General features: G+C 39.6%; 5 protein-coding genes across 9 annotated transcripts; 1 reads left to right on the top strand and 4 right to left on the bottom strand.

Moving 5' to 3' along the window:
• Positions 1–49,756: 49,756 nt before the first annotated feature.
• arhgef37 (Rho guanine nucleotide exchange factor (GEF) 37) lies at positions 49,757–78,941 on the bottom strand. Of its 4 annotated transcripts, none has more exons than XM_038699317.1 (16): positions 78,816–78,941; positions 72,896–73,096; positions 72,479–72,593; positions 69,529–70,004; positions 67,441–67,570; positions 66,884–67,031; positions 66,504–66,703; positions 66,177–66,307; positions 65,061–65,165; positions 63,901–64,014; positions 63,180–63,349; positions 62,171–62,318; positions 61,798–61,926; positions 59,573–59,768; positions 58,291–58,460; positions 49,757–52,892 (listed from the first exon to the last, which is right to left on the bottom strand). In XM_038699317.1, the coding sequence occupies exons 4-16, from the start codon at positions 69,991–69,993 to the stop codon at positions 52,671–52,673; spliced, it is 2,328 nt and encodes a 775-aa protein (XP_038555245.1). In that variant the 5' UTR covers positions 69,994–70,004; positions 72,479–72,593; positions 72,896–73,096; positions 78,816–78,941; the 3' UTR covers positions 49,757–52,670. The 4 variants fall into 4 exon arrangements, with proteins under 4 accessions (XP_038555245.1, XP_038555248.1, XP_038555247.1 ...); XM_038699320.1 differs by having other exon boundaries at positions 49,757–52,877; XM_038699319.1 differs by lacking the exon at positions 72,896–73,096 and having other exon boundaries at positions 78,816–78,927.
• Positions 78,942–80,594: 1,653 nt separating this feature from the next.
• Positions 80,595–96,418, top strand: elp1 (elongator acetyltransferase complex subunit 1). The gene is given in 38 exon segments (XM_038699105.1): positions 80,595–80,686; positions 81,362–81,390; positions 81,768–81,980; positions 82,235–82,387; positions 82,529–82,610; positions 82,942–83,022; positions 83,123–83,208; positions 83,339–83,447; positions 83,450–83,528; positions 83,770–83,893; positions 84,002–84,095; positions 84,661–84,891; positions 84,972–85,142; positions 85,452–85,530; positions 85,701–85,853; positions 86,018–86,124; positions 86,328–86,431; positions 86,527–86,580; positions 86,674–86,779; positions 87,468–87,583; positions 87,760–87,833; positions 88,036–88,114; positions 88,419–88,498; positions 88,600–88,737; positions 89,906–89,991; positions 90,144–90,292; positions 91,022–91,145; positions 91,627–91,724; positions 92,162–92,363; positions 92,510–92,571; positions 92,726–92,788; positions 92,997–93,057; positions 93,180–93,293; positions 94,754–94,853; positions 94,997–95,124; positions 95,510–95,661; positions 95,970–96,051; positions 96,261–96,418. Coding segments are annotated over 36 exon segments (3,939 nt in total). The 5' UTR covers positions 80,595–80,686; positions 81,362–81,390; positions 81,768–81,830; the 3' UTR covers positions 96,329–96,418.
• A 220-nt stretch (positions 96,419–96,638) lies between these two features.
• On the bottom strand, positions 96,639–119,579 carry LOC119888518 (probable carboxypeptidase X1). Of its 2 annotated transcripts, XM_038699106.1 has the most exons (15): positions 119,207–119,579; positions 117,095–117,250; positions 112,089–112,198; positions 111,849–111,988; positions 111,368–111,452; positions 104,608–104,767; positions 104,422–104,513; positions 103,259–103,382; positions 101,896–102,092; positions 101,622–101,801; positions 100,580–100,777; positions 100,350–100,446; positions 99,105–99,244; positions 98,740–98,842; positions 96,639–98,296 (listed from the first exon to the last, which is right to left on the bottom strand). In XM_038699106.1, the coding sequence occupies exons 1-15, from the start codon at positions 119,523–119,525 to the stop codon at positions 97,989–97,991; spliced, it is 2,409 nt and encodes an 802-aa protein (XP_038555034.1). In that variant the 5' UTR covers positions 119,526–119,579; the 3' UTR covers positions 96,639–97,988. The 2 variants fall into 2 exon arrangements, with proteins under 2 accessions (XP_038555034.1, XP_038555035.1); XM_038699107.1 differs by lacking the exon at positions 117,095–117,250 and having other exon boundaries at positions 119,207–119,578.
• On the bottom strand, positions 106,643–110,471 carry LOC119888519. Its single transcript, XM_038699108.1, has 3 exons — positions 109,815–110,471; positions 109,219–109,406; positions 106,643–108,773 (listed from the first exon to the last, which is right to left on the bottom strand). The coding sequence occupies exons 1-3, from the start codon at positions 110,064–110,066 to the stop codon at positions 106,871–106,873; spliced, it is 2,343 nt and encodes a 780-aa protein (XP_038555036.1). The 5' UTR covers positions 110,067–110,471; the 3' UTR covers positions 106,643–106,870.
• A 1,103-nt stretch (positions 119,580–120,682) lies between the features above and the next one.
• Positions 120,683–129,395, bottom strand: smu1a (SMU1 DNA replication regulator and spliceosomal factor a). Its single transcript, XM_038699652.1, has 12 exons — positions 129,370–129,395; positions 127,458–127,668; positions 126,212–126,364; positions 125,745–125,855; positions 125,461–125,589; positions 125,158–125,277; positions 124,937–125,053; positions 123,726–123,853; positions 123,455–123,581; positions 123,193–123,360; positions 122,426–122,578; positions 120,683–121,753 (listed from the first exon to the last, which is right to left on the bottom strand). Exons 1-12 carry the CDS (start codon positions 129,393–129,395, stop codon positions 121,655–121,657), a joined length of 1,542 nt encoding a protein of 513 aa, XP_038555580.1. The 3' UTR covers positions 120,683–121,654.
• Positions 129,396–144,179: the final 14,784 nt, after the last annotated feature.

The following is a 144,179-nucleotide window of genomic DNA, read 5'->3' as shown; positions in this document are numbered from 1 at the left end:
CTAATTCTGCTAGTACCAAGGCCACCTCAAGGCCACATCACCTTCCTCTGGAGTGTTTTCTTATGGATCGATGCCCTCACACAGAAGAGCTGTGGTCACCGTGACAGAGGAGAGCTCAGGTTAGCTTAGTTTGCTTTATGTAGTTCACTGATGTTTTGCTTAAAGGAAGACTTAGAAATGCTATAATATGTTTCTAATAATGGACAAAAATATCATGTAAGAGAACAAAAAAATGTAACCTCAGTTTTGGACACAGAGTAGTCAAGTGTAGCAAGTGTATTCAATGACCTTGACACGATTCATATTACATTTAGCTTTTAGGCTCATCTTTCTTGCTGCACCAACAGAGAAAGGAATTTCTCATGTTTTACTGCACTGATCTGAAACATAACTGGCAGTTAAGAACACTGGCCTGCATATCCTTTATCTCAAAAACTAGTAAATACTGCAAATATGAACATTGTAGTGTTAAGTGACCGCTAGCAGGGTTCTCAGATTATCAGTTTTGACCTTAATTTATTTTTAATAATTTTGAATCTGTCGTAGTTCTTTTTGTGCTTAAACAAAGTGTTATGCAAACTGTCCTTGTGTTGTGTGTGAGTCTTCAACATAGTGGCTTGACTCAAGAAACCACTACTGACCTCCCTCCAAACAGTAGAAATACATCTGTAAACTTCTTATTGACCTTTTGATGCTCGCAGTACAGATGCATCACACTAATTTCATGTTACCTGATAAGGTTTTTTTTGTTTTTATCACATTGTGCCTAACGAGGGTTAGTGGGAGGCCGCCGCCACCCTCCAAGCCTTCCACTGATGAGTTAATATGCATACCCACATCCAAGAGGGCATTTCCAGATAATGAAATAGTGACGAGAATTTCCACATGTAATTTCTGAGGCAAGGACAGGGAGTGCAGGTCTCACTCCCCTCTTGTATTTCAGCTGCATGCAGTGTTCTATACCATCTAATAAAATACTTACTCTCATCTCCAGATATGTGATTTTAAAGAGCATGAAGGTGACCACAAATGATCAAATATACCTTCTTTTTATCATGCATGAGAGAAATAGGTATTGTATTTGTAAGTTCATAAGAATTCATAATGTATTTTTAGAGTTTTTTGCATGGAGACTTTTTCTGAATGAAACCCATACACAGATAGAGTTCTTCAAGTTAGGTAGAGGTGAAAGGGTTGGTCTTTTTTTATCTCTAGTGGTATCTCGCCTTCAGATAGGTTTAGGTTAATTTGCCCAGGTTTTTGCATACAGTAACTTTTTCTGACATGTGAATTAGCACTAAACATAAGGTACAACTGAGGCTGACTGGGAATGTCATTCATTTTGCAGGTATTCATCCTCTGGGAAGCATGTCTTTTTGTTTTGTGCAGTAAGTCATGTTTCATAACTTCAGACTCTGAATAACTGAACTTTGACTTGGTTTCACATTGGACTCGAATGCCAGTCTCCTTTGTGAAAGTTCTGGGTTCCATCCATCCATCCTATCCACTTCCTTACACGGACTTTATCGATCTTTATGCTATGTCTCCTGACTTCCTCGTTTGCTACCGTCATACGGCCATAGAGGTCGAGGCCACAATAAACGTAATTATGGGTTGTAAGAAGCTGCCTTTTTCTGGTGAGGACAGGCTTGTCATATATGTCAATTCAACCCATTCTCACTGCCAACTCGTCACATATTGACACATGGTCAAGACCTGTCGGCGTGGGTTTGTAAAGCACTGGGGATCTCCATAGCGTCATAGTTCAGGCCCTGTTGCGTCACTTTTGGACAGTAAAGGTAGGTATGACATTTAACAGAAAAGTCAACATTAAATGTTTTTTTTTAGGTCACGTAAATTGCATAAGTTATGCAAGTAACGTTAATTAGCTTAAGTGTTAACTGATATCCGTAATAACGTCGGAAAACGACACTAAAGCGGTACACAGGGTGTTGAAAAGTGACGCCATGGGGTCTTGACCAAGCGTCCACATGTGATGAGTCGGAAGTGAGAATGTGTTGGTTGATTAGAGAAATAGTCATATATGTCTACTTGGAGGCAATAACAAATAACCTATTTTGTCATTCAGGTATGAGGACATGTTGTCTGGGGATTATAAATTGTACAGAAGGTCCTTGCAATCGACGTACTACAACTATTTTATGAATCTCTGAAAGCAAGATTTCAATCCATGTTAGCATGGCTAGCTGACTGGCTAAGCTAGCTCAATTTCTGAAAACACTGACGTGATTAGGCTATGGGAATGATCAGAAAAACTATATACAAAAACAAACTGTAAATACTATTAACAGTATGTACAAAGCTAACTGTGAAAGTGGCTAAAATAAGGATGACACAGCACGGCAAGAAGATCGGCGATGAAGTTAATGGTAGCCTACTGTAGAGCTAAAAGGAAGTCAGCTGACGTGCAAATAGTCACTTGTAACATTACACACACAAAAAGCCTTTTATCAGGGCTCTCACGTCTCGTGCATTCACCGTGAGACACACGCATTTCAGCCAGTTCACACGCCACACCTTCTATTTCTCACGCTGAGAAGTTAAGAGATAACATCCTCGAAGTTCTCACGCTATATTCAATTAATGGGTGATCAGTTTTGTGCCGAGTTCATAGCTTTCCCTGTTGCCTACTACTTGCCAGAGCCGTTAAGCCTATCGGAAATTAAAATGTGTTGTTTCTTGGTGAATTCGGCAAGCACATTTGTTACCAGGCAACAAGGGTGCGCGTGCACGACCCGATGAATGCGGTAACTGTAGTTATTTTTTTTCCAGCATTTTGATTTAACAATTCCAGGATGAAATCACTTGCCCGGGATCAAAGATAGTGAGAGCAGCTGATGTTGGGAGTACAGCCAAATTCGTGCTAAATTATTATTGATGCAGCCAAAAACTCTCTAACCTCTTTGGCTTTTTTAGCCAGTGGTGAGCAAACTAACATAGGCCTATTCAGATCCTTTAAAAAATATTATATTATATTATGTATTTATCAGCTGATTTTCTCCATTAATCGATTGTAATAAATTCTGAAAATAGTGAGAAATGTTGTCACAAGGTCCTTAAGTGAGACCTTCACAATGCTTGTTTTGTCAGTCTAAACCTCAAAATGATTAAAAATACATTAAAATCATCAAGTAAAAGCAGCAATTCTTCACGTCTGTGAAGCTGGAACCATGAAATGTTTTTACATGAAAAATGACAGAACAGTCGCCAATTAAATTTCTGTCAATTAGCCTAACTGATGTAGTTCTACTAGCTGGACTTGTATAAACCATTAAGTAATGTAATTTACATCAAAATATCCTATTTTTTTTTCTCTTCATACGTTTTGTGTGTAAAAAGCTTATTTTTTAAAGTAACTAGTAACTAAAGCTGTCAGATAAAGTAAAACGTAGCTACAATATTTCCCTTTGAGATGTGGTGAAGAAGCAGAAAGTGGCATGAAGAGAAAATACTCAAGTTCAGTACAAATACCTTATGGGCTTACGTACAGTACTACTTTGTTTCTGTCCGCCACTGGGCTTAGCTTTGGCTGTCTGAAACTAAGGAAAGGACTAGAAATATTTTTCTATTTTCTGGCTGTGGACGGAAAGCTATCATCCATCATGATGGTGTAAATGTCTGGCCTTGAGCCACAGTGCTTCAAGTGGGAGCCCCCTAGTAATTAAAATGTGCAACAAACACTTACAACACAAAACACCATTCATAAGCTGAAATGTGTAGCCTACTCACACACACAGCTTGGCTTACAGGCGTAGGGCAAGTTCTGCCATCCTACTGTAGGCCTATGTGTACAGCACTGCTGTTCAGTGGTCTCGTCTGGGTTTGCGTTTGTATTTTTGAAATATAAGTATATGTATAAATATTTTTTTTATCAGATCTACCTATTGATATACTTTCTATTTGTTCGGATCAGTTATTACTTACAGGTAAAATCTAACTGCTAGTAAAAACTTGAGAGAATTGGCTGGGGCCAAGGGGCCGCTGCTGCAAATATTTGAGTGGCTCCTCCTCTAACACGCGTTATCTCACTAAACTTTGAGAAAACTTGAGAGCACTGATTTTATACATTTGACAGTTATTTATGAAGTTACAGTATTAATTTAATCCTATAAAAAAGACAAAAAAATTAAGACATTTGTAAGTAAAATTCAAGACTGTAAACGAAATTCAATACTTTTAAATACTTCTACTTTTCCACCAATACAAGGAAGTTGTCATGTTGGCCTGGTAGTTTTCCTCTTCTCCTCCTTCTCCTCCCCTTTCAGACTCAGTGTATTGCTCACATACAACTCTATTATGACAGCTGGTTTGGAGGAATTCAAAACAAGAACGCCTCCAGTCTTCCCCATGGGTAGGCAACATAACCATCCATAACACACACACAGTTAGACCTATGCCTGCACACGGTCCTGTGCAGACAGACAGACACACACACACACACTCAGACATGCATGTAATGGTCACACAGATGTGCAAAATAATTGACACACACGCTCTTTGCATCCCTGAGCTATCGTGTTTTCATAATGTGGTGTAAAGGTTAAGTCTGGCTCTGCTTGTTTAACGTGCACACACACTCACACACACCACCGGTGAAATGGAGAAAAACAAAAAGTCCTAACGCTTCCTTTAACCTCTGGCAGGTGTAGGGGAGGGGCCGATAGGCTGCACAGGAGGCTCAGGCCCTCAGGCTAGGGGCAGACAGAAAGAGTGGAGGGGGGAAATTCAGGGTATGAAGGTTAAGGTTTGTCTTTTTCATTTGACTTTATACCTGGTAATTTTCTTTTCAGATTCTGTTTATATTTTGTTTCCTTATTTTGTGAGTTCAACAATTTTTTGTCCTTCTTGCCTTCTCTCCATGTTTCTGTCTCTCACAGCATGTGTCAAGGACAGCTGGAGCCTGAAGCCAGCTCCCAGGTAGCAACACAACACACACACACGCACACACGCACCTACAGTACACAGAGACGCAGACAAAGTGACTTCAGTTATTCAGAGCCTGGAGACTATCATGGGCGTGTACTTTTATAAGCACGGTACTGTACTGTGAGTGCAAACAAATAAGCACATCATCATACAGTATCACTTGTATGAATACATGCACCACACACACACACACACACACACACACACACACACACACACACACACTCTCGCTTACCACTTTACATTAACCAAACACTTTTAACAAATTATTATCTGTGTAGTACTGATAGAAATGGTTGCTCATCAGATTAAGAAGAAGAGGCGCTATCTATTTTTTCATACCTTCCTGACAGGCGTTTTCGTCATTTACCATATATGATGTAAAAACAGAAAAGATCCGAACACCGGAACATCATGGGCTGAACAGAGACGATGTTCACAAAGCTTCATCCATGTTGGCTAATTCACCTTTATCATCAGGGCTACACCCAAGGGTGAGTGCATACACTTCAATACATCACCTCAATACGGCATCTTCATATGCGGTTAATAGAAAGAGGAGTGTCTGTATTTTTGATGGTATTAAAAAGTCATATCGTCAAGATTTCTAAATACCCTGGTAATACCTTGACACTGCCCAAGCATATAGACGAGACACAACTGGAAACTGTTTGACATTGAATCAGTGGAGGTCAGAAGAACAGATTGGTGAAGAGATTTGCCTTCCAGTTTCACACCTTGTAAACCAACTCTCAACACGGCAGGTTTTGATACTATAAGTGACATATTTTACCAGAGAACGCCCTTTCAACCACAACAAACATCATGTTGGTTGCCTATATGTCAACTAACCTTGTCATATGACCAATGCTGTAAACTTCCAGTATCTCCTTTGTGTTTGCCTAAATTGTTTGAAGCCATTGCTCAATATCAGAGCAATAAAATAAAACAGGATGAGTGAATCCCACAGGAGAATTGGCCGTTATGCATGCTGGTGGCATTTGTTTATGGTTTAAACAGCACACTGTGTGTGTGCACACTGTGTGTGTGTGTGTGTATGTGCTGCTAATAGTCATGCTGTGTCTTGTGTGTAGCCAGTGTGCATGGAATGTGTATTTGTCTGCATAAGAGAGCAAATTTCAAGATCTGTGTGTGTGTGTGTGTGTGTGTGTGTGTGTGTGTGCTACCAAATAAGAATTGTGTGAGCATGCATGTGTGTGAAGGTCACCGTGTGTGTGTGCATCTGTGTGTGTATGGCATTGTGCTCATATGATACACTCTGCAAATAGCAGAGTGCCACAAAAGAGAGCGGACACCAGCGGCTGCTCCCTGTGGTATGATAGAAATACAACACACACACACACAAGTTTTTCCCTGGCCGAGAATGATAATGCAACTGCCAGACGCAGGGAGGAGACTAGCGAGTAAAGATATTGGTGATGGACAGAAAAAAAAGGGAGAGAAAAAAAAGAAGGGAGCTTGAAGAAAGGAAAGATGAAGAAAGATAAAGAAAGTGAAGCCTACTGGCTGGAACAAGGTTAAAGAGCAGAACATATCTGCTCCCTGAATCATTAATTAGCCCCGCTAATGCTAACAGCCCAACACAGGAAACCTGCTGCCTGACCCTGAAATATATACTGCAAACGGGCATTTAACCCTTTGAACATAAAACACAGAGGACATTTATGTACAGATTAATGTTCCAAATAATCACTGTGATGAAGGTCAAAGTATGTTTTTTGCATGGAAACAATAACTAGATTTCCATAAACACCTGCATACATGGTCAGAACGCACCAGTTAGTGTCCCATAACTATCCAGGTTTTTTCAAATTCAGTATTTTAATTTTATATGGATATGGAAATTTCAACTCATAGGAATAAAGTTTTAAAATTCTGAATATAAATATAACACAAGATTAGGTCATATTCATGTATTAATTAATATATATAATGTAATATATATATATTAATAATTCATGACAGACTTGATGACTGACAAAAGAAAATTTGAAAAAATTTATTAATTAATTTTAATAATTAATTATTATCTCCTCTAGTTGTATTCTGTAATGATGCCATGTCCTCTCCTAGAAAATTCCTACATAATTGTAAACATGTTTGGGAGAAATTTAGTCCGTTATCAACATTTCTTATGTCATTAGTCTGTACTTGTGCCTTTCTAATCCTTCCAAAGCACTTTACACTACATCACATTCACCCCATTCACACATATTTATTTTATATAAAAAGAAATTCCCCTAAATCTCAAAGGGAGCAATTTGGGGTTCAGTATCTTGCCCACGGACGTGCTCATATAACATATTAAGGCAACTTTTTTCATAAACAAACTACGAAGTTGCAAAATATTAATAATAATACGAAAGGTTTCTGTTCACTGACAATGTATTTCATTTGTTGTCCCAACAGCATGGTTTGTGTTTTTATTGTTGTGTATAAGCAACTCTAAATCAAATTCTCTGACGTAAAAATGAAGAAAATCTGCTATCTGTGGCTGTCGCAGGACTAATGAGCATGGCTAATCACTAATCACCGAATTCAGGTTTTGTTTCTGGTGGATACGTTCAAATTCTAGCTGTCTGTTGAATAAATATTGAACACAAGTCTACAGACATGTTAGTAGCTCTGCTCGCAACTTAAGCTAAATGCTAATGTCCACATACTAACATGCTCATTATGAAATAATGTTTACATGACAACATTTAAACCAGGACCAAACATAAAGTCTTGTGAAAATGTCATTAGGTTTGCAGGTGTTTCGTCATAAACCAAAGTAGCGGACAAATGAAAATAGGATTAAAAGTTAAGGGGTCAGCCAAGTTATTATATTTCATCCGGTGGGGAACGTGAATGTCTGTACCACAGTCCATGGGAGTCGATCCAAAAAAAGTTGACCGTGTTGTTTGCCCTAGATAAAATGTCATCACCAAAGTCATTGGGATTCATCCAGCTGATGACTTTGGACCTTGAATATCTGTGCCAAATGTTTTTACAATTTATTTGTACAAATACATGGCAGCGCTGTTACTATTTATATCATGTTGTTTTCAGGACAAGTTAGGTTCTTTTTCTTTTCATTCTGACAGTGTGGATGAAAATGTAAAATAACAAACTGGAGAAAGGTGCGCTGTGTTTTGATACGTTTGATGCTGTTTCTGTGTTGCTATTAATTTTGTATCCTAGGAGAGCTGCGCTGTTCCCATTCAGACGTGCTGATTTACTGAAACTAGAACACGTCTTTTTTTAGAAGGGTATCTCCTGTCCTGTATGTTAATGGGGGTCTCAGTTTTAAGAGCTTTGGCTGTATTTATGTGTGTGTGTTTCATGAGAGACAAGACAGCACAAGTGTTAACGTAATTTCATGAGAACAGTCCACAGAAAGGGAGAAAATCAGAAGTAACAGAATGTCATCAGAATTATATTACAGAATAATATCTGTTACAGCAATGCCAGTAAATCTGTTTGAATTGGTTGAACTGGTTGAATTTGTGATATGATTTGTGAAAATGATAGAGATGAATAAGTATTCTCTTACATAATGAATTAATTATTAATTCCTCGGATGCGGTTTTGTATTTTTATTCCAACTTAAATGTTCCCTGTATAGTTTTAGACGTCCTGTTGCTCTACAAAGCTGTTTTTCTATGAGTGGTACCGTTTTGTTTATCTTGTGCAGGCACTCGAGGACGCACAGTCCTACCAATGGTGTCACATTATTCCACTAATCCACAGGTGCCGGTAACCGGCCAAGATATGCAACCAACAAAGCTAGTAAACATGAGTATAAACACTGCTGGATTTACAATACTTTAAACAACTACATAGTACTAGTAAAATGATACTTTTAAAATCTGGTAAGGAAATGTTTTATGATTAAGGAAATGCATTCAACATGTTTGTTAGACCTGATGGATACTTCTGTTACTTTCGTCAGACGAAAATAAACGAAATATATTCGTCAACGAAGTTTTTTTCTGTGACTAAAATGAGACGATGACGAGACGGCGACAATGTACTTAAACACTGACTGTGACTATCTTAACATGCAATATTGTTGACGAAAAATTACGGTAATTTATAAAATAAAAACGTTAAATTTTCACTTGACCAGTGTGTTCATTGAGCTGTATTTTTTTCTTCCTGTGCTTTGAATGCTGGCCAACTGGGGCGACGCCTGGTGTGCGAGGACAACATTAAGCTGATGACACATGGAGCAACTTGTAGAGCAATGTTGCTGTCAATGGTAATGAGTAAAGATAACTACCGTAATGCACTTGGCACCAGCAAGATTGCCCAGCAAAAAGTTGCCAGTGTATCATCAGCTTTACTGTACTGTGGAGGATTCGAACTCTGGTGATGCACTCAACATGCTAGGGAGGAAGAGGTGCTTAGATATTTGGTCCCATTTCAAATATAGTGAGGCGGACCAGAAAAACAGAGTACCTAATTATATCGGACTGCAAACAATGTGGTTATAAGTTTTTTGAAAAAAACACTACGAACTTGAAGCGGCATATCAAGGCTAACCACTGGGAACTGAGGTAAGTTAATGTCTCCTTAGCAATAAAAATGAGAACAAAGCTAACAAATTTTACAAAACATAAATATATGTGAGATGAGTGAAATAAATACTAAAATGATTAGACTTTTTGGTTTGAGCAGATTGAACAAAATGCTGAACAAAATTATACTAATGAGTTAGAAAAGACTAAAATGATGATTAATGACTAAAATACTTTTGATTTTCTTTTGACTAAAATCAGACTAAAATACCCAGACTTTTAGTCTACTAAAACTTGATTTAAAAAAATAGAATACAGTGGGCTAAATTTGACAAAAACTAAAAGAACATTTGACACAGGACTAAGACTAAGACCAAATTTTAAAATGGCTGACAAAATTAACACTAAGGGATACTCACGATGTGTATTGGTGAGTAAACATAACTTTTGTTTGTCAAACTCCATACATTATATTTCATGCTTCATTGTGTATATAGTAGATGCTCATAATGTGTACAGTTGTATAGTTTTACTTTTCTTATCTGTACAATATACATACAATATCTGTTCATCTTTGCTGCTAGGTCACATTTTCATGAATGGAATCTATATCTTCAAAACAGAAAACCTAGTTTTTACTCTTAGCAATTTGGTCCCACAATAAAAGTTTAAAAAAATGCAATAGTAGTAAATGTGACTTTTGAAGGAAGTAATAGAGCTGTTATAGAGTGTGTTATAAATGCTGGTGTGACTGGGCCATGCTACAGCCTATCCTAAGTTTATTTCTGGTTCAGTTGAGTCAGCGTTCTCGGTTATATAGTAAAACATGCGGCTACATGTTGTTGGAATTTTTTTTATTGATTTACCACAATATCCTGATGCCTGCTAGCTACAAAGTTCTACTATCAACTGGCTGTGTATACTTTTTCTTGTGTTGCATGTGCACTGTGATGCTTTTACTCTATTGACTTACTCAGTATTTAAAGATAAATGGTCTTGGTTGTACTTCTGACCTTGATTCATTTAGACCCCTTGCCATAGTTTCTTTTAGCCTTTAGAATCAATGTTAAAGTTTTACTGCTTGTTTTTTTAGGGCAGGCCTGGCCCCTTCCTACATGAATGACCTTCTCTTTCCATACATTCCTGTTCACACTCTGATCTGAAGGCCAGTTGTTGCTCACTGTCACCAGTGCCTGGCTCGACACAGATAGCAGGAGACCTCTTATGATCTAGAGTAGCCTTCCATGGCCTCTTTTAAATCTCTATTAAAGATGTTTTGAATTTGCTTTGAGCTTGTGTCTGTGTAGCAGGTGGACTAGAGGTCAGACACTCCCACGATCTTGAAATGAAACTGAAACACATAGCATGCTTTGGTAGTTGTGACAGCACTCTTAGCACCTCTTCTCACACACACACACACACACACACACAATTTCCAACTAGTAAACATACTACAAATCCTGCTTACCACATCACACCCAGCTGCCCATCTCACCATCTGACCTTGACTCTGATTGGCTGCTGCAAACACACCTGCCAATCTGAGGAGGATGCAGATTTCACAAACCACCTGAATTATATTATTGTGTTTATATGAAGAATGTCTTCTAATATTTAAAGAATTTTTTTAAGAATTAAAATTACTTACACATTTAAAATTGACAAAATGTAGTTTGATTTGATAAAATTAGGGTACAAATAACTTAAAATAAAAAAATACTTTACTACAGTTTATCTTGGTGTCATCATTCCTTGAGCTGCTGCAAAAATACACTTTTCAATCTTTAATGATGATGTTGGAATTCTGTGCTCAAAATAACATCCTCTGTGTGTGTGTGTGTGTGTGTGTGTGTGCATGAAAACCCTGCATTGCTAATGAAAGACAGTGAAGACTTGTGGGTATTACTCACCAGAGTTTGATGCAGTGCTACTGCATGCACACATAAACAGATGCACAGTGCTGCTCTGCGTGCTTTCCAGTCTCAAAGCGCTTCAAAACAGTGCGAGTTAATATTTCAGGCATGAAAGGCACGAAGGTGAATCACATAGACACTGAAAAACCCACACACACCTTCTGTCTCCACCCTCCCTCCCAATAGACATTCTTGTTTTTATCACTTTCTCCCTCGCTCTGTCACTCTCTGATGCTTCAGCAAAATACAGTACAGTTATCATTTGAACCCTGAAAATCTCAGAAGTCCTCTTAAAGTTCTGGCTTAAGGAGAGATGTGGTCTATCAGTTCCAGTGCTCCATTTGATAAAAGTTATTTATCTTTGAGTGTCCTTTTGTTACCTACCTATTTGCCTACATATCTAACCACCCACCCATCTACTGAGCTACCTACCGACCCACCTACCACCTATATCTATTTGAGATCATACTGACACTGAGTAGCACACAAATTATTATTCAGTTACAGTAATCCAGCAGAAAATGGATTAATATAAAATGAATGATCATTTAACTTTAGTAAGTAAATTTACCAAACAGTTGCTGGTGCTAGCCTCGGAATGTAACAATTTGCTTTTCTTTGTTTTATATAATTGAAAATATTGTATCTGGGTTTGTTAGCTGTTGGTCAAACTAAATAAGCAATTTTCTGACTTATATGGGCTATGATGATTTGGGATGGCAAGCATTATCTTTGACATTTTAAAGACTTAATGAAAACCATTTCATAGTATGATTGTGTACAGAACATATCTGAATCTTTTAACTTTAAACTAAAAAAGTATATAGATAAAAAAATACATTTTTTTGAGTCCTTCAGACGAGTGATATACTTGTTTTTAACTGTGTTTGAGTGTACAATCTGGCTACCCAGCATTTCATGCTTTCTTTCAGAGCACCGTCTTGTTATGTTTCTCTATCCTCCTCTCTGTGAGTTCCTTTCCATTACAGCTCAACTTTATTACACTAAATATTTCATCTGTCTCTCACTTACTCTGGAGTTCCAGCTGTAGAGACTCTCAGCACCATTTAGATGCCGGTACAGCTCATCTATCCCTCTCTATCTTCTCTCCCATGGAGCCATGACTCACACAGTAAAGCAGAGCTTCACTCTACATCTCAGATGACTAATACATATATATCAGCCCTGTTTTTCCTCTTCACCTCCTCCTCTTTCTCTTTATCCTCACCTCAGCTCCCGTCACCTGCTTTCTACCTTTCCGCTCCTCCTACGCCCAATTCAGACTGACAGCGACAAACAGAGATGAACAGTAGCACAAAATCCAATTCATTTGCTGTGTTTAGAAGTACTGGGAAAGCTTTTCCTCCAAAAAGTCGTTTTTCAGCAAATATATTAAATGATGCAGACATTGCAGACTGTGAAGATTTCAAGTTCCATAAGAATAAATAGAAGTAGGAAAAACAGGTTTTTTTTGTCAGTTGCATGATTACATGCAAGTAAAAAAATGACGGCAGTAACTTTCAGAAACCCTTGACAATATGTAAGGATGTCACTTTCCGATCACACATTCCATCCATCCATTTTCTACTGCTTATCACTCTTTTCCCTAGCTACCACCTCCACCTTCTGGGGAGTCCCACAGCGTTTCCATGCCATCCGGGATATATTATCTTTGCAACATTTGTGGCTCCTGCCTCAGGGTCTCCTTTCAGTTTGATGTGCATGGAATGCAGTACCTCCACAGAGAGACATATAGGAGGCATCCGATTCAGATGTCCGAACCACCTCAATAGCTTCCTTTCAATAGCTGAATGACCAGTAACATTAGCAAATTGATATGCTTAGTTAACATTAGGCCTTGCAGGTAGGTAACTTACAGTGGCTTAAACAGCAGGATGGTGCATCTTCAAGTGTCTCAAGATTGGTTGTATTCATCCCACCTAATTTGTAGCCACAGCAGGGCGTCTCTCTGTCTACTACAGCACATTGTGTTTTCCTTTCTGCCAAATTATAAAAAAGTGTGTCCATAGATTGACGGCATCATGTTGTCTGTATTAAAGGTAAAGGTTCAGTGTGTACGTTTTAGTGGCATCTACTGGTGAGACTAATTCTAATTCTTCTTCGACGAAGAAGAAGAGTCGTCAAGCTTATTTGACATTTCGGCTACTGTAGAAACATGCTGGCGCAACAGGACCCGCTGTGTATGTAGATAGAAATGGCTATACTCTTTTCCATTACATAAGGTCTTTGTACACCACTGAAAACATAGTTATGGATATTATATTGCATTTCTGTCAGTAGATCCTCCTAAATATTACAAACACTGAACCTTTAACTCACTGCCGGTTTGAGACAGGATCACTTGGGATTCTGAGAATCTGCACACGTCACATCAATCTGGACGTCAATCGATGACAGGGATGCTTTTTTTATAATTTGACAGACAGACTAGACGCACAATTGAGGGAGCCTCCTAAGGCTTTCCAAACAAACTTTAATTTTACATAAATCAACCCACTGGATCAGAGATTGTAGCTAACTGGATAGAGATCTCGTCCAGGACAACTTGCTGGCTAACCAAACTGGCTATATATTCATCCGCACATGCCGTTTTGTTTACATGTATGGAGCTGTGGGTCTTTCAGTTCAGTGTTCGAGCATGCTGTAGAAGTAGTGGCAAACAACAGAAAATGGTTTGTGCCTGTGAATTTCCAAAGCTAATTGCTGAGTACATGGATTCCCTGTCTTAAATAACACCCTGGTGAGCCAGAGTCTGAATTATGGACCTGGAGGACTTAATTTCCCTAAGAGAGACCTGAACTCCACAGAAAGCACTTGTCAGGGGGGATGACTTTATCTTTTTTCAGTAACTGTTAGAACAGTTGATTGGTGTGTGGACACAGGGTGTTTTCTATGTGAGTGTGGGCTGCTTTCATGTAGTATTGTTTTCTGTGCCCATGCATACATTTTGTGTGGATTTAATACCAGATAGATCAGTGATTAGCAGCAACCAGGTGTAAAGAAAGAAGAAAAAGAAAGTGGTGAGTTATATAATTTATTGGGCTGGGCACGTTAAATTAGTTATATTAAACTTTGTTCTATATATTTATTAAAGATGCAAATATCCACAAAACCAGGCCCCCGCGACCCTGTATGCAGGATAAGCAGTTAACGATGGACGGATGGATGGATATCCACAAAAATAGGACTACTAATAGATATTATTTCTGGCAAATGATGTACTGTATTTGATAATTGCTGGTTGGGGATTTGTAACACTCATATCATGAAGCATATACAAAATGTATTTGATGAGAACACATTACTTGTCCCATCCCCTGTTCTTCATGATCACCCCCTCCTCCTCCTAACACATTCATCCTCACCTCAGGTCCTTCATCTCTTCGGCATTCCCCTTCTCACATCTTCATCACCTCCCCGCGCATCTCTCTGCTTCTTCAGTTTCTCCAGCACCTCCTGGGGAGAGAAAAATATGCAGCATGTGTACCGTAGCCATGAACTCCCCCTGCACTTTCTCACTGCACTCACAGTGAAAATGCTGCAAAATATAACACACAAGTAGACAGACGCACACATACACACTCGCAAATGTGCTTCTAAAGAACTATATATATATCTGTCATTTTCTTTCACACTCTCTCTCTCTCACACAAACACACACCGTTTTCCCCATAAGAGCAGTCCAATCTATTATTGAGAAGACCACCGTCATTTCAGGGCTTGAAGGTCACCAGCATCAATAACTCTGCTGGTAGCCACTAGACAACCCTACTAGCCACACACACATAATCACACACAGTTGGTCATGTGATGGAAACTCTCAGCGCCAGCAAATCCTCGTTCAACAAAAACCCAGTATGACAGCAGGAATCAAGGCTTTAACGTATGCAATCAAAATATTTGAAACTTCATTCAAGGTGAGAGTGCATAGATTAAAATATGTAGACACTGATGACATACTTCTCTGTACTTTTGGTAATGGAGAGTTTTCAGCTAGGCCCCTTAGTTTCAATTAATGAACATTTTGTTGCAACAGTTTGGAGATATAATTTTCAATATAACAATGCTCCCGTACACAAAGCCAGGTTCATAAAGGTTTTCCAAGTTTGGTCTGGAAGAACTGGCTGGCACAGACCAACCCACTGACCTCAACCCCATCCAAGACCTTAGGGATGAACTGGAACATCGAGTGTCAGCCAGACCTCATCACACTCAGCAATCACATATGGGTGTAATGGTCCGTTTCCTTTGTTCAAACGGCCACATTCGTTTGGCCGTATCATGTACAACAGATACAAGGCTTAATAAAGAAATACACTTTGGTAACATAAGCTGACATGATTACTGTAGTTCTTTTATTTTTCCACCACCTTTCACCAGCTTCATTGTTGACAGATAAATCACTACACTTCTTCTCTACAATAAATCAAATATGTGAATAAAAGAAATGAATTAAAAGGGACAAAGAGCAGTCTTGTGGCGAGCCTCCTTTGGCTGTTTCTGTGTGACTTTGATCCCTTTTTAAAGGCAACTGAGGTCGGTCACAGCTCCTTATCAAGACCACACTTGATCTTTTGACAAAGTCATTTGTGTGTGTGTGTGTGTGTGTGTGTGTGTTTGTGGGTGTGTGTGTTGGGGTTTTAATGAGGTGTAGCTCAGTTATCAGGCAAACACCGTTTCATGATGCTATGTTGCTGTTAATGGTTTGCCTTTGAGGAAACAGATTGCTGCAGTAAGCATATCAGCAGTACGACGGGTGAGCGACACACAGCAGCAAAGGCATGAAGGGTGAGAAGGAGAGCGGGAGTCATGAAGGTCAACAGTGTGTTTGAAACGGAGGCAGTTTACTCATTAACTGTGTTCAATCCTAATGCAGGTAAACATGCACACCCATACTACAGATGAAAGGCGTTTTTAAATGGAGAACATGCTTGACTGTAAGGCATACTGTATATTTAATCCACTTCATTTATCATCCCAGCACAGTTTGAATGTACAAATGTATATGTTGGTTTCCTAACTTGTGTTTGTTTCACTGTAGTTCTACTAAAGTAGTACAGTAGTGCTAAAGAAAGACGGAGGGAGGCAGAATATGTACCGAATATAATGACTACATGTCAGGCTATCTGGAATCATGAAATGAGTTATGGCTACTGTGTGTGTGTGTGTGTGTGTGCGTGTGCATACGTGTATGCAGACTTCAGATTACAGCATTATCATCTGTCTAAAAAGGGCAGGAGGTTCAACATATGACCACTGCAGGGACTATGCAGATTAACAGACTGGCAGACTGTCTGCTTTGCTTCTATTTAATAGTACAACTACTACTATTACTACTACTATTACTGTACCTCCACCACCACTACAACACTACTACTCCTACCTATTGTTAATATAAAACCATTAATACTGCTTTTACCACCATTATTAGTACTGTTACTAATAGTACTACAGTACAACTGCAGCTGCAACGACTGCAACTGCCGGTACTAATGCCACTACAGGTATAATGCAAATACTGCAACTTTAAGCTACTGCAACTAGTTTTAGAGCAGTTACTGTCAAAACTGTATGCTGTACCCATGCTCTTTTTGTTATAACAGCCATAAATACTACAACTGTGAAAGCTGCAATGCTACTACAAGTGTCATCATCATCATCATCATCATCATCATCATCACCACCACCACACCAGTGAAACTGGACCATACTGCAGACCAACACCTCCCAGTTTTAGTCTTTGATCCTGATATCCAACTATCTAACTACCAGCAGTCTCTCCACCTGTCTGTCATGGCTATCAGGCCGGAGGCCGTGCACACGCTGTCACTCACTGTAACTTTGACCCTGAATGTGTCACCCATCATCAGCACAGCAGGCCTCTCGTCAACAGGAAACACAACAAGACACAAACTTTCACACCTTCTCTCCTCTGCATTTGTATCCTCTCCTCTATCATTCCATGACTTTTTCAGCATTACATAAACATTTTACTGTTTGCTGTTGTCACTGTCCTTCGGGGCATTTTCTTTATCCAGGGCTTTTAAGTGAAAGCTGGTCTGTGAATAGCTGAGTTATCTTTATTATTTATTTGTCAGAACAAATGGTTTTTCACTATTTCATTGTCTTGATAACATTTATTTATTCTAAAACAATGTCTTCATTCAACTTTGTCTTTATTTTGTACTGTAAGTATATTTCTATAGACAGTTATCAATCCGTCATCCAGACGGCAGGATGTCCACATTTATCGTTGCATATTTTTTCTTACTTTCTCATTTGGATTATCCATACCCTGTGCACTGTAGTCCTTATCACCGCTAACTCTAATGTTGCTCATTGACAACTGTTTAGTGTTTCTTCTCCTACAGCTCGAAGAAGCATTAAGTCACTTCTAATGCAAACACAAAACTTCCTACTGCTGCCAGTTCACATTAAAAACCTTCAACTGGCTAAGCACATGGTCTCTTTCATTGTGAAGCATTTAGAGGAAATGCAATGTATTTGTTGTCAAGGCTGCTGACCGTGACCATTCAGCAAAAATGTGTCTAGGAAACAAAACAATGTTCATTTTCTACAGTTAGTGTTTCTGCTCAGAGTAAAACCTGATAAGACAACAAAAAAGGACATCCAGCAGACATATTCAACACTGTAACACAGACACACACACCCTTGTCCCCAGTCATACCATTCACACTTACAAACACACACTGATATACATTCACACAAATACACCAATGAACAACACACACACAAACATGCACACACTAGTGTTGCACCACAACAACAACAACAATAAACTTTCATACACATAAAAACACAAATGTACATCTTTCCTTAACCAGAAGCACACGTGCATACACCATTACACACACAACTCCAGCACAAACACATGTATTACTAAACATTTTAAAAAAAACACATAAAATACACCTACTCTCGAATACAGACAGGGATTTTTTAAACTGTACAGAAGCATACTTGCCAAAGCACACTCCCATACACGCACACACACAATACAAACACATTACACAGTGTGTATGTACAGATAAATTCATATTGAACCAGAGGTCACCATCCCGTTTCAGCCCCCAAGTCTAATTTATAACAATATTGATCTTTTTGGAAGTAGGGCAGCACACACACACACACACACACACACACACACACACACACTCCACATCTACAAACTTCATCTGTTCTTTTACACACCAACATGTGTGATGTCACTGGAAAACATACATTTTTATGGTCATGTGTGCATGTCTGCTTTATAGAACATGTAACATAGAGCATAAAGACCCCCCCCCCCCCCCCCCCCACACACACACACACACACACTCTGTTTACACAATTTTGAGGCTTGATAATTTTATGCTACATTATTCTCCGCTCCACTACATTTGAGAGGGAAATAGTCTACTCTTTACTCCACTATATTTGACTAATGCATTTACTAGTTACTTTTCAGATTAAGATTTTATATTAAAACAATGTCAGACTCCTAGGCAGAGACATTATCTTTTAATGTAATATACGATAAAATATATCAGTCACAGGGGTCATTTGTTTGCGTTACAATTTTTTTCAAGCTATCTTCTATACTTGAGGTATCTTCTTTGATACCATCTGTTAACACTTTTGTACATTTACTTGTGTAGAACTTTAAATATAGTACTTTTATAGTGGATTTTTTTACTTTGTTGACATACTTGAAAATTGACAAACTGAAATATTTGGTTATTGTAGAGAGTATTAATCAAAGCAATAGCTGAAGTTAAACATGGGGCTTATTTTGTCTATTGTGTCTTCCTGTTATGATAACATCTGATGACACCAAGTTCTGGGAATATGGCAACATTGCTATAATAAAGAAAGATCTCCACAGTCTCCACTTCATTTTCAAGTTAAACCAAAAGTGAGTGCACCCAAAATCTTGGTAATTATCCCTCATTACACAGAAAAACTAAAGCGAGCACGGTATGTCAAAGTTGAACCAGAATGTTGTTCTGTAAATTGTGATGGCTGTTTTCAACAGACAGATTGGGTTATTATTTTACTGTTCTCTCCTCTAAATACGTTTTGCTAACCAAGGGGTGTGTTTACAACTTGTATGATCATCTGACCAGTCATGTTTCTTGGCCCATCTGCCCTCTTTTTTGCAATATCACCATGCTTCCAAATGGTGAGTACAATGTTGTCTTTCCTTATTGGAAAAGTATAAAAAGTAGAACTAACTAGTGTAGATCTGGCTAGATTTGTTCAGCTTGCAATGGGACAAAATAGTCAGTTATAAATCTATTCTGTATTCCTGTAGCTTCATTTGTTTCAACTCTGGGGATTCTGTGAAATGTTTGTTGGAATGTATCTTGGTACACAGCAAAATAGTTTCCTGCAAGTGTTCAGATGAACAAAGTCTGTCTCAGGTGAAAAACTTGCTTTGTCCACATTAGGCAAATTCACCTTGATGATCTGTGTTATTGGAAATTCACTAGCAAGGACCACACAATCAACAGATATGATTAAGTGATTTATTACTGATCAAAACAGAAAGATGTACGGGGATTGCAGCTGCTGAATAGACATTCGAAAGCGTTGTGGGGAAGCTGCGATAGGGAAATCACGACGGACACCCTATAACCCTATGGAGAGGAAGAAGGAGATTAGAAGACCAGACAGAGAAAAGGGTGAGGGTTCAGAAAGCGAGAGTGAAGAATAGGACATGGGTCGTGTGGGTATTTATGGAAATGCCGGCAGTGACGTGATTGATGTGTGGTCCCGCTCCTGAAACTCTACTAATTAGCTCCACTTAAAGGTTATTTGATTGCCTCACAAACAGAAGACACAGCCCTTCAGTAGCAAGGGTGAAGCCTCTTTTGGCTTTTCAAGATCTGTTCAAGAAATCTGTTCATGTTCTTTGTTCTTGCTGTTTTGACATAATATGCCAAAAAAATTATTTCTCACTTCTCTGAACTCCGAATCACCTCATCACCAAACACAGCGTGGCTGCAGCTAGCAGCAACTTGCCAGCCAGATACCAATGCTCATGTTTAATAGATGACCAAAGGGGAGCAGCATACATTCAGTCTGAGAGACGAGAGAGCTGTTAGCACGCACACAGACAGAAAGAAAATGTCTTTTTGTTGTCTTTGGTAAAAACTTTGACACATCTCAGGTTGTCCACATGTGCAGGTTTGATATATGGGTGGATATGCACCCAAAGATAGCCTACTGATAAATACCCAAAATAGATGTGATAGATGCAGGGCTGGACTGGAAATCTAGCATACTGGGCAAATGCCCGGTGGGCCGACACACCTTTGGGGCCGATGTAACGTAAATTATGCATATATAACTGTTTTTTAAAAATGGGCCAACGATCGTCCCATAAAGCATGGACAGCGGCCCATTGGGTATTTTTCTATACTGACACTGAGACGACCCAATCACATCTCTTACTAGCCCCCACCCCATCTGCTCTCTGTTTCTTGTGTCCCCCCCCCCCCAAAAAAAAAGAAATCTTCAGACGGATGCTGCCAAATGCGTGAAAACAACCTATATGTTTGCTACTGGGGCTGCAGTAGTTTTAACATCAGCTGCAGGACCTGACGTAGTGCAGGCACAAGCAATTGATGGAGTAAAGGAGAGCAGTGGCCACTGCCACGCAGAGGAGGAGTCATGAGACAGCGTAGCAAAGTAACAAAGTGACAGAGCTGAGGGCGAGAGAGCAAGAGGAGAGTGGAGATGAAATGGTAAGCATGGAGTAACTCATCCTGTAGAGAGGGAGCAGGAAGGAGAGTCATTTACGCTGGGGACGCTGGGGACGCTGGGGACACTGGGGACATGTAGGCTACCCACCACTATTTGAAAGCATTTGTTGAAAATGTTCTGAAAAATAGTTTGCACCAAGAATGTTAATTAACAAATAAAAATGCTATGAAAAAGGTTTATTTGCACAATAAGCCTGCAATGCAATGTAAATATAGTAACCTAGGCTAAAAACAATAATAAGCTACTGATTACTGCATTATATTCTATTGTATTTTTATATTCTGAATTATCACCTGCCACCTGAATTTTGTGCTTCCCTGGCGCAGAAAATGTCTCCAGAAAATGTCCCCAGAATGCAGGAGAATAAGTGTTTAATGCTCAAAATCTTCTGGGGGACGCCCTATCAACTATTTCATCAATATATTTTTACATTTATTTTTAATAATAGGCCTATCAAATTATATTCTTGTCTTGTTGTCATGGCCCCAATCTTGTGCAATGTTACTTCTCATGGGCTAAGTGTTTCGTCACACCCCTGATCTGAGCCCTTAAATGGAAGGATGGTGTACTGGTGAGGGGTGTCCGACCGATTTTGGTGGGCCGCCTGGGCCAAAAATGCCAGGGCCGATTTTTCGTCCCAGTCCAGCCCTGGATAGATGTTATGCATGGTATTTATCAGGGGCAAACTTCCTTGTTGTTGAACAGCAAAAATGGGTATGACCATGGCGAAAAGAGATTACCAAGTAAGGGCAGGAAACAAAATAAGTTTGTCCTAACTCTTTACCTCAATGCCTAACTAATGGGCAAGGGTAATTAAATGATATTGACATCCAGCAGTTATAGAGCAACACCAGCATTCAGTTGGAGTCAAGTTTCAGGCCACCTATTGAATGTCAGTCCAATATTCCCTTTTTTTAGCTCTGTTTTTGGTCTCCACCAACTCCTGAGGGAAATGTCTGACTCTTTAGCTGCTAAAAGCTCCACTGTCTTCACCAGCTTGTTGCTAACTCTTTTTCTGTCTGCTTTTAGGCCGTCAGATGGGAGTGTACAGTGAGTTTTTAGAGCTTTCTCACTGAAAACAGCTACCTGCTGCAGCCAAATATGGCGTTATGAGAGTAGTGAGAGTGAACCAAAACCAAAACGAAACAACCGAATCTCTGTAAAGCCGAGGGGATCTGCAGATTTGGGTGATAATTCCCTGTAGGTTCATCGAGACACACAAACCCTCTCACATTGTGACACTGCATTCATTTCTTTTTCTATCAGTTAAATATAATGCTACAGACTGCAGCCTGTTCGCGTAATTTCTGCAGTAAACAAACAGTTTGATCATCAAACTACATCCAGTCACTTATGTTGAAACACTGACAGACTCATGAGCTGAACCATGACACAAACTTTAAATGGCGATCGACCCTCTGCATGTTTGTTGCACCCTCTAAATGTTTGTTTCTCCTTCCAAACACACACTTGGTGACCTATGGCTTCATCAACAGATTCGTAACCCTTCAAAAGATCTTTTCACCTTTTGGAAATGTTCTAACAGTGTTTTCCACCTTCACTGTCACAGCATATTGTCCAGCTACAAATTGTGTGTGAGTCAGTGTGTGCGTGTGTGTGTATGTGGTGTAATTGCCCTTCACATAGTGCTAATAGGAAGTCTGTGTAGGAGACTAAAACATTAAATGATGGCTCCATGTCTCACATCAGGGAAAGACAGACAGACAGACAGATTACTGGCAGTTTACTGGCATTGTTGAGGACATCTGAATGAATCTGCAACTCCCCATAGCCCCCTAGTGGTGGTAGTTGGACACAGTAAGTGGACAGAAGAGTAGCCAGAGGGAAGACCGTAACACTAACTGAAGTACAGACATAAAAATGGATAGACAAATGGATAGATAGTTATTTTGTTTTACGAACTAAAGTTGGCCTGGTCCTGAATAAGCTCATATGTCAGTGTCGAGACAGTGTAAACACACACACACACTAGTGCTCTCTCTCTCTCTCTCTTTCTCTCTCTCTCTCTCTCTAAGGCAGAGAACAGAGGGAGCAAACTCCAGCATCTGCCTGTGTCGAATGCCAACCAAGCAAGGAAATGTTTGTCTTGTCTGGTATCTGCTGATTATGTGGAAAAACACAGGATTGGAAGCACAGGATCCAAAATATTCCCGGTATGATGTTTCCACAGCAACTGTTTCCCTGCTTGATAACAAAACTACAAATACTAAAAATTTTCTGTTGAGACATAATACATTCTCTGCCATTGCCTTATGTGCAGTGCAAGTATGGTTATTACATTAATGACCCCTATTTACTTTCTATATTTAAACATTTAAAGCCGTGCGCACATTTGGACAAATATTATGGCCTCACACCAAACCAATCTTTATGATAAAGTACAGATGCTACTATATTTAAAAGTAAATCTACAACGAGACGAAACAAAGCTGCACAACCTCGTGCCAACTTGTGGGTCGTTGGTGGTTGATTGTGGATTTAGGGGTGTCATGACATCATTTACTCACACTTTTGAACCTTTGAAATGAAACACTAGTTCTACCTACAGAAAAAACAAATTACTAAAAAAGGTTGTAAGAAAGGTGCCACTTTAATTCATAAAAGCAGAGTGGGTTGTCAGCATATCTGTGCCATCCATTGTTCATAACTTTAGCCAGAATCCGTGTGCCTCTTCCCACTTAATCTCTGAAAGCAGACAGTTGAAAGCACTAGATGATTAATTATTTTCATCCTGATTTGTAGTTCTAAATCACTGCCCATATCTTTGCTAAACACATACATGTTAAACATGTTTTTATTATCACATTCTTTTCCAAGAGAGATGAGTTTATCATGCCGTATTAGTAGACACAAGCTACAACAGCTTGGCTATGCTGGTTTGCTAACTATTGTTATCTAGCTATATTAGCTAACATGTAGCCTATTTGCCGGACACATAATTAGCAGGTGGAGAACACGTAAAAGTATAAGAGTCAGAACAACGATCAGGTGTGGTGAGACGCACAGGTATGCTGCAGAATGAGGGCTCATCAACAACAAAGTAAGATATCCAAATTCTGAAGCCTTGAAGCAATTAATTCACAATTTAAACTGGGGTGTCTTACTCAAAACATTATACAAAATAATCTTTGCTCCAGTCAGGCCATTGAGGCATATGAATTAGTATCATAATTTAATGGTTTGCACATACAGCAACATATGGCTAGTTTCCAGGATCAGGTTTACATTTTCGCTGTTTTGCTGACACAAATATACAGCATGAGTTAAAGTGAGTTCACAACCTAGATGGGAAACCAATGATGTAGAGTTCATATTGTAGGTCTGAGGTTACAGCACTATGGCAGACAAATTACAGTTTCTTTACTGAGAGTAAATAGTAGCTGAGCAAGGAAGGTACAAAGGAATCATAGAATAAAATAAGGAAAAAAACTCTGGCAAACACAAATCAGACCCAAACACAAACTGACAGTAGCAGGTGCTGCCAGGTGATTTTGCCATGGATTTAGCTGAGTAAAAAAAAGTACAGTAAATTGATGAGTCAGTAATGCAGTGCTGCTTCCCATGGACTCTGATTAAATCACCATCTCCCTAAAAGGCTCAGCAGTGTTTGGGTTTTGGTTGAAATCCTTTGTTGGGATGTTGGCTGCTTTTACTATAACCAGTTTTGTTGTTTAATGACAACAGTGTAAGTCTGAGTCAGTGTTGACATGTAAGCTTTATTATAACAGACTCTGGAACAACAACCACATATGTGTTTCTTCACATCAACATGTAGTAAAGAGATTTAGAGGCAATATGTTATTAAGAAAGCAGTAGAGGTGGAACACATCATTTGTTCTGTGGGTCAAATATTCTTGTGTGCAAGAATGTTTTTATTCGCTTTAGCTGCTTAATTCCTCATTATGTTCACCAGCTAGTCTGTAACTGTGTCTGCCTTCTGTTTGGTGCATGGAAGGCAGTGTGTTTTTAGACCTATTTTCCCCCAAAACAACTGCCTGCTGCAGCCAACATCAATGGCATGAGAGGTGTGAGAGTGAACCAAAACAGTTAGCACCAGGTTGAACAGTTAAATAAGAGCGGAATCTTACTATAAAACTCCATAAAACAATTGTAGCTGGAGAGTTGGATGATTATTTGCTGTAGGTTGAGTACTACTAAAAGTCTAGCTGTATTTATTTTATTGTAAAATTTGTGAGATGTGTGTAAAATCTCTAATCTTTGTGATGCTTTGTTAATAGTGTTGTCAATTTTGTGACAGTAGTGCATTTTTCATTTTGGTAGAACCACTAAAATGCTATAAGAGCTATGAGCAGCAAACACAGCAAAAAATAAAAAAATAAAAATTCCTCACTGGAAAGATGCTTCAGAGCGAGAGGAGGAGACCTACAAACTAACTTGTCATTGGGAGGTTATAAATGAAGCTATGCAACTATCTGGTAGGGTGAAAAAAGCTAAAATCCAAGCAATTACTTCCTTCTGAGAGAAAAAAAAGTAAAACAACAATATTATTAGTCAGTGTTGTTTTGCTGAATAGCACTTTGCGACACATAGGGGAACAGGGAAAGCCCACAAAGGCAGGTGAAGGCAACAGAGCATGCATTTCAATGATTTATTTCCAAAATAGAGTAGTAAACGGGATTGTAGGCAGACAGGTTTAGGTCTGTCTGGGAAAGTGGATTTTCAAATACGTTGCTAGCAACTGGTTTGAACCAAGCACTAAGCTCTGTTTCTTTCAGGCAAGAGTCGCTAAGGTTGCATTATCGCACAGCTGAAGAATAAATCCGTTTTAAGTCTGTGGTACAATCCGAAAGAGACCCAGGGCAATAACACGACAGCTGCGTGTTGGTCTTTGTAGTCGTCATACAGCAAATTATATTTGGACTAGCAAAAGAAAGAACTCCAACACCACGGGAGTAAAAAAGCTTCTAAAGCGCTGTGGGAGAATTTCAATGACCATAAGATGTAGCGTTACATGGATGTTGGAAAATTAAGACCTGTTTAAAATTATTTAAGACCTAGAACATAGACTTAAGCGAATTTAAGACTTTTTAAGGCCTTATATTTTGACTTTGAAAGTGAAAACCCTGGAAAATGATTGATGACCCTTGATTTGATTTTAAATAGGTAGACCGTGACCCAAAAACACCAGGAATAAGGATCCGATCTTGTGCGTTACTGAGGAAGGAATAGGCTTTTTAGCGTTTGTTAAATTCTTCTAGTCTGGGTCACATAATGATACATTTTGGGGTGCTTTATAAGAAAGGACACTTGCTGTTGTCTGCCTGATAGTGAAGGTGAACAAACAAGCTCCTGCAAAGGTTTATGGCAGTTTCTCTTAAAACTTATTTTGTCTCTTTTGGCAATCATTGCTCTTAATATTTTTGTTTTGAATGTATTCTCTCTGCTTATCCTTACCAATCTATGCCTCACAGAAGTAGTCTTACCTGTAAAGAACCTTGTCTATGTGAAATGTGTGATAGAAATAAAGTTTTATTGCTACCCGGTGCACTAGGACAGTACACTAGGCACTTAATAGCTATGCCGAAGCAGTCTGGGATTCCCTGTCCTTTTCAAGGACAACTCAATAATAGATGCTGTGGAAGGAAGCGTCACTCCTAACTCACCTTGGTATTCAACCCAGCAATGTTACTGTCATAAAACTATTTCCCCAAACTCAAGCCTGCTGTTGTTTACTGATAAAACAAAAAAATCTTTTATGGTGTATACCAGGCAGTTGTAGCCACTGGAGCTACAGGGTGTCTTAACAATCATGAGTGATCACTGGAGTCCCAGTATATGAGTATATATTGGTTGTGTCAGCTGGTTGGTGGCCATCTTGGGCAGGGAGCCAAAATAAACAACACCTAAGGTAGGAGGTTAGTGGCCATAACCAGCTGCAGGGGGTTTCTAAAATGGCATGACTGGAGATACTGCGACTGTTTCCCCTTTGACCCTTAGCTTCCTCAACACCTCCCATCTGCACCTCTACATGCACACTCATGCATACCTGTACCCATACCAGCAGAGAGCTAAATGCACATAGCACAAAGTGCTTTGTGATGCCCTATGGCCTTAACACATGGCATCCTTTTCATGGCAGCAGCATTCTCCATGTGTCAGACCTCTTATGGACTTGACCTTCGTCTGTTAATCGACATTGAATGACCAGCTTAACAGTTGGCACTGACTGGTATGTTGGCTTTTTACCTGTGAGACTGGGTGGGAGTTGTGGGCTGGTGACTGGTTTATTTACAATAGGGCCTTTTCCACTGTGCAACCTTTTCTGTGTCCACTTTGGAGGTGTTTTTAAAACTATAAAAATGCCTATATCCGGGTGGATAGTTGGCTCTTTGCTTGGTTGGCTGTCTTATATGTCAAATAGCTGTCTATCTGCCTGGCTCGCTCTTTGACAACTGACTGGTTGGTAAAGCATTGGCTACTTGAATGCTTGGCAGCAAGCTGGTCGATTTCTACCTGTATGTGACTGGCAGGGTAGGCATGAGACTAAATATAGAGGTCTCCAACCTGAGCACAGTCTGCACCCTTCCTCCATTTTTGATGATTGGTGTCGACTGGACAGCAGAGAGAAATTTGCAAGGATGTTTATCTGCTCAGAGCTGAACTTTTTCAACTCCAAAAATGCAAGATGGATGCAACTCAAAGTCCCCTTAGTTACTGAAAAAAGGTCACTCTTCCCTGCTAAGTAGACATCAGTGTGATTACGCCCCTAAGGCAAATATCCACATCCATGTAGCTGCATGGGTCTGCATGACAGAAATGTTGGAAGCTCCCATGTAACTACAGGGGATGAGGAAAAGAAGGTCAAACGCAACAACATTGTGATTCCATACGTGTCTGGAGTATCAGAGAAACTCAGGATTTTCAACAAACACAATATCCCTGTGTTTTTCAAACCCAAGAACACACTAAGACAGATGCCACCCCAAAGACCGCACAAATGCAGAGACCTGTATATTGGGGAGACTAAACAACCACTACACAAATGCATGGCTCAACACAGAAGGGCCAACTCCTCAGGTCAAGACTCTGCAGTCTACTTACATCTGAAGGACAGAGGACACTCGTTTGAGGACCACCAGGTGCACATTTTAGACAGAGAAGATGGATGGTTTGAAAGAGGTGTCAAGGAAGCCATCTACAACCGGGTTCAGAAGCCGTCGCTGAACAAAGGAGGGGGTCCACGCCACCACTTATCCCCCACTTACAATGCTGTCCTTTCATCACTTCCCAGGAAACCCAACAAACGTAACCTATTGGCCTCAGGTGAGGATGCCAACGATGGTCGTTCAGTCTTGGCCTCGGGTAGTCCTAACGACCATAACGACTGTTGTTACAACAGCCAGGAACACTAACAAACCAGCAGTATCGACAATCCTGACAAACGACCCCACTGAGGTTAAATAGTTTAGTTTCCCTATCAGTCAGTCAGAACTGAAGAAGTCCTTTGAGGGTCCAGTTGCCCTTGACTTTAACCTTCTTTGGATAACTATGACCTGGATGACTGAGAATCTTCACAGACATCCCATGTAGATGGCCGCCTGCTGTTCAAAATTTGATCGCATGCACTGTACATATCTACAAGTTCAATGACTGCACACATCTAATGCAGTATTTTGATAACTGCCCCAAAGTATGTGCGGATGTCTTTGTCTATTTTAAAGTATATTATGGATATTATCTCATTTACCCTGACTAGCTGGTTGATGATTTGGCTGGTTGGCTGTCTGGTAACCTAGCTGAGTGTCATGTTGGGAACTGGTTTAACTGACTGATGAACTGTATGGGTTGATAGTTATTAGCTATTTGGATTATTGACTGTATTTAATAATGTGATTGGAAGTGAGGCTAGTTGGTTTGCCGACTGGTTGCCTTGTTTGCCGGCTAATGTTGTAGTGCATTGGCATTCTGGGTAGTTATGCTGGTGGCTGGCTGGTTGGCATTTTGTGCAAGTACACGAGTGGGCGGGTGTTGGGTTGGCAGCTTGTTGTTTGCAGGTGACAAACTGATTGACTAGATGGCTTGATGTTTTGACAGCTAGCTGTGGTGTTAGAAGTAATCAGAGAGAGAGACTGTTTAAGAGAGAGAGGGAGAGAGAGATGGCTGAAATGTTCATGATTGCAATGATGCAGTTTGACATGTGGAACATTAAGCATATTAATCCAGTGCACTGAAGCCCTGTCACCATGCATCTGTCTACTCTGCTGTGTGTGTGTGAGTGCATACGTGAAGAGTGCATACTGTATGTGAAGAGTGCTTTTCTACAAGTGTGTGCGGTTTTGTGTTTGTCTGTGTGTGTGTGTGTGTGCACACAAAAATGCAAGCGAACATTTGCACATGCATGTGTGTGTGCTTGTATGTAAGTGCTTTCTAAATCAGTTCCACCACAGCCACTGAGTTTGTAATGTACACACTGTACTTGGCAATCTCAGATATAAAAAAAAGACATATTCTCTCCATCTCTCTCACACACAAACTGTATCCTTTTATTGTCATTGTCCCTGTCTTTTGAAATCTCATACACACGGTAGAGCCAATGTCTTGCTTCTTCTGCTTGTATTTGCATTTCTATAATCAAGGATTTAAATACATACATATACACATACAGAATGATGAAGTGTAACCTGATCCTAAGCAGAGACTGATGTGTGTGCGGCTGCTTTAGTTGTTATCATATCCAATTAACAGACGTGATAACCAAAGCAATGAATACTCTATAAGAAACAGTTTTTGTGTTACTAGGTTTCTGGGACATGTAGAAACATTTTGAGCACTTTAGAGAACGGAACGTAATTGTGTGTTCATTGCAGAGACATGGGCATAAAAGGCAGGAATGGTTTCATATGTATGTTATATGCAGTTTAACCTCCTCCCTTTCAGTAGTGAAACGTTTCATTTATCTGCTGCTGGTTAAGGAATAAAAAACGATCTCAGGGGCAGTTGATCAGGCAGCTGCGTGAGTCAAGGCCGAAGCAGAAGAACATCTTATCGACAAAATCACTTACGTTCCCTAACCCTGTCTCTTCCAAATTGATATACTGGAATCCTTCAGCTCCTCTGCCCTTTCTTCTCGCCTTCCAGCTGCTTCCAACCTATTACCTGTCTTTTTCTCTTCCTCCCTTGCCCTCCATCTGCCCGTCTTTACATTGACAGAGATTTTATGGGTTCAGGGATAAACACGACCTCCGTTCTTACTCCTTTTCTTTCTTCTTTATCTTCTGCATCACTGTCATTTTCTCCTCTTTCTGCCTAATTTTACTTTTTTCAACTCTTTTGACCACAGAGTCCTTCAACTCCCCTTACCCCACTCATTTTCTTCCTCACCTTGTCTTCATTCTCTTCTTCCATTTCTCTTGCCCATATTAATCCCCTTATTCCTACTCTCCATCACCTTCTTCTGTAGCCTCCATTCCATCTCCTCCACCTCATATTTATCTTCCTTTCTTCCTCTTGCTCCTCTTCACATTTCCTGCCCAATTCTTCCCTCTGCTCCACCTGCATCCCCTTTCCTGTATCTTCCCATCTTCCTATTTTCCCTCTAAGACAGATAGCCACTTATCCTTTTTTTATTTCAGGTTATTTTTTTTTTTTTTTTTTTTTTTACAGCTCATCGATGTGGAGCTTGGAGGTGAATTGAAAAGAGCAAGGTCACAGAGGGATTTAGCGCTTTAGAAATAAGGGGAAAGAGACTGAGGGAGACAGAGACAGGGAAGTGAAGGGAGGCCTCAACTAGTAGTTATTGCCTTGTTGTCTATTTTCTGCCTCACGGGTAACAGATTGCATGTAACAAATCATGTGAGACTGTTGTCCCTAGAAAAACAAAAGCATTGGTCATTTGTTCAAATTCGTTTTCCTGAAAAGAAACTTTTTGTGTGTAAATATTGTCTCAGTAACAAAGGCTGCATTTGCTTATGTTGCATATGTATACATATGTTTTATTGCAGCAACACATAATATGGAGGTAGGTGTGGATAGTTGGGTGTAGAAATTGTGTGGGATATTTTTTTAATTAGAAGAAACATACTTCTACATATATACTTATATATATATATATATATATATATATATATATATATATATATATATAAAGATACAATGCTGCTGAGAATACAAAGATTTATTTGTTGGATTCTTAAATCTGGGTTCTTAGTTTTAAACTTGAACCTAGTCTTAAGATAATTCCAGACAGTGTGCTCACGTTTGATTCATAAAAGATACTGAGCATATTAAACCTTGCTTATTCAGGTTCTAAAAGAAGTAAATTTGTAATTTACGCATCTTGAGATCTATAAATCTCTCTACAATCCACACACAAATCTAACAGAACACTTAATGTAAGAACACCCATAATTACTTCTTTCGACTTTAACACACTATTTATAGAACATTGCATCCTGATTTTCATTTAGAATTAGAATGGCAATTAATTCCTCACACCTTTAATTGATCATCCCTATAACATTGCTCATAAAGTTCACCACAGGCTTGGGCGCATACGTATTCCAAACTGCAATACCTCTACATAAATAGCAGGAAAATAAAGTCTCGACTTTGCTTAAATATAAAAACATTTCAACATCAAAGTAAGCATTGTAAATAACTACTTATATGTGGTTTTCTGCACAAGTCATACTTATGATCAAAATTTATTTTAAGTCTGTTTTATAAATGAGGCCTCTGACATGTAAAAAGATTTTATATCTCTTATCATTTTACTCACTTACTTTACAACGCTTTTATCCAAAGCGACTTGCAATTGCTATATTTTATGTCAGAGGTTGCATGCTTCTGGAGCAACTAGGGGTTAAGTGTCTTGCTCAGGGACACTTTGGTGGGTGTCACAGTGGGGAGTTGAACCCGGGTTTCTCACACCAAAGGCATCTTATCCACTGCCCCATCACCACCCCCATTATATCACATTGTTGTTGATGCTCACTTACAATGAGTACAGTGGTAAAACAAAACAATAACAAGGCCAAGGATTATCTGACACCATCCTATTAGAGCTTTGGGAAAGAAGAGATGTGCAAAAGGAAATAGAGGAGTTGTAGAATGGGAGGAGGGACGATTTGTAATAAAAAGAGTTTGAGAGTGATATGAAATAGATGCAAGTTGAACTAGATGACACTCAGTGCACTGACATAGTATGAATGTGTCAAGAAGTGTCAGTTCCGCATGTCAGAGTATCCTCAGAAATTAATTAGGTATTTTTATATTTGTGTGTACAAAATTGTGTTTCATGTGCATGCATTGGTGAATGCCAGTGTGTCTGTGTGTCATCAGGACACTCTAAATTTAATGACAACAGTCATTCGATATGTGTGAGAGCATGCCTAAATATAAACTGCACGACATCTTCTGGCAGTAATATCTTCTGGGGCGTGTATGGTTGTTTGAAGCACTGCGGATCAGTTTACTGAGAGCGTGAGTGTTATTTTCTAACCTATTTATCCTGGGGGAGTTATATTCACACAGTCATAAAAAAGGACACACTGGCATTTCTTTTCTACATGTTCTGGTCTCCAAATACCTCCACAACTTCCAGCATGAAATTCACTGCTGGCACTCCTCTCACGTGAATTTTGCTACATCCTATAGAGTTATGAAATGGCAAGGCAGTTGGTTTCTGGAGTATTGTTGATTGGTTTCATTTTGATTGGTTGCCAACCTCAAGAAGGTGGATCTAATGTAATATGAGCCAGTCTGAGTGCAGATGCCAGGGGGAAGACAGTAGAGATATACCTGAGACACCTGAGAGCTTTGTGCTGCAGATGAAATATAGAGAGGAACTTTTCACACAGTAATGGACACTAAGGGCCCTCACCCCTTTGAATGATCTATAGCTCACAGTCTAAAGTGCATGGCCAAGTGCATGTAGGGTCCAATTCCACTTTTGTTAGTTAAACAGCACATAGTCTGGGTGAAAAGTAAAGTGCAAAGCACAAAGGGATTGTATTTAGTCTCAATTAATCACAGATGTGTCTTGGGGGTAACATGAATTATGCCAATGTTTCATCTCTCACTCCTTTTAAAAGCCAGCTGTGTCTGCACCTGTCGCATTGTTATTAAAATTGCGGATTAATGGGCATTATAAAAAACATCAATTGATTTTTAAAAAGTGTGATGCAGACTCATGTGGATGAGTGACGGGGTGTGAGAGTATGTACAGAGTGCTATAAAAACTTTCTTTGAACATGAACCTTATTGTTACTCGTTGAATCGTCTATCTTTACTTTCTGTTCACAGTGACAGACAGACAGGAAGATAGATCTGCTTCATATACGCTTGTCTCCTCTATGAAATGTCTGTATCCTCACTGCGCTGCATTATTATAATATGATGATCTGTTGTTGCATCTCTTCCAGGTGATTTCTTTATTGTGTGTTTTATTGATGTCGGAGTATTTTCTTTTACAATTTACTTTAATGATTAGTAGGGCTAACCCCGAATAGTCCAAGATTCAATGCTTCGACGGGCGGAGCCTGATTCGACTGTCAATCTCACAGTCAAAGCTTCGTAGCGAAACAAGGATCATGTCATTTTGGTGATATGGGGGTGCTCAAGTCTGTCACTGATAGACGATAATGTTATAATAATAACATGTATGTAAATGTTTTAAAGCTTTATATCTACCGAGGAAGTGCAAAAAAAGATGAAATATCCATAAGTATAAATTTACAGAAATGAAGCCTTGCTATTTTGCCTTTATGAAAGAGTTCAAACAAAATATTTCCTCAATTTGACAGTCTCTAAAGCAAAAAGCAATTAACAGCTTTTATTGTATTTAAATATTATAAATCCATTATTTCTTATTCCCCCCAGCGCTAAACGTTTGTACTTTTGAACTTGTACTGTTACACTTGTTTTGTTGTTCTTGTACTGGAACTATATACAACTAACTATATAAGTTACAAACAACAATGGGTTGCGGGGCACAAAGGTGAAGAGTCCATTATTCTGGGTTGCAGCAACACACTTCTACAACTTCCGGCCATAGCTTGAGACACGCTGAGAGTCCCAGACTACACCTTATCTTCACCTTTAGGCCAGTGATAGAGGTGGGCTGTGCAGCTATGTTCGGACTTTGTCGAAACTCTGGCAAGAAAAAAACAAGTTCTATTCGAACACACGGTCTTTGTCGCCATCTTGCGGCTGACTCATAGTACTGACACTGACAAACAATATAAAATGACATCTGCGTAGGTCAGAAACTAGCAGTGAAACTTCTGCTTTGTGCTGCTTTTTAACATAGCATGTGATAACCATCATCCCTTAAGTATTTTGATTTAGTTTCTGACTGCATGTTTTTGTTAACCTAAATCAGGGGTGGCCAAACTCGACTAGTAATCCATTGTTGTCGGTCAAGTAGTTGTTCAAAATGGCAGCGCCTCTAGTGTTTAAACTAAGAAGTGCAATGACAGTGCTTGCTTGCAGTTGTTCAACAGCAACATCTAGTGTTTAAACTAGGTTGTGTAATGTACGGCAGTGCAGTTTATTAGAAATAAGATCCAGCCCCTGACATAAATGCTGGTCTCAGGTGAGGACACCAGGCCAGGTTTCAGCCTGCCAAACACATCAGGTTTATGGTATAGCCATCAGTTTTAATCATTTTAAGTTTGTTTCTAAGAAATCGTGTTTGTTTGAGAAATCTTGTCAGTTTTGAATGGCAGGCGTCTACAAATTCTAGGATGCCCATGAGCCTTAGCTGCTATTGCTATGCAGAAGAAGCCAATCGGAGACTTGAATCAGGGCCAATTCAAAGCAAATACAGAACATTTCTTGGTCAGAATTGTAAACACTGCATCAGAGTTAAGGAATTTATTTTACACTGACCCAGAAACGTAAAGCGAGTTTATTTAAATATATAAATGTTTAATCAGATTTTTACACTTTTAAGCTTGGTCATAGCATGTTTCTTACTAAAATACTAATTGGGAGTTGTAGTTAACTTATCTTTCTATATCGTATATAGTCTTGTGTAAAAGGAACAGATCTTTTCTTACACAGTTGTTCATCTGTTACTGATGATTTCACTGGGAGAGTTTTATCCTCATCTAAGCCTTAGGGATGATCCAAGGAAGTGATGGACAGATCAATACCAAAGCTATCATAAAGATAAGATTTGGGTCTCTTTTTTTTTAGAAAGCAAGGTTTTTCATAGAAGAGGGATTGATTTTAGAAATAAACCTGCGGTTTTTCTTCCTTCATGTGTTGTGCAAATCAATTCTTTACTCTTCCACATGCTGATAAATTGCTACATCCATTCTTAGTGTCAAAACCATGCTGTCAAGGATACAATACCTTTCTGCAGTGTTGCATTTGACACCAAATATCTTCACATAGTACGAGCTGCAAAATAGAAGAATCCAATTACTACAAACTAGTATATTTCATGATAGCTGCATTTGTACAAAAAATGTATGCAACTAATGAACTTGAGCTTTCAATGGTGACACTACACACACACACACACACACAAACACATATAGAGTCATGTTTAAAACGAGTTGTGGCATCTTGGTGCCACATGTCAGAGATGGCGACAGAGAAGAAGATGAAAGCAGAGAGAATTACTTATAGCACAGAAGAGACACCGACGACATAGCTGAGCAGAGCTTCAGGAATAAATGTGCGAGTGCGTTTCTGTTTTTGGTTTCTGCATGTGTGTTTGTGAGAGAGTGTAGTGTACGCACACACTACACTACATTCTGTACAAGAATATGGTGTATGTTAGAGACGCTGACTTAATTTAACTCGTTAATTGAGGTAATGTGTTGATGTCAGTTTGTGACACCGCCCCTCTGACCACAACAACAGGCTAAACAAACACACTACAGCTGCTATGAGTACTTGGAGGAAAACAAACTAATATTTTGACAATTGATATAGAAATGATCTCTGAGCAAAGTCTAGACTTCTGAACAATGTTATAAAATTATCAATTAAAGATGTGAGAAATGAATTATCGGACTCAAGGTGTAAATAAAAACAGAATGCAATGTTCTATAAATAGTGTGTCAAATTAGAAAAAAGTAACTATTTGTGCTAGTATTATATAAGGAGAAATCACTGATTGTAAGGCAGGTGCATCAACTTTAAGTTAATTTGAGATTTATAGATCACAGGTGCGTACCTTTTTGTGCTGAGTATCTTTTATGAATCAAACGTAACACATTGTCAGAAATGATCTTAAGACAAAGTTCAAGAATACATCTAAGAACATTTTTAGAAGTGAGGCCTCGGGTGTGATTAATGATAATAATGATAGTTCCAAGTAAGCCAGCATACAAAATACTAGGGGTGGAACGGTTCAACAAGCCCACGGTCCGGTTTGTATTGTGGGTCACGCTCGGTCGGTCCGGTTTGTTCAGCACATTAGGAAGGAAAAAAAACATTACAGTTTTAGTGTTCTCATCATTATTTTCTCTGCAAGAATAACATTGTCTTACATACAGACATTTGATAATATGTAATTAACATTTTTGTGTTCCTCAGGCTATTTAAAGCAAAAAAAACTTTCAGTATAGCTGGAATTTCTGTTTTTCATTAACTGCAAAAATACTATTTTCAATTTGAACATTAACAATATAATATAAATATAAACAGATAATCTAGGCTAAAATTTTAAACAAAATCAAAATCAGTGTGTCGTGGAAATTATATTCCTGGTAAGGGGTTAAGCAAATAATTGAGTTACAACAAACCGTTGTCTTTGAAGAATTTATTTAACAAAAAAGAATAAACTGCAACAGAAATCAGCTGGATCAGAGGTTCTGTCTCCTAGGACAGTCACTAACGTCTGGCCCAGAGCAAAGGGCTGCATGATCATTTATACAGTCTGGGTTTCTATGTTTTGGGGAACAAAAGATGCAAGGAGAGGAACAGCTAGTAAGGAAAACATTAAAACAACTCCACATCCCTGACCTAAACCCTACACATGTGGACGGACTAGAAAGATGAGAATAATAATAAAAGGAATAGATTAAAGATTAAAACAATATAAATATATATATATGTATATATATATACATATAAAATAGCACTCTTATAAGTACTTGCATAAAAGATTATAAGTAAAGAAACAATTTTTCACATAGTGCATCTGCATTATTCACAACATATATGCCACTTAAATTCAGTCTGTAGTGGTTTACATGTGTGTTTAGTTACTCACTGTCTATTCCTCCATTTTCAGGTTCTTCTGCAAAAAGATAAGTTTGTCAACACTCTCTGCAGCAAGATGAGATCTGCTTGCACTTAAAATGTCCCCTGCAGTTGAGAAAACTCTTTCACTTGGTACAGACGTTGCAGGGACACAGAGGTGGTGTTTTGGAACATGAGGAATAGTTACTCCCATTTGCCTACCACCATTTCAGTGGGTCAGCATCTACATGAATGCTGTCTGCTGATTTGTATGAGCTGACCTCCTGCTCAGTGATTTGGGAAAAGGGCTTGGTCTGCTCCTTTGCTTTGAAAAGCTCTCCAAATAGTTCTGCCATAGCCATTTTCTTCATGGGAGGTGATGAGGATTTCTCCTGTGGTTCTGTGGATGGCCCAGCTCCCCCTGCTTCACTGCATTGTCCCTAAGAGAAAGAATAAATAACAGAATTTATTAGTTTGACATTGACAACAAAAAAAGCATTTTGTTGAATAACAATAAACAAATACAGTCATCTTCTCATCATAAAAAAGATAAACAATACCTGCTGTTCATTCTCTAGAATGTGTGTTGTGAGATCCTTGTAGACTTGCAAATAATTGAATAACAGCCAAGTGTTGTCTTTGAAGAATTTATTAACAAAAGAGAATAAACAGAGAAGTACTAAAACACATATACAGCTGGTCCAGAGACCTGCCGCCTAGGGCAGCTTCGGGCATCTGGCCCCAAGCTAAGGGATGCATAATAATTTAGATAGTGTAGGTTCCCTAGTAAATGTGGACAGACTAACATAAGGAGTAGGTATAGGAGAAGGAAAGGTTAAGGATAAAAAAAACTATATCTATAAGACATAACAATAATAGTAACAATAATAATATTAAAAGATCATACATAAAAGATTAAATGTAAGAGGAAACAATTTTCTGCCATAACATGTAGTATTCCATCTAGTTGAGGCATCATGGATTAGCTTATGTCTTGGTGACAAAACATGAGCTGTGGTACTTCTGTGGTAAAACGTTACCACTTTTCTGACCTTCCCAAGAATGCGGGACACTGCATTGAGTGAGACTGCCCTCTTAGCTGCAAGGTTTAGAACGTGGGCAAAATCTGTCCATCAGCTTCTTTGATAGCATTACAATGTTCTGCACATTGTGTGGTGATTGGCATCGTTATATTGGGCCTAGCCAGTTTCCACTCATTCACTCTCATAAAGGGGACATGTTTGTAACACTGCACTTTTCATCTCCCAGTTCAAAATATAATGAACACTCACGGTCAGATAACTCTCAGTTGCTGTGGAGGTCCAAAGATCGCTGGTAAGAGCTGTGCTGGAAGTTTCGGCCAGTTGGTTCTCAATTGACCCTTCGCTAAGCAACGCCCCGAATACACAGCTGGCCAATCACAGCGCAGTATAGGACTCACTCTAACTGAAGTCCGACACTTTCATGGAACCGCTCCATTGACTCTAATGCAAAAAGAGTCGCTTTCTTTGGCTGTATTTTCCTAATATATGGTCAAACGCTGTTCCTGGGGCACTGTACTGAAAGGGGGACCAAATCTAAGTCACATTTCTTGGATTTGGAGGATACTTTGAGTACAGGACAATCATTTTCATCTCATAATGAAATATTCAGTTTTCAAAACTTCCTGACTGACATGAGTCAGCAGGTGAGGCTTGGGAACATCACATCCGGCACCTGGACAATCAGCACTGGCGCCCCCCAGGGGCGTGTGCTCTCCCCACTCCTCTTATCCCTCTACACCAACGACTGCACCTCAGGAGACCCATCTCTTAAACTCCTGAAGATCGCTAACGACACAACAGTCATCAGCCTCATACAGAGGTTGATCAGCCGGCTCTCTGGTGCGGTCAGAACAACCTGGAGCTTGAAACGCTCAAAACTGTGGAGATGACCGTGGACTTGAGGAGGACCCCCCCCACACTCTGCCCCCCATCACCATACTCAACAGCCCTGTGTCTGTGGAATCCTTCAAGTTTCTGGGATCCACTATATCCCAGGACCTAAAGTGGGAGCCCAACACTGACATCATCATCAGAGCAGAGGACGTACTTCCTGCACCAGCTCAGGAAGCTCAACCTGCCAAAGGAGCTGCCTCAACCTCAACCTGCCAAAGGAGCTGTCTGGTTTTGATCTGCAACCAACCTGCCCTCCGTTCAGTACTTTTCCAGAGTGAGGAAACGGGCAGGAAACATCACTGCAGATCCATCTCACCCCGGACACAACCTGTTCCAGTTTCTTCCCTCTGGTAGGTGCTACAGAGCACTGTACGCCAAAACCAACAGACTCAGGAACAGTTTCTTCCCACAAGCCATCACTCTGATGAACAGCTGACTTCAGTGTCAGAATCAATGTCTAATCAGCCACCTGTTTACTGGTTACCACTTATTATTTATTCATCATTCTCTATTTCAGAGCTGTTCATACTGTTAATATTGTTATATTGTCATGTTGTATATACTGTATACCAAATCCACCGACCTCAAGTACACAACACCAGCACATAATACTTATTTATTCCAGCATCCTTTGCACTGTGCTCATGCTCCTCCTCCTCCGACATGTACATAATAATGATAATATTATGATAATAATAATTTACTCCTGCTCTCTTGTCTCAATCTGTCTATATTGTTTTTGTTTCTGTTTATAGTGTGTATATATTGTGCTCTCTATGCTGTAGCCTGTGTCAACTCTATTTTATTTTATTGTATATTATTTTATAATTGTATTATTGTACGAGTAAGCACATCATGAGCAATGTACAATCCTGAGTCAAATTCCTTGTATGTGTACACATACCTGGCAAATAAAGCTGATTCTGATTCTGAAAAGTATGTGGTATCCTCAACCTCAAATTGATTTATCTTGAAAATAAGCTGCGAATAAGAAATAATATAAACAAGACAAAACATGATGTGATACACTGATGATTTATTAATGATAAATTGGTGCATGAAGTACTTTAATTCCTGGTGACCCAGATGTGGGAGAAAGGATATTAATGTGTGTCTACGTCTATTCGTGTCATGTTGGCTCAGCCCAGCACCTCTCCATTTCCTCAAGGGGTTTGACTTTGGCTGCTCCTAATTGCAGACATCAGCTGTTATCCCAAATACACACAGACACGCTTTACACTTCACTCTCACAAATATGTTGTGAGGCTGCATCCAATCCAGTGTGTGTGTGTGTGTGTGTGTGTGTGTGTGTGTGTGTGTGTGTTTGTGTTTGTGTGTTTATCAGCTCTCCTGCTTTCCACTTGCTGTGTCTCAATTTGTATTTAAACACTATTTTGAGTGCAGAAGTACATTCACACTTTCAATTATGTTTATGTTTATTAACTTTTAACAAAACTGAACTGAAGTCAAGTGAGCAAACAAGCTGGCAGATATTTTGGAGAGGTCCCGTGTTGCCATTGTCATTTCCGATAAGTGTACAATGTCTGTGTTTGATTTGTATTTGACAATAATCTATCGCAATTCTTACATCGCAAGTAAGTACATAGTGTACACAGTGTACTACATGTAAGTGTAAGTAAGTCTAAGTATCTGAATTTAGACACAGTGCAGGACCGTCAGGATCAGCTGTAAAGGAGGCAGTGACTGTGCAACACACACACAATTGTCACGCACACTTGCATGCAGAGGCTCAGATGGCTTGCTCTCACCCTGAGGCTGCCATTAGCAACATGAACAGTTTGGTTGACCGTTGTTGCTTTCACACACACACACAGAGGCAGCTTCTGAACCAGGATGAAGACTCCACCAGCATGTAAAGTTTAAAACTACAGTCTTTAAACAAACACACTGATGCTGTTACTTTTGCTATTCCAACATTATGTATGCCAGACATGCTGTATACAATAAAACAAACACAGTAAGGCCACATTTAGACAGTAAAACTCAAATGCATAGAGTTGAGTTGAGAAAAACCCCAATGAAAGTGTAGCTGGGAATGTAGATTTATGGGGTGATCTGTACTGCGTCTCCTCAGTTTCCCAACTTTTTCCATTTTAGTCTCTGCAGTAAAACACAGCCATGTTGCGTGCTGTCCAGGGGCCTTTGCGGCTAAGCTCAGACCATCTGGGGGCTGAGGTCAGGGTGTGCACACATGGCCAAATTTTTCTGCCTGGAACACAAAATTTCATTCAGTTTCACTGCATTGTATGACTACTGCAAACCTTACCTTTCATTTGAAATTTCTTTTTTATTATTATTATTATTATTGTTATTGTTCTGGAAAAATGGACAGCTGAGAATTCTCAAACGTGTGGCACCAGTGTATAATTGCTACTTTTACTTTTACTGGCAGACCACGATCCACCGGCCCAAACAACCAGACCAGGCACCACGGCGGGTGCAGTGATCGCTCAGAGGAGAGGAAAGAGAGCCAGGAGAGGAGCCATGATGGCCCAACATGGACTTAATTCTATTCCTAAAGATCCAGTCTGGACAAAATGGAACTCATGTCGACCAAGCAACAGAATTCAGAGACTGTTGTGTCCACATCATTGTCATGTCATGTCACATGTCCAGACCTGCCCACTCGGCAGGTGGTCCATGTTCTGAGCTGTCAGCGCAAGACTCCGGCAAAATGAGAGGAGGTGGACTTTGTGTTTTACATTGATGATGGTTGGTGCTCAAACACAGTCAGGATGGACTCTGTTTCCCAGGTGTCGGACTGTTTATTGTGAAGATGAAACCATATTATCATCTGGTTGCTGCTCTTTACATTCAACCTAGATGCAAATTCAAAAAATGCACTGCGGAATGTTTGGGGTGTATACGTGTATGTATATACAGTATGGATATAAATCACTGTATATATTGTTTTATTTTATTTTATATGTTACCATATTTTAATATAGGCCTAAACTTAATAATATGTTGTGTGTGTAGCATGAAGGAACTACAAATTTAATTTCATTGTGCAGCCTTGTACCGTATAATGACAAATAAACAACCTTGTATCTTGTTTTCTGTTTTTTCATTTCTATTTGACTGCTTTAATGTTTGGTACTTTGTACAAATAAAATAAACTAGCAGCCTGCTGACAGTAGATATAATTAAAATTGTTGTTTATTTGTGCAACAATTTTGGGAATATCAGGTGTTTTGACCACCTCGCTTTTCTCCAAATTGTGTTACCAACTCCCCAAATATATTATAGCCTTCAACTCATGTCATATGGCCAAATTACAATGTTCCCAATCAGATATGTCCAGACAACACTGTTACCCTAGGCTAATTAGCTTGTTGACATGTACCAGTACATAATCTTAGACAAGTACAAGTACTAAGTAGTAAAATGTCAGAATGCACCAGCAGCAGATATCACAGATATCATGTAGTTAGGGTTTGCTTAGTTACATTAGTCAATAAACCAGCGGTGATCAAATCTAGGGGCAGTATGGCTGCTAGTGGGACTTCTTACCTTTTTGGTGGAGTGTTAATACTGCTTCTGTGTGAGCCAGACAGCTGAGCAGAAGCAGCATTGCACGCTGTCCATGCCAAATGAGGCCAACAGATGGACTGACCTAGCTTGTATACAAGAGGACATTACACTGCTCTGCTCACTCCCTCTACATCCACACAGGTGGCAGCGAGGGCTAGGGGTCGTCAGGAATAACATTATTTATATTTAGTTTTATAGATTTTTTTCCTATGTGAGAAATATCCGGGGCTGGTCATAAAACATCTGGAATTGGAAGCCATGCCCAAATACTGACATGTATTTTAATTCAAAAGTGTTTCTCCTGGCAACAAATAGTTAAGGGATTTCTTTTGAGTCATTGATTTGATTTAAAAAATCTCTTGAGCTGATTCCAGAATTACTGTCCATCCAATGAATGAGTGCCATCCTTAAGAAATTCCCTTATACTGCTCCAGTAGCTTTTTTGTTTTTTGTTGCATTATCATTCCACATCTCTCTCTCTCCTCATTTCCTTTCATCTCACTACTGTCATTTATCAAATAAAGGCATAAAATACTCAAATATAAAAAGTAAAAAAATTCTTTTAAACTTACCAGCTTATAAAAGCACATTTTATTTTATTAGTTATTATTAATTATAGTGTTGTTTTACATTCTTATATGTCAGTAGCCTAATGACTGATGAGTACCGGCTCATTCCCTGTAAAAAAAAACAAAAAACAAAAAGAGACTTATCAACTCAAAAATTTTTTACGTTTACAAACTGTGTTTCTTTAGATGTCAGGCCTGGATGCGGTTCTTTTGTTTTCCTCTAGGCTGCAATGTGAATTGTGCCTCTATTTTTAGCTCAGCCTCAGTTAGAAGACAAGATATGGCTATTTATAGTCTGAGATCTGTTCACTGTTACACTGCTGAGGCTCAGCCACACACTCACTCACACAAGCATGCACACACGAGCATGTGCATCCTCCCACGCGCACCGGAAGGCATATACTCACACACACTGAGACCAAGGCCGATTTAGGCTCCAACACACACATGTAGTCATTCAGAGGGTATCAGAAGCCTGAAGGTGTTATTCTGCATCAAACTGCTGCTGACGGAAAAAAATGTTAGCTGATGTAAGCATTAATGAGCACCACTCACACACACACACACACACACACACACACACACACACACACACACATGTTCCTGCCTGTCAACTGAATACACGTGCTGGAATGGACACATGTTGAGTGAAAATCCATACAGGCAATGTTTGCTATTCACAAATACAACATACACAACCATAATATATTCATGCATGCATATGTCCATTTTTACACACAAGACTACCCATCCAAGTATCTACACTCACGCAAGCATGCACAGAGCAGGCCTTGTCGTGCTGCAGCACAAATACAGAGGCAGCGCTTGTTCACTAAGTGCCACTCTAAAAGCCCCCAAACCACCTCTCCAGTTCACACTCCAGTGCCCGCTGGAGCCAGCTAATGCTCCCTGTGGAGACGCTCGACACACACACACACACACACACACACACACAGCTTTGTGTCACTATCTTTGTGGGTACCTGTCACTGAGACAAAGCATTCCCTAGCCCCTTACCCTAACCTTAACCATCACAACTACATGCCTAACCTTAACCCTTACTCTGACCTTAATCTAATTCTAACCTGGACCCAAAAACCAAGTCTTGACCCTCAAAAAGTCCTCTAACTTGTGGGGTCCCCACAAAGCTGTCAGACCCCACTAGTATGTTGGAATACCATTACACACACAAACACACTTGCTCAGATACCACAGGCAGCTCCCTCCTTAACACAACAGACAAAATACACAGCAGACATGATGCTACAGCTGCAGTTTAGCACACAGCAGTGCAGTCAAACATGGAGGTTGGAGCCCCCCCAAAAAAACACAAATACATTTGTTAGACCAAAAGATGAGTAGTACTAAATATGAATATATTTATTGGAGTTATTTCAATGTTATACTAGATGAAAAATTAAAATGTTTTATGAGATGTGAAAGCGCAGCTGCCATATTCACCTATTTTCAGACTACGGTTACTGTAAAAGAGAAGCTTTTGAGAAGTTGGTTACTAAGTCATGTTCAGAAGATGAAAGAGAGAGTCAGATTGGCAGATAAAAGAAAAATCTCTGGCAGCAGCAGCAGCAGCAGCAGCAGAAAATGCAACATTGGCCTTGTGTTTCCAAGACACAAACTTCTGAAGATGGACAAGACCCTCTGAGTGATGGCGAAGTTGTTGTTTTCTGTTGGATATATACCTAACCAATCTGGTTGTTTAGAAACGTACTCTATGGCGCCCTGGTTCCCTCTGGGTTTAAGGTGCTGATCGTGTACTCACAATGGCCCTCGTTGTGTGGCCTATTTTTGTCGTGTCAAATCTTCTAACTCTATAATAAATGTATGAAATGCCGCCCCCCAAATTAAATGGTACTGTGACGCTGTGGAGTTTTTGACTACTACTGGTTCTATGAGCAATGCTTTGTGTGTACATCGACAAGCTGTGTATTAGGACCTGCATTGACACAAACAAGCACAAGGGTGATTCCTATCGACTGAACAGGGCAGTTTCACAACAAGGTAGAGCATTGAATAAAGCACAGTAGGTAAAGTTTTAACAATCACTAAAAATATCTTCAGGGCAGCTACAGACCACGTTGGAATGTAAACAATCAAAATGATCATTTTCTTATCTGGCAATTCTGTCTGTCAGCACAGATCATAGTCTGAAGTGTGAACTGGCAGCTGGAGAGGTGCCAGATTACCTTCTGGGCACTGCTGAGGTACCCTTGAGTAAGTTCTTATACCTCGCACAGTTGCCCAAGAGAGTAAGGTCGCTCCCTCTACGGAAAATAATTGCCTTGCTCTGCAGAATGTTGCACTTGCACGTTTGACAGTTGATAGCAGTAACGTATGTAATGTGTCAAGAAATGCTGCAAATGTAACAGCAAAAGACAGGGAGGAAGAATTGTAATGTAAACACGTCACAAGTTAACAATGCAGGTTTCAAAACTAGCTCTGCAAATGTTTATGAGGGAAGCGTGTGCAACATGTTTGTTGGGACTCTAGGATATACACAATGTGTTTTGGGGGTAATAGGCTCAGTCACTTTCTTGCTAAGAGTTAGATGAGAAGATTGATTTCATTCTCATGTATGTGTGTTAAGTATGGAGCTGGAGCCTAGTCAGTGTAAATGTCAGTCAAAACCTCTTCCTGCCACTGCTGGTTCAGTTTCTGTTCCCTGTTTTCATGTCATTAATATTCCGTCACCTTGTGTTTTTTCTCTCTTTCAGTATGAATCAATACTGGGAGTTCTTTGTCTCACTTTCTCCATTTAGCATTTATTTACTCTTTTTAACAATAAAATGAGCCTAAGTGTTCACAAAAAGCATGCTAATGACCGACAAATGAGCCATTAGGACACGTGTGGCTGGATTCTGATGGCTGAGAACAAAACAGCTAACGCACACCTTGCTAAAAGCATTTGACAGGCAGAGAAAAAAAAACAAACAAAGTGTTTATGGGGAATATAAAAACACTGTCACAACATTTTTCCCATTTTTATTTATCTGGGAAATTTTCAGCTGAACTACTTTACATTCACACAGCAGGTGAATGTTACATTGAAAGCAAAGCTGAACTCAACCAAAAGAGAAACAAAGTTTAACACAGCACAGCAGATAAATATGTGTGTGTGCGTGTGTGTGTGTGTGTGTGTGTGTGTGTACTCACTGCAGCTTTCTATAGTGCATTTATTTTACACTCCACTGCACTGTAGATGTATAAAGAAGAAAGAATTACCTGTGAACGGTTCACCTGCTGCTCTGGGAAAACAAAATGACTAAGGTAGCTCAGACAAAATGGGAAGAAGAATTGTTTTATTATACACTGTGGTGAAAAAATAAGAAACAACTGTAATGGTGGACTGCTGAATCAATCAGATGAATAGCTGAGGACAGGATGTGAACAAAGCCAGTACAAAGGAAGAGAGGCGATGCTGAAGTAAACACAACATTTTAGATTAGCTGCAGATGATGTAGTGACAGCTGCTGTGTAAAGAATCCAACCAATTTGGGCAGCAGGCCTGTTCACACTGCAGGGTCCGAAACCTGTGAGGAGCTGTGTTTACTCTACAAACATGTTCAGTCTGTAAGAATCTGCCAGAGCTAGTTTCTACAAAGAGTAAACTGATCAGCTGACACAAAGTCTGCGGGGTTCTGCGCCCAGCTCAAGGGTGCCACAGTGGTGGTTGTTGAGGAATCAAGGAGCGCAAAATCTTCACAGCTAGTCTGGGATTCAAACTAGTGGCCAACCATACGATCTGATGGGAAAATACCTAGATGGATTTCAAGTTTTATAAGTAATTGATGATTGACTAAAAAGACTAACAGTCTATTTGACCTGAATAACTCATGTCAATTTCTGATACACATTTTGCACAGAACAAGGACTTTGGATCCAGTACACACAGGAATCTCAATGTTCATACGGACACCTGAGTATTGTTTTAAAGACAGATTGAAATACTGGGAACCTACACTGAGAGAAAAAAACTATTTGATCCCCTGCTGATTTTGTACGTTTGCCCACTGACAAAGAAATGATCAGTCTATAATTTTAATGGCAGGCTTATTTGAACAGTGAGAGACAGAATAACAACAAAAATCTGAAAAATGGCTGGCTAGGCCACTCCAGGACCTTAATGTGCTTCTTCTTGAGCCATTCTTTTGTTGCCTTGGCCGTGTGTTTTGGGTCATTGTCATGCTGGAATACCCATCCACAACCCATTTTCAATGCCCTGGCTGAGGGAAGGAGGTCCTCATCCAAGATTTGACGGTACATGGCTCCGTCCATCGTCCCTTTGATGCGGTGAAGTTGTCCTGTCCCCTTAGCAGAAAAACACCACCAAGGCATAATGTTTCCACTTCCATGTTTGACAGTGGGGACGGTGTTTTTGGGGTCATGGCAGCATTTCTCCTTCTCCAACACGGTGAGTTGATGCCAAAGAATTACATTTTTCTACACTTTCACCCAGTTCTCCTCTGAATCATTCAGATGTTCACTGGATTTCAGTCCTTCACGGCGTCGTGTGTTACCGATTGTTTTCTTGGTGGCTATGGTCCCAGCTGCCTTGAGATCATTGAAAAGATCCTCCTGTGTAGTTCTGGGCTGATACCTCACTGTTCACATGATCATTGCAACTCAACGAGGTGAGATGTTGCTTGGAGCCGAGGGAGATTGACTGTTGTTTCTTCCATTTGCGAATAACCGCACCAACTGTTGTCACCTTCTCACCAAGCTGCTTGGCGATGGTCTTGTAGCCCATTCCGGCCTTGTGTAGGTCCCTGACATCCTTGGAGAACTCTGTGGTCTTGGCCATGGTAGAGAATTTGGAATCTGATTGATTGATTGCGTCTGTGGACAGGTGTCTTTTATAGGAGGTAACAAACGTGATTAGGAGCACTCCCTTTAAGAGTGTGCTACTAAGTTTTATATTGCTTTTTGAGTCTGTGAGTTTTGGGCAAACTAAGTCATTTTAAGACAACACATTGGACTCTTTGGTTAACTGGTGACTCTAAACTGTCTGTAGGTTTGAATATGGCTGTGAATTGTTGTCCGACTTTATGTGTCAGCCCTATGATTGACTGCCGACCTATCCAGGGCCTGTCCCGCCTCTGGGCCAATGTCACCTGGGATCCGCTCCAGCCACCTGCGACCCTTCAATGGATAAGCGGGTATAGCTCATGGATGAACATTGGACTTCAATATTTTCTGACATTGACACTACGAACAGTGCCATCATAGCGTTAACCTAATTTTTGGCAGAGGATATAAACTTCCCTCAACTGGATCACAACAAACATTCTCTTCCATCAAGGTGTGTCATTATCTTAACCTTGTACAGGAAAATACTGAAGATGAAACACATAGATTCAACAATAGTGAAAGTAACCACTAGTTACAGCCTCTGAAGGTGCAGTGCCATCCCAAACAAATGAGAAATCACATTAAAAAAAACTGGAAACTTCTGATCTGATTAGATGATGAGGACACTGAACAGGTTTCTGTTTAGTTTTATTGAAGCCACTCAGTCAGTTCACAGCTGCGCTGACAGATTCTACTGCTGCACTGCAGAAACTCTGCATCTGCTCTGTGAATACTGTGTGTGCCCTGTTGCGTCAAATAAGTTAAAACAACAGTATGAGTAAACACAGATACAAAACAATAAATTATAAACAGAAAATGCTGTACAAAACAAGATCATCAACAGGTTAAACATGTTACACATCAAATGTTGGTTTGACAGTGGGCCCATAAAAAAAATTGAGGTAAACTGAACAATATAACAGAACGTAGAGGATTATGCTCAGGGTCTGTTCACAGGCAACAACTAATACTGACAAAGTTAAAGAGGTCTAACAAACACACACACACACACACATTTCAGTTCAGGGTGAAAAATACACAGGCTTTCACATCAACCAAAGTCTCCTACTCCCTCTAGTGGTGGAGAGGTGAAAAATTAAAGCCTCTTTAGGCGCACGCACACACACACACACACACACACACACATCTGTAAGGACGTCACCAAACCTGACATGTGTGGTCCATACATTATCCATACATTATCCAGTTTCTGATCACAAAGGAAGATTTTATATAAACCCGCTGCTACTTAATATCATATATCACAAGCAAATGGCTCTCAATCTTTCCCAGGGTGAAATAATTGGTAATGTAACTAAGTTTAGTTTTTACATTATCTACATTTTTGGCCAGGTTTCCATAAGGAATAAGAAAATATTTAACTATTAAGAAATACAAAATTGATTCAAAATTGCAGAGAGCATCACCGACAGCAGCTTCACACTATTACTTTGCCATTAATGGTTATTAAAAATAAATACTTAATAGCAGAATAGATTCCAAAAAGCATGGTTTAATGCCATCACCTGTTTTTAACAACATTTTTCTGTTTCTCCCTAAACTGGCTTTGAAGAGGTGAAAGCAGGTAAAATGTTGTCAGGTTGTGGGATTTTCTTTATTTTCCTTCATCTTGCTAACCTTGAGGACATTTGGTATTTTGGTAACATCTCACACACACACTCTGTCTCTCCTGCTGCTCTGCTCCGTCCTGACATTCAGACGGATGGGAAAAGCTAAGCTCCAGCTGAGCAGCTGAATCCCAGCCTCCCTCCCTCTGTTTCACTCGCACAGCAGCTGATACAGCACAATCCAGAGGGAAAGGGGTCAATTTTATGCAAAACATGCTCGTGTAACACGTTCAGGAGTCATATTCAGTCAACAGATGCCACCGTGCTGGAAAAATTATCATAAAGATTTAAATGTCGCTTTTCCTTTCAAAAATATCCTCAATATCTTGCTAATCATGGGAGACACTGTGCTGTGTTCACATAACATGTGATGGATGGAATTTATGGGCAAAATTCCCTTGTTCATGACTTGAAATATTCATATCATCAAAACGGTTGTATGATTACAGAGTTGGACGTGTGACATTATACCACCATATCCATTGAATTAGGGTTAAATAATATGAAAGGCAGACTATAGCTGATGTTGAAGCGTCCATGTTTGTTTGGTTTTCAGGCACTTCTATTTTGTTAAATATCAAGTTGGCTATAACTGAGGTTTCAGAAAAAGTGTCCCCAACATAATAATGAGTTGGATGTTGACATGAATGCTATTTACAAGTCTGACATTTAGTTTGTTCTACTCCTCGGAAGTTGTCTGAATTCTTGTTCAGCAGTGATTGGAGTATAAAATGAAAGGGGTGGGGCTTAATCACAAAAACAAAGTTAAACGACGGAGATCATTTTCATCTTTTTTCTCTTTTCTAACATGGTGTCTCCGCATTCTTAGTTGGTAAAGTTTTGATGATTTGGTCTTTTCCATTAATGCTGACATGTTGAGACATGAAATTATTTTGTCACATAACGGATAGCTCAATATTCTGGTGGACATCAGGATCCTTTAACCATTCATAATATTTTTTAGCTTTAAATATATTGTTAAACATAACAAACTGCTGGAGATGAAGACTTGACTCCAAATCTAAAAAGTAGGTTTGCAGGATAAATATGTTAACTTAAAGAGATAGGAATGATGTACAACCAAAAATGCATATTTTAAAATACACTGACTTTAAAACAGAAATAAAATGTGTAAAAATAAAACGACTTATAGATACAGAAGTGGAAGTACTTAGACCATGGTCCTTTTTTTTTTCAGTGAAGGGTGGTTCCTCTTTGTAACAAGAAGATACTGAAGCGGCAAACGTTCACTAAACAGACACAAACAATTAAATGCCAGTCCAGTCTACACTATTTTATATCTAAGGAGCAATTTAGTCTCTTATTGTTACCCTCCATTTCCCTCCAACTGTTTCAGTTTATCGTATGAATACCTTCCTCTGTCTTTACATCTCTGCCTCCACCTCTCCCCTCTCCATCTTTCTCTGCTACTCGGCCCTGGAGACATTTTGCATTTACATCACATTACACAGTCTGAGATGATGAGAGCGCTGTGTACCTGTCAGTCTCGATATAGCATTGCTCCTGCCTCCAGGTGAGGAGGAGTCTTAACACACACACACACACACACACACCAGCCCAACTTCTTATCATCCATACAGACGCACACACACTTTTTGCAGTTAGTTCGGTAATACACGGGCACACTAATGAGAACATGCAATCTTTTCATCATTTTCAATTCAAGTGTCCTTATGTCCTGCTGAGGATCATGGGATATAAGTCAACTTCCCTCACCTCAGACAGCTGAGATAGCCCCCATTCACCTTCAAAACTATTCACCCATAGTCTCTGGTGCTTTTTAAACAACGATCATAAAAAAAATTGCAGTGCAACCTGAAGATTGTCCTTCAGCGGTAAAATGCAGTTAAATGCAGAGTTAAACTTCCATCTCAGCAAGAATCTGTGCTGCTCATTAGCAACACAGCATATAACTGCCAGCTACAGAGTCCTTCATTTTTTCCTGTGTGTCACAAATATTAACATTAATAAGGTCAAGGATTATGTCTAGCCATGTCCACAGTGAAGAAGATCTAACTGCTTTTCCATGGAGCCCAGTATTCCACTAATAATCGGAATAATAGCCAATCAGAATAAAAATGCCTCATGTAACCACCTCTACAGGTTTACCGACCAAATGTATAAATATCCTCTTGCACATCTTTTAGCCTCTTAAACCATTAGCTTTACACTTTTTCTGGCTTTCTGACATTTTCATACTGTTGCACCAGCAAGCTATTTTTTTTTTTTAGAATTAGTGCTGAAATTACCCTAGAAAAGGCCAATAAGCCTTCACTTGTGAAAGGTTACGATGGGAAGACTTTCTCTTTCTTTCCTTACCAATCAGCATCTAAGAACAGAGGGTGTTCTTTGCTGTAAAGATTGTAAAGCCCTTTGAGGCAAATCTGTGATTTTGGACTATATAAATAAAATTACATGACATTTACTTTCTTTTTCTAGCAATTTTAAAAATCTCACCATACTGGTTTGCACAGGAAATGTATATAGAAAAAAATTACAGTGTTAAATTAACACTGTGGCCCATCAAAATATTGTATTTAATGTCTCTAATGTTGGTTTAAAAACAAAATAACTGATGGTCACTGTGTAGATACATGCTACTTGAGAAGCAGAGGCAGCTTCATTACAACAATACTGCTGTAATCCTTCTAAAGACAGTATTGGTGAAATCCTTGTCATACTGTATATGTTCACACTGCTGTATGTCTTCTTCCGTCCTTCGCTCTTAGCAGCGGGGCTAGTATTTGCCAGGTGGCCCAGTCCCCATAGGCATGATTGTGAGATAGTTGGAGGGCACGTAGCCTCTCTGCCCACCTCTCGCCTCCACTAGACTCCACTCAGGGTTCCCTCGTTTGTCGTGGGGCTCAAGGACACGAACTGGCTCGCCTGACCGAACAGACACTTCATGGTTTCCTCTGGCTTTGAAGTCATAGGCCGCAAACACCTGGAAGAGAGGATGCTGAGTCAAAAACAAGAGTAGAAGTCAGCCATATATATAAGTACAATGTGAGGCTGTAACGCATTCCTTAGCAGAGAAAAAAATGATGAGTTTAGAGGAAAATCAAGCTCTTCTTGTTGGTTATTCTGATATCCTTACTTGAGAGAGGCATCAGAGACAACGTCATGTCACATAACTCAAAAAGGGTTTATCCTCTGTAAATTTGCCATTTTAAGTCTCTTAACTCTCAATTTGTCATTTGGTGATTACTGTTCTGTGTTTGCCCACTTCAGCCTGCTAATGTTGCATTGCGGCTCTCCTTTACCACAGCTGGATCTCCAATGTGAGCATTGAACTGTATAAGTAAAAATTACAGTCTGTGGAGATGAAATATGATTTGGGCACGCCGGCGATTGACTCAGAATTTATACAATACATATTACATACATACATACTTTGCTGTTTGCTAATGATAATCAGCTAATCGCTAATTAATGTCAATTCCCTGAGTACCTTGATAACAGGCCAAATGAAACGTCTCTGTTGTAGGGTTCAAGTGCTCCCTGCAGCTGGTGTCCGTACTCAGTCCACTCGGTAACGCCACTGTACAACCAGAGTGACTTCACTCTAGCTGATCGCATTACTTCAGTTTCAGGAGTCACATTCTTCACTTCATCTTTCATTTATCATACCTTCAAAAGTATTACATGTATAAGCTTAATTACATTTATAATGTAATGCTTTTGAAGGAGGAGCAATTTGTAGAAAATATGATGTGTCAGATAAAGTAGCCTACAGCTGTTATTTCAATGTGTCACATCTTTCATTTAGGTAAATATAAGTATAAAATCGGACTCTGGTACACCCCATATTATAAAGGAGTGGGGAAAAAAGGGCATCTATTAATAAGGGTGTTATTTACACACTGATATTGATAAATGTTGATGATGAAGTGAGCATGCACGAGATAATGCATGCACACAGGTACAAACAGCAGGTTTACAAAAGAAAGGCCTCTTCTCAGTGAAACTTCTCTGAATAAAGGCTTAAAAAAAAAAAGGTACTGACGTGAACACACAAACACACACACAGACACACGCTAACACATCCACAAATCATTGTAATATTCTCTGAAAAGGTTAAACCCACTAGTTATGTCTTAACAAATCCCATCTCATCACCGCACACACGCACACACGAGCGCCGACAGAATGAAGGCTTCCTAATGAGGCCTGTGTTGGTATGACAGGGAGCCCCTCAGTGCTAATAGCTGAGTTTAGCCGGCTGCTCGGTGTCATTAACAAACCCTTCACCTCAGCTCACCTCTCAGCTACGACATTAGCTCTACCCCGACGGTCTATACCAATTACCATTTAATTAGCATTTTGCCAGGCAGAGACCGAGAAGAAAAAATAAAAAATAGTGAAGTGGCCGTTGCTCTGGGCTGCAGAGTGATTCATGCTGTAAGAGCTGGGAGGATATTTGCTGCAACCATCTTTCTGATGGGAATGAAAGAGCCGACGACATGGTGGGGCCACAAATGAGAGAGACGGAGAGTTAGCTGAGACTGCCTGCATTTCTACAGAATCTAGACTGGAATTTATTAATAATATTATTGTTTTCAGGACAGACATGTTGAGAGATCAAAACGTGATCATTTATAACAAATGCTTAAAGCTAAGGCAGCTCTGTGACAATAACGCTTTTGAGAAAACGTGTCTGTTAAAACAATAAACATTTTCTTGTTAACATGTCATGACAAGAATATATACAATTAATTATCAAATTAAAACAAGAAACTGTTGCTATAACATAAGTTTGCATGTTCTTTTTATAACAAGAACCTTCCATTTGTTGTATGCTAATCACCAGGTTCAAAATCTTATTTAGGGGTTGTACCAGAACAGGTTTACATGGTTTTATTAAAAAAAAAAAAAAAACACTGTATTTTTGTCATACTGCACATTGCTGTAGCTCCTCTTTTCACCCTGTGTGTTGATGGCTTAATTTTTAGCTATGGAGTGATGCATCTCACCTCTACAAGATCCTTGTCGGGAGTTGCACATGCGCAGTTCCTAGTTAAGGATTACTGTAGGGCAGCTTTGGTTCAGCTGTATATCCCCTTACCAGCTTAGCAACATGGACTGGAGCAAGAGCTTCAGAGTGGTGAGTTACTAATTTCTAACAAATATATCTTTCATCCATAAAGTTTTAAAGAGGTGGTATTATGCTTTTTGGCGTTTTCCCTCTCCTTTATTGAGTTATATACATTTTTTGCGCACGCAATAGGTTTGTAAAGTGAAAAAGCCCAAAGGGAGTTCCCATCTCTCACAGAAAACTCTCTGAACTGCCTGAAAACAGCTTGTTTATAGTCCAGCTGCTTCCCTGAGATGGGAAATGCGCCTCATATAATGCTCGCCAAGCGGCTACTCCGACACACCCTCAAAAACACCAATGGAAAAACACTGGGCTGCAGCGCACAGCTCTCCTCTCCCTTCCAAACACTAGCTACCCTCCAGTCAGTGGACATAAAGTTGTTACTGTGATGTAGAGACAGAGCTCAGTTAAAACTTTATGGATGAAAAATACTTTTGTTACAGATTAATAACTCACAGCTCTGAAACTCTTGCTCCAGTCCCTGTTGCCAAACTGGGGTGCGTTTCCCCAAAAGCATTGTTGCTAACTACGGAAGCAACTTCCTTGGTTGGAACTATGACGCAACTGTTTCCCAAAACCCAAGGTGGTATGGAGGTAATTAAATTGGTAACTTACAGGGTATGAACCATCGTTAAGTGACGCAGGAGTTCCCCAAAACCCTAGCTCTGACGCACTGTCGTCAAGTTGCATAGTTCGAACTACAGCTCCTGACCTGTTAGACCTGTTAGACCTGTTAGAAGCTTAGTTCACGGTGACTACGTCACAGATAGCAGAAAATGCAGTGTTAGGAGGTGGATGTAATGTGTTTTAAAGAGGGAATGTTAGATAATCCTGCTGTACAAACATATTTAAGTTGGAGATTCTTTTAAATGTAGTTGTATAAGTACTTTCTATCTGTAGACCATCTGCGAACAACAGGTGTTTTTCTCACAGATTACCCATCTGTTCGCAATACCTTAATTTAATATTAGTCACCCAGTACAAAGGTTAAAGGACAAAATGGAGATTGTAAAGACCAGACACGGAAAATGGGTGTTCTCTAGTCTTAATTACAAACATAAATATAAAAAAGGGACAGCATAAAATTCATGAAAGTACTGTAATGAATAAATCCCTGAGAGCTTTCGTTGCCATTATAACAAAGATAAACAGAGAACTCACAGAAGTCGAACCCGTGTCAAAATAGAGAACATCCTCAAGCTCAGCCACTTATCACACTGAGATATTCTCAAGACCTAGATATCAGTTGCAGCCAAGGGATTCATAATAGTGTTAAAATGTTGACACGAAGCTACTTGCAGATTAAACCTATTTTACTAAATGTCTTGTAATCGCTAATAGTTCTTAATTTTTTCTTCTAAATTATAGCCTCTATTTAGACTAAATAAAATGATTAGGTTATATATTATTTATATTGTTGATTTCATTAACACTAGTGTTGATTTTCTTGTTATTGCCGGTACGACTATAATATGAAAAGCCTAAATTATAAGTTAGCAGTTCAAACCACGGTGGTACCAACAAGGTACAACAGTTTTGGGAAACGGTCGTACTTCAGATGTTTGTTATTTTAACGATGCATCGTACCAACATAGTTCAATGCTACTTTCCGTGGTTGTACGGGAACTGCACCCCTGGTCGGCAACATGTAGCCTACAGCTGAATCGAAGCTATTTACTGTCTTCTCACTGGCCCGCCCTTCTCTGCTTCTGATTGACTAGAAGTCCTTAACTAGGAACTGCGCATGTGCAACTCCCAACAAAGATCATTTAGAGACAAGATGACAAAAATATGGTGTTTTTAGAAAATTAAACCATGTAAACCTGTCCTGGTACAACCCCTAAATATGATTTTGAACCTGAAAATGAGCAGAATACCACCTCTTTAACTGAGCTCTGTCTCCACATCACAGTAACAACTTCATGACTTCATTGACTGCCTGGTGGGTAGCTAGTGTTTGGAAGGGAGAGGAGAGGTGTGCTGCACAATACTTTGTCTGGAATTCAGATCACAGAGAAAGGTGCACTCATGACAATTTTGCCATCTTAATGTTACTGCTACACATTTAAGTCTACAATATAAAACTGCAATATTCTTCATTGGAAAACAGCAGCTTTGCGTGGATGAAAACAGAAAGGAGTGAAAAAGATGAATTTGGTTTTATGTGCGATTTGTATATGAGCAGACTCAGGGTCATTGAGGATCGACGTGGGGAGGAAGGGGTATGAAAAGCCACCTCTATAAAGGTCATTGGAGCCATCACTCAATTTAACAGGCACTGTGTGGAGGCATTTCTGACACACACACACACACACACACACTCACACGTTGCATTCCTGCTTTCCAATCCACTAACCTAAATCTCCCTCTCTCCCATTTACATACTCACATAAACCCATGCAAATTTACAAGCCATAACACTCCCCTTTTATACTCACATGTGTTGCAAATGTAAATCAATCTCACAACATACACACACACACACACACACATGAACACGCTGTCTCAGCCTGCAGTGCAGCATTGCATAAATTAACTCTCATCTCCCTCCACACCGTAACCCACTTACAAGGTTAAACAGCTAATTATGGACCTTTCCATTAATAACATGCACAAATCCACAGAACTACACACATGCACACTATCTTTCCCTCACACACACGATTACACTGCATTTTGCACATTACACTGGATCGATCTCTGGCTCACACACACACACACACAGTCAGACATGTGACAGATTGATGCTTCTGCAGCAGGACGCTGTCACATCGATCAGTTAAAGCTTCAGACGCACACAGAGATTGTAAAGTTTAATTAAGGAGATTAACGCACACACACTCACACTTTGGAGTCAGATAATTTAAACCAGTAGCAGCAAACTGAGGTCGATTTGACAGCTAGTCTAATTGTGGCCTATTGTCTATTTCTGTACAAGGAGCACTTGAGCTGCCTTGAAATATAATAAACCCTGACAAGGCCCTAAGATTGATGCATTAGTTAAGAAAATATTAACGTCATACAATTTATTATACATAAAATTTGGGTGGTGCTCATATGAACGATGCATCTTAAAGCGCTGAGGAGCTTTGAATTAGGAGAGTTTTAAGAGAATCAATTTCTGCCTCCTTCATATGCAAATGTATGTAGCTGGTTGCTTCAGCATCTAATCAGACACCTCGGCACAGTAGATTCTGTGTAGTGACTGTGAAATTTCTGTCTTGTAAATACAGGCAATCAATCAAATCAATCACTCAATCACCTGGAAGAACAGCTGGCTCGTGACTCTCAGTGGCCGGCCCTCTGGGGTGTAGGAGTGTCTTCTCATTGCTGTCAGATCCTCAGGAAGGGTCACGTGCGGCGAAGGGGGCGGCTCCTCTGTTGCCTGGTGATAGCGAAGCAGCTTCGAGGAAGGAACGTACCCTCTTCTGCCTGCATACAACATACACAGATAAAGGAGGTGCCGTCCATGTAAAAGCTGTTATCAAGTAATTATATATTAGGGTGGTAACTAATGATAACTTGCTTACTCAATTAATCTGCAGATTTTCTCAGTTAATAAATGCCATTTTCATCAGAGGCCAGCTGACGTTTTGAAATTGCTTGTTTTGTCCAACCGACAGTCCAAAACCCCAATTAACTACCATATGTATATCATAGAGGACCACAAAAACGTTTTGAGAAGTCAGTAAATTGTAAATTTTTGCTTAAAGTTATAACTTAAATTATTTATCATTTCTTCACATTAAATTTTATTACTTTTGTATCATTTAGTCATTAACACACTTGTTAACATTTAAAACTACATTTCAAAAACGTATTAGTAAAGTATGTATCCTAACTTGTATGTAATAAATTCTAAGTGTTTGAATCAATTTCAATTTATCTGCCAAAGTTCCAGGTTTCCTAACCTTTACTCATACAGTCTGTGCCTTTACTAAACGTGTACTTGTGTTAAGAGTGCAATAACAACAAACACCCAAAAGATGGCGTCAAAGAACAGCATATCAGAAAAGCTGTACTGGCATTGCAATATTTTTTATAGGAGCATGTGTCATTCCTGAGAATCATGTATTTTAACCTCACTGTGGTCTGTGGTTCTTACTCTCCACATCTGTAAATATAGACAGTAAATGGTTCCTAATTAATCTCCGTCACATATAAAGTGGCAAGAAAATAGAGCATTATGTCTCATAACAGAACATTGTTCATTCATATCTTTAAATCTCCACCACGGAAAACACATTTCCCCCCCAAACAAGAATAACAGATAACTATCAGTTGCATTCAAATGTCAGAGGTAATGCCAGCACTTCTGAAAAAAAAAAAAAAAACAGCATGGACAGAAAAAGCTAAAATGAATAAAAAGATAAAGAAAAGATCTACAGTTAAATAAACTTAAACTTCCAAAAAGAAAACATCACAGTACAGCCAAGACTGCCTCAGCAACAAATAATAACTTGACATAAGCAACGAAGATCAACACAAAACGGATAAGAAAAACAGGAAAGGTTTTAATTAGTTACCCAGTAGTTGGATCTTACCTCCTGCATCGACCAGCCATCTTCGTTTGTCTCCGCGGCTATCTTCCTCAGTGATAATGGCCACCAGCTCCCCTTTGGCCAGGTTCAGGTCCAGGTCCCGGCTGGCCACCGCCGTCCCGATCACCTGGTAGATTCTTCCAGAGCCGTGCTTATCTGTAAGCTGCTTCAGACGGCGCTGAGAGGATGGACTCAGAGGCTGATAGAAGAAAAGCACGAGGCAGAAGAGAAATGAGAGTGAAATGTAAGGAAATCAATATTCATTACATTAGGTAAAAAGGACAAGATAGGCCTGAGCAAATTAGAAAATATATTAACAAAGCAGTAATAAAGTCATCATTAACTCTGTGATTTTAAATGTGTTGAACAGGTCAATCAAACCTTATCGTGCACATTGGATTACCTAAAAATATGCCAGGCTGAAAATCAGACGCATTTAAATTTAGACAAACGTGTGGGGGTTATATTTCTTACCGACGACTGTGTGTGCTTACATGTTAATCTGATGTCACACCCAAAAACTGGAATCTGATCTCTTCAAGTTAAGTTTAAATTCTTTTCTTAGTAGAAAATAGAAAAGTTTTAGTTATAGCTGAAAGCCTTAATTCTGAAGATTTAAGTCATTTAAATTAGAGAGTATCCTGCTGTTCATGAGAATACAGTAATTTCACCAAGCCTTCACATTTCTACCTTAAATACTGGTTTGAATGAGCAAAACATTTTTGTTAAAATTATGAAGAAAATGTTTGTTATCCTGATGCATAATGCACATTTGACACGAATTTAAAAAAAATGATTCAAGTGGGACTGTGATTTTGCACGGCAGGCTGACGATTTAGCAAAAACATTTCCAGTAACTAAATATATGTGAAGATTGTGAAGTCTTTTAAGAAAGTTGCAGAACAAGAAGAAGCACATTCTTCTCATCTATGAGTAATTACACATGAATGATGTAAGGCTACAGATATGATTATGACTTGGCAAATTCTTTCAGCTTGAACAACATGTTGGACAGTTACAAAATTAGAACCTGTCAGAAGCTGTTCCAATCTAATCTAGGTTAATCTGATATACGGTAATTATAACCTCTGACAAAACATGACATGACTGTGCAATGTTTTTCTATGCAAGTTTCCTGGCAGTTTTAAGGCAAGTGACCCAATTTAAAACATCTGACAGGTAGTCAAGCTGAAATTACATATGTTAAGAAAACAGGTCAATAATCAAATCAATACTAAAAAATGGTTAACAACATTACACAACATTAATCTACTTATAAATAGGGCTGTACTGAATAGTTCAAAGCCTTAATGATAATGTTGATATTCAGACCCCCAATGTCTATTTATGCAGTGTGCAATGTGTGATGTCGGGACTTGGGACTATAAAAATGAAGCACCCAGGTGTCTGTACATCACTATCTCTGTCTCTGTCTCTCTCCTCTACTCTGTCAGGTGTGTGTGTCTGCCTGACCGACTAAGACAGTCTCATTTAATCAGCTCTATCACTTTATTCAAATTAGGGATTTTGATATGATGACAGACATTCGAAGCTTCACTCAAAACCCCCATTAGAAGCTTTGAATGTAAAAAAGTAACATTTGGTACAGCCCTACTAACAAACATCACCTGCAAACCTATTTTACAACAGAAAAGGGATTCCTGCTACTCATACACGCACATTCTGGTCATTTTACTGATATGATTCAATGTATATTATAAATTATATGGTCACTCTTGTTGCTACCAGTGTTAGGCAGTTTGTATGCAGTTGTTAAAATTACTCAAACATGAAAGGTTGTAAAGTCATGTGTTAGAAGTGTCTTATATTAAGTAACTTTCATACAGGACATGTCTCCTGTGACAGTTTGCAATGCACCTTCTGTGGCATTTTTGTATTGTGGAACATGTAGTGTTTTGTACCGAACGTGTCAGGCTCATATTTCTTGTGCACCTGCTGTAGTCTGTGAAACAAGGAAATGTGATGGAAATATCCAATGTCAGTTTGTTGTGTTAACTGCTGTTTTAATAGTATTAAGTTGCAGTCCAGTGATCGCTTATCTGTCTGGTAACATTTTATCCATCTTTGTCTTAAAAACTAGGCCTGGGTTTCAGAGGGTTAATGAAGTAATCGATACATAGACACAAGTGATCCTCCAGTATTGTTGGTTAACAACCCAACATAACACATTGTGACACAACAACTATTTAAGTTGCTTTTGTACCAACCTGGACAAAGGGCGCCTTGAGCGTGTCCTCTACGCTTTGACACAAAGTCTGCAGCCTCCTCGCACCTTCCAACACTGCAGACTCGGCCCACCCCCAGAATGCACTGGGGTCAAGAGAGCTGTGAGGAAGCTGGAAGAAGATAGCGAGATGTTTACATTCTCATTATGTACTGTACATCGCTACCTCATGGTGTGATTTTTTTTCTTGTTTGGATTACTGATTAGATAAGAGGTAAGTAATTTATTTCTCCACCTCACTTTCTCAAGAAAGCTCAGCACCCAACCTGCTGCCCAAATGTTGATCTGTTTTTCTGCTTTACCCTATCATCAATATAAAGGCTTGAGTGGATAACACATCGTACATACAAGATTACCTGTTGTGCAAAGCTCTGGAACAGTTGCTCCATGTCTGAGGTGAGGTCTTTATGCAGACAGCTGAACGTCCCTAACATGCTCCAGATCATCTGCAGAGCCAGACCATTAAACTGAGGAAGCTCATTGAGGAGCAACGTGTTGATTGTCCTGTAAGAAAAGGAGGGATTTACATGTAAGTCTAAGTGAGCTATAACCAAAACTGCAAAAAAAGAAAACTCAAACTTAATTTTTTAAGTCATACTTCAAAAGGAGGAAGTTGTAAAAATAGAGCTACTGTCTGGCTTGACACTGACTCAGACAGACTGGGCATTGTTAGTGGAGTGGTTATGAGTCAAACAGCTGAAAATATTTCAGTAAACAGTTAATTATAATTTAAGTGGTTCCCACACTGCTGGTGAAAATAAACTGTAAAATAAACCTGGTAACAAGTCCCAAGTAAAACAGTATTGCTTACAAATCTGAAAACTCAACAGAACACAAACTTCTTAGTAGCTGTATCCAAGTAACAAAAGCCTGGTATTGTGACAACAATAATAACAATGAAGGTAACACGACTCAACAATACTAGAAATGTCAGAAAGCAATAAGCTGCTTTGGGTAACTGCCAATTATTTCAGACTGATCGGACAATCAATTTTAAATAATACAGTGGTATTGTTTTTTTCATCTTCCCTCTAACAAAGAAGCAATTTGTTCTACTAAATTCACAAGTATACATATTCATAAGTATATGTATAGTTGGCACAAAGACTGCATCTTGTTACAAGCCACTGGCTCAGTATTTGGTCATGTCTCTTACACCCCATGTAAAATGTGAAAATAACTTTTTCTTTAGAGCACTAAGGAGTGACCACAGTCAGGTGATCACAAGGTGAAGTTCAGTGTCTTGGTCAAGACTTCTATATGGACAGATGCACTGACTTTCTGTTTACATTGACATTCAGATTATGCCGTCCACTTTTCACCCATCTGTCCAGCCTGTAAATTAAAACAATCCCCTCTCTCTACCTGTACGTGTTGGCCACTGCCTGTTCCTCATAGCTCAGACTGGATTTGTCACAAATCACTTCATAGTCGAGCAGCTTGTCCAGTCTTTTCCTGATCAGGTTCCTTGGGCCCACCAGGAGGTCACGGAGTGCACACAGCGGCTTGTGGATTAATGTCCTCATCCTCTTCTCCTGTATGGAAGAACAGATGACGCTCATCATGAATATCATTTTTATGTAAAAGTCATGCATTTTAGCTTTAAGTTAAGTAAAGAATTTGACTACAACTCATGGGTAGAACTAAGGGCAGGGCCACGCAGTCATTGGCTCCAGCTGAAATCTGATTGGCCCTTGTAATGTCCCCTGTTCACTTCAGAGCACTTCATTGGCAAAATTTTGTACTGAAAGCATAGGCATAGGGATTTAGGGGACTTGTACTTGTTCCTTCAACTAATTAACATTTTTGTCTGGCACCTGGATTTTGTGTTTGTTCTTTTAAAAGACAATTATGCTCCAAGTTGGTATGCTGTTACATGGGTTTCATGGTTATTTACATGCATAAATAGTCACCAAAATGCAGGAAATGAAGTGTCAAGTGTAAAACTAACATTTTCCTGGGGGTGAACCCGCAGACCCCCCTCATAATACCAGGCCCTGCAGTGTAAAGTATGGCATCTGATTTTGAAAACTCCTGGAACCCCTGCTACTACAGGTGTGTGGATGCAAATGTCAGGGAGACTCACAAATGTTGGAAGAATCCACTGTCTGAGGGCGGTAGTGATCTCCTTGTAGCAAATAGGTGCCTTCTCTCCATCCATGTCCAAGTCAAACTCCTCTGTTTTGCAGGCCAGGAACGCCTGCAGACCAACATAACAGAAGGAGCTGTCAAACCCTGCTCAGGTCTCTGACGTCCGTTAGGCTCATTTTGATAAAAGATTGTGGGATCACTGAATTCACAAGTGTTTGCTTGTTTCCTGGCTTGGCAAAAAAAAAAAAAAAAACTGGCCTCATTAGTTAGAAAATGTGAAAAAGGATGAGAACACAGTGCTGATTATTGTAGGCTCAGAATAGAGGAAAAACAGTGTCAGTGTGATACTTTTAGAGCGGAAAGGTACACAAACACAAACACAGACACAGACACCTCAAGGACTTCAGAACCTCTGAGTTTACACAGTGTGACTCATAAACATGTTCAAGAATAAATATCCAGTTATGTTTCACTTATTCCATTTCTCCACTCGTCACTAGTGACCAGAATGTCAACAGTTCAAGTATTTGGACAGGCTGGTGCAATCTGAAATCTGGGTAATGATTAGATATGCACACTCTTTATTCTCTCTCTCTCTCACTCTTATTAAGCAAGGTGCTTAACCTTCAAACTTGCTGTTTGTTGTACTCAGTGAATATGTGGAATATAATTAGTATGAAGGGAAAAAGAGCTGACAAGTATTACGTAAGTTACGTAAAATTAATTCTCCTGGCATCCAAAGTATGATTTTCTAATATATTAATGAGTAAACATCAGATTTGATGTTTACTCATTAATATATTTGGCAAAAAGCTAGAAAATGACAACCATCTCTTTGAGATTATACTGCTGCTACATGTCAGTTCTTAAAATAGATGCAGCAGTTTGTAGACTGTGATAGACAGTCTGCAAGGTGAATGTAAACAAGGAAACGCACACAGTTGCCAGTGAACAGCTACACTGAGGAACTCCGCGCCTTGCTCAAATATTCCTGACGGATAAGGTAAAGAAAAAAAGACTGGCTGATCTTTTGATTTAATTTAAAACTATAACTAATAAATATGCTAGTAACAAGTTTTAACATATCAACAGCAACATGTTAAATGACAGGCTTTATTTTTTTAAAGAGCAAAATGTACAACAAATCCAGCGTACCTGTAGGTGGTGCAGATATGTCTCTATGTTCTCAAGGAGCTCCAGGATCCCATGATCCAGGACATCAAAGAAACCTTGCAGGGCATCAAACTCCTCATCCACAAGCTAGAGCACAACACACAGGGAGACACATTTGTTATACAATTAGATAAAAAGATGCTTTATTTCCCTGTATGTCAGCCATGGAGCTTTGATCTGTAGGTTGCAAATACAAGATGACAATGTACATGTAGTCTTTTCTAAGCTCTGTAATTGCTCTCATTTCTCCATCCTTAGCCTTTACTTTTTATTCAAATACCACTCGAAAGCATTGCACTGACTTGTCTTGTGATTTTAATGTTTAAGGAAGCATATTTTGTAGAAATAAACCACTCAAAAACTCTCAGTTTAAATGCTTAAAATATACTGTAAATAATAGTAGAAAACATTCTCTTATTTGCTTTGGTTGCAAAATGTTGGCTGTTAGATGTTCTTTAGCTGCTGGCTCAGCACCTGTGGGATGATGCAATATGTTTGGGAACCTATGGTTTCAAATACTCACTATAATCACTCGTACCAAACCCCAGATCCCTGTAAACACGGATTCCCATGTGCAGTTATGCAATACTGGTATATTGGTGCATTTTGTCAACACAACTTGTTTACTTTTTCTTTCCAACATTTACTGCTTTTCTACAAAGTCATCCAATGTACATCATTAATTTATGGTAATACACAGAAAACTGGGCTTTGCAGAGCTTCAAAGTCTGATTCCTTTATATTCTACAAATGTAATCCAGGCCAGAGCCAACAGCATGTTCAATAAACAGTCATATCATGTTTTCTCAGCAGGTTAGTCACTTCTCTGATTAATTATTACCTACTGCATTGCAGTGTTTACTGGAAGATTACTAATTTCTCAGCGGTCTGGAAGAGCTGCCTTGAGGTACAAGCATCGTACCTGTAACATGTTGCTTCTTTGGTTTATGTGGGTTTAGTTCTCGATTCGAATACCTAACTCCAGTGGTGGGTCCGGGGCCAGTTACAGAGCTACATCTTGGAGATGGCAAGGATCCTGTGTTGCACTTCAGCAGGAAGGGTGTTATTTAAACTAGGGCCATTAAAGTTTTATCCTACCTTAGGTGCCATTCCAGTCTCATGTTTGATGTACTGGCTGATCCTCGTTGTCTTCTTTACGATGCTGTGAGTGTTGAGGCGGTTGAACTTGTCCTTTATGGTCAGGAATTCTGTCTTCTTGTATTTGTCCGCTACAATCACAGTATGAGGGACAGTTAATCCAGAGCACAGTACCATCGTCTTCCTGTTGTTCTACATAGGGAATTAAATCATTGCCTCTTGCTGTGTCAATGCCTTGCTGCACTAATTGGATCACAAAGGACCATACCATAAAAGGGAATAATCAGCTTATATGATAATAGTGGACTTGATGGTAACCCGCCTCACCAACTTCTCTGAAGCGTTTGTACTCATTGATGCGACAGTTCAAGGCGATGGACGTGTGAGCGGTCTCCTCCAGAAGTGCATATGCTGGGTGGGATCTGTCAGTGTGTTTCTGGATGGTCTGCAGGAGGAGGGGGTAGCGTGCAATCCGCTGCACCGGCATCACCAAGAAGAAACTCAAAGAGGTGGCATTCACTTCAGGCCTAGAGATAATGAATAGCAACAATGAACGGTCGTAACTTCAGGACCAAAATCAACAATCGTTACACAGTCTATTGGTCTATTGATCTTTATCCAGTTGTAAATTTGCTTATTTTTTTGGTTTAGGCAATATTGAGTACGACTGGTCGCAGTGTGAAACAACAGAAGATTATTAGACCTACGCTGAGCTCTTGATGACTTTGACAATCTCGTTCCAGAGCGCTTCCTTCTGTTTGTAGCTGTTCTCCACCACTGTAACGTTGTTGTAGTTGGCCAGGTATTCCTTATAGGCTGCTTCAATGTCTGAAGACAGGCTGAGGAACGAATTACCTGTCAGGAACGCAAAAAATATTTTTACTCATATATATATATATTCATGTCTGTAAAGACACCACTAGGATAACAAGTAACAACTTTAAAATGCTCACAGGTGCTTAAAATAAAGCTGTACCCTTCATTTATTTGATCCAATATTAAATTGGAGAAACCTTGGAGGATTCCAGAAATCTTGCTGAGACAGTAAATTTCTCTGACAACAAGACGTGTGAAGCTTTTATTTGTTTCCTCTGTGAGATCAGCAACGAATCTAACCACTTCCTGGTGGAAGGCTGAACAAGCTCATGTTGTCAGGTTGCAATGACAACCCCAGTAAATAAAATGGGAGATTTGGGGCTAATACTGATTAAAATAAATATTAATATATTATATTAATATTAATAAAGTGAAAGTTTTATCTCACAGAGTGTCTCCAAGAAGAGAGGTTCTCCAGGCTGAACCTGCTTCTGGTCCAGCAGGCTGAGGAGTTGACTTGACACATCCATCACATCTGCTATATATAGAAACATGCTGTCCAGATTGGCAAGAGGTGGCTGCAGGCAGAAAGAAAGAAAAACTTACTAATTAATTTACTGTATGTACAGATATGCATACTGGATATTAGATAATTAAAACAGAAAACAAAAATATTATGTTAAATGCCAAAGCCAACAAAAATGATTCTGGCGGTAAAGACAACTGGAAGTACTACCTAACATGGAATTATTAGCATCAGTATACTATCCTTCCAAAAGTGAGGTTATTTTGAAAACTTTGTAGAGTTTACATGTAAAATTTATTTACATATTCAAATGAAATGTCTTTCTTTTGCAACATATGCATGTGTGTCTGCTCCCTTACAAGACAAATGCTAACGCACAGCTGATGAAGGAGCCTTTGTTTAGCTGCATTCTATTCTAATGAGGGAACAGTGGGTGCTGCTAGGAGACTGAACAATCTGCACATCGCCACAGAAAACAAACCAGCAACTTTCCTGTCTCACAATGGCACCATTCTTTCACGTATTGATTCTGTTTCTCTTTGTCAGCCGTCCTTCAATCTGCTGTTTCTCTCCGTTCTTCTTCCATCATATTTTTAATACCCTTTTCAACTCCATCTTTCTTTCAATTTTTACAGTACATTGAAAAAATGATGTGATTTGTATTTGCTTAGACGTAACAAAATATAGAAATTAATATACTTAAACGATGGAAAAATTTAATGGACCATATTACACAGACAAATCTCTTTCCTAATGTCTATTTCACCAACCATTTCTCTATTCACCATCATCAGCCCATAATTTAGCCCATCCACTCATTTCTATTTTCATTTCCTTCTCTTTGCCTTCATCTACCGATCCCTCGGTGTGTTATCATTTTTCTCATCTACAGCTCAGCCCTTCCAGCCCATAAACCCTGATTCAATTATGTTTTACGAGGCCTCAATTCATTACCGCTGTGATAATAAATGATTATTTAGCAGTACTAAGCAATACCTTAGAAGTAATGAAAAGTTAATGATTATAATCCACCAAGCAGCCTCCACATTACAGTTCCTCTGGATGATACAGCGCCCATTCAGCATGTAGTGATTACTTTTTTACTTAAAGGCACAATCAAAAGGGCTGTCCTACAACACATCCAAACACAGAAGTAAACCTGCTATTGATTGACTGCCAAGATTTAATGACAGATCTTTTAACAGTAAAGAACAACTAAATCTATCTCTTCTTTGTCAGAGGGAAACTATCATAACAGAGACAGAAAAGCCCAGTGTTTTTGCTTTTATCACCCTACTAGTAGTCAACCCTCTGTTAACGTAGCGTTTTTTCCCCTCTCACCGCACAAGCGCTTCATCCCAGAGCTCCCAAACTTTTTTCTGCCAGAAAAAAATACACTATATGGACACAAACCTTTGTGTGTGATAAATATTCTACACGCAGGATCAACTTTCTTAGCTCCTTCTGGAGCAACTGACTGAATCCCACAATCTTTTTTAGTGAATGGAAGAGAAATTCAGTCAGAAGCTCTGTAGAATAGTTAAGTAAGTGGACCTGGATTTGGATACTTACTACAGATATGTGTTGCCAAAGGTAAGTATGCATCTCCATCCTCTAGATATGATGCAATCCTACCGTAAAACATTTTACTTAATATCCTAAAAAATAGCTACCCCATTAACCAATAGTGTGGTAGTTGTATGTTTAGTAAGTTGATACTATAACAAACAATGAATGAACTAAATTAGGGGCAGAGCACCACAGTAACAGATGGAAGTTGTGAGATGAAGATTAAAAACAGCAATATGAAAGATTCAAAAAAATCCTGCACACTGTCAATCATTTGTACTAATTTTAAGTAAGAGATTTTGGTAGTAAATAAATACCTATAGTTTTTAATTCAACACACAAGTTTATATGACTTGTACTGAAAAGAAGTGTTAGTTGCACTTCTAATTAGTAGTATAAATTTAACAATGCTACTCAATGCAGCAAACACTTCATTCATACCTGTAGTTTCTCTAGGTTGCTCCTGATGGTCACAGTGCTAACTTGCAGTAGTCGCAGGTAATTCCTCTCAGACTGGACCAGTTCCTCTATGGCCAGCATCTGTCTCTGGGCTGCCCTCTCTTTAGCTGCTGCTTCCTCCTCTTCAGACCTCTTTTTGGCCTCTTTTGCCTCCTCCGCCAACATCTCCTCTGATATTGAGTTCTCCTCTGAGAAACTATCCTGCGAGGAAACCCTTAAATTTCTTTCCATAGTGGAAGCATTTGTATCTACAAGTTCTGACGTCACAGACACATCTGACTCCTCCTCTGTACTGAACGTCTCTTCTCCGAATTGATCTTTCTCTACGATCCCATCCTTCTTCTCCTGGAGCTTCTCTACAGCTCCGAGGGGAGACAGGGCAGTTGAGGCCGGTTTAGGGAAAGCCAGTGTGAAAGAGGAGGGCTGAGGCCTCCTGGGCACCTCCATGCTGGTGATCACTGGCAAAGAGAAACACTGTTTAGACAATGTGTTTTCATGTTTATATTTTATTTTTGTAACATATCTTCATAAGTAACATGTGCTTTATCTCTCCAACATTATAAAAAACAATTTATTGACATTTAAAAGCATATAGAGTGTATATCAAGTTGAGTAAGGGGGAAAAGATGAACCCCTTGGTTTACAAAACGCCCATCTTAACAAGATATACTTTCCACCATTATTGACCGTTTGACTTCAGTTCAATTCAATTCAAATTAGCTTTATTGGCATGTTCTCAGTATGAAGGAGAACCGTTGCATGGTGTCAATTTCCTCATTCCAGTGTGGACAAGATGGGTGTACAATAATACTGGATGACAAGGAAAAGTCTGCATTACCAAGAAATCAAATTAAAAATTAAGTATTTTAAGTAGTTTCAGTATTTCAGTCACCCAAAGAAGGTTAAAATCAAGGCCAGTTGCCCTGATCTGGATGACTGAGAACCTTCACAGACATATTTCAGTCACCTAATTGTGGTGACCTAAGCAACAAAATAAATAAATAAACAAACAGGTCAGTTAAAACCCAAAGGCAAAACTTTAACTAGAAAACACAGACATACATAACTTCTTCCGTTTAGTGAAATGCGTTATGAACTGGGATTTTACATTGGGAATGTGTGTTAAACTTCAAAGATCAATACAGAAGCAGTAGAAAACAATCAGCGCTCCTCCTGTATGTCTGTATCAGCACTGCTGTGTTGTCCAAACAGTGCCTGAGACGTTTTCATGAGTAGGTGAAGCAATACAGATTGTAGGAGCATGAAACATGTTAATTTTGTTGCAGACATTCAGTTTTATATAAACAACCTTTCAGTATGAAGTAGTAGTGTGAGGTGAGCTATCGTCCTCAAACGTCAAGAAAGAGTTCAAGAAAGTATTTCGAAACATTTGGTGCTAGATATATCTTCCACAAGAAACTTTCAAAACTTTCAAGGCCGATAACGTAACTGTTTTTGATCTAATGAAGTGAAGTGGACTCATTAAGGCGGCTATTATAACTTCTTAAAGCAGCTGACAGCAGCACAGCTGCAGATGAGATGCCTTTGTTTGTTTTAACTTCCCACAAACATGCAGAGAGGGGACATGTATTGTCATGGATCCTCTGAGGTGGAACACCATGTGTTGGCCCACCGGGAGGCTGGCAAGCTGCTTACAGAGCGAATAATGCTGCCACCGCTGTGACTATTAGCCATTACATGGTTAAGGTGAACTGTCTTCTTTGGTTTTAAAGGACAGGCTCAAATGACAGATTTATTTTTGCCTCAGTGATTAAATTATAATGTCTGTGTGAGGAGCTGCTTGTGACAACATCAGTAACAGGACTCAGAGTTTCTTCCATGAATCATATCATCACGTTTTTTTTTTTTTAATACTAGCACCAGTATGATAGCAGAATTTCAATACAGATGCCTTTGTGATACCTTACTTTGAGAATTATGAACCTGTTTTACTACACCACACTCTGCATACTGAAGTCAGTACCAATTAACTAGATGTTCAATATCTAGCCCTATGGTTTGATAGTGTATAACTATCTATTAACATGTTGCACCATTGCATATTTTAAATCTTACCTGTTGCATGGATATTTTACGGTTTTATACACTCAGCTGCTAGTTTAGCTAAAACTACTGATTTCACTTTTTGTTTTAGAGAGGTGTTTTTTTTCAACTGTATTGAAGGCAGTAGTTTGTGGTTATATAGAGTTCTACTTAGAGGTGATACTGCATGGTTACACTGGACTGCATTGTGTTTTTCAGATGGCCACCAAAATAGGATATTGTGACTGTCATTTTGATCTAATCCTACCACAAAGATTCATCTTTTCCTTCCAACAAAAGGTTTAGGGGTTTAGCAGCATAGGGGTTTAGCAGCATATGGTGACCCAGAGTTCAGGATAACTAAGATGTACGACTTGAGCTGGATATCAAACCTCAATACTTTTTTGGGTGAAAACTGAACCAAAACCTGGCATTGAATACCTTCCATTATATATTCAATATATTAAAATATGATCTATTTTGTTTTGCAAAGTTCTTGGCAAACTGCTTGTGTAAAGACATAATTAAGCATTTGAGAATTTTGACTTGTAGAAAAACATGTTTAGATTGCTAAAAGTAAAGCATTCAAAACCATTTTGGTGCAGGAACCGAAACTCAGCTTTCATCTGTAAGCTCTTTATGAAGCATTTTGTTACAACAATTATGGCACACAAACACACAGCAAAACAGAAGACTTTAAATCCCAATCTGACCGAAAAACTTTCTCTACACCCCAAAACAAGTGTGTCAGAGCTCCAGGCTGAAACATCTGCTGCCCACAAGCCAAAGCAAAACCACAGCAAACTCTCCATAATCCTGATGATAGCAGTGTGTATAACAGTGACAGAGTATCATTAAAAACATATGCATGAGATCAGGCTATCATTACCTTGTGCAAAACCCCCAATTCAGCAGTGTTGAACCTCGATCTCCCCTCTCTCTCTCTGTCTCTGTCTTGTTGTGCTCTGTCCCAGCTGAAGCAGAAATCTGCTGCAGAGGCGCTGCTGCATTGAAAACACACACACAAGCACGCTGGTGTAACTTTCTCCAGTGACTCACACACATCGGGCGGCTGCTGGGACTCTTGTGGCAGGAGTGTGTGAGTGTTTATTCACAAGTGTGTGTGTGTGTGTGTGAGGAAAGGGGGATGGGAGTGGAAAGGACGGTGGGCTGGCTGTTTTGTAGAGGAAAAAGAAGGTGGGTGGGGGGTGGGTGGGGGGAAACTTGCCCCCCCCCCACACACACACAATCTGCTGAATAAGCTGATTGACTGCAGCAGCTGGTGGGAAGAGGAAGTGGCACTCACCCAGACAGATGCGGATTGGCTGTCAAGTCGTCACAGTACAATGAAGAACCAATCAGACAACACCTAGGGAGGTTTCATGAAACATTAAGCGGACCAATGATGACGGGGCATTGACGTGATTGAAGTTTTCCTCTCACAGGAAACAAAAGCACCGTAGGACGTCCCATCCTCTTCCAATTGCAAAAGGACTGTCAGGATTTTCTGGTGGAGGGTAACAAAAAGAGATTTACGGCTCACTCTGTTGGATTTTCTGAGTCGGAAATAAAAGATTTATGCGGGCTGTAATTTATTTCAAACATTTAAACAAATTATTAAAGAAAGTGCATGCCCACTAAGCAGCAACTATTTTGCACAGACGAATTCAAATGAAAGTTTAAACGACTGTGTATTTTGAGAGCGTAACATTAACTGTCATCAAATATTAAAGGGTGAGTTCACTCAAAAATTCCCCTAAATAGGTAGCGGTGAGAAAAAAAATAGTTTTTTCTGGAGTTAATAAGAGACAACTCTCACAATGTAACTGAAGAGTATATAATTTAAATTGGGCTAAAAAAAATGCAGATACAGATACGTTATCGGCTGTCTGAGGATGTGCTTAGTGCTCATCCAGTATGCGTGCTGGTGTTCTTGGGAAAGATACTGTAAATGTGGATGTGCCGTCCGTGTGTGAGTGTGTGTGAATGGAGGTAAAAAGGCGGTATACAAGTACAGTCCATTTACTTTAAGGACATGTAACTCTGTTTAGTAACACTTGGAGAAAAAGTCCTTGTGTTATGTTGAAGTGCAACGACTTCCCCGAGCTGGTTGATGGAAAAGGACTTAGAGGAGACGAGAGATCAGATTCAAACCACACCTTTATTGAGACAGATATATCTGGAGACCCTTCCTGCACGCTACCTAAGTCAAGGTCTGACTAATCTTCCGCTAAGCTGTGTATATGTTGATGAGACATCACCCAGCTGCACATCCCATGTTACCTTATATGGAAGTTGTCAATAGGTGTAGAATATTTCTAGTGTGCCTTAAGGGCTGTCATGTGAGTGTGTGTGTGTGTGTGTGTGTGACTTTATTAAGAAAAGTATGAAGTGTGTCAGAGTGTATTATTGTCCGGGCCCGGTCATTCAGCACAAGCTTCTAACTGTCTTAACTGCTGAGTTACCTAAGATAAGCATGTCACACAATATTGAGTATCATATGAGCAATCATAAGTAATAAGTAAGCATATAAGAGAACCATATCATGTAATATCACTGTAGGGTTGTGTTGTATATCCACAGTTACCCAATGGCAAACTGGAAAACACCTTCAAACAAGTGTTTAACTTTCAAGAGGTAGTGGGGTTGCAGTTACTGCTTCATTCAGATTTATTGGTTTCATCAATGCGTCATCTCTCACAATAGACCTTCCTTCAACACAGAAAAGTTGTTGTTTTATAGAGGGCAGACAGGCAATGTTCCTGCAAATCCAGAAACTAACAGGGTGGAGATTTAATACTGACAGAGCAGGAAGGATACAATACGAATGTCTTTCATTTTTACATCTGTTATTTTTGTTTGACTTTAGATGTGTTATTAGAAAAAGAAGAAGTATTTTATTATTTTCCTGCACAAATGTTTCCTCACCTTAGATGGGTTAGTAAATTGAAAACATAAGATAAAGATAAGATATAAGATAACTACAAGTACTTCAGAGGTCAAGAAGCATTTTGTGTAGCCTTGGCAGAGGTTTGCTGAGTGCTTTCTGGTAATGGAGCATTTTATTGCTATAAATAAATAATTGACAATAAAACATTGAAAAACTTAAAATCAATGTAGAACAATTGTTCACTATTTCACCAATAGTAAACCAAATACACAGACTCAAAGGTCATCTTATAGCATGTGCCAATAAGCCCTGAAAATAATAAGAATAAGATGCCAACATGAAGGCGGATTGTGGTTCGGGCATCTGATTAGGATGCCTCCTGGGTGCCTCCCTTTGGAGGTTTTGCGGGCATGTCCAACTGGGAGGAGACCCCAGGGGAGACCCAGAACTCACTGGATGGATTACATATCTCATCTGGCCTGGGAAAGCTTTGGGATCATCCAGGAGGAGCAGGAAAACATTGCTGGGATACCCTGCTTAGCCATTTCCAAATCGACCCCGGATAACCAGAACCATATTTGTATAGCGCCTTTCTAGTCTTTTCGACCACTCAAAGCACCTTTACACTACATCTGCATTCACCATTCACAAACATTCATTCACTGAGCCTAAGTCGGGGATTGAACCGCCGACCTTCTGATTAACGGGCAACCCACTCTATCTCCTGAGCCACAGATGTTAGCATGAACCCTGAGACAATGAAGGAATTCATAGCAGTCAGACTCAATGAGTCTGGAATGAGGGAGGCAGGAGAACTGGTTCATTAGACCGGCATGTCAGGGAGGAATGCTGCAGGACGGCATTCTTTTATCAGCTGACTTATGTTGATGTGACGACAACTTAAGGTTGTTTGCAGAAGAACAGGTCTTCTGCAAAGTGACAATACACTTCGGGTATTTATCTAACTCCCCACAGTGACCTGAGAGACACAACCTGCCTTTCCAAGCATAAAAATGTTCCATTACCAGAAAGCATACCTCTGCTGAGGGTATGCAAAGTGATGAAACCTATGCTTCTTGTAATTGACAACAGAGGCAGACCAATAAAGCGGCCAGGCAGATATATCAGCCGATATCCTATAAGAGAATATAATCAGCCGATAAATAACAAGAAGTTACAGTACAGAAATATAAACTAGGTTGAGGTTATTTAGAAACATAGTTAGTCCGTCAGAGAGCACTGGCAAGTTTTCAACCTGTAGGTTCGGTGTGTATAAGTCACAATGTATGAAAATACAAAAGCAAATGTAAGGGATCCGTATTACAATTTGCTGTAATGTTAAGTATATCAAATATAAAATTACTATCGGATGGTTTATCTGCCTCAAAAATCTAGTATCAGGCGGGTTATATTAGACAACAGGTAATGTTTTAATTTCCTATCTGTATTATTTTCTGCATTCTGCTAAAACGCCCTATCTGATAAAATAAATAAATCCTTTTAAACACTCCTGGATTCACCCTGGTTTGCCCTGGTGGCATAGTGTTAAAGTAACCAAACATAGAGCAACACACCAGGTTCACATGCGACCAGGGACCCTGTTGCATGTCGTTGTCCATTGCGCTCTCTTTCTAATTTCCTGGGTCATCTGTCTACTATTAAGTATCAATAAAGGCATAAAATTCCCAAGAAATATGCAACTAGAAACTACTCGCTCATTTCTTGGCCCGCAATCTTAACTTTCTAACAAATTTCTTTAACCTTGCTTAACGCATGCAGCGTCAAAACCCTTCTTGGACGGGGAGAGTTTATGAATTAGCATGACATCATGACTTGAGAAGAAAGGTCATATGATAACTTAGTAAGAAGGCTAAAAGTAGAACTGTGTTAACTGTAATTGCAGGGTTGGTGAAGTTTCTGGCTACTGTACACTTAAGTCTTCACATAAAAACATTTAGCTTGACTTTGGTTGTGTACTGAAAGACACAGACATGTGCGAAACCCCTATACATGTGATGCAGCTGCCAGAGATCAGAACACTTCAATCCCCGCATCAGAACCAGCGTTATCGTTTGCTGAACAGGAAGTTCTGTTAATAACCCATTAAAGATACAAACAGCAGAGGAAAGATGACAAGGCTGAAACTAATGCAGTGATGATCGCATCATATGACACACCCTCACTACCACAATGAGTGAAGAATTATTTTAGGATGACTGCGAGTGACAGCAGATTAAGGGTGAAATCACAGCTTTACTTTGTGTTATTTTGTCTCAACTACAGTGGCTCAGTTTACATTGTCTTACTTGGCTTGTTTAGTTTTCACACTGTACTGTACTTCATGGACACAAGCTGCTTGAATAGAATTGGTAACTTACTTAATTACACTGGGGAAGAGATATTGGCAGCGGGGGGATAAGAAAATTCAGTGAACAAATATATTCGATATCATCATCATCATACAAGAGCTGAGTTAATAAAAAGTCAATGTAACTCATGTGACTCCAAATTGTCTAAAAACTGAAAGGGAAAACATATTCTTCCACAGGGGACTCTTTCTTTAGTATCCTAATTGATAACCCGTGAGTATGACTACATCCACCTGGATGATGCCCCAGAATGAAAATGATAAATTGATCATAAATAGTATTATTTATATGCGTTAGGTTTCTTCTCTCAGTACATTTCCACTCAGGACAACAGAAGCAGCAGCAGAAGAAGGAAACATCATTGGCTTCCTAATCACTAGAGAACTGAAATAAACAAATTCAGACAGACTAAACATTTTTCACATGAGCGCATGATGTGTTTATCTCTCAGTCTGACTTTGTCTGGCCTGGGCAACCGCCCTATCTCTCAAAAGGCTTTACAGTTTCCCTTCCTGTCTGTCCCATTTGCCTTAAATCAGACAAGAAAATCTGAGTCAATGGACAGCTTTACATCCATTTAGTAGCTTCACGTGACATAAACTCTGAAACTGAAGTGAAGTTACTTGGCCCAAAACACATCCAAGATGCATTAAGTAAATTTACACTCACCTAAAGGATTATTAGGAACACCTGTTCAATTTCTCATTAATGCAATTATCTAATCAACCAATCACACACGCGTAAACAGAATGAGAACATGGATCCATCATGCCTTGTTACCACTGTGCAGGCTGGTGGTGGTGGTGTAATGGTGTGGGGGATGTTTCTTGGCACACTTTAGGCCCCTTAGTGCCAATTGGGCATCGTTTAAATGCCACGGCCTACCTGAGCATTGTTTCTGACCATGTCCATCCCTTTATGGCCACCATGTACCCATCCTCTGATGGCTACTTCCAGCAGGATAATGCACCATGTCACAAAGCTCGAATCATTTCAAATTGGTTTCTTGAACATGAGTTCAATGAGTTCACTGTACTAAAATGGCCCCCACAGTCACCAGATCTCAACCCAATAGAGCATCTTTGGGATGCGGTGGAACGGGAGCTTCGTGCCCTGGATGTGCATCCCACAAATCTCCATCAACTGCAAGATGCTATCCATCAATATGGGCCAACATTTCTAAAGAATGCTTTCAGCACCTTGTTGAATTAAGGCAGTTCTGAAGTTGAAAGGGGGTCAAACACAGTATTAGTATGGTGTTCCTAATAATCCTTTAGGTGAGTGTATAGTTACTCTAGATGGCATTGCATGCATTTGTTACTTCTAAGATGGATTATTATAGCAGCATCCTTCTCCCATAGTTTGTGCTCTCTTGTCTTTCTGTGACTGTGATTACACACATACTACTCAATGTATGTGAGAAATATGTGCACATATTCCTAACAACCATAGCTCGATGTGCAACAGGTGGACATATTAGAGGAATTTCATTTTTAGGCTACTCTCAAGTAACCCCTTGTGTAAATGAAAGGTGCCCCCCCCCAAAAAAAAAAAATAAATAAAATCTGAAGTCTGCCTGAAGCTTGCAGTTCCTGGTTTAATTTAGACTTCATCTGTTGTCTTTTGGGGGTTATGTTAGCCAGCAGTGACACCAGCAGTCTACCTGTTTTGATTTCCTTAGGAAGACGAGGAGACGGGGGCGAAACCAATCAACACGATAAATCTATTTTTATATAATTTCAAGATGTGTCCTACTCACGCTTTTACCTGCAATTCATCACTTGGTAAATTAACGTTAGACATGCCCGACGGAGGATTTTAAACCAACAGAACATCGTAAACAAACCGCCGTAGAGCAGGATGGAAAGCCGTGTTTGGTTTAGGTAGGGGAATAATTCGGGCTGTCTGCTGCCTTGTTTTAAATAAACACATCAGAGAATGACAAAGAAATGTGATGAAACGTTTACCTTTCTGCTACCGTCTTCTCATCGCGCATTTAATCCCGCTCTGGTGTCCTGAGCTCTGCGTTTCTGCCGCTGAACTCCCGTTCACCTGTTGTCAGTCAGCAGCCGGTCAAGTTCGCGACAAGAACAAACGAACACGACGTCCGGTCACTACTACAAAATAAAGCCGAATGAAAGCGGCAATATCCGTGTGTTTTTCAGAGTAAATGCCGAACAACAAAAACACTGTTTATAAATGTAACAATAACGCCTCACCTGCAGAGGTGGAATGTAATTAACTAACTAACTACATTTACTCAAATGCTGTACTTATCAGTACCAATTTAAGGTACTTTTTGAACTTTATTTATATATTTATTTAATGCAACATTATACTTCTACATCTCTGAGGGAACTAATATACGACAGCTTTAGTTACTAATTTCTTTTCAGATAACAATTTTTCGTATTTTTCCAGTGAAAACCATGTATATAGTGAATGCGAATTTAAAAGTGTTTCTTTATGAGTTGAGAAAACTCAGATTTTCTAACCTCATCTAAAGACTTTATAGAGGTAGGCTGCATGATTCTCACAGGGCAACACCTCTCTCAACATGTTAGACTTTGTAGAATGTGATGCATTGCTGTAGATTAAACAATCCAAGAGTAAGCTTCAGCACATCCAGAAAGTATTCACAGCACTTTACTTTTTCCACATTTTGTTATGTTACAGCCTTTTTCCAAAATGGATGAAATTCATTATTTTCCTCACAATTCTACAAACAATACCTCCATAATAATAATAATAATAATAATAATAATAATAATCTTTATTTATTTTCAAAAACAAGTTACAAAGTGCTTTAACAAGTGTAAAGACAATAATACCCAAAAGACAATAATATAAAAACAATACAAGATAAAAGCAAGAAAACATTGAAAAGACTAAAATACACGTTTAAGATAAATAAAATAAGTAAATAGAATAATATAAAAATATAAAGTCAAATAAGATCGGGAAAGGCTCTCCTATAAAAGTATGTTTTAAGAAGGGACTTCACTGACTCAGCCGACCTGATTTCCTGGGCAGGCTGTTCCAGAGCCTCGGGGCCCTGACAGCAAACGCTCTGTCCCCTTTAGTTTTCAGTCGAGACTCTGGAACAGACAACAGACCTCTGCCCGAGGATCTCAAGGTACGTGCTGGTGCGTATGGGACTAAAAGTCAGAAATATAACAAGGCGAGAGGCCATGAAGAGCTTTAAAAGTGATAAATAAAATTAATTAAAGTCAATAATGACAATATGAAAGAAGTTTGTTTGAAATATTTGCAAATTTATTAACAATAAAAAACGAAAAAAGCACATGTACAGACAGTAAGTATGTACAGCCTTTGGTCAATACTTTGTTGAAGCACCTTCGGCACATTAACAGCTTCAAGTCTTTTTGAGTATCATGCTCGAAGCCTGGCACACCTATTTTGGGCAGTTTCACCCATTCTTCTTTGCAGGACCTCTCAAGCGCCATCAGGATGGGGAGCAGCGGTGTACAGCCAGTTTCAGAGATGTTCAATCAGGTCTTTTTTGATCATCTGTTGTGTTTTTTTGTGGTGAAATATTATAGGCTGCTTGTGTGAATAGTACCATATCGACAGAAAACACTGTAAGTAAAATGTCTGAATACTTCTTCCAGCACTGGAAACAGCCAAATTAAACAGATAAAGTAGATCAAATTAAGATTTAGATGTTCACTCCACGGCGCCAGGGGGCGACACTGCCGTTACCTCACGTAACTGCGTCAGAGGTGAAAGGTTATGAGTGTGACAGCGCCACATGCATGATGTTGTGTTGTTGATGCTGGATATTTAAAAGGTTATAACTTCACGCTGTTTCTCCTCGGTGAGTTTTAAGGTGGAACTGCGATTTATTTAAGTTCCCAAGCTTTCGTTTTCTTTTTAGTTCATTGAATTATTGCAGCTAAACATCATGTCGTACCTTCTAGTTTAAAGGTAAGCTAGCACGTACAGTTCCATTTTCGGACATCCTGCAACTTTCCTTCTTGAGTTTGGTTCTTTAAACTGCTAACAAACTAGTTAATTAAATTGTCAGAGTACTTTTAAAACTACACCGTTATTGTTGGTTTATGTTACCTATCTAACTTCGGCAGATTTATGTACCCATGCCTTGTAATGAGCACTGAGAAAAGGCACATGAAGAAACAACAGTAAAGATTTAAGAAAATAACTTACTAATTGACTATGAATAGTGTCAGTTCAAAATATGATGGTGAATCCATTTTAATACATTTACTAGTTAAATTGGAGCCCTGTCATCCAAATTTTGGGACAAAATGGGAAAGTGTTGGACATTGCTGTGTCCGATAATTAACGTAGTGGCTATGAGAGCAACCCCCGAGAGAAAACATACAGTCTCATTTTCATTTCTCGTAACATTGAAATTACAAATACATGAAACAGGGAAGCCGAATATCTTTTGCATTTATCAATCTGAAGTCAACAAGTGCTTGTTTACTTAAATTACTGAAACGATTAATGGTTGATTAATTTCTTTCAGACAGCAGCAGCCAAATACAGGCTGTGCAGGTGAGACATTAAGCCTGACTATTAACTTTATATTAACAGGGCTGTGCCAAAGACCAGTGTCGTGTTATAGATTGTTGACTAAATATAATCTGTTTATTGCTAATGATATTATATTTGACTTGGCGCTTATAGAAGATATTTCATACATTTCAAGGACAAACTGAAAGGCAACCTTTTTTATAGATGTGATTGGTGAAGCAGGTAGAGGCATTCACTGGTCATTTCAGACAGCTAAACACTAAACTGTTATTCCAAGAAAGGACAACATGGAAACCATCCCAGAAAGATTTCAGGTGTTTTTATCTAGGGAATGACATTGTACTGATATATAGATCAGTGGTTTCAGTACTGAACATGTTTAATTTTTGTTGTTTCAGGTGATTTTGCAGCCTTTGGGTTCAGACTCGGGCTCGTGTGTTTTCAGTCTGTCCTGAGGTAAAATGCGGAACTTGAAGCTGCTGAAGAGTCTACGCAGCTCAGAGCTGCATGGTCCAGGCTCCCCTCAGTGTTTCTCTGTGCGGGCTGACACCGGCTCACTGCTGGTCGCTTCGCACTACTCCATCACAGAGTATGACCCACGAACTGGCCAGGTGAGCTGGTGATGACGTCCTATATTTGTGATGAGAGCAGATATTTTGCTGAGTTTTCGATGCTCGTGACTTTGCAGGCACACGAGTTCTGTTTACTCTTTAAAGCTTTGTCTTGTTTAAGATAGTAATGGGTTTAGAGATGCTTCCAAATTGGAATTTCAAACAAGTAATAACGGAAAGGTTCACCATTTCAATGGAGGTGGAGGTGAAAGCTGGTTCACTCATCTTCAACTCTCCTCCATTCTGTCCTGCAGGTGGTCAGTGAGGCGTCATTGACAGCTGAGGGATTCCTCCCAGAGGATGGCAGCGGAAAGGTGGTTGGCCTGCAGGACCTGGCTGAACTCGAGTCAGCATGTTTGGCCACAGCTGGTGGCGATGTCGTCCTCTTCAACCTCAATACCTGCCAGGTTAGCGACTGGAAAGGTTCTTCAAAGAGTTGGCTTCAGGGTTGTGGTTAGAGTTAGTTTTAAGTTAAGGGGAGTATAAGGGGCAAGGGAATGCTTTATGTCGGTGAGGGTTCTCACAAAATATGTGTGATTGTTCCACAGTTAGAGTGTGTTGGCAGTGTGGACAGCGGCCTGACCTCGATGAGTTGGAGTCCAGATGAAGAGCTCGTCATTCTCACTACGGGTCAGTATGTAAAATGTGAATTCACTGTTTTTAAATCTTTTAAATCTTCCAACAGAAGTTAAATGCTTTGAATCGTCAGTCAGAGAAACCCCAGTGGGATGTCGGTCTCCTAAATGAATTATAGGATGATCTCTGCATCACTACACACAAAACAAAGCATCAAAGATATTAAGATACAAGTATATTCTTCTCAATTTATTTGTCTCTATAACGGTCACAGTATGGTCAAGAGCCACTGTATAACCTTATTCAGCGCTTAGTTAGTTAGATAATTATCAGTTAAAGACATTTAGCATTAACGCACATTAACAGTAATTATTTGTGCCGACAGGTCAGGAAACGATCATCATGATGACCAAAGAGTTTGAGCCGATTACTGAAATCGGAATCCACCAGGATGACTTTGGTGAAGGTACGGTGACTCCAAATGGACTCTGTTTAGATTAGTGGTAATTTGAGATAATTCATGGAATTTAGAAAAAAAATGTAATGATTAATTTAATGTTTTGCAGGTAAGTTCATCACAGTGGGTTGGGGGAAGAAGGAAACTCAGTTCCATGGCTCAGAGGGAAAACAGGCAGCGCAAAGAAAGATCCAGGTCAGTGTTCAACTAGAAGAAACATCATGGCTTCAAAATGAACCAATGGGATAATATAATGTATCTAAAATGAAAGAAACAATTTGCCTAATATGAAAATATTCTGAATGGTGTTAATGTGCACCCACAGGAGGTGCAGCCGGCTGCAGCCTGGGATGACCGCAGGCCGCGGGTGACATGGCGAGGTGATGGTCAGCTGTTTGCCGTCAGTGCCATATGTCTTCAGACCGGAGCCAGGAAGTCCGAGTCTGGAACAGAGAGGGCGTCCTGCAGGCCACAAGCGAGCCCATCAACGGCCTGGAGCAGGCGCTCTGCTGGAAGTAAGAACGCTGCCAAAGCTATGTTTGTTTGGTTCATTAAATGAATTTAGTCAAGTTTAGGTGTTGCTCTTTTCCATGTGGAGAAGTGTTAGATGTGTGAAAGACTCTGGTGTCTGTCCAGGATAAATAATACTTAACATTTAAAAAGAACAAATGCAGCATTAGGAGTTGCCTGGGTGCTGATGTGAAATTACCTCTTTGGACTGTTGGAACTTATGTTCAATCTTGTCCTGGTTTTCAGACCCTCAGGCAGCCTGATAGCGAGCACTCAGCGTCATCCCAACAAACACAGTGTGGTTTTCATGGAGAAGAACGGACTGCTACATGGAGACTTCACCCTCCCGTTTAGTAAAGACCAGGCCAAGGTACGCTCAGCTGATTCAAATACGATTTTTAAAAAATAATTAACTTTAGATAGTGATACGTCTTTCTAAGCCAATATTAAAACACTAATTGATGCGAGTGTGTTTCAGGTGAATGATTTGCTGTGGAACAGTGACTCCACTGTTTTAGCTGTTTGGTTGGAGGACAAGACGGCTGGAGAAGACAAACAAGTCAACTCTTACAGTAAGCTCAGCCAAAGTTTCAACCCTCCTTCAGGCCAATCAATGTAACGTTGAACATGTTGGACCCCATCAGTGACATAAATCATTGCCTGAGAGTCAAAATCCATTCACACGAGATATTTTACAAGTCAAACAGAATTGGATAAATCTGTACCAATGCATCATTCCTCCTTTGGTGGTTTACATGAACTTCAGTAATGTGACTTTGGACTTTATTCTTTATTAATAGTATTTGAGATGTTTCCATGCTTGCCTGCAGAAGTTTGCTATTTATTGTTATCAAATAAAGCAGAGCCTGATTAATATCTAAATCTAAATTATCTTTGCAAAAAGGTTGTGTCTGAACTGATCGTTCTGCATTTTTTGCCACAATAATTGTTTTACTTTGGTAATGAATTTAGAATATTTGGTCCTTGAAGATGATAAAATTGATCAGTCTGCGGTTTCTAGTCTCACTTGTTATGCATGGCTAGAAGGGACACTATCTGGAATGAATGAATGAATGCATGAATAAATTGAAAGTACATGAACGATCCACCTTAATTTTGCTCATCCTCCCTCTGCAGTCCAGTTGTGGGTGGTGGGGAACTATCACTGGTATCTGAAGCAGAGCCTGGACTTTGGCAGAGACTCTCAGAAGGCTCCAGTCTGTGTCTGCTGGGACCCCGAGCACCCCCTAAGGCTCCACGTGGTGACCCGCAGCTGGACCAGCATCACCTACGACTGGGGCTGGACAACTGAGAGGAGCCCCGGGCTGGACGCCACCGACAACGCCAACGTGGCTGTGATTGATGGAGGTGAGGGCCAATGAGATGAGAGGACATGTAACTGTAGGACGATTCCAACATCATTTTAATATTTATTTAAAACCCCTCAGATAAGATCCTGGTGACATCCTTCAGGCAGTGTGTGGTTCCTCCTCCCATGTGTTCATTTGAGCTTCAGCTGGCCTCACCGGTCAACCAGGTGACCTTCCTCTGCCAACCTCAGAGGACCAATCAGCTGGCAGCGTTGACTTCTGACGGACAGATCTCCGTCTACGGCCAAGGTGGGGTAAACAATGGTTTCCATTAAGATGGTAATCATCAGAATGAATGTGAGTTAAATGATGTTTGTTGAATGTTTTTGAATCCTTCACCTGAAGAAATGAGAATATGGGTGGGGAGAACCAAATCCAGACTTATATGAAAGACCCTCAACACCCAAAGGATCTTGGTTAGAAAGACAGAACTAAATGAAGTCTTGTTCACATTTTGCATTTTTTCTTTTTTAATTGACATAAACACTGATGTGTGTATATATATTTGTTATGGGTCTAAATATTATTTGGATCTGATTGATTATATTATCTGTCCAGATTTAGGAGAACAGGCTGACAAAACAGCAAATGGGTTCCGGACGGTGTCTCGTCCCCTGGTCCTCCAGAAAACCTTCAGGTGACACAACATCCTGCAGTGCCTCTGATGCACACTTCTGACCCTTGCAGCTAATTTACTGTCTGAACTTGACCTGATTGAAGCCCGTTGTTTTTTTCATGGCATCCTAGTGTTTCTCCAATGTTCCCTCAGTGGTTTTCGCCTCTTATTTTCCTGCTGTCTTCCTGCAGAGTGATGGTTCTCCAGGAAGAGGCTCTGGCCCTGCGGCAGCTGCTGTGGCTGGAGGACGAGCTGTTTTTGGGTGTGAGCTCCGGTGTTCTGCCAACCTCCTCTACCCTGTTGATGCTCCGCCTTGCTGATGCTGATGACACACTCACTGTTAGGTCAGCAGGGCTAAACTGTAAACACTGCAGTGGCAGCAGCAGTCTCCTTTAGCCTAGTCATTGTCCTGTTAAGCTTATAAATGAACTGAATTGCATTGAATCCATTAAAGTGAATTGTTCCACAGCCATGTTGTATTTTAAGACTGGGCTTTTTTATGTTTCAGGTCTGAGATAGAAGTGGAAGGTGTTGTCATCAATATGGTTCACTGCTCCCAGACTGGCACTGTGGCTTTACAGCTGGAGGATGGACAGATCAAGAAGCTGCTCTGGGGTCAGTCACCAACACGTTTCTTCTTTAAGTGATGTTTTCTTGGAAATATATTAATTCAAATGTATAAAATGATTATCATTCCATTTTTTAAAGTTAATTTTTTCAAACCAATGTTGATGCTTGCTTTCATTATCGAGAAAAATGTCACCTAGGAGCATTTAAAATGCATTAATTTGCAGAAAAAATAAATAATTTCTGTTTAGATTGTTCAGAGCCGTCAGTGGAGGATTGGCGTGACTCCAGTGGATGTAGCGTCAACTTCCCTGTTCCCTGCGTTCAGACGGCCCTCTGCACCATCAGCGGCGAGGTAGAAACACACACATCCATATTTAAATCACTAATTATAAGCAAGTTCTTGTGTAAATCCATATGTTTCTTTTTGCTTTGCCTTTATGCATTCAGGAATATCTACTCGGCCTGACAGACAGATCCCACCTGTATGCTGGTGACACAGAGGTATGCTCAACTTTCTATAACCAGCTCTCTCAAGATATTTATTGAGATATATTTATTATATTTAGTTATAATTTATGTCTACTTCTTTCTCAGCTGGCCTCCAATATTTCCTCCTTTGCCGTTTGCAACGACTTCCTCCTCATCAGCACACACTCCCACACCTGCCGCTGCCTCCAACTGAGCACGCTCAGTGCCAAAGGTAGGATGACACACACACAAAGAAAAGACCTGAATGTGCATCTGTTCAGGTCAAAATGCATTTAAATACATGGTCTGTTACATACAACAATGCAAAATTTGTAATTGGCCGATACACTAAGATTCAAAGTTTGTTATTCAGTTCAGATTGAATATAGTTTGGTATTTTTAATCAACATAAATAAAAGTATGGGAATTATTTGTTAAAACATTTTAATTTTAAGTAATAACAAATGCCCAATAATTATGTTCAGTTACGTTTGTTTTAGGGTTAGAGTCATCCATCTGTCTGTACACTGGAGGTCATTATCCATTTATATAAAATATCTTTTTGCTTTGAACTTTGACCTGGAGTGTCAGGGCGGGCAATTTATTTCAGAAGCACTTTTTGTTATATTTATGAAATTCTCTTTACATCCCGACAGCAATTAATAAATTAAATTATTTGACACACAATTTAAAAAGACATCAGGTATTTGCCCTAGCTTGAAGTACTATGTTTTTTGGAAGCTGCTAACATTACCTTTACTAACATTAAAGTTAATGTTAGAAACTACTTTCTTCTACTCTGACTAGCTGCTCCTATAGGTACCTGTGCTGTCTTCTTTTGTCCTCCTGAAATGAGTTGTAAAGTTGGCGACTGGTATGCTTTATGGTGCAGCTGAGTTGAATGACCTTTGACCCCGCAGGGCTGCAGGCGGCCTTGGCCTCAGATGGAGTTCAGAATGACGAGACACTGCGGCGGGTGGAGAGGGGATCCAGGATCGTCACGGTGGTCCCACAAGACACCAGAGTGATTCTACAGGTCGCTTTAACACACACAAACAGAAACATGTTGCTACCTTTTACTGTTTCTGCTGTAAACACCACAGCAGCGCTGCAAATTTGATGTTTAAACGTTAAAATGATTTATTATTGTGACGTATAGTGAATCTAGAGGTATGCATTCTGATTTTTGGGGGGGGTTTTGTATGTGTCTAGATGCCTCGTGGGAACCTGGAGACCGTGCATCATCGAGCGCTGGTGTTGGCTCAGCTCAGGAAGTGGTTGGACAGGTGAGTTTGATTATCTTCAATAAGTCATTTGTCCTCCCAGACCTTAACTACACCCAACGCACCTTTTATCTTTATATAGTTATTTTTTAACCAAACTTTTTAATACTTGAACATAATTTTCTTGACGTTATGTAAAAGTGTCAATTTGTATCCTGATACTGTAAAATCGTCAAAGTCAAACATGTTGTTTTGTTTTTTTCAGTTTGAAGTTCAGAGATGCCTTTGAGTGTATGAAGAAGCTGAGGATCAACCTGAACTTAATTTATGACCACAACCCAAAGGTACATAAAAGGTTTAGTCTCGTGACACATTTTATTTTGTTCAGTTTCATTAACAAGAGAAGCTGTAAAAGTGGGGCCAAACAAAAACAGAACACCCTATAAATGTGATTATCTTCTAAAAGATGAAGAAGGTGAAGGAATTAGGAGTGTTCAGATTTCATGCAGTAAAAGTGTGTGTCAATACACATTATTCAGTATTGACTGAATAGGTCTCTGACCTTGAGAGAGCATAGCATAAAACCAAACACTTGACACCATGTGCTTTTCTATATAGTCGTGTTTCAGTGTCCGTTTCTTCCGGCAGGCTTTCCTGGAGAACATGGAGACCTTCATCACACAACTCGACTCCATCAACCACATTAACCTCTTCCTCACTGAGCTCAAGTAAGACTTCAGATCTGCGGCTGCTTCAGTTGAGAAGAAAAACAACTCTTGTTTTAACAGGTATTTTACTACTAACATAATGTAAATCTTTTTTTACCCAGGGAGGAGGATACGACTAGCACCATGTACCCCCGTCCTGAGAGCAGCCCGGTACAGACCCATCCTGTTTCTGGAAAGAAGAAAGTGGATATTGTTTGTGATGCTTTACGGACTGCCATGGAGTCAATGGGTCCAAACAAGTTAGTGATACTGAAATCTATTTATAAATATCTACTTACAATCTTAAATGTTAGTAAATGTAAATGCTCCGTACTTGTATAGCGCCTTTCTAGTCTTTTCGACCACTCAAAGCGCTTTTACACTACATCTGCATTCACACACATTCATACACTAAGTGCTCAAACGGAAACTAACATTCACACTCATTCATACACTAGCGGGGGCAATTCGGGGTTCAGTATCTTGCCCAAGGACACTTCGACACGCAAGTAGGGGGAGCCAGGGATTGAACCGCCGACCTTCCGATTAACGGCCAACCCGCTCTACCTCCTGAGCCACAGCCGCCCCGGTCAAGATAAACATAATCACAAAAACTGGAGTAAGCGATTCCAACACTGACTTAAATAAAATGGTATAGAGCAAACAACAACACAACAAGTAATGTAATTAACGTTAGCTAAGTTGTGGGCTAGCATAATGCCATTACTTTTGCTGCTGCAGAGCTAACATGAAGCTAACATGCAGAGAGGATGAGATGATCCCTGAGCCAGAACACCTGCTCCAAACAGGAATACTCACAACACTCCTGCTACTATAGCTATCATCAGAACAACCGCATGTCTTGGCAAACTAGAAAGTAAGCTGAATGTCCGAACATTACCTCACACACAAATCATGGCTGGATCAGCTAGAATAGTGTTGTGTGGTGTGGTGCGGCCCACTTTGTTCAGTTATCATGCTGCTGTGTGCAAACACCGATGCTGTGCCGAGTTCTGCATGCTCGCCGAGAATCGAACGCACCTCCAAGTACTGTTTAAAAACGATATAATAATCTTTTCCCATCAAAGGTGATAAATGATTTGAAGTATATATTTTATGAATGTTTATTGCCATCAATATTTTATTACACTTAGTTGAAGTAGAATTCCTTGAGATTCAGCAAAAAATATGCAGTGATAACTTCATTTGAACAATGTGCGCAGCAAAGTGTCTGAAACGGACCTTAGAAGTTCAGTGTGTAAGTTTTAGTGGCATCTAGTGGTGAGGGTTGTGAATTGCAACAAGTGGTTCAAAACCAGCCACAGTGAGGAAGAAATGCAAAAATGTTCCAAACATTGGCTTTTGTCAGTTTAACATTAGATATTGCAGTTGTGTGATATAAAATGGTTCATGTTGTCAACCATCCAGGTTTTTTCTGTCCATACTGACGGCTCATGTGAAGAAGACAGTTCCAGAGCTGGAGATCGCTCTGCAGAAAGTCCACGAGCTTCGAGGTGAGCACACAGATGACCTGCAGGAGTTTGTGATAAAGCTAAGCTAAAATGTTTTTCATTCAGTTACACACACACACACACACACACACGGGGGCAGGTATTGGGAGCAGATACTTTTTTGGTTTGTCATAGTGTGCTGTGTTTGTGTCCAGTGAACCCTCCTGAAGCGCCCGGTGCTGTAAGGGCTGAAGAGGCCTTAAAGTACCTTCTCTTTCTCGTCAATGTCAACGACCTGTACGAACACTCTCTGGGCACATACGACTTCGACCTTGTGCTCATGGTGGCTGAGAAATCCCAGAAGGTAAAAGACAGTAGAGGAAGAGGAAACATCTTCTTCATTATCTTCTTTTACTTGACTTACCAAATTAAGTGCTTTGCAGCAAAAAAAAAAATGGAAATCCAAATTACCATGACATTGTATATCAAACACAATCAGTTATGGTAATGATGTTATTAAGTAATACATGATATTTACGACCTCTCTGTCTTAAAGCAATAAGAAGTTTTCAAGAAAACATTTAGTCATGAATATGCAGATGTATGCACCATAACAGAGTCAAAATTAAACGAGGCATTTAAGCTGCCAAATATCAAATTAATTAAGTTAAGTAGTGTAGTTAAGTTACACCGCAAGGCACTGCAAAATCTAATTAAATAATCAGCTCTGAAAGGAGAAGGAGATTTCTGTAGTGTATTAGTTTTGAATTTTTTCTATTTGCTTAGTGGGAAATCTTGTGTGAAATAAAGCCATGAAGTAAACTGATGGATTAATTAATCCAGAAAAAATGGTGTATACATAAGAATCAGTGCACCATAAAATGCTAAATCTATGATATTAAGAGGAAAAAAACACATTAGTAGCTTGAATGAACCACAAGTGGTTTACTTTTTTCATATCCAGAGTTTTTAGATAGATTTCCAACATTCAAGACTCCCAAAATGCAAATTACACTCATTATATAATTAAACTGTGATTGGTGGGTGAAATTGTCAGTATGTATCAGTTGGCTTTTGTCCACAATCCCTGCAGGACCCCAAAGAATACCTTCCCTTCTTAAACATGCTGAAGAGCCTGGAGCCAAACTATCAGCGCTACACCATCGACAAACACCTGAAACGCTACAGGAAGGCCCTGCATCACCTCAGCAAGTGTGGTCAGTCTGAATGTTTCAATGTCAGCTTAGCCCCTTTTACTGCTGTTCCTTTTATGTCAAGAAGCCACTGTTTGCTGTGAGATTCTCCAATTTGTGTAATGGCCATGCAAATGTCCAGAAAAATCTGCTCTATCCCCATCCTTTGACAACTTTCACAGAATGGATCTATCAAATTGTGCTATTTAAAGATGTACCTCAAGAATATTGGCATATGAATTCCTTTTATTGGAAAGTTGTTATCCTGTGTATATGTTTTATGAAAGAAAATATTCCCACACTGAACAGAGATGTTTTTCTTCACTTGCAGTCTGAAATGCTCTCTATTAATGACCAACCATTAATCAGTCCTTTGATCTGTCAAGTTATGTCTGTTGATCTAAATAAAAGTAGAATAGCAGGCTGTAAATGATATGCTAATGTTTAGTAAATTCTTAGCTGAATAAATGTTGACTGTGACCTAGTCTCTGTCTGATTTCTTCAGGAGAGGAACATTTCCCTGAGGCTTTGCAGCTTGTGAAGGAGCAGAAACTCTACAGTGAAGCTCTGCGTCTGTACACAGCAGACAGTCCTCATTACAAGGTACAAACACAGCTGAGGACATTTTTCACCCTGAAGTTACTGGGTGGCTAACTGGTGGTCAGACTATTTGAATGCTACAGTATATGTTTACTCTGTTTAATCACTTTAGGCTTCAACTTGTGATGGGCATGTCATTTTTTAATAGTGTAATTATTTAATTGATTAAAATGTATTTTTGAAATCACATTTATTTTGCTACATTTGGCAACACCAGTTATGTATCTACAGTATGGTTGGTTGTGTAGGTGTATAATAGTTTAGGTGGTTAAATACACTTTCTTTTTCCAGTTTTCAGATAACTGAATTGTTTAGGATTATCCTAAACATGGATTTAAACAATGCTTGATTTAAAATACTTGTTTTATGAGGAAGGAAATACACTCGACTCAAATGCGTTTTTTGGAGAGTAACACTGAACTTTGACCTCTGACCTCTAGGCTCTAAGCTGTGCTTACGCCCAGCACCTAGTGGAGCAGCAACAGGCAGAGCCAGCCGGCCTGTTGCTATGGCGATGCGGAGAGCCGGTCAGTGCCCTGCAGGCATTCGCCAGCAGCTCCAGCTGGAGAAACGCCATCTGTGTGGCACAGCAGATCCCTCTACCACCAGACCAGTTAGCTCTGCTGGCAAGAGACCTGGCAGGTAACCACAACAACAGGTAGATAGACTGAACCATGGAAATGCAGGTTGACAGTCAGACAGACAGGTAGCCAGTTAGCTGGTTGTACTTTTCAATTAGGGTGTCATTGCATGTTCATCCTATAACTTGTTTTTCCTTCCTTTTATAGAGAAGCTGACTGAACAGCGACGGTACTCAGAAGCTGCTCTGCTGTTGGACCAGTACGCCAAAGTAAGACCCTGTGCAGGAGGAAGCTGCTGGACAAAATGGTTTCTTATGAAGCATTAATAAATTAAGAATCACCCCGCAGAAACAGACAACTTCTGGTCTACTACTGCTGCTGCTTGTTGAGGCTGAAAGCTCTGCATTTCTTCGTTTCCTATAGGACTGTGAGGAGGCCATCTTGGCTCTCATCAATGGTTCAGTCTGGGAGGAGGCGCTCCGGTTGGTCAGTAAAAAAAAGTTACTACTTTTTTTTAATTCATTTTTGGCATTACTGTTTTGTAAAATGTGAAAAGCATTAACATTAAGTTGAAGCACAATGTAAAGCATGTGGGTATGAAGTGAAAAATACTTAATCTGCAGCACAGACTTTTCATATGGTCAGCTCTTATATGACTTACTTGGGGCTTATGAGAGATATCTGTCTGCTACAGATTTACATGCACAACAGACAGGACATCACTGAAACCAACCTCAAACCAGCTCTGTTGGAAGGTAAAGATAATTCTTACCGGCCAGTTGTTCTTCTACTGTTTATTCTTAAACAGACCAGAAATAACAGAAAACTTAAACAGAGACACAAAATCTTGTGCAGTTATGATGTTGTCTTGTGTCAGCTGTCAGCACCCAGACTGCCTTCCTGGAGGCTCAAGTAGCGACGTTCACTCGGCACAGGACTCGACTGGCTGTAGTTCGTGAGCAGAAAGAGAAGGCCAGACTGGACATGCTGGGTGAGAATAAGTCAGAATTTACAGGACATACAGTATCTGAGCAAACATCTCCTGTCTCCTAACGTCATACTCAGCTCACTCTCACTAGGAAAGACTTACATTAGTGATTACTTTTTATTTGTTTTTTTTTTTTTACAGTGAAAAAGGTCAAAATGTTCAGTCTGACCATCTGTATGCTCAGTATGTTTCAGTCATTTTACTACCACGATATGGCTGAATGCACTTTGTGGAATTGTAGCTCTCATTTTTTGTAAGCAACCACTTTATTAAAATAATAATAATAATCATCATCGTCTTTATTTATTTTCAAAAACAAGTTACAAAGTGCTTTAACAAGTGTAAAGACAATAATATCCAAAAGACAGTAATACAAAAACAAAAAGATAAAAGCAAGAAAACATTGAAAAGACTAAAATACACGTTTAAGATAAATATAAAATTAGTAAAATAAAATAAAAGGGATAAAATAAAGTCAAATAAGATCGGGAAAGGCTCTCCTATAAAAGTATGTTTTAAGAAGGGACTTAAAACAGTTCACTGACTCAGCCGACCTGATTTCCTCGGGCAGGCTGTTCCAGAGCCTCGGGGCCCTGACAGCAAACGCTCTGTCCCCTTTAGTTTTCAGTCGAGACTCTGGAACAGACAGCAGACCTCTGCCCGAGGATCTCAAGGTACGTGCTGGTGCGTATGGGACTAAAAGGTCAGAAATATAACAAGGCGAGAGGCCATGAAGAGCTTTAAAAGTGATCAATAGCATTTTAAAGTCAATTCTAAAACATACTGGGAGCCAGTGTAATGAAGCTAAAATAGGAGTAATGTGGTCATATTTCTTTGTTCTGGTTAAAAGCCTGGCAGCTGAGTTCTGGACAGTCTGGAGTCGATCAATAGATTTTTGGGTTAAACAGGTGAAAAGGCTGTTGCAATAATCCAGGCGTGATGAGATGAAGGCGTGTAAAATGGTCTCGGTGTCCTTAAAAGTTGACATAGATTGAATTTTTGTTATATTTAAGTTGATAAAAACATGATTGAACAAGCTTTGTGGTGTGCTGCTCGAAATTTAAATTGCTATCAAACCAAACACAAAGATTCTTTGCCACAGGCTTAATGAGATTTACTAGGGAACCAGCAGATGGCAGTATTTGCCATCTGTTGGGAGTTGGAGGAAATTATTTGACATCCATTTTTTAACTTCACAAAGGCAGTCAATAAGTGAACTCAGCATTCCAGGATCTGTGGATCTGACGGGCATGTACATTTGTGTGTCATCAGCATAATTATGAAAAGAAACAGCCAACTGGCTTGTACCTGCTAAAGAGTATTGAATAGAGGTCAGGAGGGAAAACAAACAAGAAAGAATTAAGAAATGAATCAAGTAGAAAACACATTTTATGTTTATATTCTGCATTTGAAATCGTAATAAAAAACAAACTTTTCAGTAACCCCTCTGTCTTCTTCATCAGATGAAGATGGTCCAGACTGTCCTGATGCTGAGCTTTACTCTGAAGCCAGTAGTGTGATGACTGGTTCCAAATACTCCCAGAGTAACTCCCGCATCTCCTCGTAAGACAAACACACACACAACTAAAATTGCTGTTCAAATTGTGGTGATTTCCACATTGTAAATTGTAGCTCATGTGATAAATAATACACTTTTGGTAACTGGTATAATATTTAATGTTTATTTGATCATGCTCTGCCTGCAGGCGGTCATCAAAGAACCGTCGGAAAGCAGAGCGGAAGAAGTTAAGTCTGAAGGAAGGAAGCCCAATGGAGGACAGAGCTCTGATGTACGCTTTGGGGGAAATCATCACCACTGTGGACAAGATGAGAGGTACGGGAACCAGCACTCCAAGGCTCTCAAACATTTATATTTCCTCTACTTTTAATAACTTTGATAATGTTTAGAATATCCATGTTTGATGTGGCAGTTCCCCTCCAGATTGCAAAAACTAAGATGAATTTGTGTCTGCTTGTTGAAAGATGACCACAATTCTGTGGTGTACAGTATAGAGGCAGCAGTAAAAACAGTAGGAAGCAGCCAGGGATGAGGGGAAATGTGGTGTTTCGGAGGAGCATTTAATCAGCATTTACTGGACCTGCACCCCCACAATTAAAACTATACGAAACCATTTATGTCTCCTTCTTAGAGCAGTTGTCTGTATAATCACAGCAGTAATTCATCCAGTTTGACATTTGTCCCCCCCCCCCCGTTGCAGAGGAAGTGCACAACCTGCTGAAGGCCCTGGTGCTGTTCCAGTTTGACAAACATGCGGAGAAGCTTCAGCTGTCCTACGAGGAAGCTCTGCATATGATGGAGGCAGCAGTTCCTGAGGTGTGGTCTGAAGGCCTGCAGAACAATCAAGCGCCGGTAAATATACCATATTATCATATTTTTGTACTCTTTTACTAATACTATTACACTAATCTAATTATAGGTCTGTTGCTGTGGTTGCTTTAAAGTAAATGAAACACAGAATTAAACATTTTGGTTGAGGAATGAGTGTACATGAAAAAGAAAACGAGATGAGAAAAAAAAAATTGCAGATTGTGTTAAAACACTCCTGCTTGCATCCATTTTGTGTGTATGTGAGCTAGGAGAAGGCACTTTTGTTCATATTATGATTATTATATATTCTTTGTATTTACGGTATTTTTTTATTAACTTTTGCTTTTCAGCTGACCGGGCCGAACGCGACTGCAAACAGCATCATGGCTTCTTTCCAGCAGCAGCAACAGAGACCTGCAGTTTCACAACAAGGTGAGCAGAATTTGTAGTTTGCAGATGTTTGTCATTGTCTTCGCCTTTTTAGTCACATATGCACGATTAGCACACTGTTATTTTATTTTTTAAATGCATATCTTGTCTGTCATATGTGAGCAAACACTCAGAAATGGGTTGGTTGTAAAGTGTAAAGACCGTAGGGATCTATGGAAAGATGCATGTAACAGATGTTTTTGTCTTTGCAGCTGCTGAGGTCCTGGCGCCACCAAAAATGAGAAACGGTGTCAAGTGGAAACTCTCTATTCTTACATAAATTAGTTTAAATTTTTTTCTTTTTTTTTTTTTTTTAAACCTGTAAAGTCAAATAGTAATTATGTAATAAATATTCAGTTAATGTCTCCTTTCTAAATGTCTTCATTGTCTGGGGTTGAGAAACATACTTACATGATATCACATCCAGGTATTTCCAGAATTTACAATAGAGTTTGATGTCAAATTTTCTTTCAGTGATTTATGTGAGCAGGCCTTGGAACTAGTCCAAAGAATGAGGGCCTCTCCCCACCGCTTTCTACACCCTCAGCAGCAGCAGGAACACAATACATAACAGAGACAGTGACACCCTACAGGATTCAAGTTTTTAATATTTTTATTTCGGGTTTACGAGTGCAAGCAAATTCATTATAATTTTCTACAGTGAAAATTAATTGCTCGGTTTCAATCGATGAAATTAAAGTATGTAGAGACAGGTTGTCACAATGTCAAGAAATCATTCAGAACAGATGTTTTGCTGTTTACAAATGAATTTGCTGCAGTCTATTTAACTATCTTTATGTCATGGCTTTCTATGTCTGTGTCAGAACTGAAGCTCTGTCATGCATCACAGTTGTATATCTGAGAAATCTTTCTAAAAATATCAGTTCATGCTGCATCATAGCTCACGTGGTTGTGTGCAAAAGTCCAGGCCTGAGGAGTCAAGTGGGACACTGGTTCTGGGTCTGGATTGGGCTGGTAAGAAGAGCCTACTGCCTCCCGCTGGCAGTCTGGTGCAGGATGGGCCAAATGTTCACACTACATAATACTTTACTTTCTGCAGGAGTTTGGGATTGTATTGCTTTAAAAACATAACTCCTTTTCACGATACAAGATTTTCCACAAACCTTACATACTGTTGGTTGTTTTACTTGATACTTTTTGGAGTAGCTTCATGTGTCTTTGCAGTACAATAATCCCGAAATGTATAGTTTGTTTTTAAACTTTTAAATAAACAAACAAACAGTATTCTATGAACATATTTAAGTGATAAAGTTAGTATGTTGCTAAAGCATTTAGACGATGACACATTTTATTTTTTGGCTCAATATTCCTACAACATAAATTTGAATTGAAACTGTGACCATGAATGTAAAGCTGTGCCTAATTTCAGTGTAAAGTAAAAAAGTACAGTGATGTTGAGGTTCTGTTACAGTGTAGAAATAATTCCTAAATGGGATGTGAAAACATTTAAAGCTCAAAGTCAACACTTTACCCAACAACACTGTATAAAAGTTTTCACATATAATAATATATAGTAACAATACAGGAAGTTGTCTTCAGTAAAGTGGCTGGTGTGAGTCAAAAATTAATTTTAATTGTGTTTTTGAGAACTTAACTTGTGATCTTGCTGACAGCATAACAACTTAGCCTGATACATGGAAAAGACATGTAATGTGATTCATCAACAGCCATAAATGTTTCTTAAGAAAGAAGCTGTCTCTTCAGTTGTTCTGCTGCTCCACAGCAGAAGATGAAACAGTTGGTTTGTCGTGTCTTTGTGTACAGGTGTAAAATAGCATGTTGCTGAAATGGAGCAACAGCATTTAAAATTTTTTTAAAAAAAAGCAAAATTGACATGAATCCAGTTAAGATGGGTGTCTCTAAACGCAGTGTGAACTGAACCAAGTCCTGCTTTGTTCTTATACTATGTTTCATCATCGTCACACCCTCTTTGCCCGTTTGGCAGCCGCAGCAGCACGCCTCTGGTTCATGGCCTTGGTGGTGACACGGAGCTTCCGCATGCGTAGCTGTCGTAGCCGGAGCTGCAGGTCTTTGGGGAGTTTCCCCCCCTTCGCCAAAATCTCTTTTAGCCTCTGTTTGGACATCTTGGTGAGGCGGAAGTCGCAGATTGTGGGATAGTGGTCGTACATGACATAGCAGTTACGGGAGGAGGGGTAGTAGCCCTCTGCGCCGGCTGTCACCCGGTACTCACCGGGATTCAGCAGCCGCCAGTAGTCGCCATCAGCAGCTGAAAAAGGAAAGAAAGCCTGACATTGAGCTGTGACCATGAGCATCCACTGAAGTAACTAGGATATAATGAAAACAAACAATTTAAAAAAAATACTGTTAAATAAAATGCCAAGGCGGAAGTTCATCCCCAAATCCTTGACCTTTGTACTGTTAAAGCACTTTATTCAGCTTCAATTTAAAGTGGATAATCCGTAAGATGTGTATATATAAGTGTGTCAGGAATTAATCAAATTGATTGAATCAAATTTGCTTGTAAGACAATTTTTTGTAATAGTTCCATTTACAAAGTGTTTTTTTGGTTGACAATTGAGAAAGAGGAGTAAAATGTAAAATACCTGCAACTTCATATATTAGCTCCATATGTACAGAAGGTTTTCTTTAGTTTTCTAATCACAAGACCTTGTTTTCATTTCATATCTCATATGAGATGTAAGACGGTACCTGATCGAATATGATGATCAATGTCATCAACTTTAATGATGGCATCTGCTATACCCGCCTCTGTATCTTTGTCCCGAACCACACCCTTAATTCCACGGTGGACCTAAAAAAAAATAAAAATAAAGAGCTGTTACCATTTAATTGTGCTGTCAATGCACTGAAAAAAGCAACATATATGAGATGCTTTTAAAACCAGATGAGGCATCTCTGTTTGCCAGAAGGGGATGTTCAGTATAATAAGAAGAGGGATATTAAGATATAGTAGAAAACAATAAAAAAAAGGGGGGGGGGGGGGGGGGCATTAAGGAAGAAGAGATGATTAAAACAATCTACATCTTAGCAGAAGTCAACCAAAGCAGCCAGACCTGCTCCATGTAAACCAGAAGAGACTCTCTGTTGTTCTCCCACTCGATGGGAAGCTCACTGGCATGAGGAAATTTATCACATGACAGCTCCACCGTCACCTCGAAACAGTTGGTGTGCAGGTAACTGAAATCATTCATACCTGCAATAAAAGAAACAAAACAGAAATTTATATTTTCATATTTAGCTGTCTTCTCTGATGGCGTCGGCTAGGGTTAGGCTTGATTTCCTGCTAAGGTGTTTATCTCATTTTGGACTTAAAGCTGTAATCTGTCACTTCCTCCACATTCAACATCATCAAGTGCCATTCTGTAAAGTTGTTTTATTTCATTGCTGTTTCACTGTGATGAAATACCAGCAGTTGACTATATGGTAAGATCCTTCAGTCCAAAGGCCAAAAATTGCAATTTTTGTTCTACTTCCATTTAGCTCATTCTCAAAGTCTCCTATTAGCTTCAAATTTGGATGCATTGCACATTTTCTTTTTCAGAGTAACAAGGATGTAAAGAGTTGCATTCGAATGGTGTGATGGATTATACATGACTACTTTAGGTTCATCTATTATATTAAATCCATTTACAAACGTATATAAAATTCTGAGGGTGTCAAATATGACAGTTCAATACAGAACAGCAATCTAACAAGTCTGTGGGGGTTTTGGTGAAACTGGCAGAAACTCAACGATTTATAATAACATCTTTAACTGATAACAGGCAGAAAAACATCAACTTTTGCTCCAGTCAATCCACATCACTAACCTTTATGTCTTCATAGAGAACAACACGTAGACTGAATTATTCACATCATAACCAATAAATAACCTACACAAGTATTTAGTGAAATCCTTACAGCCTCCTATGGGTCACCAACCAAAACAACCAAACCTTGGAGAACACAAGTTGCTTGGATTGCCAGAACAACATACACGAGGTGTGGATAAGACCAAGCGTGACACTTCACTTTACTCGTAGGGAGCGAGAGTATTGATGTGCTGATTGACAGTTGGATAAACCAATTGGTTCACGAGCAAGTCACACTAAAGCAATGGGACTGAGGGTTAATAAATAGGTTAAATTAGAGGGCAGTGAGATTGTCACATGCAGGACAGACCCAACTCTCACCAGAATATGGAAAGCAACTATACACATGAGTATAATAATTGTATATCAGATTAAAAACCTTTTGAATTACAGCTTTAAATCATAATGGATCAAATTAAGTTTACTTTGAAAAGCACACATTCGTACTTCCTGGGACGTTGTGCCAGTCGGCTCCATTGATGATGTTGTTGTATCTTAGAAAGTCCTTGTTGTGGCAAGGCCTCCGGTCTGGGTTGGACATCACCTGATTATATAAGATACAGGAACATGTTAAGCACATAGTGGTGCCACTGCCATCCAATCCCTCATTTAGTCACTTTCCTGAAGAGGATGATTTAAAAATGAGAGCAGGAAGTGACAGGAGGAAGAGGATTAACCTGATTGGTGCTGGCGTACGCTGTAGCCAACCAGCGGAAGAAGCTTTCATCAGAAGTGGGTGTGTGCTCGCGAGGTGCCCAGTCGCGGGTCATGTCATACGGGTAGGTGACCACCAGCTCTCCACCATGGAGGTTAGCACTAAGAACAAATGGGATGTTCTGCATCCAGTTGATGACAGCGCGGGTCTCTGACGCCACCTAAAGTTGGAGTTTGAGGTATAGTGAAATATGTACAGCCAGAAGATAGTCGGGATTCTGTTAATACACATTTTTTACTTTTTAGATATTTGTTTTCATCACACCAGATCAGTAGAGAGCAGATGGCACACTCCTTTTAAACGTAGCCTCTGTTCTAGTAGCTTCAGTCAGACAACGCATTTGAGTATAACGAGTTTCTTTTATTGTTCATTAAACATGTTCCTGTGGATTTCTGTCCATGAGTATCTCCAACTGTGTTTTAGAGTTACATTTGAGCACCATCATCATGTTAACATGCTAAAATTATTGTTTTTAATCGCAGAATGCACACCCATGCTACCCACACACACAAGTGATTTAACTTATTCGCCTGATTGGACCTCTTCTCAGGGCTGCATGGGTGTGTACGTGTACACACTGTGCTTGATTGGCATATCCTCAGGCTCCTGTTACACATGTTAAGGTGAGTTCAATGACGTTACATCATTTCAACACATCTCTACCAAAAGAAAAAAAAAATCCTAAACATAAACAAATAAGAAAGAAAGAAAAGAAAGACACAAATAATTTTACTGAGGGTCTCAACAGCAGTACTAATAAGACTGGTTTCCTCACAAACCCTGTTGCTACCAGCAACAGAAAAAAAGGGGGAAAAAAGAGAGACACTGAAGGGCCAAAACCATACCGCCCTAAAAATGTTCCTGTCAACCTAAATATCAAATATCTAAACACTTCTAAGACCAGAAATAAGATAAAGAGATAAGTAGGGAGGATTTTATTTTTTTTTGAGAGAAAACATTGCAAGAAGAGGATGGTGTGTGTGACGTGTGTACATAAAACTTACAAAGGCTTCCTCCGAGGTGTACTGCTCAGGGATGGGGAAGTAGTGGTTGATGAGTTTGGACCGGTCTGTCTCCAGCTCGATGGCGGTCCACATCACTGAGTTGAGGTCAGCAAAGTTGTGGTTCATGTCGATACCTTCATAGCTGTAACGACCCAGAGACCAACCTGCTAATTCTGAGCCCTGCGGATTAAAGAAAGGGAGCCTTTGCTGTTATATTATCAAGTCTGGAGCCATCGGGGACATTACAACACACTCTAAATGCATCCCCAGGCACCTTTTTAAAGGCCATCTCATATCCATCAGGGTTCATGGAGGGCAGGAGGTGGATGCGAGTCTCTTTGACCAGGTGGACGACGCGCTGGTCACCTCGTTTGTACTCTTTGCACATGTACTGCATTAGATTGAGCAGAAGCTCTCGGCCCAGCACCTCGTTCCCATGCATCCCTGCAACGTACCGGAACTCTGGTTCTCCTACAGAGGGCGCCAAAACACAGACACAGGAACAGAGTTAAGAGCACTGCTGTTTTATACATTTTCCACAGTCAGAGTGAGGTAATACAGATAGAACAAGCAACATCACATATTTACTGGAAATCCCATATTTGCAGATCACCATATCTGCAGCATCATATTGAATGAAGAGCTTGTAAAACTGCAACGCAATCTCTGCTTTCAAAATTCCTCCTGGATCCGTTTCCTCTGTGGTCTGCATACATTGGACTGACAGGCAGCTCTGAAATCTCACACATCCTCTTCACATGTGTTTATGAGGAGGCGTTTCATCTCCCTCTAAGAAGAGTTTCACACATGGTGGTTCTGAGACATGGCTGGTCTGGGATTGTCCAGATTTTGTTGCATATAACAATCAGGACGTGTGCATAAAATGATACATCTTTAATTAATGAGATGGGTACATATAGTCTGTATGTAGGTCTACCATAGAGAGAGCAAGTCCTAACAAATATCTATCTATCTATCTACTTTTTTGCACAGATTACATTTGAAAACTAAATACAAATTTGACGGACCGAATGGACGAGCATGAACTGTCTTCTTCTGCTTCTTCGTGCTGCCTTCTCTGCCACGTGTTTTGGCGGGAAAACCTCTCCACTCTGCTGCCATGTGGACAGAGCTGAGGAGGCCAAAGGAAACATTTGCACACCTCGGAGCTACAACTCTGGTCTGTATCAGTTGATGTTTCACACAGTGCTGGACTGTGTGTATTTTTGGAGGGTTGGGACACAGTGGCAGCCACTGTGGGAGTCCCCCTCTAACCCTCTCACCCCTCAGATTACCATGTGATTGCAAAGCATCTGTCCTTCCTTAAATTCAATGATTCCTCTCATTGGAGCTGAAGCAGTGGAGACTAGTTTTTGTTAAAGAAGCTTTTCTTTGAGGATGAACTGCTCAGAAATTATTTCATCGAGCTTCTCTAACTAACCGGTAACTTATGAAACAACCAAATCGGATATGCAATATTTTTTGCTTTTGGTTGATGAAAATGAGGAAACTTGCAGTTGGATCTTCTACATTTTAGAGATAAACCACAATGAACCTTGAATTGAGATTTTTACTTTTCAGGAGGTTTGGTACATTTTGAAAGTTTACTGTTCACATCTGTCTCCAGTGTATCTCACCCAGTTCATGTTTTCCAGGGTTGTCAGAGATCTCCATGACGTACAGCTTTAGACCTGTGTAACTCTTCCCAATGCTGTAGATGCGGGTGATGTCAGGACACGCCTCGTTTACTGATTTCATCAACTGGGGAACCAAAAAAACAACAAAAATTAGTTTAGACTACCAGAAACAGTTTTCTAAGAAAGGAGTTTGTGAGCTGTACATTTTTTTTTTATCACAGATGATTAAATTATTTGATTTAATTCATTTAAATGCATCAAAAATCCAGATTATTATTATTAATTATTTAAACTTTACCACATTTTGTCTTTTGACAGTATGAACATGTTTCAGACTCAAAACAAGGTTTGAATTTGAATTGAAAGTGGGAGTCCCTTCCACTTTCTGAACTGTTTCTTCTCTACACATTCGTGACAGATTTCTTCTTCATTCTGATATGTATTCTCTCATTTGTTATGTTTGTGGTCATTAGTGATGAAGATAGTCTGTGGGAAAGTACACTGCAGAAGAACATGGAAGCGTGGGATTGAATACCAGCAGTGGGTCTAAAATACAGTTTTTTACACATGAAAATTAACTATAAAAGCCACAAAACAACCTTTCAACATAAACCTGAAAGCATGCACAATAACATGCTCGGAAGTGTCCTAAACACTCTTGATACTTTCGTGTGTCACATGTCCCCCCACAAATTTGCATTTATGTCAGACCTATCTACAGTAAGTTGTGTTAGAGTGCTGAATTTTATTTCACATGTGGAATGTGGATCTGAGTTTCTGTCTATGGGTTGTTTTCTGACCATCAGATGCAGGACAGTGTCTCCAAACCGACCGCTGGTAGGGCAGCACGGTGAGGACGCCGCCATGAAGGAGTGAAACCTTCCATAATATTTATTTTTTGGTTAGTGTGAGACCAGACCACACACGTTGTGGGCGCTCCCTATACTCACTACAAAAACCAGGTAGGTCAACATGGGACTGAATTTTATTTATAAAAAATATTTCTTGAGCTGGGATTGACTCCAGCCCCCCCCGCGACCCTGTATGCAGGATAAGCGGTTGATGATGGATGGTTGGAAATATTTCTTAAAGGCAAAGCTTTTTTGTACAGGCCAAAACAAGTCAAATCTCAGTAGCAGATGATAGAACATCCTGTGTCTTACCTTTCTCATCTCCTTGTAGTTGTGGTGTCTGAAGTCCAGTTTGTCTTTAGACTTTGGGGGTTCTGTCTGCCACGCGTAGATATTATTTGGATCTATTAAATGTGAAAGCTTGGTGTTGAAGCAACCAAACATGATGACAATTACATCTGCACAAAAACACTGTTTCCAGCAGTTGGCTTCCTGTACCTGGGAGTGTGCAGCCCAACACCTCGGCTCTCAGGCAGATGTTTCCCTGTGTCCCGTTCTGGTACCAGGTCTGTGGGTTGATCCGGATGTAACGGGCCACTGTGGAAGTGTTGAAAAGGGCGAGGACAGGTGTCTCTGTATCCTGGTTTCCTTCAAATACCTGCAGCACAAGGAGATGTGGGGAAATACAAGGAATCTTGAGAGAATCTTGGGACAAGAGGATTAAGATGCAAAACATGAAATCACAATCTTTAAATCCAGCCAGGGGCCTTCATCATGATGTCATACCTCTTTCTGCTTGCCTAATTTTTCCTGTCCATCTCCACTGTGGCTCTTGAGAAGACACATTTAGCTGTGAGGCTAAACACTGTGCTCAATAATTACTTGCATATTATTGCAAATCATGATTTGTTTGCTTCCATTTGGGCATGCTTGTCACCTTCAAACCTCTTTAGCTCTGATAGTTTTTGAAGTATTTTTTCTGAGATGTACTTTGTTTGTACTTCTTTTCTCCTCTCTTCTGAACCTTTGCATTGTGCTCAACAAAATACAAGAAGACCTATAAACTGACTTGTGAAAATGTGGTTTTTTTTTTTACTCCTTTGTTTCCAGAGAACATTTAATCCAGTCTGATGCCCCATGGAAAAAATATTTGCATGACTGACTCTTCATGGTCAGCTGTGGCTGTGGCACACATGCCTAAAAGACCACTCAAATAAACAAACCTAACCAAGGCTTCAGCGTTTCCAAACCTGTTTTGGCATCCTGAATAAACGGAGGGCAGAGCAATTTCATTAATTTAACCAATCATACAGCCCTGTCGCCAAGGCTTTGGAGATAACAAAACAACATGATGCATTATTACCATTTAAAATCTCTGAACAAAAAGGATGTCAAATATTCATTCATTGCTACATTGTTTATATGCTGTAAAAGAATGTGTATAAACTACAATATTTTTTCTTCTTTTAAAACATTTCCTTCATTCAAAGTCAACATCTGTTACAGGCCCTTGTTGGAATGGTAGTAACAGTTTGTGGGTAAATTACACTGTAAGGACTTTCCCTTTGTTATTTTCTTCCATAAACAGACATTAAGCATCTGCCGTAGGACTTTCAACACAGATTGTAGTATAGTATAGTATAGTATAGTATAGTATAGTATTTACATAGAACTGTAGTACAGGAATGTTCAAATTCAACCATTTAACAATTAAAAGATTAAAATAACTATTGGTAATGTTTTATTTTATGAATCCAGTAGTTTCCTACTAATTTTGTGGTATCTTCTGGTATGTTCTGAGATAAGAAATAGAGAGTGTTCACTTGGTGTGGTTAGTCAGTACTCACTCATCATATTTTTATGTTTTAACTTGGAAATAAAAAAGTAATGAGAAGGATTTATTTATTTAGGAAGAGTTAATGAGTGTAAGCTGCTATTTATATCCAGAGGAGTTGCTCTGGTTGCTTTTTTGTCTGACCAACAGTCAAAATCCCAAATATATTAAATGTACAATGGAATTAAACTGAAAACCTCACATTTGAGAATCTGGAGCCAAAACTGTGTTGCATTTTTACTTGTCTCAGATTATTAATACATTGTTTAACATTTTCTGTTGATCAACTAATGAACTGTTTAATGTTTTACTGTTTACCCACATGTCCCCTTGTCTCACAGCAGCTTTATCAGCAAGAACAGGTTGGTATTAAAGTGGTGACTTAAGGATGCAGGGCAAAGCCAGACACTCCTCAAAACTCAGCATATTCCCTTCTCCACTGGAAAAGCCAGTTATTTTCAGAGTAATTCTTCTTCACCTTCATGCATCCTCATTGTTTGTGCTTTCCTCATGACATTTACAAAAAAGTATGTTCATATAAGTATAAATAATCAACCTATCTGTTATGTGTTTACAGAATCTTTTTTTTTTCCTGTTGAACCACCACAACTGTCAGTTTTAGAAAGAACCACATCATTTTATATAAATTATATATAAACACAGGAAAAAGCAAATATATATGGGAAAACACAGATGACATTGAATTAATTTCTTTCTATCTTTATTTGCAATGTGGTGCTTTTCCACAGATGAGTTAGGGCCAGCTGGGCTATATGGGGGTGTAGCTGGCAAGTAATTTTAACAATTACTCCGGTGGGAGGATGGGGGGATGATGAAGGTTGGGATGAGGGTATAGGGCTGTGTGAGTGGAGTTTGGGGTTTGGGGGTTAGGGTGAAGGGGGAAGTCTTTGGTAATGATTGTTAAAATTACTTGTCTGTCGTCCTCTGTAGGCCTTCTTTGGTGAGTGACCTCCGTCTCCTCCTGATGTTGTTTGGAAGTTCCTGGAAGAAATGGATGATGACGTTCTTTGTTTTTGGCTCAAGTACTTTATCTGGAGAACATCCCTCATCCTCGGTGTCCTTGCCCTTGGTGTCCACAGACTGTTGACCTCCCACTTCCTGCTGGAGCCTGGAGGCAGCAGGCATTTTGCTGACGCTTCCCATCACCTGGTCGGCCATCAGTTGACTGTAGACACTGATGACAACCTCATACTTCTTGACTGACTCTGCCCATTTAGCAGCAGATGAGGCGCCGCTTTGGACTTGGATCATGTGACCCATTCCCCAGGATGGCGGAGGGAAGATGAGCGATGACAGCAGACGTTTCACAGCCTCCTCAACAAATAAGTACACCTGTTCAGAGGGCTTAATGAAATCAATACGACATCTTGTCGGCCGGCAGAGTTCTGAATCAGACCAAGCCCTCCTGCTGCCATATAGCGACTCAGTCAGGCTCAACTGCTGTTGGTGAAACATGCTAGTGAGCTTGTCAGCCAGCATCTTAGAGAAGGTGGACAGCTTGTCCTGGCTGATCAGCTCTTCCAGTCCGGTCAGTGCTGCATCACCGCTTTGGACCCTGCTACCATCTTGTTTTAATGACTGCTCTGTGTCATCCAGGAAAGACCTCACCACACCTGTCATGCTCTTGACGCTGGATTCACATGGACTAGTCGCTGTGCTGTGGATGCTCTTCATAACACCGCTCTCCTGGATGTCCTCAGCTCTCTTGTCACTCTTGCTGGATAGAATGCTAGCCCCCCTTTCAATTTCCTTTTCACCCTCCTTTAGTTTTTCCAATGCCTCTCTGTAGAAGTTTAAAAAATTCCGCAGTTTCTCCTGCAAGTTGAGTTTTAGCATCAGTGCTGTGGAGGCTACTTGGTCCTCAAACACTGTGGTGTTTTCACTCCGTTGCCATGGGAAGGTAAATTTCCTTGGCTGTGGCTGGCACAGTTGTTTTACACTGTCGACTACAGTATCAAGCATCTCTGAGGCCACAGGGTCCAGGGAGGCCTTGTAGGGTATAGGATGAGTGGTCAGTAACCTGAAGCTCTGCAAGGAAAACTTGAGCAGGGACCTCATGAGGAATTCCCTCAGTTCATTCTGGCTGGTACGACGAAACCTCCTGCATGAAAGGTCTTTGACGACCTCCTGAGAGGACAGAGTCATCGGATAAGTTATCGCTCCGCCCTGAAGAGGTAATCCATCTCTGACTTCAGGGCTTGCCTCCTGTGGTGTTTCATCCTTTTGGCTCTTTCCAAAGGCTGCTCTTACTTTGCTGATGCAGCTCGGAAGTTTCTCGTGCAGGTACCAGCAGCAGCAACAGTAACCCATTCCAAATTCATCCAAACTATTCAGGTCAAACTTATCCAAACACCTGTCTTTTGTCTCTTCAATGGTCCTTTTTGAGTGCCTCATTTTGATGACCAGGTGTTGTAGGATTTTCCTAGCAGTGCTTTCTGTCTTCACGCCTGCTTCTGTCTTCTCTTGACAGGAGTCCAAGCTTTTAATAAGAGTCGTTATCACCTCCTCTGTTGCCGGCTCCAAAAACTGTTCGATGTCCTGCCATGAAGCCTCCTCAGTGAGGGCCCCGCCTGCAGATCTTAAGGATTGTTCCTGGGCCTGCTCTGCACTCACTTGAGCAGAGCTTTCAATAGGAGGGGTGTAGAGAGCAGGCACAGACAGACCCTGGTTCACCTGCTGCATTACTTCCGGTGAGCTCCTGGCAGATACCTGGGAGGCAGAGCTGCCCAATGATTCGTCGTCGTCATTGACTCCAATATACTTCTGGAGAGGATCTTCAGTGAAGGGTCTCAGCATCTCAGGGGAGGATCTGCAAACAAACAGTTATTGATTAGCTAAATCACACTTGGCACTTTCCTTAAAGTGTTTTTTTACAGAGCCAGTGTACCAATAACAGTAAACGTTTTACTTGCATATTTGAGTAAAAATAACAGCCTCAGATGATGTAAAAATATGCAAAAACAAATTATCTATTAGGGCTGCAATAAACAAGTTTTCATTATTGATTAATCTTTCGATTATTTGAGTAACTGTATACCAGGAACCTGTAAACACGCATGTAAAGTTCGTTTTGTTTTATCCTACTTGGTTTTCTTTCTAAGGCTTCAACAAAGATATGGAAGCAAAGTCCCACCTAGAACCGCCAAAGGACTAAGTTTGCCCCTGCAGTGGTATGTTAGTGAGAGGTGGATCTTCCTACCTGCCTCATTCAAAACAAAAATGTGCAACAACAAACTATATTTAGGGCTCCATACCTGCTGTCTTGGCTCTGAGTCTCTTCCGCACTTTGGCTACGCAACTTGCAGGATTTGCCGGTTGAAGCTTCTGAAAAGTCTTCAGCCTGCAGACGGACCACCAGGGCCGGGACCAGCAGCTGGAAGACCAGCTCGGACACCACTTTGATGATCCTCTTCGACACCTGGGCCAGGTGAGCCTGTGTCAGCTGGAGGAAAATGCACAGGAGAAGCTGTTTAATATCAACTGTTAGGGAACATTTAAGAGCAGCTTCTGTTAAAAAAAAATAGAAATCAGTTACTCACTTACTTTAATTAGATTCTGGTTCAATCTTGCTTTAAATTCACAAACACAACCTGTGCTTTTTAATCACTTTATTCTAAGTTGTGGGTCATGCTGATGAACGGATTCAATAAGATGAAGAACGTCTGCACTTTGGACATTTTGGTTTAAATTAGCTTCTGTTAAACGGTAACCAAATGCAGTTAAAGCTATGAACTACTTTGTAACTGCTTTATAACTTAACGTTACAGATTTTAACACAAAGCAGACTTTATGTAGGCCATAAACAATGAAACAAAAGGCTGTAACGTTCAGTCTATTTGTGCATCCTTACTGGTTCTCTCATCCTCTCCCGTATGCTCTCCCACTGTCGGTCCTCCAGGTTGTTAATAAAGCAGGAGAGGATGTCAGCGCAGAGATCTTCCTCTTCATCCTCCTCCTCCTCGCTTAGCACCGTCTCTGCCACAAACCGCAACGCCGCTGCCCGTCGCTCATAACGGGATTTTGGTAAAAGCACCGAGTCGGGGTCGGAGGTGCTCCGAGTCACAGCTGTTTTTATTTCACCGCTGTCCTCCATCATCTGCATCAACACTGTCCAGCCACGAAGTTCACGGGAGGAGACAAACGGTCGTGGTGGACGGGAGAAATCAACGAAATGTTGAATTTCACCTCAGGAGATTGCTGTTGTCACAATAAACGTTGTTGTTTTTTAAAGCATTAGGCCAACATGGCAGTTCTATAACCGCGTCTTTATTATTCAAACCATGACAACGAATGTCCCCCAACCTTAACAAAGTGGCCAAGTAATTTTAACCAAAACAACGATCTTTCTCATACTTTGTGCCTCAACCTAACCAAACCTGAACCATAGCTGTTGTCACATAATAAAATTCACAGCAACACCTGTCTGTGAGTATATGGACTAGTTGATTGGTTGGTTGATTTTTAATTTTTTTTTTTTTTTTTTAACACACACATGCTTACCGTTTTGTTTATTTATTTTATTTGGATTTTTTTTTTAACACAAACACACATACGCTTTAATTACTTGTTTAATGAAATGTATGGGGTTGATTGTTCTTATGTAGTTTGTATGATGCATTGGCAATATTGTTGTTATACAATCATGCCAATAAAGCTAATTTGAATTTAATTGAATTGATTGGTCATGGCTGCTTTTATGTATAGCCTAGTCTATATAAAATATTGATTCAATTAGGCCTACTGATTTACTGTCTGACCTGTCCTTACTGACACTGCTGCTGTAAGACAAAGGCACATGTGGGTAAACTGTTTAACACACAAAATTTCCCAGTGTGGTTGAAAAGGGCAGGTAAAGGGTTAATTGGATTTCAATTAAATTAATTTAATAGCCTAAGTATTTTTGTGGTTTGTTCATAGAGGCTATTAGGGATTGTTTGAAATGTGTTTTAATCTAATATGTAATTTAATCTAAAAAGAATTTCAATCTAACTATTTTCCATCTTACTTCCCATGTCTATCTAAAATGTCCATGAGCAAGTACAGACAAACTTAACACTTTCCAATTTCCCTTAAATTACAGTAGCCTATAAGCCTTCACCTTTCCAGGAAATGTCCTAAAATGATCAGTTACTGTCAAACCAGCATGTTAGAAAATGACCAGCATATGTGAAACATTGCTTTATTTTTGCAAACTTTTTGAAAAGACAATGTGAAAGGGAAAGTGTTACCGCCATTATGCCAAAAGCCTTGAAACACAGATGAGCGAGCCTGTGACCAGGACGTCACATGGTTTGAACACCTGACCAGCTTGGAAAGTGAGATGTGACGGGGGGGGGGAAAGGAACACAGATAGACAGGACTACAGTTTGTATGTTGAGAAAGGAAAACAATATATTCACTCACAGCCTCTTCAGTCCCGTTCATACACGGCTTCCAGACCAGAGAGTCGTTACTGAACTGCACCTTGTAGGTATACACCATGTTCCAGCTGTGTGTGAACCAGACACGTGTAGTTTTTCATTACATGTCATACCGCATGTGATACAAAATACTGTAAGTGCCATTAGTTAAAAGATTACACATTTATATACAGGTATGTTTAGATTTATAGGGTTAATCATAAAATATTACCTGACACTATTTAAGTGTCTTAAAACATACCAAAACATACAGTGCAGGAAAAAATAATTAATTTTGCGTTATTAGACAAAGATTTTAATTGTATTTAGGTGTAATTTGAAGGTGTTTACACTCATAGTAGTAGTTGAAGCCATTTCTTTGGGAGAGTATTTAAACATTAAAAATATATTTTCATTTTGCTCCAAAAACTAAATTTCCCAGTGCTCACACTGCCACTGTATAACCTTTAACCTTCAGTACTGACCTCCAGATGGAGCTGCGACCCTGCAGGATGACACCAGTGAAGCGAGTCAGTCGCAGAGCGTCGACCTCCAGCCACTGCTTCTTGTCTCTGTACTGAGCACACCAGGCTCCATCGTAGATATCCCCATCCTCTATCCCAGACTGCAACACACAGTAAACAGTGAGTCATATTGTACATGTCATACTCTGTAGTGTATAATGTGTAATGGATTTTGATTTTCTGTTAAGTCTGTGTTGTTACCTGGATGTTGAGCCGGCCACGGTGAGGCCCCAGGCCTCTGCGTTGGTAGGAAGATGCTCTCAGCTGAGTGTCTTTGACCTTCAGGGACTCCAGACCCAGTGGAGGACATTCTGACACAATTAACAAGGATTTATTTACCATTTGAATAGAAATGGTAATAAACATTTGAAAAGAGTAGCAAGGTAAGAAGAAGCCAGTGTTCCAGAGGTGTAGTTTAGTTTGTGCAGTGTTAAAAGACCTGCTAATATAGCATGAAATTCAGTTGAGTCATCAATACAATAAGTCAAGGTTACAAGATTGTATTCATAAGAACTTTGAGAGAGAAGCCAGCTACAAATCAGAAACTAAAAAAAAATCAAAGACGCACCCATTTCCTGTGAAATTTGTTAAATAAATTCAGGTTTTCTGCCTGTCTAGATATTTTAATGTTATAACACAAATGAATTATAAAACACCAAAGGATATTTCTCAAATGCATTCACTGACAAATGAAAGGTGACACATTAAAGAAAGAAGCTGAATAAATGAGTGTAGAAACAAAACAAAAGCATGAAGATTGACTGAATGCGTGAGGAGTATGAACTTTATGTAAATATATCACCAGCTCTCATTCGAGAGAGAGACATTAGAGACATGTGTTTGACAACCATGATCAAAAACATCAGATGATGGATTACTTTATGTTTTCACTTCTAATTGTTTTGTTTTTTTTTCAAATTCAGGTGTTGAGACTTTAGCTTCAGTAAAATATGTCTTCCATCATTGATGGAGTTGCAAATGAAGCTAAAGAAGCAAATTGAGAAGTAAAAAGGAGAAAAGGAAATAGAGAAAGCACAACTCTCTTGTGGACGGTTTCTTTAAACCTGTCCTGCGTCTTCTGCTGCTCAGCCTCAGACAGACTCTCATTGTCTGGAGGGTTCAGCTCAGTTCAAACTGCCTCTTCCTGCCAGGAAGCTTTACTGGCTGCTAAAAAGTCTTAGGCCAAGGTATAGTAGCAGTTTAAATGAATGTTAAATGAAGGTGGCATTTCCTTTAAAGACCATTTCCTCCTTTTGCCTTGTAGTCCTGCTGGACCTCAGCTTGTGACTCAAAATGTTGCTGAGCTGTAAAAAGGAATGTCTCTTTGTTACTGTTGACCGGTGGATTCCTGCCAAACTTCTGAAACTACTAAAGCTGAGCCAGAGAGACTTGGCAAACTGACAATGCTGCCCAGAAGAGAAAGACATTCAATTTATTGGAAATTAAAGTAGTCCACCACCTAGCTGATTATCTGGGGAAATAAATTTCACTGGGAGAGAATAGAAATCGGTGTATGTTGGTTTGGGGGACAAGTACAGTCTCTTTAATTGTTCTCTGCCTGGTAAAAACTTGTGTTTTTATCTACATGGTTTTAAGGAACAAAGAACCAGAGACTCATACTCAAACCAACAATATATTTAAGTAACCTGGTCTCTCCTGTCTATCTCAGTTTTCGCATCCGCTCACCAAAACCCTATTTTGTTTCCTGAAGTCTTCTTTCTTAAAAGGAATCACATGGAGAAGATGGAGCTCGGCGAGAAACGATCCCCCCAAACCTGAGTCTTATCTCTCTAGGTTCCTCAACATGACCTTCCAGCTTTATGATCCCTATTCATAACTCAAGGAATACTGTCTTTTTCCTGATGCTTCAGGAGTTAGGGGCCATAACACACACAAGTGCTTTCTAAATGGCCACATGTTGCCGGTAAAAACAAAGCACTTGTTCCATGCCAAACTTTCCACTATTTATATGTAAATCTGGTTTCAAACAAATGGGACTCGAAACAATCTCCTTGGATTAGGGAGTGAATGTCAGCGTCTCTTTCTGAACTTGATTCTAAACGCTCAAGTTGTTTAGAACCTTTAGGATGAACACTAAAAACCAAACAATTGAAGTTCAGGTCATGGCAAACTGACAGGACACTTATCTTCTTTTGGAAACTTTTATAGTGGTTATAGAACTTCTTTCATGACAAAACCAAGAAACTGTCTTTTGTGATTTGATATTCTTAAATAGACAGGACTGCAAAAAAATCCCCTGAGTCAAACGCAACAACATTGTGATTCCATAGTTGTCTGGAGTAACAGAGAAACTCAGGAGGATTTTCAACAAACACAACATCCCTGTGTTTTTTAAACCCAAGAACACACTAAGACAGATGCTGGTCCACCCCAAAGACCGCACACCCAAACACAAGAAAAGCAATCTAGTGTATGCGGTCCAATGCAGTGAGGAATGCACAGACCTGTATATTGGGGAGACTAAACAACCACGACACAAACGCATGGCTCAACACAGAAGGGCCAACTCCTCAGGTCAAGACTCTGCAGTCTACTTACATCTGAAGGACAGAGGACACTCGTTTGAGGACCACCAGGTGCACATTTTAGACAGAGAAGATGGATGGTTTGAAAGAGGTGTCAAGGAAGCCATCTACACCAGGGTCGAGAAGCCGTCGCTGAACAGAGGAGGGGGTCTACGCCACCATCCCACGTACAATGCTGTCCTTTCATCACATCCCAGGAAACTCAACAAGCATTACCTTGGCCTCAGGGGAAGATACCAACGATGGTCGTTCAGACTTGGCCACGGGTGGTTCTAACGACCGTAACGACTGTCGTTACCACAGCCAGGAACACTAAGGAACCAGCGGTATTGATGATCCTGGCAAACGACCCCAGAGAGGTTAAATGGCTGAGTTTCCTTACAAGTCATTTCAGAACTGAAGCTGTCTGTTGGATGAGTAAGTATCTTCAACCAAGTCCAGTTGCCCGTGACTTTAACCTTCTTTGGATAACTATGACCTGGATGACTGAGAACCTTCACAGAGACATCACTGAGTCATGTTGTAACTTTCTACTTTTACACTGGTACTGAGTTTCCCAACATGGTAATTTTTCTGGCATTTAACTCACAGTTAATCTAACTCCAGCACTGGCTGACAGGCCTGAACAGATTTTAGCTTCAACTCTGATTTGACATGACAAGTTGCTTCCTAAGCATTTATTTCTTGCCCGGCCTCCACAAGCCAATCTCTACTTTGACTTTTCTCTCTACTCTACATACATACATTATATATAGACATGCTCTATATACACACGCTTCCTCAGTTGGCTCAGTTCCTGGTCCAATACACACACACAAAGTTGCATGCATCTACTTTGAATTTGATTTGTAAAACATGAGATATGTACACAAACATATAAAAGGGCAAATACACAAAGCAGCTGGTAGACCACTTGCAGCTCTCGGAAGGCTAAAACAGAGACTTAAAGAAAATTCAAACTACACTATTACACCAAATCTCAACAGCATCATATATGTGTGTGTGCTTTTGATTGTATGACAATAATTGTAGGGACAAAACTCAGGACTTGGATTAAGGTTTAGTGTCATAATGAATGTCCTTACAATGGTATTAGATCAAAGGTGTGTTTGAAAATTCAAATTAGAGTACATGAGATATTTATAATGTCTGCAGAGGCCAGAAAATAAATAAGATATGGGACAAATCTATATTTTAGAGCTAATATTTAAAGCGCATATCCAGTGTTGAGTATGGACGTTCTTGACCAGGGGAACACTGTATGTATGGCAAAATAATCTCAACCCACAGGTCTACTTACTAGCTCTTTCGGAACGTGCTTTACATTGCACACTTAGGTCAAGTGATGACACCAGTTTTGTTCACCAATGAAGACAGCATCATGTGGTTGAAAGAGATTGTTTTGTCACATATTCGGTGTGCTGCATGGAACACTTTGCAGACGGTAATGTTCAGAAAGAAACCAATATCACTGGCAACTGAAAGGAGTACATCTTCATAAAATAAGCATAGTAAAAATATACTATTATTTATATTATTATTTTATCATTTAAATTAAAATTTCTTTGAACTCATATCAGAAAAATATTACTATTCTCCCAGTCTTCTTTGTGGTGAGTCTGTTCTTTCCTTCATCACAGTAGTGAAGCTTATACTGACCAGCAATAACATTATGACCACCTGCCTAATTCTGTGTAGGTCCCTCTTTTGCCACCAAAACAGCCCTGACCTCTGAAGTTGTGCTGTGGTATCTGGCACCCATACGTCAACAGCAGATCCTTTAAGTCTGTAAGCTGCAAGGTGGGGCTTCCACGGATCAGACTTGTTTGTCCAGCACATCCCACTGATGCTCAATTGGATTGAGATCTGGGGAATTTGGAGGCCAAGTCAACCACTTCAACTTGTTTTTGCATTCCTCAAACCATTCCTTAACCATTTTTGCTTTGTGGCAGGGCGCCTTACCCATTCACTCTGACACCTTTCTATCAGAACCAGCATCAACTTTTTCAGCAATTTGATCTACAGTAGCTCATCTCTTGGATCGGACCACACAGGCCAGCCTTCGCTTCCCATGTGCATCAATGAGCCTTGCACAACCCTGACCCTGTCGCCGGTTCACCACTTTTCCTTCCTTGGATCACCTTTGAAAGGTACTGACCATTTTTCCTGCTTCCTGCCTAATATATTCCACCCACTGACAGGTTCCATGCTAACGGAATAATCAGTGTTATTCACTTCACCTGGTCATAATGTTATGGCTGATCAGTGTATGTTTTGAAGCAGCAGAGGAAATAAAATTCTTTATAGTATTTACATTTAGATATACAGTATGCGTTGCATCAGCATGGAACCACGTGAATCAGATCTGGGTCTAAATTTAGTGCTAAATTAGCAAATAGTTTTATGGTTTGTTTGATGCTTTCCTGGGTGGGTTTACCTTTACTGACAATTCAGTGAGCTTCATTTTCCTGTTAAACCTTTATAAGTTGGTGTAGAAAGTATTAATGAGTCAAAACATTACCAGAGACCACTTGAACTGTCTTAACACAGTAAACCCAACATGTTTAAAGCTAATGAAAGCACTTAAAACTATTTGCCACCAATATCTGACCCTTGTCTGATTGACATACTGTATCCATCAGGGCTAATCCCCATACATACGTAGGACTGTCTCCGTGGCCCCTGACTGGTTCACACTTTGTTTGGCCTGAGGTTTGGCTTTCTTAACAACCTTTGGCTTCTTGGTGAAGAGTTTGGGTTTCTTCAGGATCTTTTTGGACTTCTTTGCTACCGGAACACTCCTGGGGGACCTCCTTTCTACGAAAATGCAAACCAATTTATGCACAGTAGGAAACATGCATACCTTGTAGAACATGACTAAAGATCATATGAATTAGTCATACATGTAGAGTAAACCAGGAAGAACCATTTTGTATAAAACTTTAAAAGGACAAAAATGGGGGCATTTTGGGAAATAAGCTCATTCACTTTTCTTGCTGAGGGTTAGATGAGAAGATTGATAGCACTCTCATGTGTTTGTCTGTTAAATTTGAAACACAAAGATTGTAAGCAGTGGGAAATAGGCTCTTCCCTACTATTATAACCTATAATGTTGACTGAGGAAGGAAGTCACTGCCCCTGCCTAGAAACAGTCTGGCACATAAACCCCCAGAAAAAACACAACTTGTCATTTTTTCAAATCAGTTTTGTTAGGGATTAAACAAACAACATGTTAATCAGTGAGCTTTAGATGTGCTGCTCAGGGGATTTTTAAACTTTGGACAAAGCCAGGCTAGCTGTTTCCCCCTGTTTCCAGTCTTTAAGCTAAGCTAAGCTAACCGGCTGCTGGCTGTAGCTTCATATTTAATGGAAATACACAAGAGAGGCATCATTCTTCTTATTTAACTCTCGGCAAGAAATGGAATAAGGGTGTTTTGAACTACTCCTTTAACATTGGTTTGAAAGTTATAGTTTCACTGACCACCAACAGAGTATACAGTGGAAAGCTACAGCAAGCAGTGCAAACCAGCTTTCAAACCTGATACTGGATTAATGGAAATGAGTTTTTGGCTATAGATGTTTACATCTACATTAAAGCCATTGGGCTGCAGCCGCAGCTTCATTGAGTTTACAGTTGAATTAATGCCTGCCGCATTTGGGTTGGGAACTGGAGGGTGTCCATTTCAAGTCCAGCATGGACCAGTGAGTAGCTGGAGTGGTGCCAGTTCAACCCCTGCCAACTGCCAAGGTGACCTTGAGCAAGGCACCAAACTCTTAACTGGCCAGGGCTCCCTTACTACATGGCAGCCCCCTCGCTCTGACATTTCTCCATACATGTGTATAGGTCCTGTGTGTACATGTGTGTATTTCTGGCCTGTGTGTGTGAAACCCCTGGATGCATTAATAAAGTATGTCTTCTTCTTCTTCTGCATGAACAACATCACAGCATTGGTTTTGAGGAGTGTGAGGGGTCTTGTTCCTTTCTTTTTTTTTTGCTCTGAAACATCACACAGTCCATCTGGTTTTCATCAGTAGAAATGTCTCACGGCACACAGGATAGAATGTGAAACATATCCTCCCCCAACCCTCGGACAATGACTCTCTGACCACAGATATGCTAAAAACAGAACGGAGCTCTCTGTACACCCTGAAAAAATATTGGCTTTGGGGAACCCTAAAAGACACTTTGACCTGCTGTTATTTAGTCATGAGGCGCCATCATTAACCGCACCTGAGCCGTTGACATGTTGGGGTTTGATCTGAGGGAGCTGAGGAACATTTCTTAATCTCAGATCCCCACCAGCTCAGACTTTGTAGATTTGTTGGCACATTTTCTAAAGATGTATCATCAAAACACATTTACTCCTTAGATCAAAGCTCTGGTTACTTTGTTTTCAGGGGAAGTTCTGATTGTTTGTATTAAAACATGTACAACGTTGTAAACTTTACCAGCATGGCTGTCTCTGGGAAAAGCTTTGGAAAAATAGTGAACAATTAGTCAGGTTGTTAAAAAGAAGATTTCTAAATCTAGTAGAGAGCCCTCTCACAAATTCCATTAGGCTACAATATGATCATCACATTAAAAAACTATAAAGGCCTTAAAATAATATTGTAAGAATGTTTAAGAGATTAATTTGATCTTGAATCTTCTCATTATTGAATACCACAAAACACTGAAAAGTTCCACAGAAATATTGTGTTTCCAGTGGGGATAAAAAAAACAGCATTAACATTCCAACATATAAATAATGTTAAATAATAATGTCTACTCACCTAATTCCAAAGGACCTTCTTCTTCTTCAGTGACTGCTCTCTCCACTGCTTTACCAGTGTCTTCAGTCAGATGTTCAGTAGTTGTGGTGGTTTTGGGAAGTTTAGTTGTTGCCTCACTATAACTTGTTTTGAATCTTGTGGTGGGAACCTCAGTGGCATTGGTTTTCCCTGCAGGAAAAAGGCTCTTAGTTACAGTAAAAGCTGCATCTGAATCCACAATGGATCTCACTGTGGTTGTGTCATGATCAGGTCTGGCTAAAATGAGTACAAATGATCCACATTGCAGAAAAAGCAGACAGAATTGCAGAACTCCCTCCATAGTAGCTCTTCCCTGCAGAAACCCCTCAAACACTAAGCACTCATTCGACCTCCCTGACCTGCCGTTCTAAGAGGTCTATGAAGTCACCCACAATGCAAAAACATCTTCCAGTCACTGATTTAAAAAATAAAAGTTGATGTACAGTATGTTGGGTGAAACAATAGTGAAGAAAAATAAATGTGTTTAAGTAAAAAAAAACATGGTTGATCAACAGAAAATTCATCTGCAGTTATTTAGATAATCAATTACAAAATAGCCAGCTTCTCAAATGTGAAGAATTGCTCATTTTCTCTCATATATGATACAAATATATGAAACAAACTGTGAATAGATTTAGATTTTAGATTAATGGTTGGATAGATCAACCTCCACCTTCAGCTCTGGGAGATTCCAAAGGGCAAATGTTTTACTTTATGATTTTTTAATACACAAAACTATTACCAGTAGGTATGTGATTGGTAGATCAATCAGTACAGAAAATGACAGTTGGTTGGAGCCCCTAAGAAAAACTGTTGTCAACCATAAAGTACGACAGAAAAGCCATGTAAGGCATGCCAGCTATCTAAGAGTCAATTTTTTGCTCAAAGATTCAAGCTTGTTGGGTATGGCGAGGTGGAGAGTTCACCAACCCCAGATAATTTAAATTAATATTTTTTCCTTATATGTAGGACATATAAGACAGATTAACACCTTCAGCTAATTATTCAAGATTGTAATTTTTGACATCTCCATTTCTTTCGGATTGTTGGTTGGTTCTAAATGGTGGTAGCAGAGATGCAAAGTCAGTAGCTAACGCTTGCGAATCCATGCTTTTATTTTGAAGGTGTAATCAAAACCCTGGCATTTGTCTTGCTCGCTGACTTGACACTCCTCTCTGCAGAGCTGCTGTACCAACAACCATCCAACCAGAGTTTGTTTAGGGATAAAATTCAGTCAACTTTCCCACTTTCCATTACACAGAGACAGCATGCATAGCTGCACATATAGTTAGTTAAGTCCCTGAAGTTCCCATACAATGTTTAGTAATGGCTGTAGTGACATCTGGTGTCCTTGTTTCTTTTTTGTATTCTAAAAATTCTGATTAATTTCAATTCTGTCGATATTCCATTTCTCCAACACCACAGGTTACCACAATTCAAAAGATGCTCACTTCACTGTTCTGGTTAAAAAGCTTTAATGGCACAGACGAGACATATTAATGGGAAATGTGTACTTGCAGCAAGGAAAGACTCACTCAATGCATGTACTCAGTCTGGAAAATTCCTGACAATAAATTTAATGTATGATTTGATTCTCTATGTTGAAATAACTTTTATTATAATTATTTCAGCAAACAAAATATGTATATATATAAAAAAGGAATTTGGGTGTGATGCCATTCAATTCTTGTTGGAACTTAAAAAGAAGGGGGAAAAACACAAACAAAACTATTTAACCAGGTCTTCTTGGAAAAACAAAATTGCTAATAAAAAATATATTTACAAAAAAGTGGAATTTTCAAAACAAGAACGGAGTCTCTCACTGCGAACATTTGACAACTCCCCTACTGTATCTGAAGTTTAAAGAAAGAGAAGTTACTGAATGTCTGTAAAGCTGAGGTGTTGAACAGCAGAACCTTATTTATTGTAACTGAAACAATATCATGGATGAATGAATGAAACAGATCTTTTTGAAATCTCGACAAACATGGAAGCACCTTTTACCCCCCAAATTCCTATCCACTACTCAAACAGCATGACACCAACTCCTACAGATTTATAAATAGCATATTTGTAAAGCAAACAATGTTGCTTTGTAAAATACACATAAAATCATTTATTTGTTGGACAAACTGACAACAGTTTCTCAGACTTACGGGTTAAGCTAACTGAGGTTCTACTGTGCAAACACCTAAACTGACATTAGTTGATAATATTCAGCTGTACAGCTTTAATGTAAAAAAAACAAACTTAAAGCTCCTGTACACATTTTCAAAAAACTTGCAGCTGGTGTTATTGAGATCATTAACATAACAAAACCACGACCCCCCCAGTGATGACACAAAGCAAATAAAATGGGCAGGGCAGTGTCCAGAGTGAGGAGAGCAGGTACTGTGTGAGAACATCCAATCTCAGTTTGGGAACAACACCTCAAGGCTTCCAGAGTTTCAGCAGACCATCCTCACTGTAGGTGCTGATGAGGTTCTGGTGGGGGTGGTGGGCGATGCCGATTACATCCTTCTCATGGACCTGAAGTGGGGAGGAGCAAGATGTGTAAGCAAAATTAAATTAAGTTACAATATTAACAAAAAAACTGGCATACCTTCATTGATCAATCAGAACTCAAGATTGTTCCAAGTCAATTTAATAAAAATGTAATTACTGCCGGGCATCAACACAAAAATAATCTAAGACCCTAACATTCTTCTTGTGAGGATTATTTTTACTTGCTCACCATTTGACCTAAGTAAAGCATTCGTTTGTGCATTTCTAGCTACACTAATTGCTCAGGAATTCAACCCATGGCAGCGTTAGTTCCTTGCTCTAGAGACAAATAAGCAAACCTTTGTATGCACTGTGTCAATTTAAAGTGTTTGCCAAGTGGTAATTTCCTTAAAATGGCTTCATTGAATGGTATTAACATGTGTACTAACATTTCAATGCACAGAGACTTTTTTCTGGTAAGTGGCCATTTGGTGCATTGTAAATACAGTATATTGTATTTTACAGCATCATAAAAGGTTTGATTTTTTTTTTGACTATACTTATTTATCAAGCCATTTCATAAGAAAAACAAACAAGCATCAACCTCACCTTCAATCAAACCTTTACAGTCAGAACTTTTTGTAGCACAGCAGAGGTGGGAATGAGCTGTGTTATTTTTGAACAGTTTGATCTCTTCTTCTGAGTGCAGTAACATACCGTAAGCGTTCTCTCCAGCTTGCCGGTGACGGTGCTGAAGCAGTAGAGTACAAAGTCCTCACCCACGCAGTAGATCCACTCACCGCGGGGCGACAGAGTGCAGCACACAAAGTCTCCACCTTCCCTCTTACCAGAGCTGAAACTCCTCACGATCTGCACAGCCAGAATCACAAGTGCATTCAGGCACACACAAAAGGGCAGGCGGGCGCCGTTTCATAAGCAAACACCTTTAAAAATGTACAGTAATCCATGTTTATTACTCAGTATTTAAGAAAAAACACTGAGCTCAAAATGACAATTTTGTGAACTCAGTGCCGGTGGAACGGAAAGGTATCTCATTATTTTCAAAAATATTGCAGGCAAGAAGCTGTTCTTGCCTGGTGTTCTTGTAATGTATTTAATATTCATTAAGACTGTGAGATAAGTCATGCTTTTCGAACTTGTAGTGCTTGTTTATCTAATCACCTGCGAAAGCACTGACAAGGAAGGCAACTGTAACCAAGTCGCAGATACAGATACATCAGCAGCATTTGGTTGAAATAAAATGTTACTATGTGGGATATTGGAGATATAGATTTTCCTTAATGTCAATTTCAATTCACACTTGATCCAATGCAGAAAATGGTATAGACTGCATGCCTGAAAGGGGTTTAAATAACACCTCATAAGCCAATTTCATCAACCTCTCCTCACTTAGAAGTATGCATGGCGTAATACAGTGCTGGTTTCCTGCTGGACTGTTTAGCGCAGTCATATTTTAAACTGACCTGTCCCTGCATATTCATGATGACCACAGTGTTGGAGCGGTTACACACTACAAAGTGCTCTGGGTTCTTAGGCAGCAGGATGACGTTGTTGACTGTGATGTCGGTGCCGGCTGACGTGCCCAGAGGCTTGAAGGTGTTGGAGCACTCAGTGGTCTTCATGTTCCACACCTGAAGCAGGTCGAACACAGTGAGATGAGACAGTCAGACACACACAGAATAACACAGACACAAAGATACCATAGTTGCAAGTTGCTTCTCTCACCTTGACTGTACCGTCCGAGGAAGCACTGATGATGTGGTGGCCGTCTGGAGTGAAGGTGGCCTCGTTCACAAATGAGGCGTGGCCGCGGAACTCCTTAAGGGTTTTACCCGACTTCAGTCCATGGATTCTTAAGCAAATAGAAATAGAGACTTTAATGCATGTTCACAAAATTATCCAAAAAAAAAAAAAAAAAAAAAAAGGTCATTGTTTGGTCTTTGTTGTTCCAAACTCCACAAAGTGTGAAAGGTGTTCTGTTTAGATATGAGTTTACCTGATGGTCTGGTCGAAGGAGGCACTGAGGAGCTGGCTGCTGTCTTTACAGAAACTGACGCATGTTACTCCTTTACTGTGGGCACGTTCAAACCTCCTCAGACACTGACCACTCTGGATCTTCCACACCTGCACACAGAGGGACTCATTTGTTTTTGCAACATGACACACGCAGGCAACTATCATGAGTACCATGAACTTCATACTATCAAATTACAGAAGATTATATTTACTGGAAATAATGATTCCATATTGTAATTTTGACTACATGCATTGCCTTTCGATTCATAGTTTTCACGTGACAAGCGCGGTGACCTGGAGAGCAAAATAACAGACCAACATAGCGGCTCACACCGCGACTCCCCCGTTGAGAAGCCGCAAAAGCAGTCAAATTTTATTTGGATCACCTTTCAACTAAAGAAAAAGAAAGATATGAACACAAGTGTTCATAACAAGAGTTGGGCATATCTGATCCATATAACGTTACAGCATCCGCTGCCACATTTCTACTGTTAAAAACCGCCAGGTCCCTGCCGCCGCTCGATTGCGGTAATGTTTACTTTTACCTTCTGGGGAATCCCTCACCTAACACAGCCCAGGCTCGTCTCCTCGATTAGTAAATTCAAAAGCACAACAACCATCCAGCATTGTGGCAACGCAAAAAAACAGTGCATCACTTGCTTATTGGTTGAAGGCAACGTAAAAAAATGACGTCTTTTTTGCCCTCCAAGGGAGAGTTTTCTTGGAATGTGACGTCATGTGAAAACTATGAATTATACAAATGTTAAACTCTCATAGTTACATTTCAATAATCAATAAACAAATAATGTTTTTGTTCAAAAGAAAAGTTGAAGGAATATGTTGGGAATAAGTAGATTCCCAACATATTCCTGCTGGACAGCGCTGTATTTAATTACATTTCATTATACCAGAAAAGGTTTTGTTTATCTCTGACTTTAGACACCTCATCAAAAGAAATCCCATGCATTGTGCTTAACACGACAACAATTTTGTTTTCATGTTTTCTCACCAACAATAAACAAACTCCTCATAGGCTGGAGTGTACAATTTTTTTTTAAAGAAACAGCACTGTAATCCATCTGTGCAAGAGGAAGAACAACCGGCTCAGCAAACTATTTTTATTTTTAGCTGTAATAGTAACAAAAGATGTAAGAGCAATAAAAGAGAAGAGGAATAGAAGGACCGTTTCACCTTGATTTTTCCATCCTGGGCTCCAGTGGCCAACATCTCTGTGTCTCGACTGAAGCACATACACAACACTGCATCGTCCATCATCATGAAGTTATCCTGAGCCTGGTATTTCAGATCCTTAAGGATGCAATGCACACATTTTTTTAAGTCAGCAGGCCTGTATTGTTATATTAAACCAGTAAGAAAATTTGTTTTAAGAGCGGATTTTTTGCATAAGATACCTTTCTGATTTTGCCAGTGGTGAAGTTCCAGACCTCGATGAAGCCGTCCACAGAACCAGTGACCAGGTATTGACCATCAGGGGAGAATCTGGAACACTCCACGTGAGATTTCTGTCCAAACTGTGCAGGGATGAAAAACAAGTCATGTAAGAACACTTAAAACATTTAATTAATGAAATTTACCATAACTCTTTGAAGTGTAAAATTAAGATGACAGTATGCTTGGCTGAATGCCACCTGGAACAGTGAAACAGCCCATTAGTGTTGCTTTCTACGATCCATACTTTGGGACAGTGTGGGTACCTTGATGTGTCTGGCGAGCTGGGTGGGGAAGCGCTCCTCTTCCACATCTTTAACGGCAGCTTTACCCCTAAACAAGTCGATAGTCATACCAGGAGGCAGGAGGCCCTGATGCTGCTGCCACTTCAGAGACTATGGGAGGAGAATGTTGACAGAGAATAAAATTATCATCAGCTCGTTATGTGATAGAAGCATAACTATGGGAACTATGCAAATTAGTTATTTTAGGGTGAGTCTGTTATTGAGGAATGACACTAATCACACCTGCAGGTTTCTAGATCATTTACCTGTCCCAGCAGAGCCATGAGACGAGAGGGTGGCACCACACTGACCTCCCCGGCCAGGGCCTGGGCGATAGCGGCCCGGCGCTTCTCCTTACTGCTGCCATCTGGATACGCCTGGACAAAAAAACACAAACATCAGAAACTCCAGTAATCTTTCAGACATTCTCTTAATCCAACATTCAGAATTTCTCCAATCTGAGTTTTGAGGGTAGATTCAGATATATGTAGCGTATTACATTTCCATCATTTGTTCTTGTGAGGATGAAGAATCCTTCTAACATTAATTAGCTAAAAGGAGTCACCCTTAAATAATGCTCAACAGTGAACCTGTGTATCTTATGAAGGGTGTTTGATATTTAGAAGCCGAAAGCAAAATGACCAACCTGACCAATTGATCCTTAAATGATTGGATAGATGGAAATATACCAGAACATAGATTGCATCTTGTTACACATCTGGTTTGGACTCACCTCTCTGGGATCGAAGTAAGAGCGAGCCAGCAGGTTCTCCAGGTGGATGTATCTCTCTGGCTGCGTCTGTTTCAGCATGATCATAGGGTCGGTCTGTCTGAGGAGTGAACGGGCTGCACCCAACTCTCTCAGCTCGATCAGCTCTAACACCACCTGGTCACGAAACAACACAGACAGAACTCAGAGAAAGCGTGACTTCAGGCGTGATCCACCTGGTTCTTTTCAATGAAAGATCTGTTGACACTGACTTATCTGAAAATTTATCAACTAAAAGAGGTAGGGATGCACCGAAATGAAAACTCTTGGCCGAATACAACAAAAAGCGATGGTCCGGTAAATTACATGCGTCTATTTGCTTTTATTGTACTAAGGTAATGTGTTTTATACTTTCTGTGAATATAATCCAATTAATCTTATTTCCATACTGTATAGACATCTTATTTTAAAACGGACGTTGTCACATGTGCATCCTTGTGCTAAATTCATCAAGTCCGACCCAATTTGATAAATAATGTTGTATACAAATACAAGGTAGTTTATTAGTCATTATACAGCACAAGGCTGCATAACGAAACAAATTTTGTAGTTCCTTCAAGCTACACACACAACATATTAACTTTAGGATGATATTGAAATATGGTAACATAAAATAAAACTGTACAGTTATTATATATATATATATATATATACATACATACACACACACACCGCAAAAATTGCACAGTGTGTGTGGAAACATGAACATGAAGACTTCACAGCCTCTCTTCAGGTAGAACTCTCATACTGCAACACTTGTCTTTGTAAAGACAACGCTGCAAGCAGCTGCAGGTAGAGCCGTTCAATTTCTGGCTTCCACCAGCCTGCTTGTCTAGGTGGCCTTGGACAAGATACTGAAACCTGAACCTGCTCCTGAAGGCTGTGTGAATGTCGCCATTACAGTCTATTTACCCCTAGAGATCAGCTAGATGACAAGTATGAGTTCAATGTAGGGTTGGACAGTATGACAATTTTAGAATAAGATAAGTAAGGCGTCCACAATCAACTTTCAAGGCGAATCTTACAGAGTTTAATGTCCTCTTACTTCTTTTTTTCAAACTTATTTGTATTACATTTAACCTCACTGACTAGCGCAATCAAGCTATGTGAATAAACCCATAGGGTGATGAAGCCAACTAGATGGCTATGCTAATTGGATGAATTCATGTGCCTCTTCCCTGGGTGACCACAATTTTTTTCCAAACCTCACCTGTTCATAAAGGTCTATCAGGGTCTTATCTGGCAGCTTGAGGGACTGGATGGCTTGCAGGACTGTATCCCAGTGGCCGCTGTTTATGTCTGCCACAAAGCTCTCTATACTGTCCACAGTGTTCAGAGACACTGTGGTCTCCTCCTGCAGCGTGGCCAGAGTCCGGTGCAGATTATTCTCCTTCAAGTACTGCATAATCAGACGGATCACGCTGCGGAAAACACAAGTCATTTGGATAAACATATGTTGGAAGACAGGTCAGCTGAAGCAAATTCAATTACAGTGTTGAATAAGGAGTCATAACTAGATGTTGGGGGATCTAGTAATAAGATTAATATAAATAACAATTGACTTTTCAACATTTGTTTTCCTCCTGCCACCTCCAAAGTTAAATAAGTGGTTAGGAACATCCCTGGTGGTAGGAAATAGAGCCCAATAGATAACTCATACAGCCAATATTATCAGCGAATATTGAAGTACAGAAATGCAACTAGGGATTACCGCACACTTTTTAATTGCCATTATAACCGTGTTTGAATACCAGACTCAGAGTAAAAACCTGTCGAGCTTTCACCAAAGTTTGCAACAGTTTCTCAAAAGCAGGCGCGCATGAGCAGCACACAAAGTGGGTTTGTTTGGGTCAATGACAATTCACAGCACTACGGAGATTTTTCAGCCTGTCAGAAGTCTTGTCACAATTTGGTTTTTATAGAAGAGTGCTGAGGGAAACTTGATGGAAGAAAATTGCCTTATAGTGAATGCAGGGTGAGTTCCCTTTTAGCTTTTGTTTGTCTGTCTGACTTGCTAACAGCTTGTAAATTGAAGCTCTCAGCGTTAGCTACCCTTGTAAAAACACTACACGTTGTTCTGCTGCTGTATTCATTGTGTGTCTGCAGACTATTCGCTCACCGCACAGTTCAGTCACCCCAACGACATATGTTGTTGTATGTAAAATCTGACAGTCAGTGTTTTAACAGGACAAACGCTGCAGACTCCTCTGCATTTATGTCAGTTGTTCGGCTCATTGCAACTACTATCACTGTCTTCTTCAAACTCATTTGTATTCATGTAATTGTGCATGGGGTCATTGCATTTACATGTGATGTGATGATATAAAAAAATATTTTATTTGTGGTTTTAAATATAAAACTTGGTGAAATAGTTTCAGTGTGTGTATCAGCACATTTGAACAATACAGTGATAATACTGATCACCATGATAGTTTTGGTCACTATAATCGTGATATGATATTTTCATAGCGTTTTATCTCTAAATGCCACAGACTGGTTTGTGGAAGTTTAGAAAGAGTGCATTGTTTGCACATTTAGTTTGTAATGTGCCGACTCTTTTGATTATAGATTTATGTTTAGACTCTCAAACATTGATTTCAACACCAGTTAAGAAATACCGAACTGCCAGACATCGCACTTAAGAACTATATTAGGAACATTTAGTATGAAACAAATTTGGTCACTTTAATAATTTGTTTGCTGCTTAACGTTGCTTTAATAATTAAACTTAACATCTCCGGTTGGAGCAGTTTCTGTGGCTAACGTTACCGTGTATGGTGGCAAGAGACAGTGTAACATTAGCGTTAGCTAATGCTAACTTATTCAAACTCACATAACTTGACTTTCTTTAAATTATCGTGGCGACTATAAATGCAAAGTAATGTGATATTATAAATAACGGAGCAACACTTCAGAGTGATATTACCGTCACTTCGGTATTCAAGAGCAAATAACATCCATGGGGTTGAACGTAAGTTAGCTTGTTAGCTTAGCTTAACCCGCTAACGCTAGTGGACTGCAGCAAGGATGAGTCAGGCCTCATTAACAGACACTACGATCAAATGTGGCGTTATTAGCAGGCGATTTTTTTTAATTTAAGGGTAATTAACTGGTCTACTTACTCTGCGGATTCCACCTCCAAAGACATGATTATTTATCTCAAAACAGTAGCCACAAGATACTCTCGAGTCTGCAGCAAGAAACCACACAGTCTATGCCAGAAACACGCAGGACAGAACGACGCAAACACGGAAGTACTGGGAGGAGTCAAGATCTTCAAAATAAAACGTTTATTGAAGTTCAAAATAAGCTGCCCCTGTATGTACACCTCTGAATTTGTGTTTAGGAACAACATACACAATTTAATTGGAAAAAATAGCCTTACACCCTACGTTATTTTTGATGAGAGAGTGTCAATTGTTGATTTCAGTCTGGGATATGATATTGTTCTCATGTCAAGTAAGTTTCTTTCTACCTATTAAATATAATTGAATGTGTCTATATTTTCAGTTTAATTAAACTCCACCAATTCATCCATCCACACAAGGGGCGTCACTTTGTGTTAAAAAGTGGTGGGGACATAAAGGCACAGATTAGGGGCATGACGGCACAAGTGTACCACAAAATTTGACGACTGTCAAAAACAAGATGATTTTTAATAAATATGAAATGCTGAAATAAATGAGTGGGGTGTCTGGGTGTCCTCCTCCAGAAGATTTTGAGCATTAAACACTTAATTTCCTGGTTTTTGGAGACATTTTCTGCTTTATTTATGTAAAGAGAAATTCAGCTGCTAGGTGACAATTCATAAATATAAAAATATTTCAGAATATAATGCAGTAATCAGCAGCTTGTTTTTTGTAGCTGAAGTTACTTTTTTTTGGTCAATGCTCATTTGTTTCTTCTACATTTAAATTGCATTGCATGTTTTTTATTGTGCAAATAAATCTTTTACAAAGCATTTTCATTTGTTAGTTAAAATTTCTTGGTGCAAGATATTTTCAGAACATTTTTAACAAATGCTTTCAAAAAGTTATGGGGACAAAATCTTTCAAAATGTGGTGGGGACATGTCAGCATCCACCCCCTCCCCGCCAGTGTCCCCCGTGTAAATGACACATATGCATCCACAATAATAAGCAGTCACGGTGGTTATTATAGTAGTTTTAATATACACCTAAGATCATGTATTCTTAAAAACGAGTCCAGGGATTAACAAGAGTCATTGAAGAAGCTTCCATGGACACCATTAGGATTACTTTTCTGCTTGAAGTTAGTTGAACATGAAAATATATCAGGATAACTATTTATCAATATTGTTTTCATTGGACTGGTTTTCTTCTTGTCTCATTCTATATGATGTCAAAGCATGTATTGTGATGGGCCTTTTGTGCTAATCTTAATGTGCATCGCCATCCCCACATACCCCCCACATCCCCCCCACCATTACTAGTTTTTCTTCAAGATGACCAACAGAGGGTGCTATCTGCACAGCTATCACTCAGAGGTCCTCTTGACTCTCTTCTCTCTGCCAGTGAAGGTCTTTCAAGGTTATGATGATTATGATGCTCAGTGCAGCACCACTTCAGTCTGCAGTCCCACGGCCTGGGTTTGATTGTTTTGGGCAATCATGACATAATCCCGCTATGAGCCCCATCCACATTGGAAATGAATTTGGCACCAAGAACGCAGCAGACCTTGTTTGGTTTCATTTGCCTTTGCAGATGGAGAAATATATTGGGAAGCGATGAGGAGAAATACAGAGGATGGGGAGGGGAGGAGTGGTGTTTTCACACAATACCAACAACACCGCAGTGATTCTGAATATATTAGCCTAACAGAAGAGCAGAAGAAAGACGTCAATATAATTTTGCTGTCCTCTGGCATGACAAAGCAGAGGCTGTTTTGAGAATGCTTACTGTACCAATGAGGGAGACGCCACCACACTGGAAGAATGACAGTGGCACAAAAGGCTGTAATGTAATCATTTTATCCTTTCCGAGAAAAACAAAGAAAATTCTAAATTTATGTGAGGTGCCATTCTCTGTGTGAAATAAAGTTACCCTTTTCCATCATAATTAGAGCTCATTACCACCACAAAGAAACGTAGCCTTTCTTCGCTCTGTCAGGAAGGAAACTAACACTTTGTGAGAACATACACATAAATTCCACCTGCCCAGTGATAGAGGAGAGTGCTATGAATTCATGTTTGGATTCACTACACTGCACTACCAAATGCTTTTTAAGCCAAAAAAAACAAAAACACAAAAGAGAAAGCACTTTCACAGTGTGTCATTTGTTTACACTCTGGTTAAAATGACCAAATCCTGATATGTATGAACTAAACCCTGTATTCTGGAAAATATAAACATACTGCTTCTGAAATACATTTTTTTTGCACAGTTCAACATTTCAGGCACGATCCACCCAATCCCAATTGCCTGTGTTCTCATGGAAACCATTTTAATTGCTAAACTGAAATGACCACTTGGTCACACTGAATACTCTAACAATAATAACAAGTCAAGGCATTGAGCCAAGGGCAACTTGTTTAAAAGATATATAGATGAATTAATCAATTAGTGACACTGCCACAGAGTGTGGAAAAGGGAGAGGATGATGAGGGTGAGGAAGAAGTGGAGAAAGAAGAGCACCCAGGGATTGGTGCAGGGCTGGATCTGTCATGACAGGCCATTTTTACGGAAAGCGACATCACTCTCTGTGGTCTGGATACGATCCTATGACAGAAGTCCAGATTACTTCTCTTATTGTGACATCAGACAGCTGTCCTACTTTCTCAGATTTTACTCCATTCTGAAATCAGCATGCCCTAAATAAATGAAATCGGCAGAAATGTACACTTGTTACATCAGTGTATTTGTGTTGTGTGGGCAATAGAAACATCATGTACTTCACAAAATGCACACCAGGATGTATAAACACAGAAAGTGAACCAGTTTTAATGAAAACACAAAATAATGGAACCTGGAAGCATGTAAAAGCATTGCAGATTTGAGTTAGAAAACTCTAATACGCACAGTATAGGCTTGGTTGTAGGTTTTATTTAAATACAAAATTCAGTACTGACACAAAAAAGATATGAATGTAATTATTACCCTCCTGTATTTTTCCGTTTTGAGAGACATTGGGTGTGCCAGTAATTACACAGAAATGCAAACAAACGCACATGGGAAATAGGAATACCTGCTGCATATCATAGCTGAGATTCAGTAGAATTACTTTTTAATGGGGATAATACCAGATAAGAATAAGTTACACATAATACTAAATCTTTGTGATGTCTTGTCAGCTAAAAAGGAGATTACAGGTGTGCTGTTGGAGGAGGATGCGCTGGCTTTTTTGCTTTGCATGCATGCTGCTTTTCAGCTAAACTCTGCATATTACCAAACACTGAGATACACATACCAAGAAAAACACAATTTTATATTCATGGTTTAATTTCGGATTAGATGTTAGATTCATGATCTAGATCAGACTAGAAAAATGATAATTAATGCAGAATTTTCATTTTACTCTAATTCTTTGATTGTTGGACTCAATGGTATCAGATTTACAACATGACAGAAGAAAAAATATGAACTCAAGCACTTCCACAAGCAGTGTGAACTGAGTTGTTTGCTGTGAACAGCTAGAATTGAGCATTACATGATGTACCGTGCTCAAGAGTACATCACTGATGACAGAAGGGAGAGGATTGATCAGTGCATGATCAGAGGTTTGTCACTTCCCAGTGAGCAACAAATCTGCAGCCTTATTCCCTAACCTGACATGGTGGTCATGGTTAAGGAAGATAAACTTAAATCTGTGAGCAAAAATAACAAAAACAAACTGTGAGTGCAATAGGAAACTTGACAACATACTTTAAATAATAAATAAATAGATTTTAGTCCAAAAGCTCTGCAGCCGTGTTCCATACGTAAGTGGTTTAACTGTCCATTGGAAGAAGCAAGAAGTCCTCGTACCCAAACAGCAAAATAGAAATTTCTCAGTGCTTTACAAATTAACACGATACCCACAAACAACACGTGTGAACTCTGCTTTGCACCCTCTCTGATTAAGGTTTGGTTAAGTTAAACCAACTTAATCTACTGGTTTAAGGTCTCCGGTGTCAAAGTCAGACATTTTGTATGCTCATCACTCCTTTCTCCCTCCTTAAAATGTTTTGTGACATTTTTTTGTTAATGTTTAACTGAGTGGAGAAGGTCATTACTTGCACAACTGGAAGGAAAGGGTACACATATACGTAGGTCATCCTGAGCAGCGGAACACATGACTGATGCTGTAGCTTTTCTGCTGAAGACAGATAAAAAGACAACAAGCAAGATGCTGTAGGAGGATACATGCCAGTCTAATATTAGCATGAGCTGGAAATTGAAATCTGATTTGTTGGACAAAAACATTCACACATCCATCAAACTATACACTGCTGATTTCACATCATTTCCAGAAACCAGCTTATTCAGAGAACATTACAAACAAAAAAACCCAGCAAAATCAGACAACAAAGCCTCATTGCTTTGTTGGTTTTGTTTATGTCTCTTTAAGAGCTTTGCCCTTGATTGCACTCTTTGGCCGAATACAATGAACAAGGGTCCATTAATTTGCTACAGAGAATCTACTTACAACTCCTTGCTAATGGTTGATTTCTTCACCAGTCAGTCAGCCCTTGAGTCACAAGTGCTAGAAGTTGGGAGGTGTGTTTGTTTGTGAGAGGTACTGATGACTGAGAGTGGTGGTAGTGGTAGGGGTTGGGGGGTATCGTCCAGGTAGAGCAGTGTCAGTCCTATCTCAGAGGACTCATTTAGGGACTCACTTATTGATATTCTCAGTCTTCTTGACACAAAAACAGAACAAATGAGCCACACTGTGGCTGCAGAATTGTATTCAGAGAGAAGGTGCACAAACCCATACAGAGACGTAGAATTGGGTGCATTCATGCTGTAGCAGCTTGCATTGGACCGCGATAAATTACAGGCCATCAAGGTGATAAAGCATTGAGCTGGAAATGGGATTGTGTTGGTAAGGCACTGTATGAGGGAGTGAACATGTGAACTTATATCTATTGGTCCTTGAGCAGTCTGAATAAGAGAGGTATGCAGCAGGGCTACCTGTGACAATGTAAATAGGGGCTATCTACTTACCGGGTAAATACCGCTGCCTCTCCTCAGCTGAAAAGCTCCCAGGGCTGTGTTGTATTTACAGAAGAAAAAAAACACCCACAAAGTGCTGACACAAGTGAATGGTTTTGAGTGGGGTAAGCTCTCTCTTTTCAATTACTGGTCTATCTCTGCTTGTTCCAGTACTTGCATTTGTGCAAGTCTGACATCTACAACTTGAGGCATCCTTTTTGTCAGGTTATTTGGGAATTCACTGGAGGGCTATATGGACATTCATGCAACATACAAAAATCTTTTCAGCTGTCCTGAGTATGAAAGGCATGCTTTTGGAGACTTTTGGAGGGTCGCAATGGCTGGGATGAGCTTTGAGGTGTGAAATATCTGCCAATACTTAGTTGTTAAAGGGGGAAAAAAAGCTTGTATGACAGTCTGTCGTTGCATGAGTTAGAAAGAAAGAGTAGTTAGTGGACTACAAGCTCGAAAAAGAGCTATAGTTTCAAAGGTTTCTGACTCCTTTTATTTTATTGGAAGCTGCAAATATTGTAATTTTGATGCCAATCTTATATGCTTCAAATGACCAAGACCGTACATGTGTTGTCTTGTGGTGTCTGAACAATAATGCTGCGATGATGTGTTGAGAGGAAACCCGCTTGACACTGTTCTTGATCATAAAAGTTTATTAAATCAAGGAGTTCAGCATCGAGTCAAATGCACAAATATTGGATACTACAGTCTCAAAAGGCATTACCGGCAAACACTTGGTTAATGTTGTGAAGTGGTTACAGTTTGGTAAGATTTAGACACCAAAAATACTTGGTTAGGTTTAGGAAAAGATAATGGTGTGGGTTAAAATAAGTATGTTAATTATGTAGACCCTCAATAAAGTTACATACTAAATTAATATTACAAGACTTACATACTGTGTTTGACACATCCATCCACCTCTATACTAATACTATCATAGTTATTAGCATTGGCAGCAACGCGTTGCAAGAGTAATGCAATTACAGTAGTGTATTGCTTTTTGCTGGCAGTAATATAATTACGAATTACTTAAAAAATCGGTGATATAATACTGTTACAACGTATTTTCACACGAATTGAAGTGGTGTTTTGTTTTATTGAATTATTCACCAACACCGAGAAACATTTCGGCACCAGAAAAACAAATCCATGAGTAAAAGAGTAACGTTATTTCCTGTTGCTGGAATCTGACCGTCGAGATTGCAGGCAGGGCAAACCTCTTAACAAGACCGTAGCTCCCCTGATGGATCGTGAGTAAATAGATTTCTATAGGCTGCTTTAACGACTTACTTTCATGATTACAGAGGCAGCTGTCACTTCATCCTGACCGATCCTGTCGGAGTGTAATTTTTATGACAAAGACCCACAAGATCCACGGATATAACTGTGAAAATCACTAGAACCCACCTATGCAGGCACATCTTAATGTCTGTGTTGGAATAATGCGCTCATTAAATAGCAGTGAAAGAAACGCTAGAGACAGAAATATAGTAATAGAACTAATTACTCTAAAATGACAACAACTAGTAATTTATAATGTATTACAATTTGGAACTAACTTGCCCAACACTGGTCATTACAGCCATATGTCACACCTATCAATAAACATAACAATGGGTTGTAATAAGGTCCTTGCACAGACAACCATTATGGCAGTATATTGGGAGGAGAATCTGTCTGGCTATGTCTAAAGGAAAAGTCTTTATATCTGTTCGGAATGGCCACATTCAACGATGAGGTGAAAAACCTAACTCCTGGCTGAATCCCGCTACCTCCAAGATGTCACTCAAAGAACCTTGCATTCCCTTATAGTCGCTTTGTGATGACCAGATCCCAGATGCAGCCTCCCCTTTAAGGCATTTATGGCGTTGTACACGGTTGTACTCAAAAACAGAGCTTGAGAGAGAAGGTAAAGTAGTTGAGTAAAGTAGGCATGACAGTCGGATTATCTGTTTTTCAAAGTTACAAATGTAATCTGATGCAGATCATAATCCACAGTTTGACCCATAGCATTCTAGTAAGATGCTTCACAGCATACATTCAAGGTGTAATGTCTCTACCTCACGTAAACTATGTGCGCTTTCATGTTCGGCATGAAGATAGCTGTGGATTTCTCACCGTTCTTCAAAACACACTAAGCACTCGCTAAGTGGCTCCACGTTTGGAGTAAACAGTGACATGTTTGCTTGTCTTGCTCTAAAAATCGAACCAGTCTCAGAGAATCAAACTGATTATCCTCACTAGAGAAGCATAATCCTTACGATAGTGTAAAATCCTCAAAGGTGCAGAGCCACAAAAAGGCTCTGATCATTTTATTGCGGCTCACAATTAAAACTTAATTGTGTTCAAAAACCTATTCAACAGAGCACAGAGTCGGCAGATCCAGCAGGTTGAAATGAGGTGATTATGCAAAACATCGAAGACAAAGGGAGGCTATTTACTGTTAATTAACGTGATAATTATCTTAGTAGCTGTCTAATAATTTATACAGCAGAAAGAACGCGGATACTTTTACTGGAGTGACTGGCTTATTCCAAACCTGGCTTGACCATGCATTTGTATGGGCCTCACACTCTTCCCGGGGGGTATATTGATTCCCTGTGTCTCGTTCATTGACATGCACATGCACGATAATAAGTAAATCCATCTTCTGTCAGTCCCTACGGAAGGAAATGCAGTCCTAAAGGGAAGAGGGCAACATTTTCAGATCCAATTTTCCTGTCTTTTGTTAAGGATTATCATATTGTTTTCTCTTGTACAGTCCCAATACGTTGCACTGTGCTGCACCAATGCATGAAGTGCAAGGGGACCCAGACACATTTGGGATGCTCTCCAGCAGAGAGAATCCAATAATAGAATAAATTCATCCGTGGTGGTTTAATTAACGTGAGCTGTTAGAGTGGAACAAAGCTAGTTGATGGGATATAAACACTCAAATAAAGACAATGAGAGCCGTTTAGTGAGAAACAAGCTACTGTGCGGGGGAGATTATTTTGTATTTGGTCCCTCTTAAACTTACATGTTTAAGAGGCCCCGAATACAAAATAGCATGTTAGCCTACATGTTAACTGTCCACCTGGTTCTTGACTTTTCATTCTTTGCTGATTGAGGCTATTTTCCCTGTTCTACAATAGCATAATCCAACATGGAGCCAGTTTCAAACTGAAATAATGGGCCCTGGATTGTCACCGTGTCTTTGTCATCTGCAGAGACAGGACTGGCATGCATGGTTCCTTTCCAAATATTGGATCGGGCTGAAAATCACTGGTGGGTTTTTCAGGTGGGGTGACTGCAGAAATGGAACAAGAAATCTGAAATGTCACTGCCTCTCCTCATCTGTCCTATAGCACTACTCTGTGTTCCATTACTTTTTCAATGGTATTTTGTCTCTATAGGAATGGGCCTGGATGTCACAATTCAATGAGAGTAAGGGAATAACCCATTTGCAAAGGTCACAGATTGATAATGAGAGTTGGACGGCCTTTTTTCATATCAGCATTTTAAATGTATGATTTATGATGCATGGTATCATAAGATGAAATTACTGTCCTTCAAGATGAAATTATGTCTTATTTGTAGCCATATAAAATTCACAGCAGTGTCATTACCGAGAATACACACTGTGACCATACCATTTGCAAAAATACGAACATTGTCCCTATAACATGCCTACAAATTAGTCACCAAGTTCTTGTACTCTATGTTAGATCATTTATATTCTTGTGGGCAAGGCAATGGCCAGAAAAAATCCTGTCTGGATTAATAACATTTCTGTTTTCTGCTTCTTCTATAATATTTATCAGAGATGGATCATGATGGATGTATTCTGTTGCACATGCAATTCCTTAATGCAATTTCATTAGCAAGCTGTATGTAGTTTTTTTAATGAAATTAATCACATTTCTATTGCTTTTTAAAAAATGTATTTGTGATTCTTGTGAACAGGTTGTAACCTCACATAAAAATGAACAATTCGCTGGCTTTCTCGGTTACATCTGACTGTATGCTGCTTTCTATGTGAAGAAATCCGGTCAGAATTTCCATAAAATCCACTGGTTTACATGGGCTGTGATTTTCATGCATGCTCCTGAGCCTCTTGCTGACTGATTCTGAACTGTATACAAAGCGTCAACAGTGCAGTTGGAGTCAGCTAACACCAAAAAAACAGCTCCCAGTAGGACACAAAACAAACTCCAAGTAAGGATTTTAAAAAAACGGTTTATGTGCTGAAGCCCCTCGGGCCAAACAAGGATCAGATCAAAATCTGAGTCATGAAGACACCTCGCTATGTTTTGGATATTTGAAAAAAAAAAGATCCAGTGGACAGGTAAGCTAACATTAATGAAAATCATGTGAAATATATTGTGATTTAGTGTTAGCCTGCAAAAAATGATGCAATGGTTTTCAGCTATGCTAAAATGAACAATGGTAAACTGTAATGACAAGGTAAAATACAATGACACATGAAATGAAAACAAAACAACAGAAGCCCTAAGCGGCCATCTATTCAAATATGTTTCTTACTCTGTTTTCCTGTGATAACGGGATAATTATCTTGAGCTCTCGAAATAAGGTATGTTGTGAGATGCAGTCTCCGGTGTGTTGGTCTCTGTTTTGGCTTGCTCATTAGTTCGAGGACGTGCACTGCACAAGCACAAAGTAGTGGTTTCAATCTGAAACCTCACCAACTGTACACATGGCCACTTTAAATCACATACAATCCTGCATAATGGGCAATACAAATTTAAGTTTGTCCTCTTTGTATTGCAGGCACTATTATTTTTAATAATCACGTATTATTTTTATATTTTTCATCGTCATAAAAACACAGGCATTCCATTTACAGTAAATCTTTCAACCACATCTCATGGTCTTCCTCAGCAGATGGTGTCAAACAGTAACATGTGGTTATGTGGTTGAAAGTTATGAAAAACCTAATTAAGAGGAGCCTAAGTTTGTGATGTTGATTTGCACCATTAGTAGTGCTCAGTTTGTCCGTTGTCATCGTCACACTGTCCAAACATATCTGTTGTAAACATATCTCATATGACATTTATGTTAGCTGAGCCCTTGGTCTTTCCTCTATTGGTACCATCAGGCCATTGTAGGCTACTTGTATATCAATATTATACATCCATCCATTTCTTATACACACTTCTCCTTTGCTGGGTTGCTGGTGGACGGGATACATCCTGGAAAAGTTGCCAGTCAATCACACTCCATATCAATTTCAAATTTTATCAAACTAATCGCACATAACCTTTAAATTATGGATTTTTAAAGGATTACCTTTCACACTGCATGTTCATGTTCCCAGACCCTTTTGTTTTTAATGCTTAGTTAGGTGGTCTTTCCTCTGTGCAAACTACACATTTTAACTGACACTCTAAGAACAAATTGAACACTTACCTCTTGAGGAGTTTAACTGACATTAGAGCTTCTAGGGCAGGGGATGTGTTTGTGTGCTATAAACATAAAATCAGTGGTTACTCACCTTTTACTGATTTTTGATTATGAAAAGCCTGAAAAACAATTGCTCCCCAGAAGCACAGCAATGGCCTGCTGGCCACTGATAAAGGTTATAAATGTAAGTTTGTCAGTTTTTAAAATTGTTCATATGATGCTTCTCCATAATATGACTTCGATCAAGGCAAAAACACAAATGTAAAAATCATCTGCGGACTGAAGGAAACACGTTTCTTTGCTGTATTCTTGAGGATGAATGCTCACTGATGCAGTGAAAACATCTCCGAACAAAAACATGGACACATGCACACAGATGCAATTTTTTCTCCAGCCCATTCACTCGCACTCAGACACACATGCACATGCTCAGGTGGACTGGAGTGTGAAGCAGAGGAAGCCGAGTGTGAGCATCTGTCAATCCCTCCCAACCCCATCGCTGAGCTTCAAAAGGGAGTGTGATCAGCAGGACGTGAGGAGAAAGAGAACGGCTGCAGCATCATAAAGTATTATCTTCCACAGCTGTCTGATGCAGCTGGTGAGGTTGCAGACATTCGTCAGTGAGACATGATCTTACTACAACATCACATTACACTACTTCTAATAGCATAATATCCATTGATGTGGAAATCCCGTTCATAATGTTTTTATGTTTGTGAATATCTCTCCTGTGTTCCTCTTGTGTTGTTGTTGCACTGCACTTCCCAGAAATCATTATTAAAAGATGTTCACAAATTGGATATACATTACACCACGTGTCAAACTCAAGGCCTGTGGGCCGAATCCGGCCAACCACGTCATTTTATGCGGCCCGAGAAAGCTTTAAATATTCATGATTGTCCTAAAATAAAAGTCTATGCTGCAATAAACTACATCCCCCACAATGCACGTCGATTTTGTGACGGCATCCCGCCACTAGATTGCGATGTTTCCACATCCACTAGTTTTCCGACAAGTGGAGATGATAAATGTATACAAACAATCCCTAAATGTCGAAGACGAGAAAAATTGATGCAGAAGGAAAGCAATTTCATGAATGCTGGGAAAGTGAATACATGGTTGTGCTTCAAGGAGAACAACCGGCAGGCTAGGCCTATATGTTTTGTGTTATGAGGCAGTATCAGTGATGAAGGATCAACGTTAGTTAGGGCTCGTGCAGACTACACAACTTTCAGCGTCACGTTACACAACTTGCCGTCTTGTGACGTGAGTCTTGAAGTCGTTCTGGCGTTCACACTATGTGACTGATCGGTGACAGGGGGTCACACTCTACACGAGCTGACAACGACTGTGCCACCCGGCGCTGGTCTCCAAACCACGTTTTGTCAAGAAAACACACGTGAAATGTCAAACCTGAAATGACCCGAACCTACGGACTAAACAGCTGTTGTTTGTTATTATAAAGACAAAGAATATGGGAGAAAGAATGGATTAGCACACGTAGGTAGCAGGGATTGTCTGAGCTACAGAGAGAGCTGGAGGGGAGTAAAAAGTGTCGTGCAGAGAAAAAGTAGCTGCCTGCTCTGCCAGCTGCCTGCTTTCATTGGCTGGATGTGGCTGTAGAGTCAGCCGACTCCTCCAGATATTTGGCATGCTAGATATCTGGCAGACGTCTGCGATGTGTCAGAAATGTGTCGGGGAGCCATTTTGATGCATTGTTGAGTAGTTCACACATAATGACTGGCAACTGCAGATCAACCGCTGACGGTCGCCGAGCTCATCGAGCGGCAAATCGGGCTAAAAAGGCTTAGGCAACAGTAGCCTTTTGCACTTAATAAATAATAATTTGTTTTAGCATGGTTCTGCACCTCTGGACTGTGAAAAAGTGAAAAGTTACTGTAAAAGCTTATGTTTGATGATATTTGTCTTTGTTATTTACTTGAAATGTTTTATCTTTGATTGATGGAGAAATGAGGGTTTTTAAATCTGATAAATTAATTTATGTATTTATGTAATAATAACACAGAGAAATTTTCTTACTAAGGCTATATTTTTACATCTGATAAATGTCCTTAACTTGAATACATAATCAAATAAAGAGACAGTTATTTAACAATACGTTAAGGAGTAGTTACATTTATACAGTCTTAGAGTCAAAATGCTTATGTGGCCCTTGGTGAAAAGTTTCACACAGCAAATCAAATTCTTAGCCTTTGCTCGATGTACAAACTGTTGCTTTGAGCAAATCACATTTCAGTCAATATTCTGAAAATCATTATCAATCCTATTTTCCTGATTTACTTGAAAAGAGGCATCAGAAAATAACATTTAAAATTTCCTCAAGCAAGAACAAACACTGAACATATTCAATTCCCAGGTGGATGTGTGTTCACTTAGTAGTATGTGATCTGTGAGTGGTGAAACAGAAGCATGAGCATCATTTTAAAGAAGTTTCTAATGCATTTGGCTCCCAGCTATTTAAATGGTTGGTTCAGACTGCACTCTGTTGTTTCAAGCTTATGAAGCATGAATGTTAATTACTGATTGAAAGACAGAATCAGCCTAAAGCTTCATAAAATATCTGAAAGTTTATTTTATTGTTTTGCTAGACAAAGTCATTAAAGTTGGCATAGGCAACACTGAAGAACTAGCAAGAAAAAAACTAGATTTAGAAAGTATTTGACCAAAACAATCCCACCCTCTCCTTTCAAGCTTCCCTCCAAAGCCTCTTCCTAAAACACTTGTTCATGCGCAGGGAGTTCACGGGCAGAGTGCAGGTAGGCTATGGGCTGCATTAAATGATTGGCTGTGCTTATTAGAGTCCTGTGACATTTTTGTGTTAAAGCATTTCTTTATAGATTGCTGTTGGGATGTAAAGAGAATTTCTACAAATATAACAAAAAATGCTGAAATGAGTTGACTTCCCCATCTTTAAGTGGATGCTTTTAATCTTATGTGCCTTACAGTTCTATTAATACTAGTCCATCAACCAGTCAGCCTTCATTTCAGTTCAAGGACATGCAGTGGATTGTACTCTAACGTTCACACAGTGAATTAAATCCGTAACCGTTGCTCTTTGCTATTGAGCTATACAGAATCCCTTTAGCCTGGCATTGAAAATAAAGAGTGCTAGATGCACACACGGTTGCTCCAAGCAACTCACATTCCTTTTTTAGTCAATATTTATTTTGAAAATCATTATCAATCCACTTTTCCTGATTTACTTCTAAGAAAAGGTATAAGAAAAAAACAAATATCCTCAGGCTTCTTCTATTGAAGGGAGAGCTTATAACACTAAATGTCCTTTGTGGCTGAGGGGAATGGGATGAATGAAGGATGTCACAGATCAGAGGTGTGTTAATTGAGAAAATAGGTCACTTAGCAACTCGTGCAGTAAATCACAAATAGAAATGGGATTGAAAGCTCTCTACATCTATGTCACATCATTAAGAACATAAAAAAATAAAAACAAATGGTAATGAAATCTATCCCACCATTGCTTGAATGGTTCTCTGTATTAACTAGTTCTACACGGAGGCAACAGAAAATGGCCCTTTGATGGCTGCCGAGTAGAATAATGTGTCTGAAAAAAGGGGCTATTAAGGTTATTTAACAGGGCCTACATGTGGGCTTCTAGATTACTAGCACCTTTATTTGACACTGACAAGTACGTACCAGCTTTGCAGATGTCATGCATTCTGTTTCACACACAATTTATATTACAACAATAATTTTAGTAAAACGGGGAAGGGGAATGTCTTGCTCTCAATTAGAGATGCAAATATTCGTTCAATGGCATCCTGGCTCTGTTCCACCTGGAGGAGTAAGTAGTATAAATTAGTTTGTTAGTGCAATATTATAACAATAAATAAAAGGTTTAATGTTAGTATAATACTAATATATTTATAGGTTACACTTTATTTGGCTTATGTCTGCCCACAGATTGTTTATAGTTGGCCTATTTGTAAAATTTCAACTTCTTATTATGATTCAACAATTTAACTGATTCACAAATTAAAACAATTTCTGTCTAAGAAAAGAGGGCAAATGTTAGTGTATTCATTATAATTACAGATAATAGTCTCATATATAGTTTACTACTAGTATAATATTAAATCCAGTTACAGCAGTTTAATTATGGTACATTGTTCTCATTCATTAAATCCTTGTACATAACAATGTTCTTCATGGTGGTTTGTTAATGCTATGTGCTAACTTGTCAGTAATCATAATTATTCATGCAGAACAGGTTCAACATTTCGAAAGTTTGCTTTAACACTATGTCAACCATTCGGTCGGTGCAAATTCATGATTGGTCAGTCAAACCCACCAATAGAACCTCTTATTTTGACCATTTCTGACTCACAA

Source organism: Micropterus salmoides, unplaced genomic scaffold (genome assembly GCF_014851395.1).
Source record: "Micropterus salmoides isolate LMB-PRFRI ecotype aquatic unplaced genomic scaffold, ASM1485139v1 Ms_hic_scaffold_5, whole genome shotgun sequence".
In the NCBI taxonomy this organism is placed as follows: domain Eukaryota; kingdom Metazoa; phylum Chordata; class Actinopteri; order Centrarchiformes; family Centrarchidae; genus Micropterus; species Micropterus salmoides.
The sequence above is the reverse complement of the archived record's forward strand: the minus strand, read 5'-3'. Positions and strand labels throughout refer to the sequence as shown.

Coding starts and splice junctions, on each gene's coding strand:
- arhgef37 (XM_038699317.1), bottom strand. CDS start 69,993: ATGGAGGTGCCCAGGAGGCCTCAGCCCTCCTCTTTCACACTGGCTTTC. Junction 67,032..67,440: donor TCTCTTCTTGGAGACACTCT/GTGAGATAAAAC, acceptor CGTTCCTGACAG/GTAATTCGTTCCTCAGCCTG. Junction 59,769..61,797: donor TCAAGGCGCCCTTTGTCCAG/GTTGGTACAAAA, acceptor TTCTTCTATCAG/CCTCTGAGTCCATCCTCTCA.
- LOC119888519 (XM_038699108.1), bottom strand. CDS start 110,066: ATGCAGATGATGGAGGACAGCGGTGAAATAAAAACAGCTGTGACTCGG. Junction 109,407..109,814: donor GGGAGAGGATGAGAGAACCA/GTAAGGATGCAC, acceptor ATTTTCCTCCAG/CTGACACAGGCTCACCTGGC. Junction 108,774..109,218: donor ACTCAGAGCCAAGACAGCAG/GTATGGAGCCCT, acceptor GTTTGTTTGCAG/ATCCTCCCCTGAGATGCTGA.
- LOC119888518 (XM_038699106.1), bottom strand. CDS start 119,525: ATGGAGGGAGTTCTGCAATTCTGTCTGCTTTTTCTGCAATGTGGATCA. Junction 117,251..119,206: donor AGAAGGTCCTTTGGAATTAG/GTGAGTAGACAT, acceptor GCATTTTCGTAG/AAAGGAGGTCCCCCAGGAGT. Junction 98,843..99,104: donor TTCTGGTTTACATGGAGCAG/GTCTGGCTGCTT, acceptor ATTTTTTTTTAG/GTCCACCGTGGAATTAAGGG.
- smu1a (XM_038699652.1), bottom strand. CDS start 129,395: ATGTCTTTGGAGGTGGAATCCGCAGA. Junction 125,590..125,744: donor TCATGGCTCTGCTGGGACAG/GTAAATGATCTA, acceptor CTCCTCCCATAG/TCTCTGAAGTGGCAGCAGCA. Junction 123,854..124,936: donor CCCAGGATGGAAAAATCAAG/GTGAAACGGTCC, acceptor CTCTGTGTGCAG/GTGTGGAAGATCCAGAGTGG.